This window comes from Urtica dioica, chromosome 10, assembly GCF_054948205.1.
Source record: "Urtica dioica subsp. dioica isolate 48M chromosome 10, U.dioica_male_clone48M_v1_H2, whole genome shotgun sequence".
In the NCBI taxonomy this organism is placed as follows: domain Eukaryota; kingdom Viridiplantae; phylum Streptophyta; class Magnoliopsida; order Rosales; family Urticaceae; genus Urtica; species Urtica dioica.
Genome location: NC_142765.1, coordinates 19,697,296 through 19,830,791, shown reverse-complemented (window position 1 = coordinate 19,830,791; position 133,496 = coordinate 19,697,296). Strand labels below are relative to the sequence as shown.

At 35.7% G+C, this 133,496-nt stretch overlaps 5 protein-coding genes, 1 long non-coding RNA gene and 5 pseudogenes across 6 annotated transcripts; 5 read left to right on the top strand and 6 right to left on the bottom strand.

The window, feature by feature from the left end:
- Window positions 1-20,771: 20,771 nt before the first annotated feature.
- On the bottom strand, window positions 20,772-25,030 carry LOC149383814 (Integral membrane HPP family protein). Its single transcript, XM_089629252.1, has 5 exons — window positions 24,564-25,030; window positions 23,641-23,774; window positions 23,220-23,367; window positions 22,738-22,844; window positions 20,772-21,308 (listed from the first exon to the last, which is right to left on the bottom strand). Exons 1-5 carry the CDS (start codon window positions 24,808-24,810, stop codon window positions 21,267-21,269), a joined length of 678 nt encoding a protein of 225 aa, XP_089485378.1. The 5' UTR covers window positions 24,811-25,030; the 3' UTR covers window positions 20,772-21,266.
- A 6,070-nt stretch (window positions 25,031-31,100) lies between these two features.
- LOC149383813 (protein HYPER-SENSITIVITY-RELATED 4 pseudogene) lies at window positions 31,101-35,476 on the top strand (annotated as a pseudogene).
- Window positions 35,477-36,031: 555 nt separating this feature from the next.
- Window positions 36,032-37,025, top strand: LOC149383812 ((-)-isopiperitenol/(-)-carveol dehydrogenase, mitochondrial-like). Its single transcript, XM_089629350.1, has one exon. It carries the CDS (start codon window positions 36,036-36,038, stop codon window positions 36,831-36,833), a length of 798 nt encoding a protein of 265 aa, XP_089485476.1. The 5' UTR covers window positions 36,032-36,035; the 3' UTR covers window positions 36,834-37,025.
- Window positions 37,026-53,760: 16,735 nt separating this feature from the next.
- LOC149383811 ((-)-isopiperitenol/(-)-carveol dehydrogenase, mitochondrial pseudogene) lies at window positions 53,761-54,999 on the bottom strand (annotated as a pseudogene).
- A 6,961-nt stretch (window positions 55,000-61,960) lies between these two features.
- LOC149383810 (uncharacterized) lies at window positions 61,961-64,949 on the top strand. Its single transcript, XR_016301887.1, has 4 exons — window positions 61,961-62,213; window positions 63,011-63,123; window positions 63,491-63,584; window positions 64,561-64,949. It is a non-coding gene; the product is annotated as an uncharacterized LOC149383810 (long non-coding RNA).
- Window positions 64,950-71,210: 6,261 nt separating this feature from the next.
- LOC149383809 (uncharacterized) lies at window positions 71,211-72,577 on the top strand. Its single transcript, XM_089627915.1, has 5 exons — window positions 71,211-71,590; window positions 71,663-72,033; window positions 72,134-72,223; window positions 72,309-72,364; window positions 72,464-72,577. Exons 1-5 carry the CDS (start codon window positions 71,211-71,213, stop codon window positions 72,575-72,577), a joined length of 1,011 nt encoding a protein of 336 aa, XP_089484041.1.
- Window positions 72,578-81,243: 8,666 nt separating this feature from the next.
- On the bottom strand, window positions 81,244-82,179 carry LOC149383808 (germin-like protein pseudogene; annotated as a pseudogene).
- Window positions 82,180-84,725: 2,546 nt separating this feature from the next.
- On the top strand, window positions 84,726-85,082 carry LOC149383807 (putative ribose-5-phosphate isomerase 3, chloroplastic pseudogene; annotated as a pseudogene).
- A 4,512-nt stretch (window positions 85,083-89,594) lies between these two features.
- On the bottom strand, window positions 89,595-90,535 carry LOC149383806 (germin-like protein pseudogene; annotated as a pseudogene).
- An 8,466-nt stretch (window positions 90,536-99,001) lies between these two features.
- On the bottom strand, window positions 99,002-103,095 carry LOC149383805 (Leucine-rich repeat protein kinase family protein). Its single transcript, XM_089628945.1, has 13 exons — window positions 102,764-103,095; window positions 102,492-102,624; window positions 102,294-102,365; window positions 102,139-102,210; window positions 101,976-102,047; window positions 101,823-101,894; window positions 101,659-101,730; window positions 101,453-101,559; window positions 101,176-101,352; window positions 100,398-100,730; window positions 100,078-100,332; window positions 99,578-99,711; window positions 99,002-99,483 (listed from the first exon to the last, which is right to left on the bottom strand). Exons 1-13 carry the CDS (start codon window positions 102,855-102,857, stop codon window positions 99,259-99,261), a joined length of 1,818 nt encoding a protein of 605 aa, XP_089485071.1. The 5' UTR covers window positions 102,858-103,095; the 3' UTR covers window positions 99,002-99,258.
- Window positions 103,096-120,891: 17,796 nt separating this feature from the next.
- On the bottom strand, window positions 120,892-122,640 carry LOC149383804 (protein JINGUBANG-like). Its single transcript, XM_089629226.1, has one exon. The coding sequence runs from the start codon at window positions 122,518-122,520 to the stop codon at window positions 121,333-121,335; it is 1,188 nt and encodes a 395-aa protein (XP_089485352.1). The 5' UTR covers window positions 122,521-122,640; the 3' UTR covers window positions 120,892-121,332.
- Window positions 122,641-133,496: the final 10,856 nt, after the last annotated feature.

Genomic DNA, 133,496 nt, shown 5'->3' with positions numbered 1-133,496 from the left:
AGTCTATCAAGCCATAACGCTCCTTACAATGTATCTTGCAAGTTATATCATTAGCTTGTGATTTTTTGTGATTGGACATCTTGCATATGCTTCAAACAAAAAAAATAATATAGAGCACATAAAAAATCAAACACATATAAGCTCTTTCAAACTACCAATAATTATCAATGAAGAGATTTGATCAACTACATTCTGATGATCAAAAACTTGTAATTCTTCAGCTAGTATAGACAAAAACCAAGCCAAAAAAAAAAACACCAATTAATTAACGGACGGCATATAATCCACGTTCAATCCAAACCGAATGGCCAAATGATAAAATGCGGTACAAATAGACAATATTGAAAAAATAAAATTCAAACGAAACTCGACAATGAAGTGATAAAGGTAGTCCGAAAAACGCAATAGACAAAAATAACAACCCAATATACGACTAAAAATTTGAGATGACAAGATATACGTCGGAGTCATCACCATAGTGGCGAAATGCCGCTTCCCCAAAAAACACTTCGACCTGCCTAAAAATCTCGAGTCAATGAACCCCACGCACAAGCGGAGCAAGGAACTGAGTTAAAGGGGGGACACAATAAAAATATTTTAAAACTAAAGATAAAAACTATATAATAAAATCATTCAACTCAGTCAAAATATTACAATTCCACGACGAGTTCTCAAATTCTAAAAATGTTGCATAATAACTTCATTTTTTTTAAGAATAATAAATTAATTATCAATGCAATTATTAGAGGCATAAATAATTATTTTTAAAACACAAATTCTAAAAACAAATATTGGACTTTCATCAAACAAATAGTGTGCATTGCTGAATTAGAAAACTCAAAACAATTTTAAAATATAATGAACAATGCACATACATTCACATAAAAAGACATACTTTATTAATGATAAACTAATAAGTGGAAATAGCTGAGATGATCAAAATTGGAGGAAAAATATAATTGTAGCTATTAAGGGGTTTTGTGTAAGCAATGAAGATAATAGAGTTAATAGGGACCACTATTGCTATTTTAAAGATATATAAAATATTTAAAAAAACAATGGTGATAAAAATTGAAAGAAAAATAAATTGTAGATATCTAACGGTTTTGTATTAACAATAAAGATAATTTAGTTCTAGTAATAAATATTAAGCATTTAATATGGTTGGATAAAAGAAGACAACAAGGAGATTCGAACCACAATCGCGCTCTTCTAAGTCTCTTGCGACACAATCTAATCATCTCATCTAAACTACACGACTTCTTTGAAGTCATTTGATAACTTATATATATATATATATATATATATATATATATATATATATATATATATATATATATATATATATATATATATATATATATATATTAAGTGTTACTATTTTAATTTATAATTATTATAGAATTATATATAATATTATTTTTTTTATCCCGGGCCAGTGGAGTCCCATGCACTCGCCGGTCCCTATGCAACTCCGCCACAAACCTCTCGAGAGAATACCTCTCCGTTTTCGATGCGCCGTCCATGGAATATAATGGCGCCACAAGCCCCGATCAAAAGATGACCCTTCCTCTCCCATTAGATTCAAGTTTTTGGACACATTTATTCATATATGTTTTCGGCTTATTAGTCTTGACATCATACAATTTCATTATAGGATCATACCGAAATGATCTCTTGCTTCACAAGTGCTATATTTTATGTCACGTGTAACTCGTACTAAATGGTTCAGATAGTGTGAAACTTAATTACCCTTCGTATGAGTATCTTTAAGGAAATATGAAATGATTATTTTATCATTTTGTTAATTATTTTTTAACCCTTGTATATTTCTTTTTATGAAAAAGTTTGTTACTCGAACATACGACGTCAAATCAGTGTGTGGAAGTGCTCCAAAATGAGATACCTCTCTCATCATACATATTTTGCAAATGTTTATTTTTTTCAAATTAATAAATGTTTCTTTCTTATAAGTTATAAGTGATACATTAGATTTTGATGGGATTGTATCTTACAATCGTATTCAAGCATACTTGATCAACTTGGCTAGATTCCTTGCCTTTCCTTGTGGACAAAATATATTAAAAAAAATGATACTTTATTGTTAATCAAACTACTTATCAAGCTATACGTTATTAGTATTACGAATCATCCGTAGTCTCTTTCAGGCACGTTAAATAAGCTAGTTTTCGTTTATACCATGAAATAGACACAATCCAAACTGAGTTAATTGAGGCCTAGCTAGTGTACATTTAACCGTGGTTCAAGCTTTCACTTCAGCTAGGAGCTATGTTTTTTTAACACTAAAATTGGCTAAAAATTGTGCTCTTATTAGGTTAATATTAGTATGCTCTGTATTTTAATTATTTCAAGTTTAATCAATCATCTATTCCCTCGAGAATAATTTTCTGCCAAATATATGAGTGTGTCGCTAAAATGTTAGTGAAAATGATCATCTGATATTCATCCATGGTGAAGTAGGGAACAAATCACCAACTTATCTTACTTTTATCAGTCTATTACATGAAATAGTGGGAAAACACTTTAAAAAAAATTAACTACCATTTAAATGTTTGATAGTTTTATTTATTTATTTATACATCATTAAATCTCAGGAGACGTAGCAGTTCGAGGGATTTATTAGACCAATAGGCGCACTTCACGATAGTTGGTCTATTTTTAAATATTGATAATGACGTGGCCTCGCAGCCAATTTAATTGAAAAATAAAGTGGTCACTAAATTGCTACTAAGCCTACGGAAAAATTCTTGAATCTATTTCCAATTTCAATAAATGAAACTTTATTGATATTTAGGTGGTGTGTTGATAATAAAACGAAATATATCGGGTCCAACTTATCATTCATTAAAAATAAAACTGGTTATACTTATATACAATTAAATATCGAATAGTTTTTTTTTTTTTTTTTGCATTCTTTTATCCACTAAGAATTCGCCAAGTACCCTTTTACTTTGTAGGATCACAAGCAATCTCTAATATATATATATTTTTTTTTGTATTTTTAATAATTTATGTTCTCTCTTTTTTTAATGGGATAGTTCATGTTTTTAATTTTTTTATTTTATCGGAGATGGGATAATTTATATGTTCTCTTCTCATAGATTTTTCTTCCCCTGCCGACCACGTTACTTAAATCTTGTGACACGGGGCTTCGGAGGATGAGTGCCACGTGTACGGCTGACAGTAGGAGAGACTAAAACGACGTAGCTGGTTTCGTCAACACAGAGAAGTAAAAGGAAATAAATATTTTTTTAATAAAAAAATGGCAAATCGCCATCAAGACAGCGCTTTGTCCACCAACACCAAGCAAACCCCTCGTGGAATCCCCATCGTGGGTGGGTCCCACTTTGAGAAAACGACACTCTTCTTTCTCCCCTTCCTACACTACCTGCCGCATGAAGAAAAGTTACAATACAAACATCTAAATTAAAATAAAAATAAAAAAAAGGAGCTTTCTGCAAAGAGAAGTATTATTATGAGAAATTACTTGAAAGTATGATAATTTTTTTTTTCAATTTTCTACCAAAAGTTTAATTTGATAAAAAAAAATACTACTAAGCCACTTGTACAATTACAAAATTACCCTCAACAAATTGATGTCAATTGTTGACATAGATATCAACAACAGATGTCGATTGTTGACATTTATGTCAATAAACAGAGAACTCAAAACTCACATATGTCAATAATAGATGTGCATTGTTGATATAAAGATATCAATTGTTGACATTAGGTTTAGGGTAAACTTGTATTTGTTCAAATGGTTTACTAGTATTTTTTTTTAATGGTATTTTTTCAATGGCATGGAATATTGTTCTCTACTCATCCTGCTGCTCATGGTGTTCGGGCCAAATTAAGCTTTTGGTGGAAAATTGGAAAAAAAAAAAAAAAAAAACTTTATCAAGTGTTGGTAGTTGAGACAATTTCTCTAATATTATTTGATGAAAACAAATTGCCTCAACTGCCACCATTTGATAAGTTTTCTTCAATTGTTGACATCAATTTTTAGGGTAAAATTGTATTTTTCAAAAGTGGTTTAGTAGTATTTTTTTCCAATTTTCCACCAAAAGCTTAATTTGGCCAAAAATACTACTAAATCACTTTTGAAAAATACACATTAATCGCGGGTCTGATTCCAAAATTTTACCCTAAAAAATTGATGTCAACAATTGTCGATTGTTGATATTTATGTCAATAAACAGAGAATCCAAAACTCACAGATGTCAATTGTTGACATGAGGGTAAAATTGTATTTGTACAAGTTACTTACTAGTATTTTTGGCTAAATTAAGCTTTTGGTGAAAAATTGGAAAAAACTTATTAAATGGTGGTAGTTTATGCAATTTCTCAACAAAGTATTGCTATAATATATATACATAGATTTCAATAAGAGATTTGGAAGAAAAAAAATACGACTCACAAGCCGTTAAATTTGAGTTTTGTAAAAATTGAGAATATATAACTTTTTTAAAAATAATATATTTAAAATTTGAATCTAACGTCACCTCGCATCTGACTTACGTCCTATTGCACACTATTGTAAACTGCTGCTTCTCGACACACAATGTCGTATACCACTGTCACTCTTCGCAATGTCTCTTCGTGACTATTGTTCTTCATCTGCTCCATCGATCTCTTTAACATGTTTGTGAAATATGGACTCTAGACCACTTATTTCTTATTATATAATAACGTTTTAAGGACTCACATTTATGACTATACAAAGGATGAGACGGACTCGAGGAACCACTTATACTAATGAGATGTCGATTATTTGTTCCCATCATTCTCTTCTCGCCGAAAAATTGTACTCTAAAGCTCTGTCACCTAAGAAAATAAGGAAAAGTAAACAATCAATGTGTAGTGAGATTTCCTCTAGCGCACGCTCTAATACTCAATAATAGTCAAATTGAATATAAGGTGGAGGAAATAGTTATAGGCGTCTTGTCTCACGTCTTAGACTTAGAGACTGATAGTAAAAAGTGTGAGAGACAAAGTTTTGGGCCAAAAGAGTCTAACTTTAACCGTCGAGAAACGCTTGGTATTTATGGAGGAGCCAAGTAAAGTTGGGGAAGAAAATGGGTCTTCGAGGCTGGATGGGCCGGGAATGGCCATAGCCAAGGATGGAACTAACCCTTCCAAGATAAGACTTGCCTTCTCGGATGATGCGACCCTTCTAATATAAGACTAGCCTCTTTGGAAAATTTGGTCCTTCTCGGATGGTATGGATACTTTTAGTACGAGACCGTCTTTTTGTATGAGACCGGCCCTCTAGGATGAGACAACCTTCTTGATGGGACCGGCCTCTCGGACAAGATCAGTCTCTCGATGAGACCTGTCTTCTAAGCCAGGCCAGACAATAATTTCGGAATTAAACCTCTAATACGGTATCAATCCTCTCAGACTTGGTAAGTGTGACGCATACGAGGCCAAACAATAATGTCGGTTTAATCGCTTCTAAAATTTGCTGTACATATAGAAGTGATTGGTTTCTTCTAAATGATTAAAAAAAATGATAAAACGAGAGTTATTTTTAAGAAGTAGATTAATTGCTATAAAAACCTTTAAAAGCGACAAGCACTTATAAAAATAAAATTTCGCATCTAATTAGAAAACTTGTCGATTCTAAAATACTATTTTTAGTAGCGTGTTGTGCATTTCTTTATTTTATGTTGTCTTCAACTTTAATTGGCCTTTTGCCTTGAGTCTAAAAGTAGGTTTTGGGCTTAAAATCAGCTTGATCGGCTGAAACCATTTCCTTCATGTCATTTTTATTCATTGAAGTATAGTTTTTCCTCGACGAAAAATGACAATATAACGTTAAGTTTTTATGTTAGTTTTCATGGTTACTTTTTTCTTATATATGATTGTTCTAATCACGAATTGTGATAAATAGATGGGTAAATCTTTAGATTTACACTAGTACAAAAAACAGCATTGGGTGCGACTTTTTTCGCACCCAAAGGTCGAAAGTCGCACCCATTGATACCTTTAGGTGCGACAAAGTCATGGGTGCGACTAGTCGCACCCGAAGGTCATGATTTTTAGGTGCGACTTTTAGGTGCGGATATTCGCACCCATATTCGCACCCATAAGTCAGAAAAAATGTGCAAAAAAGTCCGCGCGAAAGCCATTGGGTGCGACTAGTCGCACCCATAAATTTGGCGGGTAGGCCAACGGGTGCGACTAGTCGCACCCAAATTCATTCGCGCCAAGTCTTTGGGTGCGACTAGTCGCACCCGTTGGCCTACCCGCCAAATTTATGGGTGCGACTAGTCGCACCCGATAGCTATTTTTAAGTTTTTTTTATTTATTATTTAATATTTATTAATTAGAAATTCATTAATTACGAATTCTATAATTGTAATCAAATAACTAAATAGTTTATTAATTAGAAAATTCATTAATTAATATTTATAATCATAATAAAAACTAACCATTTGTTGTTCGATTACAATAATTATATAATGTACGACAAATAATTAAAATAAATGTTCATTCTTTTCCCTTTCCTTTTCCTCGGTTTGTAAACCAATCCTTGAATATTTTACTCCCTCTTCCGCCAAATCTTCCTCCAGAATTGCTGCTACCTCCTCGTCCACTTCCGCTCGTACGCTCACTGCCGCTCGTACGCTCTCGCTGGTAATTTGCTGAACCTGGCGGCGTCGTCTGAGCATCTGCCATTGAAACTGATGGCGGCGTTGTCTGATGCATAGGATGCATCTGAGGCGGCGGCGTCGTCTGAGGCATCTGTGGCATCATGCCGGGCGACATCTGCGGCATTTGTGGCATCGTGCCGGACGACATCTGAGGCAAGGGCGAAAACTGCTGCGTGAACGCGAACATTTGTCGCTGCATCTCCTCCATCTGCTGTTGTTGTGCCGCCATAGCGAGTTGTTGTGCCGCCACCTGAGCTTGGAGCTCGCCAACCACTGGATCTGGAACGCGGCGCCGCGACGAGCCTGAGCCTGACGACGAGCTTTCGTCCTGAGCCTGAGCAATAGCCCAAGATGTTCTCGGGACCGTTGGACCTATTCCAACGTACCAATCTTGACGGTTCCCGAGAATTTCTAGCATCGCGTGCTCCTCTGCGGTGTCCTGGTCAAAGACTACGCCTTGCTTTTCTGCTTGTCGCTGAAGATCCGCCAGTAGAGTAACTATCCGCGCCTTTACACATAAAAAAATTATTAAAAATTAATTATCATGTAAGTAACGTACTCTTAATTATAACATATGACTTACATGTGCTCGGCTCGCCCAATCTGTCGTCCATTCACCTTTTCTATTATGGTGTTTTTGCTCCCACGTCGTTAACGCGGAGCCCAAAGTCCCATCATCCTTACTCTGTAATTGTTATGAAAATATAAGTACTGAATTTATTTCAACTTAAGTATTTCAAAATTAGAATAACTTACGTTCAAATGACGATGAGCCAAGAAAGAAAGAGATCCTTGAGTCGACCTCGTCTTCTTCTTCTTCGAATTCTCCTTGTTGCGAGTAGATTTTTTCTGCAAATAATTAATTTTGTCATTATTCAATCTGATAAAGATATTGTGATTTATTACAATCATACATTACGTACCTTCCAATCGTCAGTCGCGAACTCGTCTACCACCGCCTCCCAATCCTCTTTCTTATATCCCGGTGGTGTTTCCGCCTTAGCGTTTTCAGTGCTCCCACAAAACTCCAATCTGAACTTCTCTGATAGCTTGGACTTCTGGTTACGTCGCCTGATCTTGGCATTCCGAATGATAGCCTGATCAATCGTATTCTGAAAGCAATCCGCAGGCAGATCCTCGTCGGTGTCAAGATCCGTGTACACAAATCTGAACTCGGAATGAAGTGCGCTCAAAATAGCAGCCAACATCTGTGACGTCACTTCACTCCAATCACGAGTCGTAGGCGGGATATGTGCTTTCACCAAAGCACCGAGGCGGTTGTTAAATAGTCCAACTTTTTTATTTTCTTTCCTTATCTCTTGATAGAATGTTTGGTTTATTGGGTCCCACTTGACCACCTTCGCACCCGATACCCCCTGTGTTGCTCGCGCCGACGTCGAGCCGGTTGTTGGTCCCCTTGATTTCTTAGGACCTTGGGACTCAGGTTCCTGTGGCGGACCTTGAGAATCCGGTCTCTGTGGCGAATCTCCACCAGAACCTGAAGCGGTCGACATCCTATAAAATGAAAACAACATTTGTAAATTGACATCGTATAAAATAAAACAACATTTGTGAACATACATCACAAAACAAAAGGAAACAACATCATACAAAAACGTGGGTGACACCACGGATATATTTTATTATAAAACCTCACATATGGCGGAGGAAAACCGTGGTTACATAGATAGTTCTCATTCATCGTCATCACTACCTATATCAACATCAACATCAACATCTTCTCCCTAAAAAACGATGCATTCCTCATGATCATCATCGTCTTCCTCACCATCGTCAACGATATTTACTAGCTCAGCATCTTCGATTTCATGTCGATGATTCAGACGATCGATGTTTGACAATTCTATTGTCAACGGAATCGAGGCTGAGGTGGTGGGGTCAACTTCAGGAACGTCCCAAATCCCTCGATGATAGCATTCCTGAACGATTTCCCAGTTACCACCTAAAACAAGATCTTTGATGTAAAAGACTTGTTTCGCTTGAATTGCGAGTATGTACGGCTCCTCTGTAAACCACTGTTTCGCGGTAAAAGCACTCGTTTCTCCAGTAGTCTTATCGTTGTGAACTAGTCGCCGAGCATCGTGCTTGTCACCGTACCATATACATTTGAATAATACAACACGACAGTCGTACCTATAATTCAGCACTATGACGTCTTCCATACGACCGTAGTAAGTGAAATCATCCACAGGCACACATACACCGCTATTTTGAGTGACTCGTTGATTATCGCGACGATGAGTAATGAACTTCACGCCGTTAACAAAGCAGCATGGATATTGATAAGCGACTTGAAGGGAACCGATAGAAAGCGAGTAGATCTCGTCAGACACGTCAGACCCACTAGCTTTCATTTCAAAAATCTGGTTATTACGAAACAAAGTATTGGTTAGCACTTATGTGTTTATAAAAAACCGGGTTATTGTGTTATTACCTTGTTCGCAAACCAATCTTTGAATCCCTTTTCTATGCTCCGCTTCAATATCGCGAACTCCAGATTCGTTCAGGAAATCCAAATGCTCGCTGTTGCATGTTTAAAACATTGCGTAAAGAAAATACAACAATGAAATAAGTTAGAGAAGCAAGTGGATCGATTACTTACACCAAATACGGATCCACTTCAGGACAGTTGGTATAGATGTACCACTCCGCTTTTTCTCTTTGCTCATCGTCTAATACTATCGCGTTCATCATCCCATAAGGCACACACATCTCGGATCGAAAAACGGAGAGCTCTCGCACTTGAACTTCTTCAACTACCTTCTTATCTTCAATATACCTTGCAATGAACGTTAGAGCTTCTTCTACAACATAAGCTTCAGCAATAGAGCCTTCTGGTCTAGCTCTATTTTTGACAAAATGTTTTAACGTCCCAAGTCAACTTCTCGGGTTTATTTCGTTTCTCGTGCTTATCTTTGTAGTGATCGTTGCTTTTCCTCAATCGGTGACGCCTTTTTAAGAACCGACGATGGTCGTAGTAGACGATCCTGTTTCTGATTTTTAGGGACGGCGTGTCAAAGTTGCACGTAGGGCAAGCGAGATACCCCTGGCCGCTCCATCCCGATAAATACGATCTAGCCGGAAAATCGTTTATCGTCCAAAGTAACGCGGCACGCAACCGAAACACTTCATCTCTGGCTCCATCACGAACGCGGACTCCATTCTCCCACAGTTCTTTCAACTCTTCAAACACAGGCTGCAAAAAAATGTCCATGTCTTTTCCTGGTGAATGGGGCCCCGGGATCAGAAGCGTTAGCATCAGGTACTCTTTCTTCATGCACAACCAAGGCGGCAAGTTGTACGTCGTAAATACTACAGGCCACATGCTGTATGATAGGCTCATATCCCCAAACGGGTTGAATCCATCCGCAGCTAGCCCAAGCCGCACGTTCCGAGGCTCTGCAGCAAAACCTGGGTATCTCTCGTCCAAATTCTTCCACGCGGTACCATCAGCAGGATGTCGTAGAACGCCAGCTTCCCTGACGCGATCTCTTTCGTGCCACTCCATATGAAGCGCCGTGTGTCGAGATGCGTACAGTCGCTTCAATCGATCTTTCAAGGGAAAATATCGCAATATCTTCTGCGGTATCTTCTTACCAGTTGGCTTCCATCTACTCTCGTTACATATCGGACACACGTCGACGTTCGCGAGATGTTTTCGGAATAGGACACAGTCATTAATGCACACGTCGATCATCTCGTATCCCATGCCAAAACGCTTCAGCTTCGCTTTTGCCTCGTAGTGCTTCTCCGGTATTCGATTACCGGCTGGATGAGACTTCCTCAAAAGCTGCAACAGTTCTGTGAACGACTTGTTCGTCCAATGGTTCGTGACTTTAAGGTGCATCAACTGAACCAAGAATGACAACGACGAAAACTCCTTGCATCCAGGGTACAATTCCGCTTCCAACTCAGCGAACAAGTCTTCCACTTGCTCCTCCGCACGCACATCGCTCGGAGCCGGCTCCGTAACACCATCGAAATCCTCGTGATCTCTTATATCCTCCACAGCAGCATGTATTCCTCCAACTCCTCTCTGGGTTGTTTCTCCGATGGGGACTTCTTCAAGATGACCGACGGAACGCACGACCTCGCCATGATGATACCATTCTGTGTAACCCGGGGTAAACCCTTTGTTTAGCAGATGATGCCTTACAACCCCAATGTCGTGCCATCTCACGTTGTTGCAAGGCTTGCATGGACATCGATATTCGTAATTATCGTTCGGAAATCTTCTTGCAGCGCGGATAAATTCATTAACTCCGAGTTTATACTGCAAGGACAACCGATTGTTCTCGGTGATCCAATCTCTACTTGGATTGGACATTGATTTCGCTAAACGAAATGAAAAAAAAGAATAATTATTAAGAGTTGTTGCTAAGTGACGAAGACGAATGAAGTCGATTACTTATTGCTACGGGACGAAGATCAATGAATGAAGATGAGATTATGAATTTTATGTTATCTGAGAATAATATGCTAGAAACTCAATCTAAAATTCGGCAGAGTTTCCCATATAATACTAACAAACCAAAAACCTGCAAACTCATTTAAAAGCATATACAAATCATCTAAAACTATCATAATAATCAACTAAACCCTAAACAGAACCTCCGTGGCTCGTTTACAACAAACTAACTAATTATATCAACTTAAATTAATTCAAACATAACATATGTTAATTCAATCCAAACATATCATTTACTAAATCACAAACCTAAGCATGTTACTATACAATCTAAACATGTTATTAAATTAATTCAAATTATAACATTACTAAAATTAACATAACATTTGTTAATTCAATCCAAACATATCATTTACTAAATCACAAACCTAAGCATTTTATTATACAATCTATACATGTTATTAAATTAATTCAAATTAACATAACATTTGTTAATTCAATCCAAATATATAATTTACTAAATCACAAACCTAAGCATTTTACTATAAAATTTAAACATGTTATCAAATTAATTCAAATTAACATTACTAAAATTAACATAACATTTACAATATAACATTACTAACTAAACTAAAATGTCTAATTAACATTTCAAATTAAGTAAACTAATGATATCATTTACAATTTACTAATGTTATATATTAAGTAATAATTTCAAATTACAATTAACATATAAAACTAACCTAACTAAACTAAACTTGCTATCTAATTAACTTTCTAATTAATAAATGAACTAAACTTTAGTAAATTATTACTAAACTAAATGAACTAAACTAAACTTTCTAATTAATTAGAGTACATATAAGAATATAAATAAATGAACTAACCTCTTGAAGAGCCGACGAGCAAGGACGGTGGCTTGAGGTTGCGGTGAGGCGTGCTCGGACGAAGCGAAAGAGGCTGTCGGAGTGGGATTGTCTCGCAGCGAGAGGCACCGAGAGCCTGTTTTGGGCAGCGAGGCTCGGCAGCGGGACTAGGCTGAGACAACAAGAGACGGGACAAAGAGTTAAATTGAGAGGAAGAGAGAGAGAGAGAGATTGAGAGGTACACTAAGAGAGAGAGATTACCGGCTGGAACTGAGAGCAGCGTCGACGGAGAGAAGCGCGGAGCTGGGGTTCAAAGCTGTTACGATGAGGGTGGGTGCGCTCGAGACGGGGCTGGTCTGTTTGACACAAAATTAGTAACGCAATCGAAATTACGGATCATTCAGCACAAAAAGCAAAGGTTTTTTTTTAAAACGAATCCGATTCCAAACCGACTAAAACGATTAATGTGATCCATGAATGCTGTAAATGCTCAGTTGCTATTATAGATTAAGAGAGACACAGAGATATAGATTGAGAGAGCTTACCCGAGCGAGAGAAGGCACAACCGAGCACGAGATAGCTCGGTGGTCGGAGTTCACGGTGGAGGCACGGCGGTGTGTAGCGGCTGAGAGAGAGAAATAACGTGAGACCGAGAAAGCTCTGCACCACACCGGAGCTGGTGGCTGCGACGGGGTGGCCGGAGAGAGAGAGGGCAGTGGCGGCGGTCCTCGTGACGGAGGCTGAGAGAGAGAGGGTCGTGCCGGTCGGATGAGCGTAGTGGTGGCGGCGGCGACGGGGTGGCCGGAGAGAGAGAGGGCAGTGGCGGCGAGAGGTTGGAGGTTGAGAGAGAGAGGGTCGTGGCGGCGGTCGGAGGAGCGTCGTGGTGGCGGCGGCGACAGGGTGGTGGCGGCGACGGTGTGGGAGAGAAGGAGAGAGTCGGAGACAGATCGAGATAGAGGCGTTTGTTTTTTTGGGCGAATTTGGGTTTTCGAATGAAAACCCTTCGAGCATGCTTTATATATAAAGACTTTTAAATTTGGGTGCGACAAAGTCGCACCCAATGAAACCTTTGGGTGCGACATAGTCGCACCCAATGACCTGTGTCAGTGGTTTCGGGTGCGACTTTGTCGCACCCAATGACATTTTGTAAAAAAGGGGGAAGTTTTGGCCGCCTAAATTTTTTTGGACATTTAGGTGCGACTTAGTCGCACCTATAACTTTGGGGACAGTATTGGGTGCGACTTAGTCGCACCCAATAGTAGTACCACACTATTGGGTGCGACTACTCGCACCCAAATTCAAAAATTTCCCGAAAAATTTTCAGCGCTTAATTGATTTTTGGGTCCGACTATTCGCACCTGAAAGTCTTTTTGGTGCGACTTTTAGGTGCGAATAGTCGCACCCAAAAGCCAACCGCACCGGAAAACTGTATTTGTAGTAGTGTTAAAGATTCATTGAATTTTTTTGGTATCCAATCAAACAATCAGTAAATCATCTCATATTGTCAAAGCGATCAGTATACCACCGTGTAGAGCTGCAACATAGAATTCGAAATCCAATGGTTTGAGTTCCTAAGCCAAAATACATAAAATGAACTAAAATATACAATTTAAATATATGAAATATTTCGAAACATGTAGGAAACGAAAAACTAACTTATCCATATGCAAATCTTTATGAAATCTCACAAAAGTCTCTGAAGTTGTTAGAAAACTGATAAAACCAATATAAAACTCGTGTTATATATTTTGGTGAAAGAAATTCTTGAGAGATCGAACTCTCTTGCGAGTAAATATTTTTTTTTATTATATACTGTTTTTATATAGTTTTGCATTGTTCGAAAGTAGAGAGAAGAGAGGCAAGTTAGACACTGGAGCTAAGACAAAATAAGGTTTGAGTATGGTCCCAAGGTCACCATTTATTATTATTATTATTATTATTATTATTATTATTATTCTAAATCAGCTTTGGGTAAAAATCTAATTTCATAACTCATGAGTAATATTTTTTTAAAAATTTTCATTTCAATTCCTAGTACTCATTTTGACATCTTTAAAACTCATGAGATGAAAACCAACTGATGAAATAAAACCAAATTTTTTGTGTTGACTGAGTAAAGGTGGGATTTTCTAACAACTGGTTAATTTTGAATTGAAAAAATTCGTTGTGGACTATTCCGATAAATCAGAATCAAATAAGATTCTCAACGGAATCCATAACTTCGACCAAATGAAAATAAAGTACGAAAATAACAATCCAAGAAAAATTTCCAATTTTCCAACACTTAGCTCGGACCAAAACCGAGAATCAATTATCAAATCGATTCGAGTTTGGATTTCAATAACTAATTCAAACACGAGTCTCAAATTTAAATTTCCATTTACACTTGTGAAATCCACAGAAACTCGCTTAACAAGCCAATAAATTCTCATATCCTCAACTTGGCAATAAATGTTACAAATAAATCGAAACATGAAATTCAAAACAAATTTCCGATTCTTCGATGTTAAACTCGATCCAAATAGAGAGATTAGCCATCAATTTAAAATCTTCATATCACATAGTTCCAATGCTTCCGTGTAGAAGCATCAACTCCGAATCCTGTGACACAAGATAAATCATTAATTTAAAATGACTAAAATCGGCCCAACAACATAAACGAGACACTGCTAACTACGATACGAATAACTATCGAGTCCTTGATTCAATCAAAATCACATAAATTCATAAATCACAAAATCCAAATAGAATCAATAATCAATAGGGCATGAGATAACTCAAAACATAAATCCAATGAATTCTCAATACTCAAACTTGATCACAATCTCGACACACACAAAACTGAAGCCCTCAAATACGACCACGGAAAGCCCCAAAATTCAGATTCAATTTTAAACTATAACCAACCAATAAATATCACCCACCCATAATTCTCAGACTCAATCGATTGAGATGCTTAATTCAAGCACAATCTCTCGTGATTAAGCATTTAACCAACCAGTCAGTCAATTCGAACCTATCAATTTCATTACTGAACCAAGCAAGACGAGAGAAATCATCATCGAATTTCATTATAATCCATATCAATTTCAAAAATCCAAACCGAAAACATTAAAACCCTAAATCCATTTTCTTAAATTCAACCAAGTGAAGGAGTTTATCTTGAACGAATTTAACCTTGTTGCAACTCCTTCTTCTCCAAAAAAATCCATCTGAAACCAAGAAAGGAAAAGCCCCAATTTTTTTCAAACCCTAGCAGAAGACGTAAAAAATTGGGAATGTCCCTGAATGCTCTCTTCACCATTTCTAGATCTCAAAAATTTTGATTGGCCATTGTAGTCAATTAGAGGGAATTGAAGATTTCGATACGGTCCTCGAACCAACATTCCGAAGTAATCGTCTTCGCAAATGGCGTATGTATACTAGTAATGAGAATGTCATATTTAATAGCAATGTATAATTAGGTACTTAATATTATTAGCCAATATTACATCATTCACACGCGATGCATGACTAGTTACACAACATTGTTTGACCATATTTAAGTAGGGTTGAAAATTTATAATTTGGGGTCCATCACAAAAATTATAAACTTGGGGCCCTAAGAAAAAAAAAATTATAAACATGGCCATTATAGATTTTAACGTATTTTGGCAGGTTTGTAATTTATATAAGATTATAGTTTTTCTTTGGATACACCTAATACTAATTTAACAGTAGTACTATGGGGTCTTTATTTGAGAAAAAGAATTGGGATTAAAGCGATTGCCTTAGTTTGTCAAGGAGAAAAGTAGACCATGTCTAATCTATGCCTAAGGTTAATCTAAAGATCAACGTCTTAGCCTACTATAAAATAACAAAAATATGAACACGGCAAAAACATGCAAGCTCTGGAAATGTATTACAGACTTATATACATGTTATATTAAATTCACCTCTTACATAATTGTTTTCCATATGAAAGCGCCAATAAAAATATTTCTTACTTAGCAGCTAACGTGGCGTGATTCAGCAATGCGTCTCTAAAAAAAAAACGACTTTAAAATATGCAACGATGATCAATTCTACAAATTTTGTGAGTGCACAATTAAAGACATTTTTAGGACGCCGGTTTTGAAAATTATGACTTCGTGTGCTTCTTGCGATAGATTTGATTCACTTTGACTATTGTAAACCTAGTTGATCGAGTTTTTAATTGGACGATTTTTCTTGCCACTGTATGTTTTACTTTAAACTTTTGTTCTATTTCATGTATTTCTCATTTTTCAGTTTACTTGGCTCATGTGCTCTAAGATTTTTTTTTTTAGCTTATTTTTTGTTTACTACGCTTTCCGTATAAAATCAAACACAGCACATGTGACAATTCAGTAGGTGGATCCAAGATGCCACATGCATTAAAGAGCTCGTTAATAAAATTTCTCCGTCTGGCTCGAGAGTACCGTGAATATGAATGAGTGGATCAAATATCGCGATATCTAAAAATTCTCGGGTAATACTACGAAATATGGAAGGTGGTCATCGGTTTGCATATTCTCTTTGTCCATAAATTAGTTTTTCGATCTACGTCACTTAAATAATACAACGAAAAAGTAACCCAAGAGAATCTAAGGGCCTATTTGGTAGTTCACTCAAACTGTTTTTGTTTTCTGTTTTTGTTTTCATATAGTTATAGTCTAAATTTTTTTTGCAATTGTTTTCAAATAACTGTTTGGTAAGGATTTCAGTTTTTTTTTTAATTCAATTTTTTTTGTAATTGTAGTGTAATAATTCACATAAGAATTAGACATCGAGTTATATACTAATTGAAAGTCTTTGCTACAAATATAATGACCGTACCTTTAGTTATAATGATTGTTCACAAGTTTATCGGAAAACACCGTTTGTCTTTGTAGTCAATATAACAAATATCAAATTTTGATACCTAATGTTAACTAAAAATAGTAAAAACTTATCTGCTTGACGGGAGGATCACAACCAATTAACAGTTTGTAAAATAGAATTTCTGATTGTTTAAAGTTAGCCATAATTGTAAAACTTAAGTTTTACAAGGAACGAAAACAAATTCGATAATCGAAAGTGAGGAAAATGAAATGATGTTGATAGGAGAGAATGAGATGTCAAGAGGAGATATTAAAAAAAAAAGTTAAAAAAATTGAGTGAAAAAATTGAAAAACACCTAAAAACTGTTTTCTGATTTTCTTCATTAAAACAGAAAACAGTTTGAAAACTTTTTGAGTTGTATTCTGAGAATCATCAAACAAACAATGAATTCAGTTTTTTCATAAAACTGTTCAAGTTAGAAAAGTAAAACAATTTTCAAGTTAAGAAACAAACAGGCTGTAAGTCTCGCCATTAGTACAACGAGCTATTGGAGGTTGGGAGTCTAAGTCTCATCTCGAGAGTTAGAGAGAGAGAGAGAGAGAGAGAGAGAGAGAGAATTTTTGTAAAATTTCTCTTAAGTTTGAAAAACTTATCTCAACCTTTGGGCTAAGTAGAGTATTTATAGGAAATCGCGAGGCTTTGGCGACTAATGGTTAGCCTTGGTGAGATGATTTTCGGTCTATGGATTTTTGTGAATGGGTCTTTGGCGAGTGAATTTCAGCCAATGATTGTGTTTCTTGTGTTTTAAAGAGAAAATACAATGGTTAAAACTTAAAACTTGGAACTACAGGAGATTTATCTTCCAAATATTAATTTTGAATTGATATAAAAGAAAATATACACAAATTTTGTAAAACAGCTTTTAGTATCATGGATTTTTGATATACACAAATTTTGTAAAACAGCTTTTAGTATCATGGATTTTTGTCTAAAAAACTTATTTGATGGTTACTTGTAATTTTTTTTTTTTTGGAAAAGGTTACTTGTAAATTGTAATCTTTGTTAACTCTATTTCCTTTCCTTGTCAGTAGTTACATAATATTTCCATAAGACGGTAATATATTGGACTCGTCGATTTTTATATCGTATGAAATACCATTAGTTTTTTTAAAAAAATTAATTGATAATATTAAATATTATTTTTGTAAAACCCCTCTACAACTAGAGATGCTCTTCCGGTTTTTTCAGATAATTTATTTCACATCTTATTATTCGTATTCCTTCTTATGAAAATTAAAAAGTAGCCTCTTATCCCAAAACAAATTCTTATCGAATTGAAGAGAGGAGAAGAAAATGGCTGGATTGTAACTTGTAGACATGGGAAGGTGACAGCGATAGAGTGACAGGGTCAATAACAGTTGGAGTTTTTCTCTGTCCTAGCTGGCACTTCATATTTCTTTTGCCACTTGTTATCTATCTGTAGGACCAGCTATACACGTGACAGTGACGTTTCGTGGGGCCACTTAAAAGACTAAATAATCTTTGGATCTTTTTCATTCATGTTTTTTAATTATTGATCCATCAATTAGAGAACAGAGCATTAGACTTTTTCGTCCAATCCAAAGCTTGTATGATATTTATTTATTAATTTATTTTTATGGGGTACGTATCAAGTTGTCAACAGTTTTTATTTTTAATTCTATTAATAAGTATTATGGTACTGATTCAAGACGTGTAAGGTATTAATTTTCAACTCTTTATTTTTTTATTTTAAATCTTCATTTATTTCATATGATTAATTTAGCCATTTTATTATTTTCGATTTATTTAAAACGTTTCTGTTTGTACTATTGGCTTAATAATTGTAGTATGTATGCACAAAAACTAAAAGCTAATAAAATGTTAGGCCGCCTATCAAATTATCAATTGAAAGGTTTAAAAAATTGGCCAAAAGTAATTGGCGATTTTTTATTTACTGTTTCCGAGACAGTTGAATATCGAAATTTTGTTTCTTTTGAAAATTGTCTAGAACTCATCGACATTTGTAGTTAAAATTGACAATGAATGTTGATTATTTTGTTTCTATGTTGAAAATTATCCAAGAGTAGATTCCTTTTTAACAAATATTTTGGATAATTTGGGAACGTTTCTCAAATAAATGTCTCGAAGTTTTCAATTCATAGACATTTTTTTCGACTGTTGATGATTTTCTTAAAGTAAATTTACCAACAAATCATATGCATACGTATGAGTTTTATTGGTTCTCTAGATTATTGAACTTGATTACAATTTTGTGGCCCTATCTACCGCCTAAATAGAATCTTTGTTATGTACTCTTTTGTTTTAAAATTAACTTTCTTTGTGCTATATAAAGCTAATATAATTGTTTTCATTGACTGGATTGCTAATACACTACACGAAGCATTAGAGTAGTTTCTCTGCAACCAACATAAAGTGACAACTATAATTTTCTATAAGGTATCCAATTTATTTAAGTATCAATTTCTTTATGCAGCATCGAAATTGTTAAAAAAAAGTATCGGAAATGATTAGTTTTTAAATGTTTCAATGATCTACTATGATGATTATTTTTTTTTTTTTGCTCCATACTATGATGATTAGATACTCTAGTTTTTCCACAAAATACTTTCACTACCGCTTACTTATTCTTTTCGAGTTTCTTTAATATTAGCCTGATATTTCTACATAATATAATAAGAGATTTGTAACTAACTAGGCCACTTTAAACATGTGATTTTGAATCTAGTCTATGTTTGACAATTTTTAAGGATATAGCCAAATGGCTTATGTAGAGGTCTGATTTGCCCTTATTTATTAATAAATTCGTCACTTTCTCTCTCCTATTTTTTTTCAAATAATTTTTTTTTCATCAAAACTTCAAAAATTCGTATATTTCTCATACAAACTCAAAATTGAGTGATTTCAAATCCTACAAATTCAGGGCGTCGAGATCTTCAAAAATAGACCCAATGTGTTTGATGAAAAATTATGTTTAATGCATCATATTTACATTTCCATTTTTTTTATAATTTCAAAAAATTTCCGTTATTTTCATATTTAAGGTAGATTTTTCTACATCTATGGTATTAAACATTATTTTTCATCAAATACAATGGCTATTTCTAGTTCATATGAGATAGATATGATTTTTTGAAGTTTTTATGTAAAAAAAGTGTAGGAAAAAAATAGCAGAGAGAAAATAACGAATTTATTAATAAATAAGGGTAAATAAGACCTTAATTATTATCACATAATCATTTTGGCTATTTCCCTAAAAATTGTGAAACATAAGCTAAAAACAAATTTCATAGTTTCATTTTAGCTATTTCGCTACAATGCCCACATAATAAAGATAAAATTACATTAATTAATTTTTATCTAATCAGCTATAACCTTTATTACTGCAATAATGATTATCATCATTGCTTTGTAAAAAAAAGTTTAAAACAGTGGTGGGTTTTTTTTTTTTTTTTTTTTTTTTTTTTTTATGTATAAGTAAAGAGAATAACCAAATTCAAGTTACAACCTTAGTATGCCTGAAATTCCGTAGGCCTGAAACTAAAACTAAACTAAATTACTCAAACCTAGTTTACGCAAATGTAAATTGAAAACCCTAAAAAAAATATTCCATAGGTCATGAATCCTCAAATTTTTGAATTCATAGATGTTATAGAGTGTTTGTCTCTAACGTTTCCGTGATGGTTTATATTATAAACTGTAATGATTGATATTATTTTGCTTGGTTGTAACTATTTTCTCAAGCATCAAAGTACATATTGACTATTTTTCTAGTTAATTGATTATTTGACTATAATTTTAACTGTCCCATCTTAAAAATTTCTTTAGTTGACACCAATAATAGGTTCAAATATGCACATCGGAACACTACTTCTGTTGATGTATTCTTCAACTTTTTAAATCCTGAATATGCCCAGAATTCCATGGAAAAAAATGGAAACGAAATAATGCGGAATATATTGTTTAAGTAATCTTCACCGAACAAAAAAATTTCCCCGACTGCCCAGAGCAATTAGGGCAAAGTATAGTAGGCTTCAGTTTCATTTTTTCGATTTTTATTCCCAGTTTCCTTTTGTTTGTCTTGTGTGTCTCTTGGCCGACTCTTTCACAGTTTCTACAAGATTTTTTTTTTTTTTTTTTTTTTTTTTTTTTTTTTTTTTTTTTTTTTTTTTTTACAGTTTATACACCATCATGACGTGACGTCATATTCTTTAATCTTACATTGTTAACCCTTTTTTTCCCAAGCAAAAACAACCACAAGAAAAAACGTGTGTTATTTCCTTTTGAGCACTTTTAAGGATTAACATGCGGTTATTATTTTTTCTGGAGTTATTCACGCGGATAAGCTGACGAGAATCCCACGCCGCTGTCAATTATCGATGCTCTCTAATTCAAGATTTTTATTTTGTAAAAATATTTCCATTAGGAAGATCAGAACTTGAGGTTCTTCTTCAAGTACATCACCACTTCTTGCTGCAAAAAGTTGAGAAAAAAAAATGGAAAGGAAGATCAGACCGTTGGGGCACAGAAGCAGATGCCTTGTTACCCAAGCATGTTACACTTTTTTAATCTTAATGCAATGACCCAAATTTTATAATGGAAAAATACAATTTGAAGGAAAACTAAAAATTGAAACAAATGTGAGGGAGAATTATTTGACAGACGAGGCAAATATAGGAAATAAAAAAGATAGAGTGAGAATATGAGCTCTTACTTTCATTTTCATTTTAGTTGAATTTTCCTTTTCCAAAGAAAATAAGCTGTTACTTTTAATCTTACATTTTTCTTACTATTTTTCTCAAATTTTTCTTCAATCTAAATAAGACTAGAAAAATATGAACTAAAATATATTTCGCTCGCCTTTTCGGGGTTCTAAGCATAATGGTTTTTTTTTTTTTTTTTTTCTTTTTCTTGGAGAATGTCAAAAGGAAAACAAGCAAAACTAAAGTAAACTACTACATCATAAACTTATAGGGCTATACATTTGGTAATATAGCTCAAAAATTATGGATCTCACTAAGATCAAATTGAAAAACCAAAATGCGTTTCCATGTGTGTGCCCATTAAACTTCATACTTAATAATACAAATATATAATTTTTTTTTAGTACAGTGGAATTCGCTTGTTGGGATTTTTTTAATGTTTCTTTTTGTTTTCTACCAACATGGAAAACTACAGAAATATCAATATATTTAACACAAACAACTCTTTATATAAATTGGATTTTTGGCACAGTGTGCTCTTGAACGTGTAGTACACTTGGAATTTTTGGCACAATGTGCTCTTGAACGGAGCTTACGGCGGTGGAAATGGATAAACAAATGTGCCAAATATAAGTATATGTATATAAGTTTTATTGAAAAGAGCTATAATTTGTGATATTTATATTGTGTATACTATGAAATGAATTATTGTGTTAGTTTTTTTTACAAGTACATTTTTATGATGTTTTAACATAAAATCATGCTTAATTTTTAATTTCTTTGTAGTTGAGAAAAAATTTTGTTTCGTCACCTGCTTATCCTAATGTCTTATGGACTTATTAGGATATATTCACTTAAAAAGTATTGAGCGGCCAAAATTTTAAGAACAGATTTCAGTGAAATTTATATACTGTAATTTATAACCAAATTCATTTAGAGAATGATTCATAATATAAAAAAAAAAATTTGACTTTCTATTTAAATTCTCCATTTCTATTATATATTAATTGTATTCGTGTACAAATTTCATTTTCTGAATAATTTTTAACATTAAATACTTATAAATTATTATCTATATAAATTAATTCTCCATTTTTGCAAAAATATTTATCCAAGTGTATGCATATAAATTTCATTGTCTGATTATTCTTCCCATAAATAAATCTTATATCAATCACAAATCGAAGGAAGAAACTTACAAGCAAGCAGATTAGAACGCAGCTGGCGGCCCCAGGGAACAAAGCGTACCAGAAATTCAAGTGATGAAACTTTGCCCCATCAATGAACAATATAGGCAAGCTTGCCGCTACAATATAACACATCAAACACAATTATTTAGGAGATTATTCAAATATTTTTTTATTCAAAAAATCTGATTCAATTTAGGGTGATGTAGAAGCCAATTTAAAGTTATGGATTTGCAAAATAACCAAAGTTTGTCTTAAATTTTTAGCCAAAATGTGCAGCAATTTGATTTCAAAATTTTTTTTTATCCCAAAATTAATTTTTTTTAAACTGATAAATTGCTTATAATAATCGTCAATAATTTTAATCTTGACTGTCAAAAAAATTTTGAATACGTAAATTTGGTTACTTTGATGAAAAGTTAAAACTTTGACTATTTTACTAATCAATAAGTTTCAAATGGCTATTTTGTACAATTTTTCCTTCAATTTATTACCCGGCGGATGAGTTGAGCCCGTGACGATCATGAAAGCAATGGAAGCAGCGAGCGCAGCGCTCCTAGCGAGCCATCCCGGCCCAAACACTGCCAACGCTGCCACGCCAATCGCTGCACACCCTATTTGGGCCATGAATATGTTGTACTTCTGCACACAAATTTAATTTAATTTTTTATGAAATCACATTTCAAAAAAAAAAAAAAATTGTTCATGTTAAGAGAAGTGAAAAATAGGCCAATTTTTTTTTTTTTTTTTTTTTTTTTTTTTTTTTTTTTTTTTTTTTTTATGTTTCAGATCATGTTACTTCTTTTAGGCATGACTTTATGCGAGCTTTAAACTAGTAGTGCCAAACTCTTATTCCTTTGAAAATAAAGATAAATTATACATTAAAAAAATTTTGAGAGAGAGAGAGAGACGAACTCGAGCACCGGGAGAGGACGGGGTAGCGAAGAGGACGGCACAAACGGCTCCTAAGGGCGCGATCGTCATCGAAACTCCTTTCGAGGCCAAAATTTGATCCATCTTTCCCAGTAACGCCATCGCCGCAAACGCTCCTGTAATACATTTTAAGAGGGGAAATAAATTAATTACATGACCGTCCTTAACACAGAAAAAAAAAAAAAAAAGTTGCAAATTATTAGTCCATGCCATGAGTCAGATTTGTTAAACACAACTCAGCTTACTTAAGTTACCTATAGGTCACCTTTCAAATACAAATCATTACACCTAATGTATAAACCTCATGTTATTGAATGACGTAAATGTTCTGACGTAAATGTTCTCACATTTCTACATATTCTAATTGAATTTATCCAATAATAAATTGCAACAATTCAAGAGACACCAAGGTTTTAAGTTTGTTAAGTTTTAGTTGGTTGTGCACTAATATTGACTCCTTGAAAATTTCAACTTGTAATGTTATCACGGTGCCGAAGATTTGGAAAATGATAAAAGGAATCCATGGTATTTTTGGCACCATACAATTTTAGTGAATATAATATATGTATGTATCGGAATTGTCAAAACATGTGTAGCCATACATATTTATCTATCTATGGGAATAGATTCAGTTAAACAACACACAAAGTGCACGTTGAAAAATACCCCATCTTCCGTTTTTTTTTCTTTCTTTTCTGAATGACAAGTTCACAGTGACAAAAATTCCTAACATTTCTTTCTCTAACATTTTTTTTTTCTTCAGATTTATCAACGTCTCAAAAAGTGGCTACGTTGCGCAATTGAAGATTTTTTTCCTAACATTTCTTGCTCTAAAAAATAATTAACAGATTTAGCCTTGCCATTACTTTTTTGTGGAATTGAAAAAAAAAAAAAAAAAAAAAAACCTGCAGAGGGCCAAACGACGTCGCTTAAAGAAGGGCCTGGAGAAGCCTTTTCAGGCTTCCACGCGTCCCAAACTGAAGACGTGGCCAAAACGACCGTCGCTCCATTTGTCCTCCTTCTCCTCTTGACGGCGTCGTTTTTGGCGTCGCGGAAAGCCGGAAGCGGAGAAAACGACCGCAGAGAGGGTGTCGTATAGACGGAGGAGTGTGACGATGACATCGTCGTAGCCAAATGCAATTGCAGCCCCATGTTTGGTTGGTGGTCTCGTTTCTCGGATGACTTTTTTGCCGGGAATCCAATTCCCCGTCTGCTGACGTGGAAAATCGCAAATGGAATTGAGAGAGAGAGAGAGAGATTATGATAGGACAGAGAGAGTGGGCAAAAACAAAATAAAAATCGAACTGTTTCAGTGGGGGATGGATGGTTTGAGTTGACAAGCTATGGGCTTTTGGGGAGCGCCAAAGGCCATTGCTTCGCGAAGAGGATATGCATATACTGCGTGAAAAACTATTATATATATGATTTAAAAAAAAATAGCTTATTTAAAAGTTTGCCTAACCAAAATTCGTTAACTTTTAAGTAAATAATCACTTTTAAACATAAATCTTTGATAGATATTTATCAAACATTTAAGTTTGTTAATTTCTTAATAGACCCATTTGATTATTTGTCATATATATATATATATATATATATATATATATATATATATTTAAAAGTTTGACTAGCCAAAATTCGTTAACTTTTAAATAAATAATCACTTTTAAACATAAATCTTTGATAGATATTTATCAAACATTTAAGTTGATTATTTTCTTAATAGACCCATTTGATTATTTATCATATATATATATATATATATATATATATATATATATATATATATATATATATATGCGAATTTACGCCTAAACGTGGGCATTTGGAAGAAAAATGTGGTAGAATTTCATTCATTCCTACAATTTAAAAGAATGAGAATTTTCTTCCACTGATAATGCATTATTTTTCTTTCCATTGGTTTTCGTTGATTTCAGCTTTTGTTTTATTATTTTATTTTTTTAATCCCTCATTTTCCTTCTCCTGTAAATATTACTCTCATTCACATTATTTTCTCACAACTTTCGCATATAATTTCTTCTCCTACTCACTTCAACTACTAACTCTCATACAATATTAATATATTTGTTTTATTATAAACTTTCTTATTTAATTTTCATATATAATTTTAGTATATAGTTTTAGCATATGAATTTAGTAAAAATTATCGTTTTCTCCACTTTCTTTGTTCTTTTGCGTATATAGTTTGTAATATAACTTCAATATGTTTTCATATCAAAATTTAGTATATAGTTTGTAAGATTTTATGAGTTAAAAAAACTAAATTACTCTTCATTTTCTCACTTTACATTCTAGTCTTTATTTAAAAAAACACTACATTTCAATCCTTTAAAAATGTATTTATTTTAATTACTATTTTTATGCGTGGAAATGGAAATTTCCACCAATGGAATGAAAATTTCCCTTCCGTAGTGAGTGAAATTTTCCTTCTATTGGCTTCCGTTGATTTCAACTTTTGTTTTATTATTTTATTTTGTTAACCCCTCATTTTTCATCTCTTGTAAATATTACTCTCATTCACATTATTTTCTCACAAGTTTCTCATATAATTTCTTTTCATACTCTCTTCAACTACTCTAACTCTCATACAATATTAATATATATTTGTTTTATTATAAACTTTCTAATTTAATTTTAGTATTTTTAGTATATAAATTTAATAAAAAAATATCGTTTTCTCCACTTTTTTTGTTCTTCTTCGTATATAGTTTGTAATATAGTTTTAATAAGTAATTTTCATATATAAATTTAGTATATAGTTTGTAAGATTTTATGAGTTTTTTTTTACTAAATTAGTCTTCATTTTCTCACTTTACATTCCAGTCCTTATTTAAAAAAAAAACACTACATTTTAATCCTTTAAAAATGTATTTATTTTAATTATTATTTTTTATGTGTAAAATAATTTCGGTCAACACTGAAAGAATAATTTCTTCCAATCAGACACAGAATTCCGTGTCGTATAGAAGTGGATGTCCACTTCCTTCCATAAGCCCATGTTTAATTACGCCCTTTATTTATTATGTTTTCCTCGGCAAAATCAAAATGAATACGGGTACTTTTATTATCTTAAATTAGGTAACTAGCCAATTAAAATGTTTAGGATTGCTATATAAACAACGTTTCGTAAATCTTAAGTAAATAGCCATAAAGATGACATGAAATTCCTGATTTGCCCTTTCATTGAAATAAAATGGTGTAATATTTACGTTAATTTACGCGTGTAAATACATGGACGTGGCTATTTACTTAAGATTTATGAAATGTTGACCGTATATCAATGTAAAACTGTAAATATGGATGTAAACGTAATAGACCTATTTTATTACGTAACATGTATAATGTGTTATTATTTTATGTTTGACTATCTTGGTAAAAGTCCACCACCATTTTTATTAACCAAAATAAACTCAACACAACTAAGCCTTTTGAGTAGCTCAACAACCCAATCCATATTCCGCTATTGTAGGTTTAGCTCAAATTTATTTTATTAAAAAAATAATCCATTAAAATTGGCCAAAACAACATTATTCCAAAAACACCCCTCCATATCAATTAAATAGTAAATTAATTAATTTTCTGGTAAATTAATTTGCTATACAAATCTGGAAATTTCCAAACTTTTACGAGAATCGGGAGAAAAACCAAGAGACAAAATGATTTTCGAACTGAATTTGTAATAAACCTGCAAAATATATTTTTTGTTTAAATAATGTAAATCGAAATAATATATGTAATTCGTAACAAACCAAAATAAGAACAACAAATTAAAATAACTCTTACGATAAATTAACTTGATATACAAATTCAAAAAATTTCTGATTTAATTACAAGAATCAAAAGAAAAATTTAGAGACCAAACAATTCAAATCGAGTTTGTAATAAAGTTGAAATCTTTTTTTTTTTTTTTTTTTTTTTTGTTGAAACAATGTAAATCGAAATGAATATATGAATTTGGTGGCTGTTGCGATATTTTCGCACACAAGTGCATATAGTTGCTCAAGTAAAATATTTTATAAGTGTGAGTCGATTCAATGAGGACTATGTTTAACCGAGAAATTAAACGAGCTAGCCATGAATTGAACTCAAGATTTCAAATGAGATTATTAACTAAAATTGCATAAATAAATAAAGCATGAAATAAATGTGGATAAACGGATGCGTAGAAGGCAAGGAAAACGGCTTCATAAAACTCTCATATGAACAGAATTCTTAGAACTACACATGATCTTTTAGTTCACTCTCTTCACTAATCACACTCACATAATATTATCGCTAAATCTCTCTCGACCACCTAACAATCTATGTCGATACATGGTTTTTATCTATTGATCTCAAACCCTAAAAATACAACAAGCATTACAATTGGGAGTATACACATGACTCCATAGCAGTCGAACTGTCTCTAGTCTTAGGAATGTATTACGGTAAAATAATTCTTATGCATGATTATTTATTCTCTCGAGCAACTAAACAATCTTATAAAACATATATAAGGTTGCGAATCTCACACAAGAATTAAGCACAAAATTAAATCAAGTGATAGAGAACATGAAAATGAAAATGCTTCAAATATTAATAAATAAATCCATAACCATATTCAAGACGTTAAGCCATCACCCTCTCGGAGATTAGTACATGGCGACGAGAGTAACTACAGAAGCACAAAATAAATAAAACCAAATTTAAACTAATAAATTGAAATGGGAGTTCTAGAATTAAAGAGAAGAAGATGTAACACTGAATTAGTGGTGGTGAACGGTGGTGATGAATGAGACTTCTTTTCCGGCTTTCAATCTCTCCCAATGAGCCAAACAGGAAAACTAAAACCTAAAATAAACAAAATTTTTGTTTTTTTTGTTTTTTTTTTTGGGTTCTAATGCGTATATATAGGATTTTTTTTGTGATTTTCGGAGCTATTTGAGTCTTTGGATCTCATCAAAAGGTTTAAAACTCATCAAAAACGGAAAGCATGGCTGAAAAGGGGCACGGGCGCAGCTGGGTGCACGGAACACGCATAGTGTTTTGTTTGGTGTCCTCGGCGCGCAGTGATACTTAAAAGAGCCTTAACTTCTTACTCTGATGTCCGATTCTTGCAAATATATATGCGTTGGAAAGCTAAGAGAGAGCTCTATCCAATAGTGGGAAGAGTTCATCCATAATGTTTGATAGAGAATCTCAAAACCATGCAGAATAGAACTCCGTGTTTCTTGTTCCGCTCTAGTTTGTTCGAAAAATCTTTGAATCACCTCAAAATTGCTCCGTAACGTCACATGATGCTCTATTAACCTCCCTAACACCCAATTGACACTCAAACCTGTAAATCACTCGAAAATACATCAAACACCCTAAAAGTCACCCGAGAGCGCGTGGAATCTAGGCCAGAAAACAAAAATCGAAATAGTAAATTAAATTAACTCTCAGGTAAATTAGTTTATTTCACAAACCTAAAGATTTTCAGACATAATTATAAGAATTAGAAGAAAAATTGACAGAACAATTCAAAATAGTGCTGTTAAGAACTTGCATGAAAATTGTTTTATTTAAACAATGTAAATAAAAAAAATTGATGAATTTGGAAACAAACTCTAAAAAAAAAAAGAAATCAAAACAAAATTCGTGTAGTTAAGAGATATGAGGAATTGAAATAACGCTAATCAGAGTAAATGAAAATCTTCAAAGCAATCACCATAGCAAACAATGAGAAAGTTAGAATGATGAAATTTTTTTGTGAGTTTAAATAGAAAGAGACAATATAGTGGAAACAAAACAAAAGTATAATGGTACCAACAAAACAATTGGGCTATTTATTTAATAAAATGAAACTTATGCTAAAATTTTAAAAACATCTAAAGAATTGACTAATTGCAATAAATTTTTCATTATTCATCTAACGTTTTAATTTTTTTTTTATAAAAAATAAGGATTAAAGTATACGTTGCTAATGAGGTCAGCTATTTTTTTTTTTTACTTAATATACCCTTATTAATTAGATAATCATATTTCATTTGAAATAAAAACCATTGAAAATATCAATTATTTTATTCTAATTTTTCAATTTTGTTCTGTCCACACTCTTTTTTTTTTTTTTTTTTTTTTGTCCTCGAAAGCCATACTTTTTTACTTCACATCTCCCGTAACTCTCTCATTCTCCTTTGTATAGTTTTTTTATTTTTTATTTTTTATTTTTTTTTATATCTTCAATACTTCAAAGGCTTATATCTCTCTTGTATGAAGTCATGTTTGAGTGCTTCCAAGTGTAATGGATTCGTGGTGACAAGATCTTGAAGAACAGACTCAGTATGTCGGCTGAAAGTTTCTATTCCCTGCTGTTAAAGTTTGTCGAAGAGGAAGCCCGTCTCGTCGATACGCTTCCTATCATTGAAGAGAATTTCTATTCACCACCAACTAAAAACAAATTTTACGATGTTGATAATTAAATCCATCAACAAATTTTTTGTTTCGGTGCTCGGAGATACTCCGATTTACTTAAGTTACGATATAAGATATTTTTATTCCTCTCTTTCCTCTTATTTAAGATTTAACAAATAAGTTTAAACACAAGTTATACGACACACTATAAATCGTTTAAATAAATGGGATCATAGATTGTGCGGCAACTTTTTTCCATGTTGAATGGTAGCTCGGGAGAGTGATAGTAAAGTATCATTATAGAAAGGGTAAAACACATTTTTTTATTTTTGAAATGGGAAACTTCATTCACAAGCTTGGATAAATGGGTAAATATTTTAAATGACACAGTCATATATGTTGCCAAATTTAAGCTGTTTTGTTAGAAAATTTAAGTTTTGGACATTTTAATAAAAAATTAAAGTTAAATTATTTTAAAATTAATTAATTTAAAAAAACTATTTAGCATAACACGCTGTATTTAAAAGGATTAATTCCTTTTTTACCCCCCTGGACTCGTAGCTCGATTACATTTCACCCCCTGGACTCGGAAATGTTGCAGAACTAATCTAAGAACTTAGACACGTGTTACAACTTGCCACTTCCGTCAGTATTTGGACGTTAAGTTTAACTTTTTGATGACGTGGCAATATTTTAAAGGGTATAAGAGTATTTTTTATTATTCTAAATACTTTTAATATTTAAATATTGTTATCAGATATATTAATTGTTATTAAATAATTAAATACATCCATTTATTCTCTCTCATCTCTCTCTCTCTCTCTCTCTCTCTCTCTCTCTCTCTCTCTCTCTCTCTCCTTTTTTCTTCTTTTCTTCTCTGCATTTTTTTCCTTTCCTGGTTCGCAGCTATCAAGGTTACAAGATTTTTCCTTTCTGGTTCGCAGCTATCAAGGTTAAGAGAGAAAAGAATGAACAATTCTTCAAGAGCAAGGAAAGGAATTGCCTAAACCATCGTTCTGTTACTCTCATCTCACTAAGGACTAGCTCCAATGGCATCGTCCTCGTTGGAAACCAGCAAACTCGTGACGGCGAAGACGGTCCTCACCACGGCGGCGTCGATCGCAGCCATGGCGGTGCTCTGTCGATCAGTCATCAACGATCTTCTTCCTAACGAGCTTCAGGAACAGCTCTGCTTCGGTAACCTCCTCTCTCGATTCTCCAATCAGACGACTATAGTGATCGAGGAGTTCAACGGCTTGGACGCGAACCAGATCTACGAGGCGGTGGAGATTTACCTTGGTCAGAAAGTCTAGCCGGCGACGCGGCGGTTGAGAGTGAGCAAGCCGGAGATAGAGGAATCAATCTCCGTCGCCGTCGAGCGCGACGAGAGCGTTGCCGATGTCTTCTCCGGCGTCGATCTGAAATGGACTTTGGTTTGCAGACAGATCAAGTCTCGGAGAAGAGACTTCTACAACCCTCGCGACATGAACTCGACCCTCCGATCTGAAGTCCGATCGTTGGAGCTCACATTTAACAAGAAACACCTCAAATCGGTCCTCGGTTCTTACCTTCTGTATGTAATTGCTCAATCGAAGATCCTGAAGCAAGAGAAGAAGACTCTGAAGATCTTCACCTGCGATCCAGAGCAGATGTCGTACAACGTCTCCGAGGCGTGGGTTTCGACGAACCTAAATCACCCTGCGACGTTCGAGACTCTGGCCATGGACGCGGAGATCAAGGCGTTCGTGCTTGAGGATCTGGACCGGTTCGTGAGAAGGAGAGATTACTACAGGAAGGTCGGAAAAGCGTGGAAGAGGGGATATCTTCTGTACGGTCCGCCGGGGACGGGGAAGTCCAGCCTCATCGCCGCCATGGCCAACCATCTCAGGTTCGATATCTACGACTTGGAGCTCACAGCGGTCCGGGCAAATTCGGACTTGAAGAAGCTTCTGATCGCCATGTCCAATAGGTCGATTCTCGTCATCGAGGATATCGATTGCTCTGTCAATTTCGATGACCGGAACAAAGCTCCCGATCCGGAATTTGGGGCTTTCGGATTTTTGTGATGTTTTTATGGATTCAGGTTGGTTTTGATTGTTGAGGTTGTGATTAAACTCGAATTGTTTGATGAGTTTTGTTCATTATTGAAGAAAAGAAAAGAAGAAGAAGAAGAAGAAAGGAGAGAGAGAGAGAGAGAGAGAGAGAGAGAGAGAGAGAGAGAGAGAGAGAGAGAGAGAGAGATATTTAATTTGATAATAATATTTAAATATTAAAAGTATTTAGAATATTGCCACGTCATCGAAAAGTTAAACTTAACGTTCAAATACGGACAGAAGTGGCAAGTTGTAATACGTGTCTAAGTTCTGATATTAGTTCTGCAACATTTCCGAGTCCATGAGGTGAAATATAATCGAGTTACGAGTCAGGGGGTAAAAAATGGATTAATTCTATTTAAAAATCGGAATCGACAATATGGAGAGAGTTTGAGATGTTTACATCTTTCGTCACTACTTTTGCTTTAAACGAAATGTGGTGTGTCACTATATAGAAAAAGAAAAAGAAAAGTAGATACAATACTAGCTCGTTCCGAGTTGAAGATGGGTTTGACATTTATTGGGCCAAATGTGATTCATAAGATTGGATGATTCGTACTTAGACTGAGGTAAGGCCCAAAACTGATAGGGGAGAATTTGAGGAAATCGTCAGTATACATGATGAGTGGAAATGACTTCCAATATTTATTTCCAAACTTAATTCATCAATGTCTCATTATTTATTTTTATTCTATCATATTTTCTTATTATTTGCGGTTTCATTTGAATATTTTTCTCTTTAAAATTAATTTTTTTTTATTATTTTCATTTTGATTTAAAATAAAGCCAAAAATCGCCTGAAAATTAAAAATAAAAACATTTTTCTCGAAGGTTTGAAAGTTTGAGCTAATCCACAAGCATGACAATCTACAAATATTGGGGCTCCAGTATTTGCATGACAGAAGCAAAAGTGCGTGTACTCTGCTCGACCCATTGTCAAGTGTAGAGCGAATATGTTTCTCATTCATTAAGAGAATCTCGGAGGTGCAACTGTGCAAGCTTTGTCATGAGCTATATCACTTGAGGTAGCATCGACCGATGATTTCTTCACTCGATTTTCTTGGTGTTTGGGTTTGGCAGATTCAATGATGATGATTGAAAGGATTGCATTGATATCATTTTTTATTTCTGACATAGTGTTGCAGGACAAGTTGTTACCAAGATGGTAAGAGCAACGCTATCTTTTTTTTTTTTTGAGAGTTGCGCTAACGCGTCAGCGCATAGTCATATATGTGGGTCTACTTGGCACGTAAGACCCACTTATTATAAGAGTATCACCGTTGTCAGCGCGTTGATATTTATCATTTTAGAGAGAAAGAGAGAGAGAGAGGATAATTTAATGATGATGATCATTTTAGAGACTGTTCGTCGTTACCATTCGCGAACATGTACGAATTTCCATAAAAATCATGCTAGGTTTTTGGAATTCGCCACTTTGTTTTCGAACATATCTCTCTCCTTCTTTGAAATACTTTCTCCAGAAAATCGTTCTTAGCTATGTTCGGATTTCACTGCGTCTTGATGCAGTTCGAATTCAAGCTTGTTGTATCCTACATTATTGTTGTCCGTGATATTAAGAAATTTTAGAGGTACAAGAGACTAAAAAAAGCGTATTTCATGCATGATTCAAACCCAAACGTCTACAACTTCGAAGAGTTTCACAAAATGTGTCCAACGAGGTCCAAGTCACAACCTTAGTTGAGCACAGTGTGATGTCGTTCGATCGTGTCGATGTGTTGTTCAGCAAGATCAGCGTGGCCAACGTATCCAATGCCTCTGATAATCTGAAAAAAAATTGTTCTAAACCATCGTAAAATACCCCATCGCCCATTCAATGATATCCAAATTCTGATTTTTAAAATTCTTGTCAATTTGGAAAAAAAATCACGTTTTACATTTTTATTTGTTTCAAAATTAGAGCACTAGAGTCTCACAACTAATTCAGCACTTAACTTTGGGGTCCCCATCCCTGCTGAAGTCATCTCATCATATGTATAGGTCCCAAAATTAAGAAGAGGATAACTAAATTGGACTTTTTAACATATAAAAAAAAGGACTTTTTAACAAATAAGAGCGTCTCGGAAGTGGGAAATATTTAGTACCTTTTATTTCTTTTCAATAAGTTCTTAAAATCCATTCATAATCATAATATATACTTTAGCAACAAGAAAAAAATACACACAATATATCGAAACAATTAATAACAAGGTTCTAAATAAAAAAAAAACAGGACTTTTTAACAAATAAGAGGGTCTCGGAAGTGGGAAATATTTAGTACCTTTTATTTCTTTTCAATAAGTTCTTAAAATCCATTCATAATCATAATATATACTTTAGCAACAAGAAAAAAATACACACAATATATCGAAACAATTAATAACAAGGTTCTAAATAAAAAAAACAGGACTTTTTAACAAATAAGAGGGTCTCGGAAGTGGGAAATATTTAGTACCTTTTATTTCTTTTCAACAAGTTCTTAAAATCCATTCATAATCATAATATATACTTTAGCAGCAAGAAAAAAAATACTCACAATATATCGAAACAATTAATAACAAGGTTCTAAATAAATAAATTGTAGAACTCAATTTTTTTTTAGAAGTGACACTATTGGCCAAGATTACATGATTATTAACAGTGCAAATGGATGTGGCACTATTGACCAATATTATATGATTTAGTACGTGAACATTAAGCTAAAAGAGGATAAATCTTTCACTTGTAAGGAGACATGCATTTCTGCAGCTCATGAGACTCGAATTCAAGACCTCTCAACCGAAGTATGTGTGAGATTACCACTAGACCAAACTAGCTACTGCGTAGAACTCAATGTAATTACTTCGCTAATTGAAATTCGTATTAATAGCAAGGTCTAAATTCTATAAATTATCATAAAATATGCAAGGATTATTTTTTCGATCACTTTTCCAAAAACTTATGCCGATGAATACAAATTTTATCATGTGCAACGTTTTAAATTTATTCAAACTTATTATTTTTATTTTTAAGATATTCTACTTTGAATTAAAACTAGATTGACAATATTTTTTATTATTATATTGAAACAGATTTTCGTTGGGCTCACGAGTAACCGGTCAAGCCGCTAAAGTGGTTATAAATCCTGTTAGCAAAACGGGTCCTATAGAAATTCTATCTATTAACATGCGAGAAGTAAGGGGGTCAACCTCTTTCAAATATACAACATGGATTCTGACAATGCAATGCAATGTAGCTGGACTCTCATGTCGATCCGAATGAATCCTCCTTTCCACGGAGGTAAATCTTTGCCCGCTAAGCAAGGGGATAGCAAGTTACAAATTCTGTCTCAGTAGGACATGTATTTCTATACTTCATTGGAAAGCAGGATTTATCCTTTTTCACAAACTTTTCATTCATTTAATTTTTATTTCATTTCCATAAGATCTTCTATTTTTTGGGACTATCGAAAAAGAATTTAAATCCTTAAATATAGTCAAGATTTATCTAAAACTAACAAAATAGTAAAATTTTTAACCTATCAGTTGTTAATAAAAATATATAACCCTATATTTTTTCACTAAAAATTTGAGGCCTAAACGCTATTGCCTAATTGTCTCAACTTAGGCTCGGGCCGGTGATCTACTCATGCATATAATTTGTATATAAGATTATTAATTTATCTAAATGTTCACTTGTTCCCTAGGGTGAAATTTAAGGTATTTACTAAAAAAAAAAAATTGAAAATCTTAATTTTCTTAAAAACTACAAATAGTTTAGTAATTATGTCCTAATCAATAATTTTCTTTCCTTTTTCATGGTTCTAAGTATAAAATGACTGGATTGTCCATATATATATATATAGTCTCACGACAAATTTGCATTAACACCGGTACTGCTAGTAGTCATCCAACAATGGCAGATTCCTCAGCCACTCAGACCACCGGAAAGCTCCACGGGAAGGTGGCGATCGTCACCGGTGGCGCCAGCGGAATCGGCGAGGCCACGGCTCGCCTGTTCTCCAACTACGGAGCTCGAGCGGTGGTGATCGCCGACATCCAAGACCACAAAGGCAACGAGGTCGCGGCCTCGATCCGCGGCGGGTCCTACTTCCACTGCGACGTGTCCGACGAAGCTCAGGTCAAAGCCCTCGTTGACCACACCGTGGCGGAGTTCGGCGGCCTCGACGTGATGTTCAGCAACGCCGCGGTGGTCAGCACAAAGGACCAGACCGTGCTCGAGCTCGACATGGCGGAGCTCGACCGGATCTTGGCCGTGAATGTCCGTGGGATGGCGGCGTGTGTGAAGCACGCCGGGAGGGTTATGGTTGCGCGTGGGGTTAGAGGGAGCGTGGTGTGCACGGCGAGCGCGGCGGCGCGTATGGGGTTGGAGAAGCTAACAGACTACACGATGTCGAAGCACGCGGTGTTGGGTCTGGTCCGGTCGGCGAGCCTCCAGCTCGGCGTCCACGGAATCCGCGTGAACTGTGTTTCGCCGGGATACGTTCCGACGCCGATGTCGAAGGCGTGGTTTGGGGTGGAGACGGAGGTGCTTGAGAAGTTCTCGATGGCGGCGATGGGGCTGAAGATCGGGAAGGTGACTCAGCCGGAGAGTTTGGCTGAGGCGGTGGCGTTTCTCGCTTCCGACGAGGCGGAGTTCATCACCGGCCATGACTTGGCCGTTGACGGTGGTTACATTCATCGTCCCCTTTAAACGATTTAGTGTAATGAAAATGCATTAAAAAAAAAAAGAAAAAAAGAAGGCACCTGACCGGTTGTAGCCGGTTGATGGTTCATGTGTGCATGATGTACGGCATTAAATAAAAAGAGAAATTTAAGTTTATAACTTTGAAATATGTGTGGAGCGGAAAAACCATATTTATGTAGCATGAAGAAAATTTTGCATTTTGGCTCTGTTACATTTTGGCTCAATGTAATGATTCTAATCCAATCTTTGATCTAATTTATTAGACTTAAGACACCAAACTGAGAATATAGGGACATAATTTATCGGCACCAAGGCAAAGATTGCAATTTCCATAGAATGCAATCTTGAGAATATAATTTTCGAAGTGGATAACAAATTCATTTTGGAACGAGAGACTAAGGGCATGTTTAGTAGTTCACTCAAACTATTTTTGTTTTCTGTTTTTATTTTCATTTAGTTGTAGTCTAAAATTTTTTTGCAGTTGTTTTCAAATAACTGTTTAGTAAGGATTTCAGTTTTTTTTATTCAGTTTTTTGTAATGTTGTGTAATAATTCACATAAGAATTAGGTGTCGAGATATATTAATTGAAAGTCTTTGCTGCGAATATAATGGTCGTACTTTTAGTAATAATGATTGTTCAAAAGTTCATCGGAAAACACTGTTTGTCTTTGTAGTCAATACAACAAATATCAAATTTTGATACCTAATGTTGACTAAAAATAGTGAAAACTCATGTGCTCGACGAGAGGATCACGACCAATTAATAGTTTGTAAAGTGGAGTTCCGATTGTTTAAAATTTGCCATAATTGTAAAACTTAAAAGTTTTCCAGGGAACGAAAACAAATTCGATAATCAAAAGTGAGGAAAATGAAATCATGTTGATAGGAGAGAATGAAATGTTAAGAGAATATATTAAAAAAAAAGAAAAAAAAAGTTAAAAAAGTTGAGTGAAAAAATTAGAAAACACCTAAAAACTGTTTTTTAATTTTCTTCATTAAAACAGAAAACAGTTTGAAAACTTTTTGAGTTGTATTCTGAGAATCATCAAACAAACAGTTAATTCAGTTTTTTTTTTTTTTTTTTTTTTTTTTTTTTTTTTTTTCATAAAACTGTTCAAATTAGAAAAGTCAAAAACAGTTTTCAAATGAAGAAACAAACAGGGCCTAAAGTAACCTAAATTATCTTTTTCCTTTCTACGTGATTCATTCTCATTATACCTGAGCTCGTCACTATTGCTGGAAAGCCACCCCATCTGTTGAGTCCATTGTTACATTAAAACAAAAATCTCGAAAGTCTCATAATTCATCAGTATCCTCTCTTTTTTTTGTTTCAACAATTTCTTATGTACTAAATGAAAATTATAGAACCACCGCTTGAACTTCATTAAGTCGCTAAGACAAATAGGACCTTTGCATATGACATTTGAATGCGACAAAAGTCGCATTGAAATGTCATTTGAAAGCGACAAAAATCGCATCTTTTGTTCCGTAACTGTTGATACTAGATGCGATTTGTCGCATCCAAAGATCTTTCGCGCGCTATGGCATATCTTTTTTATTTATTTATTTTTAATTTATATATTGAAATATATGTAAATAAAATAAATTCGAAAATATTATAAAATGAAATTGAAATTGTTTTATACAAAAAAATTCATCTAAAGAACTACACTAAAAAAGAACGTTCTAATCGCTATACATAAAGAAAGACTACTACTTTTTGCGTGATTTATCGGGACCTATCCCCGTTTCCCAATCTCAGCGGAGTGGGATACAATAATATATTATAAACAAATTATTGTTGGTGGTGCTACAAGGCACACCGAAGGAGTGAGAACTCTTGGTTGATGTTATACAACTATAAACATTTGATTCATAGATAAACATTTACAATATTCTATTTATTTTTTAATACACTTAATGATGTTAAATGATATAATTTCTTAAAAAAAAAAATTACTTTGCATTATTGATAATTTATTTCTTACTATTATGACAACTTGTACTATTTTGGTCGATAAGATAAAAAAAGTAAATATAAATTATTATTATAACAACATAACTTAATTTGAAGCTCACGTAATTTGAGTACATTTTTTTATTATTAATATTATTAAATACATAATCAAATAATGTATTTGAGAAAATTTAATACATAATAAATAACATAAATGGTGGATATTCTCAATAAGTTTAATTCACCTACATAGTAGAATTGAAATAATGACCAAATTGCCATTTAAACACCCATTTAAATGAGTAAAATGTTTTTTTTGATTTATTGCTAAAAAAATAGACAAAATCATTTTATCTATTAATTTAAATGATAATGGCTCATTAATAGTGTGCCAAACAGGCTGAAAGGAACTTGATGCGCTAAGAAACTTATGGTGCGAATATCTCAGCTCGAATTCTCTCAAGGATTTATGAAGATTTATTCTCTTCTAATTGATAATTAATTAATAATTATATTTATCTATCGTCGTTAGCTTTCGAAAATCTTTTCATCTTCCCTTACAATCACGTTTCCTCCACATATCGCATAAATAATTAACCACGAGATTTTTAATAATTACGGTCTTGATGGTTAATAATCTTTCTTGTCTCGAAACGTGCAACAAATTGATTTTACATGTCTTTTCGTTTTATTTCTCGGGATTCAAATTGATTTATTTTATTTAGTCAGTCAGATAGACGACTTATAAAATGCATTAATTTTTCTTCATCCTTATTTTAACTTCTTCGGCTCACTCAACAAGGTACATTTCCTCCTTCACCATCTTTCCATTTTTCTTACTCTTTGTAACTGCATCATTTATCACAACCACTGCTCACCAGCGCAGACGCATTGCTTTCTGAGAAAGAATTGTGCAATAACGCGATGCGTTGTTGGCTTCTCCGGCAGCCCCCTGGCCGCTATTTTGTCGTTTCGATGCTCCATGACTTTCGAAATGTTTCCCGATTCTCCGAAATGTGTCTTAGTAGTTCCGATAAGTCCCGAGCATCCAAATCTTGCCATGAACTTGAAAAACGCAGAGAAAGCTATACAAAAAAGTATCAAAATGCTCAAAGACAAGTTTCAATTTAAGCTTTAAGAGAATGGATAAATATGCATAAAACGAACTTATTTAGAAATTCACTAACTACACTATATAAGAGATGAGGGAGGTTGAATCAGGCAAGGTGAGTTCATGCATGACAATTTTCTTTCACTTTCTTTTTTAATCTTAAATTGCTAATCATAATGTAATCAAATTCCATCAAGTAATTTTAATTTTTTTAAGGAAAAGTAAATTTCATTCTTAATTATAAAGTTATATATATGATGACAGCCGGTAAGTTTTATTAAAAGTCCGCTCATATTCGGCATTAGCCTTGAAAAAAAATAATCTATATTCGGTGGTATAAGACCCGCTCCAATTCACCAGAATGGGCTCCACATTAGTTCCCACGTGTGAAAAATAAGTATTAGAAAATAAAATAACAAATTACTGGACTTAACTATGACCCCGAGTCCACAATTTCCCCCTCATTAAAAAAAAGTGATAGTCTGTTTACCTTTAATTCTGATTTTGTGTCGAAAAAAGTCATTCCGTCTAATTTTCTCTCATTATGTTATGTTTTGAGGATAATATAGTAAATGTAGTGATTTCAATTCTTTATTTTATTTTGAACGTTCTTTTATTTTTAGTAGATTTGTTTTCACGCGAATTGAAGGAAATCCACCCCTAAATTACAAAATCGAGTAAAAAATTCCTAAACCTTGAAGATGGCGCCGAGAAGAAAATCGAGTGAATCACCGGCGAAGCCTCGGAGACAAAGCAAAAAACCAAAGGAAAAAGAAATAGCTCCAACGTTTCCAGATTATGGTGAGGTTTTAGGTTTTGTCATTTCTTTGTTTAATCATTATTTAAACCTTCAAAACTTCTTTTCTTTGATTATTAAAGAAATGGGTAGGACCAGTGTTATTTTGTGTACGTTTAGTGTTTGGGACCACATGTGCACTCTGATTTCTACGAATATGTTGGTCGGTGTGGAGTATTTAATATGTTAATGTTGTTTAAATGGGGTACATATGGGTCATCCTTGTTGATATACGTCTTGAAGTTTGTTAGGTCATGTTGTTGGGGTATTTAATCAGTTTTTAAGTTGTTGAGCAATTTTGAACAATTATTAATAGCTAATGTGTTGCCTTATTTTTGTTACCTAAATGGAATTGTCACTTATGCAGACCACTGTGACATAGACATAATGAGCATTGTGGAGTTGGATCTGTTTTGAAAGACCTTGGGTACAAAGTAGGAGCTGTTTCCTATATGAAGCCCGTAGGTAGTGATGAAGTCGAGTATGTACATCATGATACTAATCTTTTCCAGATTATTGGGGAAATCATAAAAACTAGTGAGTGTTGACATCTGGTGTGATTTGTGACAGTGACCTCATGGATCCAAATGAACAAAGCTTGAGCTAAATACTTGGACTCAAAAGTTCACAAACCTTTTCCAAGTTTAGCTTAATGTCAACTGACTCCACTAAAGAGTTGACACTGAAAATCTCTCGGTTCAAATGAATTTATATTCTACTCAAGAATTCAACCTAATTATAATGAGTAGATCCAAAAAATATTATCAATGTTTACCCTTCACGAATATCATCAGCTAGTCGGGATTTACAAAATTACCATTTTACCTTTCTAGCTTTTATTTCTTCAACTCCTTTGTCGCTTGTGAATAAGTTAGAAACAATGTATTGACGAGGAGCTAACACGTCACATTGTTTCATCCAAAAGAGTCAAGACTCAGTTTGGACACTGGCCAGTTCATTTATTCACATTCCAAGGAACAAAGCATGAGGTGATATATATTGCATTTCAGCAATCTTGTATATGAATTCCATATCTATGAGAACTTCACAAAGTTACTCATGACATCTTCACAACTTAGTACTTCACCAATAGGCCCTGTTCAGAATCACATAGTGAGTCCGAACTCTGACTTTCTCAAATGAGAATACGTAAGCTGTGAAATGACATGTCTCATTTCAGGATTAAGGTAAGCACAATGCAATTCATACGTAGTGACTTCGAGACATAAGAGGTTAAATGGTTTGTTCTTATATTGTCTCTAGAAGTGCACTGGTCAATTCAGTACATTCGGAAGATACCTAGAAGAACTATAGAGTCTCCAACTCTCAATGCCCCATAACCAGATATCATAGATTCTCCTAACAATCGTACTGAGGTCAATAGTCATTTGACCCTTAGATTGCGAATATATCATTTTAAGCAAACTACGAAGAGTTTGTTCATGCAAATTTACATTTGTCTCTTCGTAAGTTGTTAAGTTTGTTTATGGACTAAAGACTAATGTTTTATCATAAAGCTTCAAACAGACAAGGAAGAATGAATGAACGTTTCAACTTTTTATTAATGAATAAGCAATTACAAGCAAGAGTCTTCGTGAGACTTTGTTACATCAAATGTACAAAATAAAGACTACAACTCTTCTTGTGGGCACCATTGACAATAATATCTGCTTCAAGGGATGTAAAGATGGCTTCTTGGCAGAGTGTAGACCATTGATAGGACTGGATGGTTGTCACTTAAAGGGCCATCACACTGGTCAATTGCTCACTACAACTGGGGTTGATGCTAACAACTGTTTGAAGCTTTATGATAAAACATTAGTCTTTAGTCCATAAACAAACTAAACAACTTACGAAGAGACAAATGTAGATTTGCATGAACAAACTCTGCGTAGTTTGCTTAAAACGATATATTCGCAATCTAAGGGTCAAAGGACTATTGACCTCAGATAGATTGTTAGAAGAATCTATGATGTCTGGTTATGAGGCATTGAGAGTTGGAGACTCTATAGTTCTTCTAGGTATCTTCCGAAGGTACTGAATTGACCAGTGCACTTCTAGAGACAAGATAAGAACAAACCATTTAACCTCTTATGTCTCGAAGTCACTACGTATGAATTGCATCGTGCTTACCTTAATCCTGAAACGAGACATGCCATTTCACAGCTTACGTATTCTCATTTGAGAAAGTCAAAGTTCGGACTCACTCTGTGATTCCGAACAAGTGAAGTACTAAGTTGTGAGAATGTCATGAGTAACTTTGTGAAGATCTCATATATATGGAATTCATGTACAAGATTGCTGAAATGCAATATATATCACCTCATGCTTTGTTCCTTGGAGTGTGAATAAATGAACTGGCCAGTGTCCAAATTGAGTCTTGACTCTTTTGTATGAAACAATGTGACTTGTTAGCTCCTCGTCAATACATTGTTTCTAACTTATTCACAAGCGACAAAGGAGTTGAGGAAATAACAGCTAGAAGGGTAAAATGGTAATTTTGTAAATCCCGACTAGCTGATGATATTCATGAAGGGTAAACACTGATAATATTCTGTGGATCCACTCATTACAACTAGGTTGAATTCTTGAGTAGAAAATAAATTCATTTGAACTGAGAGATTTTTAGTGTCAACTCTTTAGTGGAGTCAGTTGACATTAAGCTAAACTTGGAAAAGGTTTGTGAACTTTTGAGTCCAAGTATTTAGCTCAAGCTTTGTTCATTTGGATCCATGAGGTCACTGTCACGAATCACATCGAGTAGGAATAGTTAAACTAGAAGCTAAGTCAAAACGAGAACGAAAATTGTCAAAAGGGTATTTTTGTCTTTTGAGACATAGGATGAAATGAATGTCAATAAATTTTTTGACAAGGTCATTTGATGACTTAATGTCACTCGGCCAAATTAGATTAATTGGGCCTTGTGAATTAATTTCATTTCATAACAATTTTATTGAAAATTCTTAATGGGTCTTTCTCATGTTGTCATGAACAAATGAAGAAGCTTCTAGAAGCTCCTTCTAGAGAGCATGTTGGCGCCTACTACCCAAGAGAAAGAGAGAATATTTTGTGCATAAATGTATCAAGATACTTGCCAAAAGAAAAAGAGGAAACAAATTTGCACATGGATGCACTAAGGGAATCGGCCAAGTGAGGAAAAGGCAAGGCAAGGAACAAAAAAGGAAACAAATCCAAGCCTTCTAGAAGGCTGCCTTGGCCGCCCAAATGAAAGAGGTAATAAGGCTATATTCCTCATGAATATGTGATATTCTATAGAAGAGGAAATTACCTTATTGAAGGCAAAGCCTCTCCTATAAATAGGAGCCTCATTCTACACCTTTCATTCATCCAAAGTTTTAGAGATTGAGAGCTTCTCTCTCTAGACTTGGCCGCCCCTCTCCTCTCTCTCTCTATTCAATTTCGTTTTTATTGTTTTGGCACCTAGGTCCTCATTTGACCTAGTGTTTAGCTCTGCGACTTCAAGACTCGTTCTTAAGTCGTAGTGTTTAAAAGTGCTCACTCACTAATTCCTTTTCTCTCGAGTGATTTAGTGATAGAAACTTTCGTGGTTGCTCGAGTTGCCGCGAAAGGAAGAGAGACGTGCTGCGAGGGAGACGAAAGTTGCAACCTTTTCCAAAAGCTTTTCAACGTTCAAGCTTCTAAAAAGGTGAGTAATCTTTTATGCTCAAATTAGTGATTATTTACATGTTCTTGCTCTTTGTCTAGGTTAGTAAAAACTGTTTTGCTTTAAAAAGAAATTTTTTAAATTTTCGCCGCTTACCGAAGCGTTAAACTTTTTCTTAAACCCTAGATCGATTCCAACAAATGGTATCAGAGCTATGGTCAAAGATATGCATGTACATGTATTTAAAATTATGAGCTTGAAAATCGTTTTCGAAAGTTTACTAATTTTGTGACAAGTTAGGATTGTTTTCTTAGATTTTTTTATAATTTATTGTTCATGCCTTTAAATTAAAAATCATGTTGTTTTTCTATGAGTTTGGGATGTTATTAAAACACATTAGAATCAGTTCTAAAAGTTTTTAATTTTTTATATTGAAAAACGTGTTTTTAAGTTTGAGAAAATTTCGAGTAAATTTTGTGACTAGTTATATTGTCTTGCTAGTTTCTTTTATTTACTTGAATCGTTTTATACTTGTTGTTATTTCTTTTATATCATGTTATTACCTTGCTAATAAAACACAAATAAAAGCTTTAACAACCTCCTAAAACGTTCCGTTACACTCGATTCTTTTTCGCACCTCAATTATTATTTTTTTTTTATTTTTTTCGTCGTTAATTATTAATTTTTTATGGTTTTTTGTTTATGAAATTCTAAAATGAAAAATTAAATAAAAACTAAATTATATTATCCAAATCAACAAATATATAAAATCCGGTTACGTACGTTTTCGATGATCGAGAAATATGTAAATAATAATCTACTATACACAAAAATATCTAATAAAACACTAGTCGCGACGTTTGCTTTGTCGTCCCGGCGCTCGTTTTCCCCCTCCTCGACGTGAAACGCTCTTCTGCTGGCGCTGAAACTTTGCAAGCTGTGGCGGAACAATGTGCTGATCAGTAGACTGACTTGGTCTGCCGGGCGTCGTCTGCTGGCTAGCGTCGGGAGTCCTCTGCTGGCCGCCCGTCGGAGTGTGGACGCCGGCCGTCGGAGTCTGCTGGCTGTGGGATGACGGAGCCTGCTGCGAACTCTGCGGAAATTGGGGCATAAACGAGCTAAGGTTGAGGCCGGGCACCTTACTCTGTATTGCCTCGGCGAATACGGCGAGGGTCGATGTCAACACCTCCTGCTAGATATATCCGGGTTGCGACGTCCCAGCCTCCAAACCCTAGACTTCGGCGACTTCAGCCGCCATCCATGCTCCCTGTGACACCAAACGTCCGACGCCGGTCAAGTGATCAGTCCGCGAACCCATAATATCGCAGATCGCCTGCTGCTCTAGGACGGAAATATCAACGTCCGCTCCTTGTTGCTCAGCCTCCGCTCGCAACGTGTTGAACCTATCGACCAGTCGATCCTGATATAATTAACTAGTTAGTATATATATTAATCGAAAAATAAGACAAAATAACTGTAAACTTAGATAACGTGCGGAGGCTTCAGGAGTCAGCCATTCGGACTTGTCGGACTGATGTTGGCGCTTGTAGTTCGCAAACAAGCTCTCGAAAGCGCCTGTCTCGGCGCTCTTCTGCATGTAAACAAAACTTCAAGTGTTAGATAATTTTAACGATTTGATGTATCATATAAACATAAAACTTACGTTTTTCATGCGGTGGGTCGAGAACCCAATCGTCCCCTGTCGAGTCTTCGTCTTCTTCTTCGCGCGATTCGCCTTGTTCTTCGCTTGTATGGCCTGTAATATAAGTAAACGTACACGTAAATATAAAATCGTTTAATAAAAGGGTAAACACATATTTAACGTAAATGATTTGATTACCTTAAACTCATCGCTCGTATATCGTTGTATCAGCGTCTCCCATTCGTTGTCGAGCTTAACGGTCCTCGGTTTCATCGACCGCGCCACCTGTACGCTGCTCTTGCAGTCGATGTCGAACCATGACCGCAAGGTATGCCTCCAATCGCGAAGACGAGTCTTCGCGTCTCGAATGATTGCCGCATCGACAATCACCTTCTTGTTTCCGGTTGCGTCACCATCGACTCGAATGCCGTACTTGTCTCGAATCGCTGCTCGGATCTCGGCCTCCTTCGCCGGCCCCACATTCGTATTCGTCCACCTTGGGACCGTAGGCGAGATCTTGTCTCGGACGACCAACCCGAGCGTGTTCGCGAACGTCGCGAGATCCGGATCCATCTCTCGCTCTGGCTGCAAGAACGACTGAAACTCCTCGTTATAAATAACGACTTCCTTCACCCCGGGGCGCCGTGCATGCTCAGATCGAAGCCCGACCGTCGGCCCACGCACGGCCGATTTGATATCTCCGTCTTCTTCTTCGACGCCATCGCGTACGGGCGACGACTCGCAATAATTCGGGAGACGGGATAAGTAGTCATCCCCACCTCCGCTGCCTCCAGCTCCTGTAGCCGTAGCCATCTAAAATTCAAAACAAACTATATTTAGTTATGCATTCGTAATAATTAAATAAGTTATTTTAGTAAGTAAATGAAAAACGTTATATACTATCGATCATCGTCGTCTGACAAATCATCTTCTTCCATCAAATCTTCGTCCTCAATTTCTTCGTCATCGATAAACTCTTCTTCTTCAATATTTTCCAAGTTCACTCATTCGTTGCTCACGGGCTCTGGTATCGCAGACTGATGACGCGTCGACAGTGAATCTAAATCTGACGGTTCTACTGACAACTGAACTGAACACGAATGACCAAGAATGAGGTCAATATCAGGAAGATCCCACACATTTCGATGATTACACTCTTCGACGATTCGCCAATCAGGACCATTCAAGTTATCTTCCAAGTAGAAAACTTGTTTCGCCTGAGTTGCCAAAATAAATGGCTCGTCTTTGTACCATTCTTTTGCCACATACACGCTTGTCAAGTTATTGTCGTTGCGTGTCCTTTTCCTCGGATCTTGGTCACCGAACCAACGACATTGAAATAAGACGACACGACAATTGTTCTGATAAGTCAAGACAATGACGTTTTCTACTTGACCATAGAAGTCGTGACCTCCTTCACTTGGTACACATACCCCGCTATTCTGAGTCGTTCTTCTGCTATCACGTTGACGGGAGATAAATTTAACTCCGTTCACTACACAACACGGATACGTCTGTGGTGCGAAATGTGGTCCCAATGCCAATGCATATAATTCGGAGGATACGGGTAATCCGTCTTGGCTCATGCGAAATACCTACATATAACCATTAACGAGTCGATTAGTGTCGAAGCGAGTTTAATCATATTCTTTAAGTTAGTCAAATACTTTTTCTCAAAACCATTTTGGGAACTCAAGTCGATGCGCTTCTTCAACATCTGGCCGACCTTCTAATTCCATGAGATCTATGTGTTTACTGAAATGAAATTCATGTTCATTAAATACATCACTTCGTATAAATAATTGAAGTTCATTTATTTCACTCATTTACCTCATGAAATCGTCAATTTCGGGACAATTTCGTAAAATGTACCACGCAGCGAGCAATCGTATATTCTCATCTAAGCGTATCGTGGTCATCTTCCCGTAAGGCCGACAACTTGATGACTGAAACACCGATAACTCCCGTTCGACACCTTCGAAGTTAGACGCGACGTCTGTTCGTTGGGGCATGTTGAAACGATTCTCAACGCCTTCTAGATACCTTGAGCAGAATGTCAATGCTTCGTCTACAACATAGGCTTCGGCAATTGAACCATCTGGTCTAGCTCGATTACGCACAAAGTTCTTGAGCGTTCCAAGGTATCTCTCAAATGGATACATCCACCGCATATGAACTGGACTTCCGTTAATTGCCTCCTCCGGTAGATGCATTACCAAATGAACCATGATTGTGAAGAAATCAGGCGGGAAAATTCGTTCCAGCTTACACAATATAAGCTTCAAGCGACCTGAACACAGAATTATGGCCGGGTTGTACAGAGTATTCGTCACTCTCCTTTGTTGTCACGTTGATGCATTTGAAAGTGATGAACAAGTGGACGAATAAGTCGTTTGATCAGCTACTGAAAATACTGAAAAAGTCTCATCCGATCGGCAACACGATTCCAGAGTCACACTATGAAGCAAATGCGAAATTGCGTTAATTTGGTATGGGTTACGAGTCGATTCACGTCTGCAAACACGATTGCGCGTTGTTTTGGAAGGACAACGCCAATCTTGACGAGTGTCCAGTTTGTAATGAGAGCCGGTGGCTGAAGAAAGACGGTGGAAAAAAAGTAGCGCATAAGGTGTTGCGCTACTTTCCACTGAAAGATCGACTTAAGCGATTGTACGCGAGTCGGCACACAGCTCTAGAGTTGCAGGTAGTGGCACGAGAATGAACGCATTAAGGAGGATGGTGTACTGCGACATCCTGCAGACGGAGCAACGTGGAAGGAGATCGACCGAAAATATCCCATGTTTGCAGCAGAACCGAGGAACGTCTGGCTTGGACTTGCCGCCGATGGTTTCAACCCATTTGGTGACATGAGTTTATCGTACAGTATGTGGCCGGTAGTCTTGACTGCGTACAATTTACCACCATGGTTGTGCATGAAAACATCGTACTTGATGTTAACATTTCTTATACCAGGTCGTAGTGCGTCGGGAAAAGACATAGACGTTTTCTTACAACCGCTGATTGATGAGTTGAAGGAATTGTGGGAAACCGGTGTTGTGTTGAGAGATGGTTCGACCGGTGAGCTATTCAGGTTGTTTTCCGTACTTCTATGGACGGTGAATAATTTTCCAGCGAGAAGCAGTTTGTCGGGATGGAGTGATCAAGGGTTCCTTGCTTGTCCGACGTGTAACAACGACACACCATCTTTCAAGGCTCGAAACAAGATTGTTTACTGCGATCATCGTCGATTCTTGCCGTTGTTACACCTGATGAGGAAGAGCAAACTGTACAAGGTACGAAATGAGAAACGATCACCACCAGTGAGAAAAAAAGCGAGCGACATACTTCGACAATTGCGATTAGTGGGAGATGCAACCCCGGGGAAGCACCTTGACTTAGGCGGGAAGAAACGAAAGCGCGATGCAAGAGAGCTGAATTGGACAAAGAAAAGTATTTTCTTCGAGTTGCCATATTGGTCGAGTCTTACGCTGAAGCATAACCTCGATGTAATGCATATAGAAAAGAATGTATGCGACAATCTTCAAGGTACCTTGCTGAACATCGAGGGGAAGACGAAAGACACAGATAAGGCGCGGTTGACTTTGGCGGACCGAAACATAAGGCACGAGCTTCATTTGTACCAAGCAGGATATAGATGAATGAAACCGCCTTCGTCATACACTCTGACACCTTCAGAACGGAATCGGTTTACTGAGTTCTTGAGATCTGTCAGATTTCTCGATGTTTTTACGGGGAATTTGAAGAAGAATGTTACCGCAGATGGGAGGTTGACGAGTTTGAAGTCTCACGATTGTCACGTGATTATGCAGCGCCTATTGGCTCCTGCTATTCGTCCTTTTTTGGATCGAACCATTCGAGATGCCATAATAGAGCTCTGCAACTTCTTCAGACTTATTTGCTCTAGAACGCTAGTAATTTCAGACATTGAGAATGCGCAGTTATAAACTAATTTCAATTAACTAACTAATTCATTACAAATCAATTATAAACTAACTAACTAATTATAAACTAAACTTCTAATCAAAATACTAATCAAATTATGAAAAAATACCGGTCGTCGGAGGGGCTGGTCGGAGGGGCTGCAGCGGAGGCTCGGGACTGGTCGGAGGGGCTGCAGCGGAGGCTCGGTACTGGTCACGGAGGGGCTGGTCGTCGGAGGGGCTGGTCGTCGGAGGGGCTGCAGCGGGGCTGGTCGGCTCGGTGCTGGTCGTGGAGGGGCGGCTAGTCACAAATCCGAGCATAAAACGAATCCAAAAATTATCAATTTAATCTCAGAATCACAAAGCCCCAAATCCACATCATAAACCTTAATTTCGGATTTCATGACAGAGGAAATTTTGAATCCTTACCTTGATGAAGGAGACGAAGAACACGACTCAGCTTTCTTTTCCCGGCGATCTCCTCTTGGTCCGGCGTCTCGGTGGCTCACGGTGGTGGTTGTTCGTCTCGGTCAGAGTCTGGCTCGAGGGGTCGCACGAGGAAGAGGTTCAGAGTCTGGCTCGAGGGGTCTCCGGGGCTGGTCGTCGGAGGACTGGTCGGAGGCTGAGAGAGAGAGCGTAGTGGTGGCGGCGACGGGGTTCGGAGTGTAGTGCTGGTCGGAGAAATTGCAAGAGAGAAATCGGAGAGAGAGAATAAGTTTTTTGGGTGTTTGGCTCGGATAGAATGAAAATCGAGCAGCTTCTTAATTTATATAGAACTTTGAATTTGGGTGCGACTTTGTCGCACCCAAAGGTATCAGTGGGTGCGACAAAGTCGCACCCAATGACGTATGTCAGTGCTTTCGGGTGTGACAAAGTCGCACCCAATGATATTTGTTAAAAAAAGGGGGAAGTTGGCCGCGGAAAAATTTAGGTCATTTAGGTGCGACTTAGTCGCACCTAATACTTTGGAGAAAGTATTGGGTTCGACTTAGTCGCATCCAAAAGTATTAACACACTTTTGGGTGCGACAAGTCGCACCCAAATTCACAAAAATTCGCGAATATTTTCCGGCGCTTATTTAATTTTTTGGTCCGACTATTCGCACCTGAAAGTCTTTTTGGTGCGACTTTTAGGTGCGAAAAGTCGCACCTAAAAGTCATCCGCACCGGAAAACTATATATGTAGTAGTGGATGTCGCCAGAATGAGGCTCGCCTCCTAACCCATTCATCTTTGAACGTGAAAATTAGTACAAATAGTATAAAATTGTCTTAGCCAAAACCGAAAATGACAAGTATTGTATAATGATAAAATTAGACCCAACTAGCTACAGCGTGCCTTGAAGATTATTTTGGCTAGGCACGCCATGCGCGGCGTACCTCTGTTGTAGCCCGCGTGGCACGGTGCGCCAGATGAAGCACGCTGATCGCGCAAACCTCTACTAAGAATGATGCGTAGCACCTTGAATAATCTCACTTATCAAAGCCTAATTAGGAACCTAAAATAAGCAAAAAAAAAAAAAATTACAATCAATAGAGGTTATATCTTAATCATGTACTATGTGCGCTGGATTTTATCGTACAAGTGCTAAAAAAACAAATAATTGGCTACGTAGCCATCTTAAACACTAGCAATTTGATTTTAGCCAACCGTTCGTTAATTTGTCGTAAATAGACATCTTGCTTACGTGACATCTTATTAATTGAATTAGTTTTACACATTTGCCCTTATTTATTACGCCCGCTAATAACTAGGCAGTTTTTTTAAAAAAATTTGAATCTAACCGATTTGGAAAGATTGTTAACGTGTATTTGGAAATTTTCAGCCTTTACTTTAGCTAATTAATTTATATTTTTGTGGCAATTCATTATGGATAAAATCTGTTAATATATTATTCATTTATTGATATTATTTGTTTTCATAATTTTAGAACGTCCAAAATATTTCCAGAATTTTTTCAGTTTATTTACACGAATATACTGTAAATCATCTTTGTATTTACAATGCATTACGATGAAACAATTGGTATTAACTGTAAATCAACGTCGTATTTACAATTCTGGATAAGAATTCACCAGAATCAAAATCTCAGCAAATTCACAATCACTTAAACAAATCTCATACACTCAAAACCACCAGCAATTCCGATGAAAAAGAAGAAGAAGAAGAGAGAAAAAACAATGAAGGATCATCATAATACAAGAAATCCTGTAATCCCTCCACCAATCCAATCCGATAGGCACAACCCGTTTTCCGTCACCATCGACGAGCGTCGGCCGATGTTGCAGAGGGTGGGTGAGTGTCGGAGCCGATGTTGCAGAGAGTGGAGCATCGGCCGATGTTGCAGAACGTTGATTTTGTTTTTATCGGTTGTGTAGAGATAAAGACAGAGTATAGATATCTGCATTAATGGAGTTTTAAATGCTCCCTCAATTTGTGCGAGTAGTTATGGCCGAATATTTTGTTTTCTATTTGAACTAATGGGCTGAAAATAATGAGCGAGAATTTGGCTAGAGTTATTTGAGGTCATTCACATATTTTAATATGCTGTAAATAGATTGTTGTGGCTATTAACAGAAAATTAACAGAAGGTTGGCTAAAACTAAAACCCTTATAACAGTGTGGTTATATTCCTATATAACCCAAAAAAAATAGCAATGCAAACTCATTAGCAAATATTTGTTATTATTTTTTTTCCCCCCTTAGATATACACTTCAACAACTCATTTGGATAATTTTTTTAGATATGCATTTACGTGTGTGTTTCTCTTTATAATTAAACTAGTTTTATGTGTTCTTTTGTTGGATATGGCACTAGATCAAAACATTACATGTACATGGCAAAAGAAAAGAAAATAGAGTCTGGAAGAATTTTCTATTTAATTCACGCTTTTAAAAATAAGATCATAATAATACAGACTCTGAAATACATATATATATACATATATATATATATATATATATATATATATATATATATATATATATATAGCAACAAGATAACAAATAAGTTTTAAAAAAAAAAGATAACGAATACGTTAACCACTAAATTAAATTAAGAGGAAAAAGAGGATCTATTAAATCACTAAGTCCACGACTAGTAAAATCACTTACCCACGTTTCAACTTTCAACCAAGGATTAAAATCTCGCATCTCGCAGTCGTACCGCACATTTTTTTTGGGGGGTATCTCGTCTCGTACCGTGGTATCTCGTGGTATTTGATGAACGTTCAGGGTATCTCGTACCGTGTGGTATACCGCATTTCGCGGGATATACCGCAAAAAAAAGGGTATTCCGCAGGGTATTTGAACAACTTTTTAATTATGATTTTGTATAAGTTTATGATACACAATCTATATAAATTTTAGAATAAAGTTTACAAAATCAACATTAACAACATCATCAAATTATTCAAAATTACTACATACATTCGGATTATAATAACTTCATATCAACAATCCATTAAAAAATACTCAACAATCCAATAAAAAATTCATTAAAAAAAAATAAAAAATTCAATTTCGAACCTTACCGTGCAAGATCGGGGGTACACGGCGAGATTTGAGCAGTTTTACACCTCCAGCGCGCGAGATTCGGGGGTACGCGAGATAGGGCGCGAGATTTCACGAGATTTGACCAAACTCGCGAGATATACTCGTATCCCTCTCGCACCCCTCCCAAACGCGAGATCTCGCGCGAGATACCCCATCTCGCGCGAGATTTCAAACCTTGCTTTCAACTACCACAACAAAGTAGTTGCTACGACTAACACAGGTTTTTTTTTTTTTTTTTTTCCTTTTCTTAACAAAGACAAATCCTGTCTATATTAAAATAACCCACATTTTTTTTTTCTCTTGGTTTGGAGGAAAAAAAAGGTAATCTTGAAAAATATTATTGACCAATGTTAAGCCGGCTCTGCCACGAGTTTCCTGTGAAAATGTAATAATGAACAACAAAATAAAGATCCAATCGATGTTCACATATTCATTTTTCCAAGAAGAAAAAAACACATATACCCACAAAAAAAAAATGACATAGGTTAAGATCGTCGACGAGAAGAGCCACCACCGTCGACAGCCAAGTCAAGGCCTGTGATAAACTCAGCCTCGTCGGAAGCCAGAAACGCCACCGCCTCAGCCACATCCTCCGGCTGAGTCACCTTCCCTATCCTGAGCGCCATGGACTCCTCCACCGCCCTCTCCGCCGCATCCACGCCGTCGCTCAAGTATTTCCTCTCCACCATCGCCGTCCTCACGAACCCCGGCGACACCGCGTTGACTCTGATCCCGTGCCGCCCCAACTGGAGGCTCGCTGACCGGACCAGACCCAGCACCACGTGCTTCGACATCCCGTAGTCCGTCAGCCTCTCCGTCCCCGACCTCGCCGCCAAACTCGCCGTGCATACCACGCTCCCTCTAACCCCGCCCGCCACCATGACCCTCCCCGCGTGCTTCACACACGCCGCCGTGCCACGCGCGTTCACGGCGAAGATCCGGTCGAGCTCCGACAGGTCGATGTCGAGCACGGTGTTGTCCTCCCGGCTGAGCACGCCGGCGTTGCTGAACATAACGTCCAGGCGGCCGAACTCGGCCACGGTGTGGTCAACGAGGGCTTTGACCTGAGCTTCATCGGACACGTCGCAGTGGAAGTAGGACCCGCCGCGGATCGAGGCCGCGACCTCGTCGCCTTTGTGGTCTTGGATGTCGGCGATCACCACCGCACGAGCTCCATAGTCGGAGAATAGGCGAGCTGTGGCCTCGCCGATTCCGCTGGCGCCGCCGGTGATGATCGCTACCTTCCCCTGGAGCTTCCCGGTGGTCTGAGTGGCTGAGGAGTCTGTCATTGTTTGATGATCTCTCTCTCTCTCTCTCTCTCTCTCTCTCTCTCTCTCTCTGTATAGATGTATATATAACAACGGTGCCGAGTAAACATAAAATTAATAAATCCTTACAAACTATTTTGATTTATATGCGAAGTCAAGCAACATTGCCATGGATTTGTTTTTTTTCTTAAATGTTTTGGGGGTATAAAATTGGGAGAGGGGATGATTTAAGTAAAGGGAAAAATTATGTATAGTAGTGAGTGTTTTTAACTTTTGACTTGGATACAAACTTAGCTACTTCATCTTTATTCAGACCAGTAAAGGGGGGTCCAATTTTTGTACTAGCTAGTGGGTACTATATTCTCTAATCGCAAATATCTAACAGAAATGTTATAAAGCGGACCTCGAATAGGTCAAATTTAAAGCAGAACTTCTTATTCTTTTTTAAAATATCTAAAAATGAATTTTTGATAAAAAAAAATGGATAGAAATATCTTTTCAGCTTATTTATCTCTATATTCTGTATGAATCTCATTGTACACTGTCGGAAGTTATCATACACCATCATAAATCTGTATGAATTTTATCGTATACCATCGTACAATATCGTATTCCACCGTAAGTTTCCCTGAATCTAAAACCTTAACTTTTCCAAATTCGATTCAAATCATTACAAATCATCTATAATTAATGGAGCACAATATAAACAATAAATTCATACCTTTTTTGACATTTTAAGAGGACGAGCTCAAATCCATGGGAGAACGTCAAACCCGTCGGAATTCTTCACGAAATCAGGTGAGTGACAGGGAGGGAGAGTGAAAATGAAAAAAAAAATGTTAATTTGGTTCGAACGGTATGTTCATTTTTAGATATTTTGAAAGTAATAGATCTAACCTTGATACTTTAACACTTTTAAAGCTCACTTTATGAAATTTCTCACATCTAATCTAATAGGGCTATAAATTACTCTCTAGATTTTCCTCCACAAATCTTACTTATATCTTTAATTTTTAGGTAATCCAACGCCGGGGTTGCTGACTTGCTCATTTTTCGTAAGCAAATTTTAGGAAAACGTTTACATTCAGTTTGTAACTCCTAATGCTTATAAACATCCGAAACTAATTTTAAAAAAAAAATGGACGAATATGGTAAGCATATTTTGGAAACGGCTTGAACACTAGCAGCCGTCATGAATTGACACGTACTTATGGAGGTGCTGGGCACTAATGGTTGACGTTGTAATGCAGGGCCGGCCCAAACTCATCGGAGGCTCTAGGCGATTCAATATTTTGGGGCCCTATAATACTAATAAAAATTTAAAATTTCAAGGTAAAAAATATAAATTTTTTAGAAAATGGGTCAAAAGTGTAAATTTTTAGGGTAAAAAAATGTAAATTTTCTTAAAAATAGGCAAAAAATGTAAAATAATTTTTTTGGGGGCCCAAGGCACAAGCCTTGCCCGCCTTAGGTCAAGGCCGGCCCTGTTGTAATGTGATTGAGCAGAGCCGATAGGAAGAGGGCTCTTCTTTTATTGCAGACATATACCGAACCAAAGCAAGGCCATTCAAACAAACTCAATTCCTTCCTTCTCTTTTCTTTTTCTATATGTCGTTTTGTGATATATGTTTTCACCCGATTTTAGCTCGTCGGAATATATCGGTTATTTGATGTTGTTCATGTACTACAATTGCACATCATTTTTGGCAACACACTCTCCATATGCCTAACGTGAGTCAATTTTCTTATTTTGATAACGAATAATTGAGTTATTTGTCAACCTGATTTTCTTATGTTGTTCATGTACTAATTGAGTTATTTTGATAACGAATTATTTGATAACCAATAATCGGTTATTGGTCACCTCTCATTTGTATCAAACTGAACTCATTTTTTGTGACACATCATCTATGTATTAAATTATTAAGAATGCATGCCAAGGTTAAAAATCGTGGAATGCCGCCGATATGATAGTCAATATCATATTTTGCCACATTTCCGACGATTAGGAATATCAAATAGAAAGTGAATAAGAACTACGTGTTTATAAAAATCGTGAGTTATTCATTCTCATCGTCAATTGATTTTCTGATAAAACTTTATAATCTTTCACATAGTACCAATGGCAAAAAAATCCAAATTGATATCCGGTCCAATTTTGAGGATTCGCCCAAAATGAACGAGCACAAAGTAAATGAGAACTAACAAGTATTTATAATAACAAAAAAAAGGTAAATAGCCAACTAAAACGTTTGGAATTGTTATATAGCAAACGTTTCATAAATCTTAGGTAAATAGCCATAAAAATGACGTGGCCTAATGGCCTAATAAATGGAAGTGACTATTTACCTCATATTCACGTATGTAAATATATGAAAGTGGTTATCTACCTAAGATTTACGAAACGTTGGCTATTTAGCAATGTCAAACTATAAATGTGCCTATTTACCTAATGAACGTTAATAATAAAAGTTACGAGTAGGGATGAAGCCAGAAATCTACACTAAGAGGGCTAATATATGCGGAAAAAAGTTTATGAGACGGATTTATAATTTTTTAAGCTGAAAAGATTATAAAAATTTAAAAATAGGAAAATGTATATAAAAAAAATAAACAAATAATATTGAGGGGCTATATAACCCTAAGCCTCTGCTGAGTTATTCCTCTCATACAAATTAATATTGAGATAAAATCTCATTATATATAAAGAAACTCCGCCTTATCGGAGGCCGTCTATATGTCAAGCCGTACAATTTTTAATACTATCACATTGATGTTTATAATGTAATTGGTTTTGGTATATACCTGAGCATTTCACATGTCCTGACTAGTGACTGACGACATCTTGATCCGATCAAGTTATTTATGAATTCTTGATTTTCATATGCGTCATCTCGTTTGTGGAGGTTAAAAAAACTAGTAAGGTTACTTGGCTTTATATATCAGCCCATGAAGCACGTGGCTGAGATCTGATTCACAGATGAACGTTTGTTGGGGTTAAAAAAATTTAGTAAGGTTTGTCAGTGTTAAAACAAACTTGTAACGTTCGGAATATTTGTTGACACTTCAATTTTATGGAAAAACTGATTTTCAATTAAAATATTGCAATAAATGCAGAGAAATTTGAAATATACTCGTCGGCTGAAAGAAAATTTTCAGTAGACAAATTACTCAATAAAACATCAACTTTTAACAGAGTTTAAGAATACAGCTATTTTGATGGAAGATAATAATCTTCCATCACTCTTCTTTGGCTCCCAAAACATCGCTCTTGCTCTCAATTTTTTGCTTCAATTTAAAGTTAAAATAAGCAAAAATATATTCAAGCCATTTCATTATACTTTAGTCCTAAAGTTTGAGGGCTCAACAAGTAAACGATCATACCATTCTCTATTATTGGAGATGCACGAGCTCAAAAACTCCCAGTAAGGGTTTTTTTTTCTTGTGTTCATCAAATCCATCTTACCTTGTGTTCATTTTTTCTTGTGTTCATCTAAATAAATAAAGAGTATTTATTTACATGTGTATGGCTGATTTGTGGCAACAATTTGAGTGGAGTCCACTCATCGGAATTGAATAATTCCAAGTGATACGGATTCCTAGTAACGAGGGCTATAAAATTGAATATTTGTTTGCCAAAATCGGACCTAGGATGAATGAGAAATTGATGCTCATAGTAGGCTAAAGAAACACATTTATTTTGTGTTGTGGAAGTGGAATACCAGGAGTCCCACATTGGTTGGGGATGTGTGTTGTTGTAGTGTTTAAATACTATCCTCTTTAATTAGTGGATATCCAAGTGCAAGAGAGGAGAGTGTGTGTGGGTACGTTAACCCTTAAAAAGCTGAGCTTCCTCTCATTTCGAACACCGAATCCGATAATCTCCCGCTGTTCCCGAGCTTCCCTCTTCCCCAGAAAAATTTCTTTTTGTCTTGGTGATAGTTTCTGACACAGGTTCTAGTTCGCCGTCGATACACTAAGTGGTGCCTTTGTGTGTCCTGTTGTCGTTGTATCCTGGGAGGCTGTCGTCTAAGTAATCCTGCACCTGAGGAGTGCGATAAAAAGCTTCAAGGAAACCGTCCAACGGGCCTCGACTATTTCCTTGCCGTCTTCTTGCTTTGCGTTACTTTTTCCGGTCTTTGTTAAAACTTTTATTTCCTTGCTTCTGTCTTGTATTTTCCGCCAATATTAATATAATATTGCTAACAATTTCTACCTATAAACTTTTTGGAATTGACAAGTCTTAGTTTTACAACATATAGTGATAAAAAGTCACGGCTAAAAGTTTCTTGTAAACATGCCGCGCTAGATCGGGACCAGAGAGGATTCGGTGTGGGGTGCATTGCGCGAGATCACACCGGAAGGGTGTTAGCCTCGTAAATTCTTTCCCAAGCTAGGGGGTTCACCCCCCAGTGCGGAGGCGTTTGAGGTTCTCCAAGGCATAGTTTTGGCTAGTAGCATCGGCGAGTCGAGATTGGAGCTTCATTCGGATTGTGCGGAGGTGGTCAAGGCAGTGGCCGGAGGGGAGATTCCCACGACGGAGCTCGGGACGATCTTGCAAACATACGTACTTACAAACTTTGTACAAATAAAGCACAACCGTAGCAAGCTATCTTAAACCAGTTGTCGATGTAGATCTCTGGTAGAAAGACTGATATTAGATTAAGATCCGTGGTTATTAACCTAAAAGTGCCAATTGACCTAATGAAACCCTAGGAAAGTTTTATAGGCGTCAATAATATAATCTCTGCAAATTAAATCGATTAGAAAACTAAATCCGGTCGTATTACAATAAAAATCGGAACTAAAAATATTTTGTTTTTAGTTCTGTTCGCGCAGACTGTCACGTGACTTGTACAACTCAGGTCTTGACAACACGGATTGAAATCTCGCGCGAAATAGGGGTATCTCGCGCGAGTTCTCGTTTCTCGCCTAGGTGCGAGAGCGAGATGTTAATAACTCGCAAAATTGTCTGTTTCTCGCGATATCTCGCCATATATCTCGCGTTTTGAAAAAAAACGAAGTTAAAACGAAGTTACCTCATTTTCTCGTTCAAACGAAGTTAAAAAATGAAAAAAAATCACCTAAAGCAAGATCTGCAAAAGCAGCAAAACCATCGTTAAGAAAAAGCTCTGCAAATCTCTCATTTTCCATCGCGAGATCTGTTGAAATCTCTCGTCTTCCCGCGCCGGACCTTCGTTTTCCTTCACGTAGCTGTCCAACTCCAACTTCGCCCAAGCAATTCCTCTATCCCGCATGGTAACTGTAGATCTGGGTTTTGAATTTTTTTTTTATGCAATCTGGTGAACTTCCGTGTGTGACTTGCTCAAAAATCAAAGCTGGAAACTTTCATTTTGGTAGCTTAGGGGAAGAGAAGAAGTTTGCACTTTGCAGATCTGTAAAAAAAAATGAAAAAAATGAAATGAGGAAGAAGATGGCAACGTTATTCCGATTCATAAAACAAAGTTTGGTTGCATTTTGTAATGATTTTTTTTTTTAAGCAAGTGATATCATTTTTTAATTACTTTTTTTAACAATTTTTAGGAAGTGGAAAGGAATGGAAAGTTGGAAACGTGGGCTTGGTCTTGGTCTTTAATATTGAATATATCATTATCACATACCATACATTAATTAGGCAAGATTCATGCACGGAACCAAATCAATAACATTGACTTTTCAACAAATAATAATAATAATAATAATAATAATAATAATAATAATAATAATAATAATAATAATATTAATATTAATAACCCATTAAATATGCAATCTTTAAAATGTTTTTTTTTTTAATTCGAATTTAAATCTTTATGTTGTTGATTTAGAATTTAGATGTAATTAATAATTAATTTGATCTAAATGTAATTAATTTTTTTTATTATTTATTGCTTGTTTGATCTAATTCTTAGTTAGTTGTTATTGTCACGTTGTTCATTATTGTTAATGTTGATATATTTTGTTAATTCAGATTTAATAGTTGAAGAATGAGTTCGGATCCGGCCCGGAAATATTGTACGCCCATTGAGGGAAAGACGAACGGTTTCGTATGCAACTTTTGTGGCCATGAGATGAAAGGCGGAGGTGTTACTAGGGTGAAGAATCACCTTGCCGCTACAGATAATCGAAGAAGTACGACGGTGTGTGATAAGTGTCCTCCAGAAGTAAGGGAGGAGATGAGAGAGTGTCTTTTCGCCGTATCCGATAAGAAGAAGTCCAAAAGTAGTTTTGGAGCATATCTTCGGTCTAAAACCACCAAAGGACTTCGTAGATACGAGTCAGATGAAGAGAACGATGGCGATGAGGTCTTAGTCCGATCAACTATGAAGAGGGTGAGACATCAAGAAGCAGCTGAGCAATGGAGGGCAGAACGAGAGGGACCCGGTGGATCTTCAGCGGAACCTCGTTTGCAACGATCATCATCTCTAGCTCCATCCTTATACAAATCCCCCAGTTCTCGGCAACAAAGGGTTGATGTGATGTCCATACCAGGATACGCGATGAAACTCGGACGGAACATTTGCAAGTTCTTTGTTCACGAGCACATTCCGGCATCTAAGGCGGACTCACATCATTTTCGAAACATGATCCAGTCCGCTTAGGAGTTTGGTAAGTGAATTAAAAGTTGTTATATTTAATTTCGTATTTATCATATTTAGTTTATTTATTAAGTATTTTGTTTTGTAGGTCCACTAGGACAAAATAAGTTATCCGGTGCGACGAATGTCGCACCCAATGCTTCAAATGTCGCACCTAAAAGTTTATTAGGTGCGACATTAGGTGCGACAGCGTCGCACCGGATAACCCGTCGCAGAAGGTATTGGGTGCGACATGTCGCACCTAATAAGTCCCCCTTTAGGTGCGACACTTTCAGGTGCGACTTATCGCACCTATTGCCCAAGTTATTTTTGTAATGTATAAACTTTTGTAAACGCTCTACTTGTGAAGTTTTTTTTTTAAAAGGACTTATGTGCAAAGTTTCGAGGGATGAGATTGAAAGAAAAAAAGAGAAACTAGGGTTGTTTTGAGAGAAGCGTGGCAAGCTTTAATTGGACCCCTTGTGTACGCGTGGCAAGCTGAGGAAACGCCACCTAGTCTCTCTCTCTCTTTCTTTCGCTGCCACCTCACCATCCCACTCTCTCATTTTTCTCATTCTCGGGTTCTCTCTCTCTCCTCTATCTCTTCTTCTTCTTCTCCCTTGCGTCTCTCGGCCGAACGAAGCACACAGGAACAAACAAAAAAAAAAAAAAATTGACAACCACAACAACCGAGTCTCTCTCCCCGTCCGGCCACCAAAATCATCACCACCCTCAATTATCTTCACCCTCCTTCTCTTCCTTCATCCTCGCTCTTCTTCCTCGCGCGCGCGCCATCAAGTCCTAAGACCGAGCGCCGCCGCGCGTGACCGCCACGAGCCACCGAGCACACCGACCACGAAGAGACGCCGGTGAACGAGTAGGAGAGTGTCGGAGAGTTTAATTCCTCCAGAAACGAGGTGAGATTCTTCTACCCAAATTGAAACTCAAGAAATTAGGGTTTGTTTTTGAATTTGGGGGTTTTTTTTTAGAATCCGAGTGAAATCTGTGAAATTGATTGGCTCTAGGTGTTCATTGAGCTTCGTGATTGATGTTTATAGCTCGAGTTTAAGGATTGGATTTGAATTTCCTTGGTTTGGTAGTGTTTTGGCCGAAAATCATGATGAGCTAGGGTTTGATTTGGGGTTTTTGAATTCCTGCGTTTCAATTGATGTTTCTGAGACGTTTTTAAACCTGTTTGAAGCTTGGGTTTTGATGAATATAGCTGTTTGGAATTTTGTTGAATTTTTGGACGAATTTTCATTGAAATTGTTATCTTGGCCGTGTGAGTTTTTATGACGTGTTTTCAGATTTGTTATGAGTTCGTTGAGGCTGTGATGATAAGTTTGAGACTCTGGAAGTTTGGATTGAATGTTGTTTTTGGCTAAGTATATTGTTGGCCGTGTGATTAGTTTGGTTTGAAAGTGTTGTCTTGGTTAAGTTGTTGGTTGGCCGTGTGTTGTTGTGACCATGTGTTGATGTTGGTTGAGTGATTCATTCTGATGTTTGGCCGTGAGCTATGGTTTTGGCTGACTCGGTCTGTTTGTATTATGGGTTTTTCTGAGCCTCGGTTTGAGTTTTGAGATCGTCTGTGTAGAGTCGTTGGTTAGTATGGTTTCGGTTTGGTGTTGGGTTCGGGATTTTTGGAATCGGGATTTGGATTGTGAAACTGATAAGAGTTTGGAATTTACGATATTAACTCGTCATTGGATTCCAGATTTGTATTACAGATCTTGACGGACGAACGGGAACCAGACGAGTCAAGAGCGACGAGATCAGTTTCTGAAGATATCAAGTGATAGAGTTATCGAAATAAAGCTCGATTAACTCGTGAGTTTTAAATCGCTTATAGCGTTTAAATACTCTTAGATATGTACTTTCAGAATTTAAATAAATAATTTATAAATTATTTATTTAACGATGCTTATGAATTTAATTTAATTATTCGTTTGGAATTCTCGGTTATTTTTAATTTCGGATTATTTGATTTATTTAAGACTCGTGATTATTCGTTGAACATTATCTCGTATCACTCTCGATAGGAGGATACGCGAGTCTTGAATAAACCTCCGAAAAACCGGGGAATAATAAATTAAATTCTCGAATTCCGAACCGACTCTAATCCCGACAACGAACCCTATTATCTTTAAGTAAACTCGAATCCAATAACTAACAGATGTTCAACTTCGGATGCTAGTTCTCTCGACGTTCGACAAGTGCCAAGTGTCTCGAAGAACGTGTGAAGCAAGACATCTTCGGGAATCGTCAAGCTTTCTGTCGAACAATTCCGGGTAAGTGTGGAGACATAAGTCAACTACTTACCAAGGGTATAATCCTGCTTGTTTGTGCATTTGCTTACTAGTAAACAAGAGTAGGTAAAAGCCTAAAAATGAATAACTCGAAAGTTAAGGCTTCGGCCACTCTTGCTTGAAAACTTAGCTCGGGTTCGCCCGTTAGGTTCAAACGCTAACTTGAACCAGCCTTGTTTGCTTTGTGTGTGGTTAGACTTCTCTTCTAACTCTAGGAAGTAGGTTAGAATCGAGAGGACGGAAGAGCGATAGACTCTCAAATTCAATCGAGAGTAGAGAGTTCGAAAGTCACATTTCGAGCTTTCAACTTAAAACACTAAACGAGCTTCAAAGGGAAACAATAATTTCTTTCGGGGTTTATCCCGTCACGCTCTTCCGTAAATAAGTTTAACGTGTACGCTGCTAGCTGCAGTGTACCCAAACTTTAAACTCGTGTCGGTGGTACTCACAAGTCCCTGACTTGTGCTTGGCGGGCCATGCCGGTCCGTGCGCCGAGTACTCGAAGCAATGGGTGAAGGTCGCGCATCGCGAGCTCATTGCTTGCTGGAAGACTCACCGGAAGCTGCCTTGAGCACACCGGGGCGTAGTGGGTGATGGTCGCGGTTCGCGAGCTCACTATGCCAGAGACCAGTGGCGCTGACGTCATGATGAAGGAAGTACCACTAGTGGATCCCAGACATGTGTTAAAACTTAGATCAGTTGACGACTGCTGCTCGAAGTTGAAAACTGGTCTCTAGTCGGACCGGAGGTTATAGCAGTGAGGAGTGTATAACCTTGCGGGACGGCTAGTATTCTAGGATGCGCGCTCATTAGTCACTTTTAGGTGATAGCTGCATCCTGCATTCTTGTTTGCTTGTTCGCACGTCACATGCTTTGCATTAGCTGCTTTTCTTTCATAGGCTAGACTCCCGCTTGCTGAGTCATTCGACTCATAGTTTTATGTCCTTTGGTAATGTAGATAAGGGCAAGGCGGCAATGTAGACGACCGAGAAGGAAACTGAGACGGAACGCGTATCTCTTGACCTACGGGCTATGGGTTCTGGCTCGGGAAGTAGACCTCTATATATATAATGTTTTGAATAATATCGACTCTTCCTTAAATAATATCCCGTGTATATATGTAAAGTCGGGAGCTTCTATGTACATATATATGTATGTATAAGGGTCGATATACGACTTCTAGTTCTAAAAGAAAAACGAAAAATTTCCCGAGATTTCCGATAACCACTTTTGTTGTAAACGTTTCCGCACTTTTAATAATATCGTATTTCGTATATTATATGTTTTGTAAATTATGTATTTACTTTAAATGTTTTGTTTACATTATATTATTCATATATGATATGCTCCCGCTACGTGAAGTTGGTTCCGTCGAGTCGCGGTTTGCGGGCGAGGTGACGACGCTCGCGGGTCGTGACAATTTTCCTGCCAAATTTTATAAAATTGGCGGGTAAATACATATCGGGTGCGACACTTTCGCACCGAATATGTTCGCGCCATGGTATTCGGTGCGACGATGTCGCACCGAATATGTTTGTTAAATTAAAAAAAAATACAAAATTAAAAAAAGTAAATTAAAATTCATTTAAAATTAAATAAAAAGTAATTAACAAAATTCTAAATGAATTATAAATAATATTTTGAAAATAGAATTCTTAATTAAAAATACAAATTCTTTCCAAAAAAGCGAAAAAAATGAATTCCTATTTTTTTCCTATAAAACTTATCGATAGTAGAATTTCCTCTACCGAATAAGTTGCCAGAACTTCGCGAACCGCTTCCGCGTCCTCGTCCACCGCTGCCTGACGCGCTGCCGCTCGTTCCGCCGCTTCCGTAAGGACGGTCTCGCAAGTAATCCATAGAACCAGGCGTAGAACCCAGCGTGGAACCTAGCGTCTGCTGATCCGTCCCACCTGGTTGCGATGCAGGCGGAGGTTGAGGAGTCGTGGGAGGCTGGTTGTGTTGCTGGCTGAGGAAGGCGATCTGTTGCCGCATCACTTGCAGCTCGGCTTGTTGGGCATCCATCTGAGCTCGCATCTCGGCAACCAATGGATCGGTCTGAGATGACGAACTTGACGAGCCTCCATCTAGCGTTTGGGCAACACCCAACGATGACCTTGGGATCGAAGGCCCTAAACCGACTTCCCAGTCTCTGCGCACTCCTAAAACATCGCGCATTGCGTACATCTCCGCATCTTCTTGGGAGATCACGATGTTTTGCTCCTCCGCTTGCCGCAAAATATCCATCGTCTGGGCGGTGACTTGATCCTTCAAAATAAAACCACAAAAAACTTATCAGATAAGAAGAAATAAAGTAATTAAATATAGTAAATAAAAAAAAAATTAACTTACGTATTGCGTCTTCGCGAAGTCCGTCGTCCACGATCCCTTAGCGTCCTGGTGTTTTTCTAACCATATCGCTAAAGCCGAGCCTATACTCCCATCTTCTCTTCGCTGTAATTTTTCAACATTAAAATATGAATCACATATATATTGCATATTAATTTTAAGAGACTTACGTTCCTCGAGCGATGACCAAAAAAACTAAGCGAGCCTTGCCTCGCCTTCGTCTTCTTCATCTTCGAATTTTCCCGGTTGCGGAGAGATTTCGCCTGCAAGACATAAATACGTGAAGTTTAATTTTAAGAAATTCGAATAATCATCGGAAGTTCAACTCATACCTTATGCTCCGGCGAGTCGAACGTCTCTATTGCTTTCAACCAGGCTTCCTGGTTATAGCCTTCGGGAGTTTCGTTTTTAGCGAGATCCTTACTCCCGCAAAATGTCTTGAAGAAGAGCTGCGACAACCTCGACTTCTGGCCACGGCGCATCCTCTTCGCATCACGAATGATAGCCATATCAATCTCATTGCGAATAGGATCTGCAGGCACAAGCTCGCCACTCTCGGGATGTTCATAAACGAAGTGATACTCGTTATGAATCGAGTTCATAAGAGCTGCCACACTCTGCGCAGGCACATGGTTCCAGTCTGGGAGGTCGACTGGAATGGTACTCTTGATCAGGTTTCCTAATCGGTTTTGGAACGTCCCGATCAACGGATTTTGCTCCCTGACGTCTTGGTAGAACGCCTGCGCATTCTGATCGTAGCGAACTATGTTCGCTCCAGGGGTCCCAACACGAGCTCTCGCAAAAACGACGCCAGTCGTTGGTCCCCGCTTCTTCCTCAGCATCTGCGGGGGGTCACGCTCTCCTCCTGATGGGTCCTGACCTGAAGTAGACATCCTGCAAAATGAATTGTAGTTAGTATTTTTAATTACTATGTAATTACTATTCGACGACTACGGTTATTACATGGTGTTAGTCATTCATCGTTGTCACTCGATGTAATGTTAGTATCGACATCAACATCGTCTCCCTCAAAAACGGCAAGCGCCTCATCTTCTTCATCCACTTCTTCATCATCTTCAACGACATTAACAAGCTCGGCCGTAGCAGTTTCGTGTCGATGATTAAGACGGTCGATATTTGACAATTCTATTGTCAATGGAATCGATGCTGAAGTGGTCGGATCAACTTCAGGAATGTCCCATATCCCACGTTGATTGCATTCCTGAACGATTTCCCATTCGCGACCCTTAACGAGATCTTGGATGTAAAACACTTGCTTCGCTTGAGTCGCGAGTATAAACGGCTCTTCTGTAAACCACTCTTTGGCGGTATACGAACTCGTTGCTCCGGTGGTCTTATCAACGTGCACTATACGTCCTGCATTGTACTTGTCACCATACCATATGCATTTGAACAGTACGACACGACAGTTATGTGTATAGTTCAGCACGATTACGTCTTCCATTCGACCGTAAAAGTTGAAGTCGTTCAGGGGCACACAAACACCGCTATTCTGGGTGATTCGTTGGTTAGCCATATGTATACCATATGCTCTTTTTGGTCCAATTCAATTCGCACTCAGCACGTTTTCGTTTACCGATATGCTTGCCGGTTGTCGTGGAAGACACACTAGTCAACTGATCGAGTATGTCTTGCGCAGTCAACTTGACAGGTTTCAGGCGCTTCTCGTGACGATTTACGTAGTGATCAGTGCTTTTCCTCAATCGGTGAGCCGTAGGCAAGAATCGACGATGGTCATAGTAGACAATCCTGTTTCTAATTTTCATAGATGGCGTCTCAATGTTGCACGTGGGGCAAGCAAGATACCCTTGGCCACTCCATCCCGACAAATACGATCGAGCCGGAAAGTCGTTTATCGTCCATAGAAGCGCGGCACGCAACCAAAACACTTCATCGTTCGCCCCGTCTCGCACTTGGAATCCATTATCCCACAATTCTTTCAGCTCTTCAACTAGGGGTTCTAAAAACACGTCCATGTCTTTTCCAGGTGAGCTCGGTCCAGGTATCAAAAGCGTTAGCATCAAGTACTTTTTTTTCATGCACAACCAAGGTGGCAAGTTATACGCAGTTAGTACCACGGGCCACATACTATACGCTAGACTCATTTCCCCAAACGGGTTGAACCCATCAGAAGCTAGTCCCAGACGTACGTTACGAGGCTCTGCAGCGAAATTTGGGTGTCTCTAATCTAGATTCTTCCACGTCGAACCATCTGCAGGATGTCGCAAAACGCCTTCTTCTTTGACGCGATCTCGTTCATGCCACTGCATCTCAAGCGACGTGTGTCGAGAAGCGTACAATCGCTTCAATCGATCTTTCAAGGGAAAGTATCGTAATATCTTTTGTGATACATTCTTCCCGGTTGGCTTCCATCTGCTCTCATTGCAAATTGGGCACACTTCAGCTTTCTCGAGATCTTTTCGAAATAACACACAATTGTTGATGCACGCGTCGATCATATCGTATCCCATGCCGAAACGCTTCAGCTTCGCCTTTGCCTCATAGTGTTTTTCCGGAATTCGATTACCAATTGGGTGAGACTTCCTCAAGAGCTGCAACAATTCTGTAAACGACTTGTTCGTCCAATGGTTCGTGACTTTGATGTGCATCAACGAAACCAAGAACGACAAAGACGAAAACTCTTTGCACCCAGGGTACAATTCTGCTTCCAACTCAGCGAACAAATCTTCCACTTGCTCATCTGCACGCACTTCACTCGGAGTCGGATCTGTAAAATCGTCGAAGTCCTCGTGATCCATTATATCATGGAGAGCATCGTGCAATCCACCGACTCCTCTTTGGTTAGTCTCGCTGGCATCTTCTACCATTCTACGTTCGCCGTGATGATACCATTCGGTGTATCCCGGAGTAAACCCCTTGTTCAAAAGGTGATTCTTTACGACCCCGATGTCCAGACATCTCACGTTATTGCAAGACTTACAAGGACAACGATAATGACCGTTTTCGTTCGGGAGTCTGCTTGCAACGCGGATAAACTCGTTAACCCCTGTTTTATATTGCAAACTCAACCGATTGTTCTCGGTAATCCAATCCCTACTTGGATTTGACATTCTTCTGAATGAGACGGGAAATTGGGAGATAAAACTGAATCGTTAGAATTCATTTTGTAAGAGTGAATTATTGACATTGAGAGGTAAAACTGAGAGTGAATATTTGAAATTTAAAGTGAATTGTTATGAAATTGAGAGTGATGAATTGTTAGGAAATTGAGAGTGACTCGTTAACATTTGAAAGATTCGAGAGCGAATTAGTGAGAGTGAAAGAGAAATTGTGAAAAATATGTATTAATTTGAAAAAATGGTTAGAATTCGTTATATTACAAAGAGTTATTATTCTACCGAAAATTCGGCAGAGTTTCCCCTAAAATATTGACTAACCAAAATCTGCAATTTAAAAAAAACACATATATAACCAACCAGGTCTATCCTATTAACATACTAAATACTAAACCGAGCCTCTGTGGCTCGGTCGCAATAAATTTTCAATAAGTTTAAATTAAATTTAACATGTTACTAATTCAACAAATTGCAATCAAATTACACTAAACATGTTACATTAAATTACACTAAACATGTTAATAATTAATTTAATATGTTAATTTTAACTTAATTAATCTAATCTAACATATTACATATTATTAAAAGTAATCAACTTAATTAATCTAATCTAACATATTATATATTATTAAAAGTAATCAACTTAATTAATCTAATCTAACATATTACATATTATTAAAAGTAATCAACTTAATTAATCTAATCTAACATAGTAATCAACTTAATCAATCTAATCTAAAATATTAGATATTATTAAAATAACTAACCTTTTCCGAGGCAACGAGCTACGGCGGGGGGCTGCAAGTGACCAAGCTGCGGCGAGAGGGTTGATCAAGAAAATAACTAACCTTTTATTACATATTTCATATCACAGCAATAAAAGAAATATGTTAAAGAAAATAACTACTTAATAAATTTAGTTAAATACCCATATCATGAAAATATTTTTTTATAACTATTTAAAAAAAATTAGTTAAATACCCGTGTCATGAAATGTATGTTTGAAATTTTTTAACCTGATTTAATGATGGGTTGATCAAGAAGGTAACATGATTTGAAAAAAAAAACCCATTATTACTGATTAATTACATGATTCCAAGTTCCAACCGCACAAAGTTGACAACCACACAAAGTGGGAAAAAATTAATTACATTATTAAAAACCCATTGTTTGTTAGAGAAAAGGTATTTAACTCACATTAAATGACAACCACACATTCGGACTTTTTTAAAAAAAATTGGAAAACAAATATGACAACCGCACTTCACCCATCTACAAGCTTCATTTTGGAAAGTTTCACCAAAACAATTCACAGACCCACGAAAATTGCAATTTCTTCTCAGTCCGAAACAAATTCTCAGACAACTGGCCGAAATCACGTCGCCTTGTCGACGACATGACCGAAAAACGCTGATTTTGTCCATGAGCAGTCGACATTACCTGGGCACGGCGGGAGCAGCGGGGCTGGTCACGGCGCCGAAGTAGGGGTCGCGGGCGGCAGGGCAGCGGAGCGGCGGGCTAGTCACGGTGGCGGGGCGGCACAAACTGGTCGGCCATGGAGAGAGAGAGCTCATTGAGATTGAAAGAGAGATGGGGAGAGAGAGAGAGAGAGAGACGTACCTTAGAGGAGGACGGCGGGGCTGGTCACGACGCCGGGGAATGGGGTCACGCGTGGCGGGCTGGAGGCGGGGCTGGTCGCGCCGGGGACGAGCGTCGGAGAGAGAGAGAGGCGGTTTGGGCGAAGAAGAAGACGCTCGGGTATTTAACATACCCTAAAACTATTAGGTGCGACACTGGCGCACCTAATAGTCATAAGTGTCGCACCTAATATGACTATTAGGTGCGACACTGTCGCACCCAATGTGAAATTCCAGAACCCAAAATATTCGGGGGGAATTTCTGACCGTTTTAAATTTTTAAACCCATTAGGTGCGACAAATGTCGCATCTAATGGTATTAGGTGCGACAAATGTCGCACCCAATAGTATCAGGTGCGACAATATCATATCGGGTGCGACAAAGTCGCACCGGATAGCACTAATCATCAGCGAAATTTTTAGTCGCTTGGAAGACTATCTGGTGCGACATGTCGCACCTAATATGTGCTTAGGTGCGACATTTAGGTGCGACATGTCGCACCTAATACCCTTCCGCACCTAATATGTTAATTTGTAGTAGTGGTCCTAACGTTCCGTTGCCGTCTCCGTATGATATTAACAACAAGTATCTTGATGCCGAGGTTACTGATATGCAAAAATATGTCGATGACCAAAGGCCGAACTGGGAGAAGTTTGGATGTACGATCTTGTCTGATGGTTGGACGGGTCCCACCAGGCTAAGCATCATAAATATAATGGTGTATTGTGCTGGAACAACGGTGTTCTTAAAGTCGATTGACGCGTCCAACAACATCAAGAGTAGAGACTACATTTATGGCATCCTCAAAGATGCCATGAATGAAGTTGGGAAGCACAATGTTATACAAATCGTGACGGATAACGGATCTAACTACAAAAAGGATGGGCAAAAGTTGATGAAGAGGTACAACTTGTATTTGAAATTTGTTATTTTAATTTCAAATTTATCATATTGATTAAGTACTAAGTTTTATAGGTTCAATGTGTATTGGACTCCATGCGCTGCTCATTGCATGGACTTGATGTTTGAAGATATCGAGAAGAGAGGGAACATTGAAGCAGTCGTTAAGGCAGCTAGAATGATATCAAAGTTCATCTACAATCATGGTCAACTATTATCCAATCTAAGAGACATTTCCCCAGGTGAAATTGTGCGTCCTGGGACAACAAGGTTCGCTACGAACTATTTGGCTCTTAGAAGTCTTCGCGAAAAAAGAGTTGCGCTGAAACAAATGTTTACGAGTCAATGGTGGGACGATCACAAGCTAGCTCGTACGCAGACAGGTAGATCTGTTTCGGAGAATGTTTTGTCCCAACGATTTTGGCACGGAGTTGACGACGTGTGTGGTATCTTTGAGCCGATGTACAGTTGTCTACGATTGGTCGACACCGAAGTTCATCCAACCATGGGATTATTATACTACGTATTCCATGAGATGAAAAAAAGATTGGAGGGACTTCACGGGAAAAAAATGGGTTGTTGATATTGTCGAGAACAGGTGGACCAGCCAACTTTGTCATCCATTACATGAAGCAGGTAACCGTTACGTTTAAGATTTTTAATGAGGTTAACTATTTTAGACGTTATAGTTATTAACAATTATCTGTTCTTTTTAATGTAGCTTACTACCTTAATCCAAAGTTACAGTACAACAGAGAGGTTCATATGGATACACTAGTACAAAAATGGGCTTCGAAGTCACCCATATAACGTCACTGGCACATTAGAGCGACGCTTTACCTTTTTTTTGCGTTAAAATTGACATGGCATCAATAGGAATGTGTCACGTGTATGAATCTCGGCGTCACTATGTGCACAACTGACGCCACATTTTTTAATCCCGCCAAAATGGGATTTTGCGTTGCTCTTATAACATTTAACGCTATATGATAGATGAGGATGATTCTGGTGACTACATGTGGCGGGACATCATTCAATTTATAAGCGATGCAATAAGTAGATGGCATCACCTGTTTTTTAAGTGATGCAATAAGTAAAAACCATCACTTGTTTTGTAAGTGATGCAATAAGTAAAAGATGTGTGACAAGGGAATGGAATGAAAGAGAATGGAATAGAATCTATTATTTTGCTTGGTTTGTTAAAAAAACTGAGAATAACCATTCTAAACCATTCCAGCTGAATTCTCATTCACGTATTTTCATTCCTCCCGTTATGCTAAGAATCCCTCATTCCCACGAAATAATTTCTTTGTTCCAAAATTACCCATATCTCCACTGTTTTCTTCCTTGGTGCAACTCCGATTATCTGTGCCAAACAACTCTCCACCGTCCTTGACCTCGGCCACCTCCTGTCCCGCCTCCGCCGACGGCACCGTCTTCGACCTCCGCTGCCTCTTCGCCCGCCACACCCTCCCCGCCTCGTCCGCCGCGAGGTCGTCGTCTCCGCCGCCGCCGATCCCCTTCCGCCGCGCCGCCTTCCTTCGCCAAGGAGAGCTCCGAGTAAGTGCCGACAATCTCTTTGCCGTCGGTGGTGGAGTTGGAGATTTTATTAAAAAAAAAACGAGATCTGTTTTTTTTTAATATCAATTTTAGGTTGATTTGGGGTTATTTGTCAAGTTTACAGTTCTAAGGTTTCTAATTAATTATTTCCTGAAATCTTGGAAAAGTAATATGATTTGAATTTTGCATCTTTTTTTTTTAATGTAAAAAAACCATTTCGCTAAAGAACAAGCTTCAGTATAAATAATTTTCAATGAAGAAGATAAGGGAAGTTTTGTCAATTTAATTTTCATTACGTACACGTCAAAATCACAAACCAAACAAAGTAAAGTCGTTTCAATTCCATTACACATTGCCATTCTCATTATGATTCTCATTCTCATTCCAATTTAACTTTTAAACCAAACATGTTGGGTTATATAAAAAAAATGTTATTGCCACTATTTTTATTCCTATCGTTACAAATTTTTTTCCAGATATTTTTAGTTCCTTTTTATATGAATTAAGTATCATGGTTTGACGATACGCTCTGCAGTGGTAAAATTATTGAGCTTGACGACGTTACTTTCCATCAATGTGTGAACTTGACAAGGTTTAATTCAGAGAAAACTGTCAGTTTCGTGCCACCCGATGGCGAATTTGAATTGATGAAGTAAGCTCATATATATCAACTGTTTTTTTTTTTTGTACTTGGAACATATAATTTATTTATAATCAATTGATTGTATATTAGCAAACTAGACTGCTATGGCTGATTGTTGGCATATAATTTATCAGTTAACTTAAGGGCTTAAATTACGTCTTTGGGAAGGCATTAGGGATTACTTGCGTGTGTTTTCAACGCCATCGTTGTTCAATGCAACTCGATTTCATTTATAATTATATATATATATATATATATATATATATATATATAATATTAGCACAGAGCCACAGATATGTTGAAAGTCACTAATTGGCTACTGACACATAAAATAAAACAATTAATATACATATATTTGAAGGGCCACTCATGTGTACTGGATGCATATATATAGGGTAATTTAGCAAAATAGCCAACTCAAATCTTTAAAATTGCTAAATAGCCAAGGTTTTGTAAATACTGAGTAAATAGCCAGATATCATTTAATACACGTCTAAATTTACAAAAAAGCCCAAATGATTTCCCGCCCATAAGTCACAGCTGTTGACTTTTAAAAAAAACGTGATTCCGAGAATCGAGGAGAGTAATTACTGCAGATTTAAAACCATATTTCACAACCAATTTTCACTCAGCAATTAAGAAAAAAAAAAAAGATTTCTCCCAAAAAAAGTTTCAAAAACGCGCCACTCTCTCCGACGATCTGCGTTCATCTTCTCCGACTACCGATTTCGGCGAGGGGATCTCAAACAGGTATGCATGTGTAATTTATTCCGATTGTAACTCGTATTTACTAATGTTCATCATCGATTTACACATTAAAATATGGAAAAAGTGTTTTTTTTTTTTATCGGTTATGAAATAAGATGATATTGCTTATTATTCTTCCTCTGTGTAATGAATCTGTGGATTATTGTTCATTTATCCTAAGATGGTATGCATGTATAGATTTCTACCTATTGTAACTCGTATTTACAATTTTTCTTCATTAATTTACACAATAAAACAAGGAAAACATGATTTTTTTGTAGCGGTTATGGAATAAAGGGGTTTTACTAATTTCCGACAAAAATTTACACATGATGGAAAGATAAATCTGGGTTTTTGGGTTCGATTTTTTCAAAAACATGGATTTTGTTATGAATTAAAAAGTTGTGACGAAGATATTTCCATGTATTTACTGCCGAATATGTCAAGTTATGAATTTGTTATATCTAATGAAATTGGAATATTAACGTGTATTTACTGCAAACAGGGTTAATATGACTCAACCACAACGGCGAGAACAAAAATAACTGCCGTAAGAAATAAGACGCTCACAATAACGCCGTCTACCGAAAACAGTTTGTAAATCATGTTGATTACATTCAGTATTTACACCACTTGACAATGAATTATGGTTATCCAGCCATTGACGTTCAAAAAGCTTAACTGCAACATAACAGTGATAGTAAATATACGTAAATACAATAGTAATTTTATGAAAACCTGTGTGAAAATAGCCTAAAATTTCAACAACAAAAAAAAGAATACAGACCTGATTCATTCACGTGCGTTGGAAAAAAAAAATTTAATATTAAAACGAGACAAGATAAATTAAGCAGTAAATATAAGAAAATAATATATAATAGGAAACAAATAAATTGCAACTGCCACGTCCAAATTAGTTCCTAAATAAAGGGAATCATTAAGTAGACTTGATCTTGTTCACACATGATATCAGGAATTTAAATTCAAAAATTCCGGGTAGTTATATAATTCGAAATTCAAAACACAAACAGGGACAATTTAGGATATGAAAAAACATATAATTGGGCCACGTCATCCGAGTGGCTATTTACTTAGTATTTACAAAACCTTGGCTATATAGCAAATCATAACGTTTGATTTGGCTATTTTGCTAATTTTTTTTATATATATATTATAATATTACTCATATATATCTTACTCTTTTATTCTCTAATTAAATTAAAAAAACTCAAAAGAAATGCCTTAAAAAAAAACCACACAAAAGAAACGACCTGAGCAGCAGAGCCGCTTCTTCAAAACCCACCAGGCCGTACGTCATCTTGGTCGTCTCGATCGCGCAGCTTCTTGGTTGCTCATCAAATCCACGCCGCCGGCCGTTCATTCTTCTCCAATTTTTCTCTCCGTCGTCGTCACACTCAAGCCGCCATATTTTCTTCTTCTCGGTCGGGAAAAAATCTGTGAGTCTTCATCAAATCCACTCCTGTACTACTGTTTGATGCATATTATAATATTTACTCTCTTTTATTCTCTAAATTTAAAAGCTTAAAAGAAACCCAGGCCGTCGTTTTCATGCTTGATCTCTGACTCTTTCACCTTCTTTAAACCATGAGCAAGCTCCGGCCTCTACATGTGGTAACAGCCTCGTATTGCCAACAACATCCAAGTGCAAAGACTCCTTCAAGTAATCCAGAATATCTCCGACTTGAACCCATCCGAAGGACAATACCAGATCGAACCACACACCGGAATCTACAAACCAATCAATTGATTCAACGTCAATACAAACTTTTTATTTATTTATAAATGGAATTGAGAACAGTTAGTCTCACAAGATAAGCGTTCTTCAATAATTTTATTATGTAATAATATCTTCATAATTTTTTTTTATAACAATAATATCTTCATAATTGTTTTGAGGGTTTTTTTTCATCCCAATTTGAAATCTTGATTTTTTTTTGTTCATATATACTTCTTTTTTGTGCGTTAAAAATTGATATGGAACGGGGCATGCTAAAAGATGTGGCATTACCTATTTTATGAGTGACGCTATAGAGTTTCCTGATTTTCGGGACTAAATATAACTGCTTAAATATCTTTAATTTCTTCTTTAAAGCTGCTAATAACTGCTGTAAATATCTTCTTTCTTCTTTAAACCTGCAGGCCGTCTCCATATCGCTCACGCGCGCCTCCAAAACTTCTTCTCTGTTTACACGAACAAAGAACAGAGAAAACCTTAGCCAATTCACCGGTAAGCAAGGTAGAGATTCTTGGGCCATTAATTTTTCCAGCAAAAATTTTTTTCCAGCCTCATTACCTTCGTCAAACAGATAGTTGAAGGGGAAAAAAAATTGAGCATTTGCAGAACAGTGAATGGTTTTCACGTAGGTGTGTGTATTTGTTTGGGTGAGCGAGCGAAGGTAATGTCTCGCTTTTTCCAGCCTCATTACCTTCGTCAAACAGATAGTTGAAGGGGAAAAAAAAATTGAGCATTTGCAGAACAGTGAATGTCTCGCTTTAAAAACAGATCGTTTCTAATCATTGATTATTAATGGTTGTGGCAGGAAGTAAATGAGTGGACGAATTCTCGCGTGACAACATTCTCAGTAAGCTCTACCGAAGAATGTTGCAGTAATAATCCATACCATCGGATTTAAATAAAGTTTGTGCGAAGTAAGTAATTTCGAAATTTTACAAGATGATTTAAGTTTGTCTAGTTGATTAAAACGTTTTATTTATCCAACTAAGTATTTAGATACGTAAATATGTAGGGCATATGATGCTTATGAAGCATCTTTACCAACCAAGTGGCATATCATCAAGGTACATTTTATAAAGTCTTTATATAATGTGTATGAGTTATATATATATATATATATATATATATATAAATATATATATATATATATTAATTATTTTGTTATAGGTACCAATTCAACTTTCGTATTGGGAATGTGGGTATTATGTGCTACTAATGATAAAGACATTTTTTCGGGCACGAACATATAAACACGCTCTTAAAGAAGTAAGTATATAATTAGCTATTGATGTGTATCTCAAGTTAGAAATATATAATCAAATAATACTAATTAGAAATGATGTATGATATTACAATTTCAGTTACCCTCATTGTCATATAATGAAGCGAATATGGAAGAGCTTCAAGACGAGTATTGTCAGATTATTGTCAAAGGTATGTCTAGCTAGAACTTGAAAATGACATGTTATTCCTGTGCTTGAGATTAGCAGTGCAACTACAAGCAATAACTTGTGATGTTGAATTGATATAATTTGCCATGGTGATAATTAGATCAAGCCAAGATGATCGGTTATTTTGCAAATCTTATATCTCAAAACTGCCATTCTCATGCATATTTTATATAATTTATATCTCAAAACTGCCACTGCCAATAACTTGTGATGTTGAATGGATATAATTTATATTTTTCATACCTTTGTATAGTTATAGTGGGAAAAAACTAATGTGTCATATTTTTAGTTTTGGTCAAAGTGCTTAATGATTTAAGATTGTGAGAAGTTAATTTTATGTATGTTATGTTTTTCAGAAATACTTGTATATATGGATATAAATTTTTTAAATGATTGCACATGCTAGAAATTAAATTGTTCAAGGACAAAAAAAAAATTGCTTTTTATTATATGGGAGATCACTTAAAAAGTTCGTATTGAGTTGAAAAGTGTGGTTTCAGGCTGCAAAAAAAAGTGAAGAAGACAGAGAAGAGAAAGGAGAGGGTGAGACTCATTGCTGCTATTTTCGCCTTATCCAAGCTCCGAAGGCACAATCTCAGTGCGGTGTGAATTTAAAGCTGTTTTTTCTTTTATTTTGGCTTGAAACCTGCACTCATTGCTACTGTTTTTTTTTTTTTTTTTTTGCGTAATTCGGAATCAATTGCTACATGTTTTTTATTCGCAAATCGAAATTATTTATTAAAAAAAAGATTGGGCGTCACTCGATAAACAAGTGATGCCGAAAAAAAATAATTCAATTACCTAAGCCATCACCTGAAAAACAAGTGACGCCCAACTCCGGCAGCACCTAAAAAAAAATAAACTCTATAACATCACTTTAAAATAAAGTGACGCAGACCTAAAAAAACACCTAAAAAAACTCTATAACATCACTTTAAAATCAAGTGACGTAGACCTAAAAAAACTCGCAGACCTAAAAAAACTCTATAACATCACTTTAAAATCAAGTGACGCAGACCTAAAAATACTCGCACACCTAAAATAAACTCTATAACATCACTTTAAAATCAAGTGACGCAGAGCTCTATACCATACCCATTTCAGCGCCAAATCCAACGTGGATCCACGTCGAGCGTCACTTCTAAATAAGTGCCTCTATAGAGCAAGAGCGTCGGCCGATATAACGGCACACAAAAAGTGACGCAAATCTCCTATAGCATCACTTTTTGAGCGCCGTAAATGACCCGTTGTGTAGTAGTGATAGTACACACATGGCATCGGTGACAAAGGTCTTTGACGTTTTGCACCCACACGCTGATTCATCTAGGCTAGGACACGAGGTATTTATATTCTTGGTATTTATGCACACGTCTTTGATATTAATTTCTGATGATTTATATTTTCAAATATACAGTTGTTAGCATTTCGAGACGCTAAAGGAGACTTTTGTCAAAAAAGTGCGATATCAGCGAGGGGTACTCTAGCAGCAGGTAATAATTTTACGTAATGATTTAAGATGGTTTATAGTTTGACTTTTAAGGTTGATAATGTGTATGTATTTTAGCAAATTGGTGGGAGCTTAATGGAAATGCTACTCCGACATTGCAAAAATTAGCTATGCGAATCCTTTCCCAAACTGCGTCTTCATCAGCATGCGAAAGGAATTGGAGCACATTTGCATTAGTGCACACAAAGCAACGGAACTGCCTAGCATACAAGAGGTTGGAGAAACTTGTATTTTGCAGTTATAACATGAAACTGAACATGAGAGACATGAAGTACAAGTTCGATAATTCAGTGGTGCCTTTAGATCCTTTGGACATCATCGAACGGGCTTTTGAAAGGTCGGGAGCCCAAAATGAAGGAGATGATGAGATGCTTCACTGGATTGATCCTGTTTACGTAGATGACGAAAATCAGAACCCAGATATGCACATTGCTGAAGAGGCTGCAAATCTTGGAGTTGATCGATGTCAACCAAGTTTTGAATGAAAACGTCCCCCCCCCCCCCCCCCCTCTCTCCCATCGACAGACTCAAGACGTTTCAAGTTCTTCGGATGATACTGGTCATGCCTCGGATGATAACGCAGGTAAGATTGCTCTCATAATTTAATAAAACAAGTTTTTATTTTCTAATTCCGTTTTTATTATAATCATAGGAGGTGGTGGTGGTGGTGGTGGTGGTGGTGAAGAACATGGCGGGCAATACAACAGCGGTGGTGGATACGATCCTCAATTCGGCAGCGGTGGTGGATATAGTGTACCACAAACGGACGATGAATACGACCGCATGAATCCAACCTTTTTTTAGTCAGGATATGGAGGCAATACGTACGGAGGTTTGTCTGATGCAATGTCATTCTCTTCTACTAGCAAAGATGTTGATCAGTTGTCACAGTTTTTCGGTGGGTTCTCGATTACACCGGAGGACTCAGAATCCTCGCATCCAATTGAGCCGCATGACGGGTCTTACAGTTATCCTGAGTATCCGATGATAGTCCCCGTGCCCGTGCCTGTCCCTACCAACCACATGAGCCCCAACCTCGTATTCGTTACCGACCAGGTTTCCCAAAATACTCCATTTATGTTGCATTAGATCAGTATAATTACGATCGTCACGTGGAGACTTATATGACTACATATGCTCACATGATGACTTGGTACGAGTATTGCCTGATGCAAGACCAACAACCTCATACATTTCAGGGCCCCCGACACTCTACCTACGAGTAGCAACAATGACTGTGAACTCTACTTTTTTTGTGTGAGAAATCTCTATTATGTGTATAATTATTTGTTTTCTTTATTTAGTGTGACTTTGCTTGAGAACTCTATATTATATGTGTATTGATTTGTACTCTACATAGAATTTCATGTCTGGAATTTTGAAAACTTTATTTTAAAAATTTATATAGATTGTGTATCCTAAACTTATACAAAATCATAATTAAAAAGTTGTTCAAATACCCCGCGGAATACCCTTTTTTTGCGGTATCCCGCGAAATGCGGTATACCACACGGTACGAGATACCCCGAATGTTCATCAAATACCACGAGATACCACGGTACGAGACGAGATACCAAAAAAAAAAAGTGCGGTACGGCCGCGAGGTGCGAGATTTTAATCCTTGCTTGACAAGTAGTTGCGCCATCTCGTCTTGAACAATCTAGAACAAATAGTTTTGCCAAACTAAGATCATGCCACAGAAAGAACCAACAATTTTTTTTAAGGAAAAATGTTGGTCTTTTCTAAAAATAAATTTTAAACTTATGCACAGTACATCTCTGCTCAATCTTTTGAAATTATATCTTTTCTCGAAAACAACATACTCTATATACAAACTTACTCTATTCAATTGTATATAGTTTCTCCGGCTTGAATACTAATTATATACCCAGAACAACCGTGTTTAGAAAGCTTAAGTATAGTGGAAGTAAATGAACACATACGGTTTTTTTTAATCCAGGCAAAGCCGCACTTTATAATGATATAATATACTTAAAAAAAGGTAAAAACATTATGTTTATTTATTTATTATTTAATGAGCAGAACCTCAAACTGATTACATCAAGTTTGTACCTCATTATTTGCAGAAACATGAAGGGAAAAAAAACATGACGCAAGATGAACACAAACAAGAAACATCATAAAGTGTGCAATAATAATAAATAAATAAAAATTAAAAAACGGTAATAAAAGTTTCTAGCCACTCCCACCAAACAAGGCCTTAAGCCTCTTTATTTCTGCAGGGCTGATGAAGGTGTTGACGCCCATCAACTCCGTCGGAAAATCATTGCCAAACAAATCGAAAGACACGAATTGGAGTCCGGGGTTGTCGCTATTAAACCCTACAAAAAAAGTTGCCGGTTTTGAAGTGGGCAAGTTGTATTGGAAGTGCAAAAGGCCGTGAGGGTAGACCATCACGTCGCCTTTCTTGAGAGTCGTTATGTAGACTTTGTTATCGTCGCCAGAGATGAGTCCGGACACTAGAGTTCCTTCGATGAGGATGAGAATCTCCGAGCCCCTCGGGTGCGTGTGTAGAGGGATCACGCCACCAGCGTCGAGATCTGCTCGGGCTAGGGCAAGCCCTAACCCGTTGATGCCCGGGAATTGAGTGTAGAACGCGCTCGCAATTCCGGCTTTGAGGATGTTCTTAGTGTCTGTGCGGGGCCCGAGGCCCGAGTACACGAAGTCTCTGGCCGTAACGTTTGAACGGTCTTTGCAAGCAAACCCTAGTGGATTTTGTTGGGAAGTGTAGTCCGCGACACAAAAGTCTTGGACGGCTCCGAGGGATGGAGAGAGGAGGAGAGAGAAAAGGAGGAGAGAAGAGAGTAGTGTAATATTTTCCATGGTTTTTGAAAGCTTAAATGTGTTTTATTTATTTATTTTTTTTTTGCTAGGTATTTGGTGAGTGATATATTGGGTTTGTACGTAGGGGTTTATATAGGGTTTTTCATGTCTTGGTCAAAATGTTGTTTATTGCTTTCTAAATAAGACATTAGTGCGAAATGGATTCAAGAAATATATTAAAGTCCATATCCGACATAATAGTTACATGAATCCTGCATGTATATGATCTAAATATAGACAGATCAGTTTGAACTAGTCTAAAAGTAATTATTATAAATTATATATAATAGTATTTGATAGTTTTTTAGTACGAATCTATTTTTATATTTATATATTGATATTAAAGACAGGAATATTATATTTTATATCATGCAGGTTTTCATTAACAAGTGGTATATTCATCCAGGATTTGGTTTTTACAGATGGATATAAGAAAAATACGTCAATTTAACTAGCTTTTGTGCTCACCTAGAGAATATAAATTTTTGTTTTGAGATAGTTAAAATTAAAAAAGTGAGAGATATAGGATTAATTTTACTTAGAAATCAATTTATAACTAGAAACACATCGCCTTAATTCTTTTCTTTTATAATTTGAAATGTGCTAGTATAATATGTACTATTTAAAAACAAAATCACTTTACTTTTTATCCACGTAGAATTACCTTTCTCAATTGCAAATAACAGGATCTATTACCAATATTTAATTGTTAAGTAATTTGTTGAAATCTCAAGTTTATTTCAAAAAAACAATTGTTCGGAAGAGAAATTTAACTGGTTATCATCATTTTCTTGGCCTATAATACCATATTTTTAATCTTTAATTAATAAGTACAGGGTCAATTAGAAAAATAATCAGTCCACATCATTATTTATGATTATTTACTTAAGATTTAACAAGCGTTAATTATTTAAAATTGTCAAACGTTTAAGTTGACTATTTTTCTAATTTTTTTATAAGAAGTACAGGAAACAAGTCTATATCATTAAAATCAATTGAGTTTCGTATATGCTCGGGTTCTGAGCATCTATCCACTATGTGCTTTGATTTAACTTAATCATTTAGAAAATCTATCTAGATTGACCACAATTTTATATATATATACACTCTACGACAAACCTTTCTACGCGACCAGCTTTTATGCTTTTTCTTCGATCAAAAGTAAACGCGGATGGAATCTAATTAATTACTTTTCTAATCTACACATTTCATATTCATTCGTATCTGAGGAAGCAATCTGTGTGAGAACACTAGAATATAAGCCTTCTAAAGCTAGTTGACAATATATATAGGATGCTGCGACGATATCACTCGGCATATGTGCTCGTCATGCTATACGTGATATTTTAATAATGATTCCATTTACGTGTTGACTTGGTAGACATATACATTCAATGAATTTGAATTCATTATTGGATTATATTTTACAAACTAGCATATTATGAAATTCTATTTCCTTCTATTACGTTAATTAGTAGCTAATACCATAATATAATACTTAAATTAGGATAAATTCATGCCGTATAACCCAAAATATTCAGTTAGCTATGAATGGTTAAAGTTTTACACCCTTTAATGAAATTGTTGATCAATTCATACCTCTACCTTAAAATCGCTCAATTTTGTAATGATTACTAGTTTTTAAACCGCTCCTTATATTTGTTATTCTTTATTAATAGTACATAGAATTTATTTAAAATACAATAATTGATCAAATGATTCGTTAAAAATAACCATATATTAAAAATCAAAATTTTAAATTATATATAAAAATTCCAATACAAGTTGATTTATAGTATATTTATTTATGTTGGTAAAAAAAATATTTTATTTAAAATAAAATAACGAAGTAGTTTTTGGATGCAAATCGTATATGATGATAGAGAGAGAGAGAGAGAAGGAAGGTAAAGGGGAGAAAACTTATACATAAAATTAAAAATAAGTAAAGTAAAATTTCGCTCGCAAGTTGAAGTGGAAAACTAGTGTTCTGATAAATATTTTTACAAATAATTAGCTGTTTAGCCATCTAAAACACTAGCAATTTGGTTTTAGCCAACCTTTCGTTAATTTCTCGTAAATAACCATCTTGCTTACGTGGCAGCTTATTAATTGATTTAGTTTTACCTTTTTGTCCTTATGCTATTTTAATTAGGCATTTTTTAAAAAAAAATTCGAATTAAATATTGAAATCGAATAGGGAAGTTTTCAAATTTGAAATTTGAATTTTGAGCAGATTTTGAAAGATATCAGCCATTAATTGTTATATATTTGGAAATTTTCAACGTTGACTTTAGGTAATTAGTTTCTATTTTCGTTGCAATTCATTAGGTAATTAATGTCGAATTAATTCTTCATTCATTGATATTATTTTGTCTTCCATATATTCATAATTTCCAGAATTTTCGTGCTCAAAATATTTCCAGAATTTTTCAGTTTATTTACACGAATACACTGTAAATAGGCTTTGTATTTACAGTGAATATACTGTAAATAAGCTTCGAATTTACACGAATATACTGTAAATATGATTTCTATTTACACAAACATACTGTAAATAGGCTATCAATTTACACGAACATATTGTATTTAAAAAAAAAGGTCATCTCTCACAGGGACACAAAACAGGGAAAATGGCGTCCAGTTCAATCTCGCTCCTCTCGCCGCCGTCGCTCCGCCTTAGCCTACGCACCCGGACGACCCAAGACGACCTCAAAGGGCTCGCCGCCGACAAGGCCGTCGAGTACGTCAAGTCCGGCATGATCCTCGGCCTCGGAACCGGCTCCACCGCCGCCTTCGTCGTCGCCAAGCTCGGCGCCCTCCTATCCTCCGGCGAGCTCTCCGACATAATCGGCGTCCCGACCTCGAAGCGCACGGAGGAGCAAGCCAGATCGCTCGGAATCCCGCTCTCCGTCCTCGACGACCATCCCCGCCTCGACCTCGCCATCGACGGCACCGACGAGGTCGATCCCGACCTGAAACATAAGTAGCCATCAGATTAAATTGCTTTTTCCTTACCAACAACGTTATTCAAAAGAAAAAAAAAATTGAGATATCTATAATGGTTAGCCATCAGAAACATTAGTAGCTACATAACAAAACAAAAAGAAATATGCCACATGACTTTTCCTAATTGCTATGACTCTCGGTGTTTAAGAACATATATTTCAAACCGTGAATAGAAATTGAGTCGGTGGTATAAGAAAACATCAGATACAAAACGAGAACAGTTGATGAATCTACTGCACATATGGACAAAAACGTACCGATCATAAAGCGAGGAAATATAACCAATTCTCGATCCAATAAAACATAAGCGGTGGTTATGAATCCGAACACCAGATTTATATCGCACATAATTGCAAGCCGATTCGATTTAATAAGGAAAAAGCAAAAGCATAACGCAACAACTGATGAAAAAAATCGTAATCGGAAAATACTAACCTCGAATTATGACGAGAACAACGTAATCGTAATTGGCTCTCTTTCTTCTTTTTTCTTTCTTATGATCTTAATTAATGATATTAATGACATTAATGGGCGGTTATATCACAATATTTTGTATTAAATGTTTTATTTTCAGCATGTTAATGGGCGGGAACGGTTGGGAGGTTATTTTGGTATTGTTATCTATGTAAATAAATTGGGCTGACTATTAACACGAAATTAACCAAATGTTGGCTAAATCCAAAACTGTCTAAATATGGGAGGCTATTTAGCTATATTACCCATATTTTTTTTGACCAAGCCTTTCTCTCTCTCTTTTAACAAAACCCCAGCAAACCCTAGTTGTTGAAGGCGCCGCCGCCGCCCCTCCAGGACCCGACCGCCGCTGCAGTGGTGTGTTCCGACCTGGAGGGAGCTTACAAAGTTTTTCTTCTTTTATTTTTCAGATTTTTGCTTGTTTTTTGCCGATCTTCTTTGCATCTTTTCGGGTCCTTGCTACGACTTTCTTCTTCGCCTTCGTCGGCGCCTCACGGTCTCGCATCCGTTCTTCCGGCGCTCTCCTCGGGCTTCCGTCTTTAGGTGGCTTTTTGTGGTCTCAATCTCCGACGATGGTAGTTCTTCTCCGCCGCTCGTTTTGGGGGATTTGGCTGCGATTGGACTCTTCGCGGCGTCGATCCTGGACGATGGGAGGTATGCTCCAAATTTCTGTTGCTTGGTTTTGTGTCGCGGGTTCTCGGAGGCTGAGGCGTGGCGGCCCGGTTTCTCGTCGATGGAGCCTCGTTCCCTCGGCGACGCCGGTACGGCTCGTCTCCCCTGCGTCGTCAACGGTGCGCCTCGGAGCCTCGATGGTGATGTGGCTTCGCTCCCCATCGACGGTGGTGCAGCTCCTCCCTCGACGACAACAAGGCGACTCGGTGTCTCAACGACTACGGAAGGGCTCGGCTCCTCAGCAACAGTGGTGCTACATGGCTCTTCGGCAACAATAGTGCTACGTGGCTCCTCGTGGTCAGTATCCTCTCATCGATTTGGTGTTGAATCTCGTGTGTCGGACTCTGATTTTGATGTTAGATTTTCCTTTTAGTTTCAATTTTAGTCTGTGTGTGAAACTTATTTATTTTTTTGCTTGGTTTATTTTGGACTCGGATTAGCTGTAGTCTCATCTCCCGTAGTGGTTTTCTTGTTAGGTTTTGATCTATGCAGGTTGAAGAGCCATCTTATTCGTCGCCATCGGACCGAGGTTGATTGGATTTTTCCATCGTCAATCTTTGGGTTTTTGAACGAGCATCTTGTGTGCTCTATTTGTACTTGTAATTCTTCCCGTTGTCGTAAGTTTGCACATAACGTACTTTTACCGAAACTTAGTGTCAGATTCACTTCGACTTAGGTCTTGGCGACCCATGTACTAAGGTGTTTTTCTCCTGTATTGATGGGTTTTTTCTACCCAATTTTAATGAAAAATCCGTTCTATTCAATATTTATTGGTATGAGAAATAGAGTAGGAATGGAAATTTTACATAATGTTTATTGTCTGTTATCCAATGTAAACAGGTCAAGTAATCTTCACTTCTAACAGTTAAATGAGTAATACACATTAGGGTTTAATAAACATATCTGAATATAGGTAACGGAATTTTCATACCGTAACTGACTCGTTAACATTAAAAAATATATTGTAGTATCACTTTTTGTATTTATATGTTTGGAAGATATTAAGACAATTGGTTGTTTAGTTAATTTCTTTTATTATTAACAGGTAAACAAGTCTACTAAATCTGGTACTCGACATTGTTATGCAGATAAATGAGTGAAGGATATGTATTTTTCTATTCACTTATCTAGCGGGTATATTTCATCATTCCGCTCGAATAAAAAATCGGGTATGGAGATACGGATAACCGGTTAAATTATTAGGCACGTACGACTAATATAATTAGCACCCGGCCTTACCCATCCTTGCTGCCATTTGCAGAAGCGAGAAAAGGCGGTAAGGATTAAATTAGTATGTTCATTTAATAATTTATTGTAGAGATTTCTTTGCCGATGTGGTCAAATTTTTATTCAGTATACCCGACTAGGCCGAAACAAGGGTTTTTGCTTGAGATTCCCACTCTCACATTTAGATCAATAATCTTTGGTATTGACCAAAAAGTTAACATGTAATTGACCAATAATCTTTAACAAATGCCTTTAAAAAATAATTACCCTCTATAACTCATTATAAAAAATAATTACTTATGTGAAAGTATCATGGGATTCCATCTCAAAACCAATTGATAATGAAAAGAGTAATTTATGACTTTTATAAGCTCCTGTTAATTCTCATTCACTTTCAATGTGAGATTCCTAACATATTATAACCTCAAATCCCCTATTTATTTTAGAAAATAATTACCCCTCATTACTTATTTTTAAAATAATTACAGCTTATAACCTCAAAAATAGTTTTCTTAATTGATTTATTTCATTGGATAATTAAAATAGTTATCAAATCTACGATGTTACAAATTTATATTTAGCCCGTGTGACGAAACTTCCCTGCTTCGGCGCTGCCTATTAGTATGGTTGATGTATCTCTCTAATCCTGGGCACCGCAACCGAAAGATGATAGAAATTTCCTTCCTTCCACACTGTTCATCGGAAGCGAAAATTTCATTGCAGTTTCTTTCCGGTATAGTTCATCGATTTTTGTTTTTTGCTTTTTTATAATAGGATATTTTAAGTAAAAAGAAATATTATTTTTTCTTCCGAGAACAATACCGAAAATTATCGGAAGGAAGCTTCTGATTCAGTTATTAGGCAAAAATTCACATCCTTAATAGACGAAAATCTTCCCTTCATTAAAGAACGGAAATTCCTATCGGAAATGGAATTCCAATTCCTTTCGATACCCAGGACTACCAAAGTCATGGTATAAAGTATGAACCTACTCGTGCGCATTATAGTGATACTGGAGTGAGCTCGATCATCATAAGCGGAACATCTTATTATTGCATCACACTATGCACATTAATAGTCGATGCACTTCTCAACGATGGCCTCTTGTTTTATGTCTCTTTGACTTTGCTGGTCGAGGTGAAATCTTTTACATAAAATTTAGGTGTAATCTTAATTAACAACTCCAATTCAATTGAGCATAATTGTTTGTAATCCATAAAATTAGGATTATAAATGTTTAGCTCAATTCATCATAGTAATTCAGATCTAATTCAGTTAAAAAGTAAGGTATCAGAGTCCAAGGGCGGAGGCAGCTTAGGCCAAAGGTGAACCAATGCCCCCCTAAACTTTTAAAAATTAAATTTTTACTCTTAAATTTTTTATTCTAATATTTATATTTTTAGCCCAAAATTACATAATTTTTTTTATATTTGCCCCTCCTGAATATTGTTTTCCTTACAAGCCCTTTATAAATTTACAAATTTTACATATTTAGTCCAAAAATATATAATGTTTTCATATTTACCCCTCTCCTGAATATGTTTTCTTACAGAATTTAGAAGAAAAAAAAAATTATCGAATTTGCCCTTGGCTACAAATTCTAGCTCCGCCACTGTCAAAGTCTACTTTGTTTATAAAAAAAATCAAATAAAAAAAAAATAAAAAAAAATTACATCCATTATAGCATTTTGGTTTGATACCCGGGCGTATATTGGCTTGAGTTAGATTAATCTCTTATTTAGCTCACAAACTTGTATATATGACGAAAATACATCATGTGTCACTATTTTGAGAAGACAAAATGTAGAGGCATGTGATCACACAACGACTTACTTTCTTAGTTTTTCTGGATAGTTATTGAAGTCAACAAGATGATAAAAAAAGTACTTAAGAGTGCAATAATCCATCATTTTATTTTTGTAAAGAGCAGAACTGATCACATCAAATTATGTTTCTGTTTACGACTACATCCATGTAAAAATTATATACTCCTGACTACGTATGTTTTCGTTTCACACAGTGTGTGTGTTTTATTAACTAACTTGTCTAGCTGATAAAATCTTATCTATAGTTAACCTACCATCTCGTATGAAGTATGAAAAATTATGCAAGATCGTCAATAACAATGCACGTAACTCGACAGTATATTATTCATCATAAATAAAATTACATATTATGGAGTTTACAACCGTTTAACGCTTACTAGAAGAATCAGCAAACAACACAAGTACGCTACATTTAAATAATACACCAAAGACTGAGAACCAAAGTAAAACACAAGTCCACAAACACATTCAAGGAATCATCATCATTATTAACAACAAACACAATTAAGATAGAACAATTAAATATCTCTACTTACTCCCACCAAACATGGCTTTGAGCCTCCGGATTTCAGCAGGCTTAATGAAAGTGTTGGCGGCCATCAACTCCGTGGGAAAATCGTTTCCAAACAAGTTGAAGGACACGAATTGGATGCCGGGGTTGTCGCTGTTAAACGACACGAAGAACGTGGCCGGCTTTGAAGTGGGCAAGTTGTACTGGAAGTGCAAAAGGCCGTGAGGGTAGACCATCACGTCGCCTTTCTTGAGAGTCGTGAGGAAGACTTTGTTGTCGGAAGTGATGAGGCCGGAGACTAGGGTTCCCTCGGTCAGGATGAGAATTTCCGTGCCTCTCGGATGGGTGTGGAGAGGGATTACACCACCGGCCTCGAGGTCTGCTCGGGCCATACCGATTCCTAGCCCGTTCACGCCCGCGAATTGAGTGTAAAACGCGCTCGAAATGCCTGCTTTGAGGATCCCAGACGTGTCTGTCCGCGGGCCGAGGCCCGAGAACACAAAGTCTCTAGCCGTGACGTTGGAACGGTCTTTGCAAGCAAACCCTAAGGGACTCTGTTTCGTGGTGTAGTCCGCGATACAAAAGTCTTGGACTGCCGCGAAGGACGGCGAAAAGAGGACTAGAAAGAGGACGAGAGAAGAGAGTAGTGCCATATTCTTCATGGTTTTGAAATATTTTCTTTTTTATTTTGGTTTATTTGTGAGTGAATTTGCATGTACATAAGTAGGGGTTTTTATAGGGTTTTCGTGTCTAGGTCATTGCATGTTTAGTGCATTTTAATATTGATGGCGATTACAATTTGATTTGCCTATTATACGTTTGGTTGAAGTCATATACGCGTTGAGAAATTTAAAACTCTATCCTTTAGGCTTTAGATACACAAGTCAATATTCAATACCTCAATACAATATTATTTATACGGTCAAAGTTTGACAGAAAATTGTTCATGGAGTTGAATAATTCTTTTGCTACTACGAAATGATTTTATAATATCCCACATGCCGTATAATATGCATTCAGGGCAGCGTGCTTATGAACCAATGTTCGTTGGATTTTACCTAAATGATCATAATACACATCATTTCAAGTATTTGATAACGGATATCACTACAAAATAATTGTTTAGAGAGCGAAGCTGAAAAGTCTCATCACTATCTCTTGGCGAGCGCTCATCTAAGTTCTCTTTTGCAGATCTCTTTCACACGCGATCCTCTCGAATATCGTCCAACGATCAAACGCAATCACACACTTCGATTAGTTCTTTGTCAGTATATACACGAATATTGGACAGTGCTCTCACTCACAGTCGATGACGAACCAAGAATAGTGAATTAGTGAGAACTATGTTAGCGTAAAAGATTAAGAGTGCTATTCGATAATCAAAATCTTAAGTGAATTTTGTTAGAATCGAGAAATAAATTATTATATCCGATTATATCTCCTTTTTTTTTCTTTTATAAGATAATGGGAGAAGAAAAATGTATCTTTATTCTTTACGTGGTATTTGTGGAATACTTTTTATGACAAGAGGGTTTCACGTAACAGTACTTCTAAAAATATAGTTTGACTTTTTATGATGGAAAACGAACTTTATCTCTATATCCATGATCTTTTAGAGATCAAATTCCTTTCCCACTAAAAGCAAAATAAATCCAAATACTCTACAAGGTAGAATATCAAACATCCATTAATTTCTGGCTTTTTTGGTGGCGGTTGTTGGTGGTGTATTTTTATTTACGTATTTGACTTTTCCGATAATTGCGTACTAAAATGGGGAGAAGGCTTCTTACATTATATTATATATATATATATATATATATATATATATATATATATATATATATATATATATATAAAGTAGAAGATTGATCATTATTCAAAGGGTTATTTAGTTATATAACCACACTAGTGGATTGAGATATAGCCCAGCTTTGATTAATTTCTTGTAAATAACCAAGTAAACTTATTAACAAATTAATAAAAGTCTTATTTAACACAGCCAAACATATATTTTAGGTAGTTAATAGGCTGTCACGTATGCAAGTTGGCTATTTACAAATTATTTATCAAAGGTTGGCTAATTTACAATTCATATAGTTTAGGTGGCTTACGTAGCCAATTTTTTGTTATTCAAATGAACAATGATTTTTTTTAATAGAAAAAAAAAAGAGATTGAACCCTGAACACAAGTGTTAATCATTTGTAAGCTTGCATAAATATAACACGAATAAATTGGACGTTTACGCATAAAAAAAATGAATATTCTTTAAGGTTCAAGATAAGACCTTTTATATTCTGCAATAAAATAGTTTTTTTTTTGTATTATTGAGAAAGATTCATAATTGTTTTTTTTAAATGATAGTCTACTCATGAGATTACCTTAAAATAGAGAAATAATTCATAACCTTATACTGTTTTTTAAGTTTCCTTATTTTAACAATGTGAGATGCTTGACACCGCGTCATAAATTACAATTAGAGGCAAATTTGAAAAATAAAATCAGGGAGCAAATTTAAAAAAGAAAAATTGCACAAACTAAAAACTACTTGAAAGGTGAAACTATGGCAATTAAGACATAGCCAAATTTTTCCTATTATTAAATAACTAGACATTCTTAATTAATTAGATAGTTTTTATTAAACCGATTTACTTTTTTTATCCTTCTATTATAATTCGTATTTTTTATTTTTAGTCAGATTTTTTTATCTCCGTTTTGTCCGTAATTAAATGCCAACTATTTTGGCAGTTATTTTAGATATGACTTTCTTTGTAAGTAAGGCATTAAGTTGCAATATTGTTGTTCACCACTATCGCCCAGAATTTTTGAAAAAACATCGCAGGAAATCCGTCCTTCCCGGGCACCTTTAGCGGTTCCATACTGAACACCGCTTCTTTCCCGTCGGTAGCTGTGAAGGGTCTGAGCAGCTCTTCATTTTTCGCGTAAGTGACTCTTGGCCGGATACTCCTGTAGATGTGAAGATTTCTGTGAAATATTCATAGATTACCTTGGTCAACCCTTTGGTGTCCGATATCCAGTGCCCACCGTCACCGAATAGCCCTTTTATTGTGTTTTTTTTTTTTTGCCGTTGCGTCGCTTTCCGATGAAAATACTTCGTATTTCAATCACCCTCCCGGAGCCAAAGGGCTCTGCTTTGTTGACGCCAGTACCTCTCTTCTTTTTCCATCAAGGCATCAAGTTATCGCTCTTCCTTTCTCAGCTGATCCACTGTAGCCCCCGATACCTCCTCCGTGATTTTCTCCAGGATCGCCGCTTGCTTTCCTATTTTTTCCGGAGATCAGCCAGTCGGCCACGCCCCCACTGGCTCAACTGATACCGGCATCGGTCTAGCCGTGACGTTATTGGTTTATCGTGCCCCTGGTTCCAAGCCTTCTCTACCATAAGGCCACATTCTATCTCATCACTCCACGCTTCGTCGAATCGGAATAGTCTTCTCTTGCCATGTTGCCTGGTGTCATCTTGTTGGCCTCCCGACATGTCTATGAGGAAAGGTCGATGGTCTGACCCCCAAAGTGGGAGATGGGTAACCTTAGCCAGAGGCCACTCATCAACTCAATCCGGGTTAGCAAGGCATCGGTCCAGCCTTTCCAAGATCAATTCCTCCGCCGAATTCCTTTGCCTCGTGAATTCCGAACCAGAGAAACCCAGGTCCTGCAGCTCACAGTCATTGACCATTTGCCGAAACCCTTCTATCTTCCACAACGGATGTGCTCCCCCTAAGCTTTTCATGAGCATGAAGCAACTCTTTGAAGTCGCCACCGATCATCAAAGGCTCTGAACTCTGTCTACTTAGCCTCCTAAGAAGCTAACAATGAAGCATCAAGTTCTACCATCCCCCTCGATTATTCTTGTGTCTATATGGCCTCTTGAGAAGCCAATTATTTGAATATCACTAGTATATTTCCACATCAACGCGAGATCTCCACTAAGTCCCCTTCTTTCCACCACAAACATATTGTTACATCCCATGGCGAACTTAACTCTTTCTATCTCACTACTACAAATTCACATTTCTGGTGCGGAAGGTATTAGGTGTGACATGTCGCACCGAATATGTGCTTAGGTGCGACATGTCACACCGGAAACTCATCCAGATGACTAACAATTTAGCTAATATTAAGTGGTATTTGGTGCGATAATCTCGCACCTAATAAACTATTAGGTGCGACTTTTGATGTATTTGGTGCGACAATCGTTGCACCGGATGACTATATTTGTTCTATTGTCTGAGACATAGTTGCTTTCGTTTCAGATAGAAAGATAAATTCCGGTTAGTACTTCAGCCCATGTGAACTGAGCACTCTCCTTGTCCAAAGGGTTCCCACCCCTTGAACGTTCCAGATTAGGTCTAACATTGAGTTCGGCGGCCTTGTTCCTTAAGGCTCGCCGCTTCCGGTTCTGTGGGGGCCATGTGATCATCAGAGGGACCAGAAAAATCCATCACCAGGTTTTGAGTTTCGAGATACCTGGGCGACTCTCCACCGATTGGTCCTCGGCAGCTCCATCAGAGGTCTTGTAGGAAGATGATGGTCGGGAATGATTCTTCACTGATCTCGCCAAATCCTTGATCGAGGATTTCCGCCCAACCTTCTGTCCTGCTATCTTCTTGGAATTGGTCGCAACTTTCCAAGAATATTGCTAGCACCTGACTGTCGCACACCTCTGGTTTGTCTCGGGAGTGTTCTTTTCATCACCCGCGCGATAGAGGAGATGGATTCCTGATTCTCCCCATTTAGGTCGCGCCCATGAGTACAGACCGGGCCAGGCCCAGCTGCAAAAAGTGGGTTATCCGCTACTTTCGGGTATTCTTCTGTTTGGGCTTTTGGCCCAATGGTATTTCCATTAATTGGGGCCTCCTCGTTATCCCTGTTTCGGGGTATCTTAGTAAAAGCGTGTGTCCCATTTCCAACACGCCTTGGCTCACTTGCTAATGATATTGGTTGCCCCATTGGCCTCGTTTTCACCATCGACTAACCAATCTCCCCCTTCATAGGTAACCTAGGAATAACGGCTTCAGTAATGATTGTGTTGGGACTACCCACACTCGATGGCGCAACCGTTCCCATCCACTAGGTTCCTGCCTTGCTTTCCCCGCTCCTTCGCCTTCCGCCTTGCTATCGATTGAAGGTTGGCTGTGTATAGCTCTGTCACCGATGTCGGAGGTCGTTGCCCTGACCGAAGAGAGGAACTCGCCAGGTTTCTTCTTGTCAGCTTTCAACCACCCGCCAAACACTCTGACTGGCGTTCCATCTTCCCTTGGAATTAGCAGAGGCTGGTCGTTGCACTCGCGTTTTTCATGTGTTAAAGCCCCACAGTTAAAACATATTGGTGGTAGGCACTCATACTGGAATTCAACCCAATGCTTCCTCCCTCCATTTGGCACAAACGACCAGGACTAAATTTACCATTCAGAGGCACGCCGACCTTGAATCGGTACAATTGTGGAACATGGCTTCCTTTGGTTTATCCAGTTACAGCTCTGTGAGCTTCCCCGTCGAGGAGGCCACTTTCATCGCGTTCTTTGGAGTCACCATGTCTGGTGGAAGTCCTACTGCGCGCACCCATAAGTTCAGCTTCTCCATCTTCTCATTTCTCCAATCGCCTATCGTCGGCCAGCCCCTTACCAGGACCAATCCCTGTGCAAAGCACCATGGGTCCCTGGCTATGATATATTGGCTTTCCTGCTTCTTCTTACACCACAGTTGGAACGAGAAGCCTTTGTTCATTAGCCTCTAGGATCTTCAGTTTCCAACCCTTAGCTAAGCTCCACAACCCCTCTAAGAGGGCTCCCAGAGCTTTGCTTAGGATTGGTTTCTACGAAACCAGCCTCCCAAGGATTCCTTCGTCCGCGAATGACGAAGCCGGCTCTGCTTATAGCTCCCAATCATCATCATCATCCTCCATCCCAAGCACGTTGGTCTGTTTCGTCAGTTCGTCAATATCTGCGTTATCATCGTCCATGGTTTACTCTTGATAGTCTGTCTCTGAAGGAGATATTCTCACTGAGGAGTCTGTTGATTGGATTCCACTAATAGGAAAATTTCCTAGAGATATTAGATTTGAACGTTCGAAATTCTCGTACATTAATCCACATCAATTACAGGTTAATGAGAAGGGAAATGATTTGTGCTTGGTCAACCAATAAATCACATTCAATGCCTCAATTATCTCAATCAATATGAATTAAATATTATTAATTACCACATAAATTCTTCTTCCAAAAAAAAGCCGCATTTTAATTTTTTTTTTTACTCGTTTTCGGTTATTAAAATCGAAATATTAAGGGCATTTTAGATAAATTATATTAATTGAATGAGCTCATAGGCTATTTATTTAAGGGTGATGTAGCTAAATAGCCAATTTAAAATTATGAATTTGCAAAATAGTTAAGGTTTGTCTTAATTTAGTGAAATAACCAAAATATGCAGTAATCTGGTTTCAAAATTGTTTCTGGATTGATTTTTTTAAAAGTGATAAATTGCTTATAATAAACGTCAAAAAATTTAATCTTAGCTGTCAAAAATTTTTTGAAAACGTAAATTTGACTACTTTGCTGAAAAGTTGAAACTTTGGCTATTTTGGTAATCAATAAGTTTCAAATGGCTATTTTGTACAATTTTTCTTTTATTTAAATATATACAAACTATAACTAATTTGTAATAGCCAAAACTTAAAAGCGATATTTTATCTAAGCGCCCTTTCAAAAAAACATAGAGTAAAATTTGCAATTTTTCAGGAGTTACACAAATAACCCTCCAAACTACAAAGAACGATAAATTCAGGGGTTACACAAATAACCATCCAAACAACAAAGAACGGTTGCAAAGATAACCCCCAAATCACGGGTCTGATCAACCCACGACCTTCAAACTCGCTCTTATATAAAGCGGACAAGGTACCATATATATAGAAGAGATAATCAAGGCTTGTTAATGCTTGATTATTATAAACTTTAGCAAAATGTTATGTTTGAACATTTAAAAAAAATCAAAATCAAAACCAAAACCTGTTAATGCTAAAAAGTAGCAGAATTCCCGCTGTTTAATCTAAGACCCAATCTTGCACGTGGGCGATATAGTGGTAAAATCCTTTAATTTGTTGTTCTCGATCGTTGGAAAGATGTTTTTGATTCCTCGTAACTTGAGAAATTAATAAAATTTTAGCAAAGATGGGGTGGATTGGATTCTTCCCTACGCACGTTTCTAAGCTTAACATTAGTCAGGTTGCTAAATGTAAGGTGTTGGATCTCATCTTGTCTCTCTAAAGATAGAGATAGAGATAGAGATAGAGATAGAGATGGATTGGTAGTACTATCTGAATTTTGACAACTCTTTACATCTTAGTAACTGTATCCTTTGCTGGCAATGACTGGCTTTGCACTATAGCTTCTTGATCATGCTTATCAATCGTTTGTTCTACTGTTATATATTTTTATTTTTAACAAAATTTAAGAGAAGTGATTTAGTTCATGTAATTTTTCAAATTTAAATAATGGTTGATGAGAAAAGTAACTCTATACAAATTTGATAGAAAACACAATAAATAGCTTAGATTATTACAATATAGACGCCTATTCCAAAATTATAAAATTATGCAAATATATATATATATATATATATATATATATATATATATATTTTAGACCAAAATATCCTTGGTTAACCCATATTTAGAAACTTGTTAGGAATTTATTAGAATATTATCAGAAATGCATATTATTCCTTGGATGTTTTGAAAAGCTTGAAGAGATTTGAAAATAAACAAAAATATTTATATATATAAAAAAAAAAAAAAAAAAAAAAACGCTTTACATATATGCGTGTTTGTACATATTTATTCGAAATATTATATATTGGTTGAAAATTGAAACAAAATCTATTATTTTAAGATAAAATAATTCAATTGACCACTATGTTGACCACCGTGAACCGTAACACAACCATCACCTTTTCACTTCACTTTTGTATCAAAAACGCATTTGAACGTTATGTTAAGAAGTGATTTAAAACGATAGCACTGATAATAAATTGTTTAATTGGGAAATTAAGCCTAGTCAAATAATTCAATCTTCTTTTTAAAAAGTTGACCGATTTCATTTTATTATTAAAAAAAAAACAGGACACGGTAGATTTTTAGTCATTTTCAAACTTGAAATTGCATTCTAACCACTGTTTAGATAATTTTTTATTATTCGCCACACGTCATTATTTCTCGTCAAAAAATGACTAATTTACCTTCTTATTAATTTCCGCCGAGTGACAAAATATTCATGTATTAAAACGAAAATGAAGAAAAAATAAACGGTAGTACATAATTACGCACAAAAATTAACGCTTCATACGCCAACCGATTCTACAATTTGAAAAGGAAACCAAACATAAAAGCAATTCATCATACAAAAATTGCAGGAATTAAAAAAATAAAAAATAAAAACCTGAGATGTGAAGAACCAATATTAATGATAATTAGCTCTGCATAAAGCCAAAAAATACTTAGGATACCTATTCACAAATACAAAAAATAGAATCCTGAAACCAGTATATTATTAACGATTATTACTAATTATTAACATTATTAACGGTCAATATTTCAAGAAAACCCAAAAAGTAAAACGAGCGCAAGGTAATTTTCCTGAACTCGCAAGCTTTTTTTAGGAACTTCGAAGTAACTGAAAAATGCTTTAGAATTTAAATAATTAAATATGTAAGTTGTCTCAAATAAAAATTAGGTCCTAATAACGTGTGAATATAAAAGCTGCTTATTCAAAATTTGAAACATGTAAAAAAATATATAATAAAAAGGTCTCAAATAAACGTGTCCAGGTGGAATGGAAACCCTAAAAAATAAAAAAATAAAAATAAAACAAAGTCAATAAGAATGTATTAAGTATTTTAAACCACAAGTTTCAACAGGTTTAGTCGTTGACAAAACTCTTAAGAAATAGTACACTAGACTCGCTATAAATTAATTAACTAAATAGTAAATTTAATTTACTCTTTAGTTAATTAATTTACTGCGTGACTGGTGACTACTTTTTTTTTTTAAATGAAATTTTAAGTAAAATGTTAAAAGGAGCTAGGAAAATGAAATTTTAAGTAAAATGTTAAAATGAAATTTTTAAAAAACTTTTTTTTTTTTTTTTTTTTAAACTTCAATGGTGATTTGCGCAGCGTAAAATTGAGGCTCTTTCAGCAAGCCAAGCAATGCTCTAAAACTGTTTTTTTTTTTCTTACTGGTTTACAAGAAGAAAATAAAATAAAAAACGTAACAGAATCACCATAGAAGATATCACTCAATTTTTTTTTATACATACAATGCCCCCAAGAGAGAGACATACTCACACACATACACAAAAAGATTAGTCTTAAACCCAAAACAGAGCGCCAAATTCTGGTTCAGAACAAAAATCCCGTGGAACCTAAACTAGTTCAGGAATACTCAGACTGAGACTCGTAGAAATCACTCGGGTACGGCGACATGACTTCCTGCTCAAGCATCTGCAAAACCTCGCTCATGGCGGGCCGATCATCTGGGTTCGAATCTGTACACGTGGCAGCTATTTCCAAGATCGCCTCCACCGTCTCTGCGTCCGAGTCTTTGCACCTCTTGTCCACTATCTCCTCCAACCGCTTTTCCTTCAGCACCGTATTTAGCTGCAAAATCATTTCTCAAATTTAGCCAAAAACGAACTCTAAGAGAGAGAGAGAGAGAGAGAGAGAGAGAGAGAGTGAGAGTGAGAGATTTTACCCAGCCGACGACATTCAAGCCTTGTTTGACGAAAGACGGGTCAGTAGGTCTCTTCCCAGTGACAAGCTCGAGCAAAAGCACTCCGTAACTGTACACGTCAGACTTCTCGGTGGCTCTTCCGCTTTGAAGATACTCTGCAAACAATAAGAATTAAATCATTCCATTTCTAATCCAGTTTCGGAAATTCATCATCGAATGCGATTCTGAAAAAAAAAATAGTTTTAGCTTGCAAAATAGAGCAAACGAAGATTGAAAGTACAGAAAAAGAGATGTTAATTTGAAATCAATCTAGTTGGAAATAAGGAGTTATGATTTCTAATCTAGTTTTGAAAAAATTTCATCGAATGCAATTATGAAAATTAAATTTTAGCATGCAAAATAGAGCAAAAGAATATTGAAAGTACAGAAAAAAGAGATGTTGATAATTTGAAATAAATCTTCCTAGATGCACATAATTTAAAATTTTGGAATCAATTTATTTATTTACTTAGATGTTTTACCTGGTGCTAAGTAGCCGAAAGTTCCTGCGACGACGGTGGTCACATGAGCGTCCTCGTCGACCAAAAGCTTAGCAAGGCCAAAGTCGGAGACGCGTGGCTCCAAGTTTTCGTCGAGCAATATGTTGCTCGACTTTATGTCGCGATGCACGATCTTCGGAGAGCAATCATGGTGGAGATAAGCCAGCCCTCGAGCCGATCCGAGGGCTATCTTTAGACGCTCGTTCCAGCTCAAATACCGCTCTTCCGGAGCATCATCTGAAACATAAAAAAAAGGACCATGATTGCCTGATGATACTTTTAAATTATGTCGGTTTTCTTACCGTGCAAGTAATCGTCCAAGCTTCCCATGGCCAAGAAATCGTAGATAAGGAGTCTCGAAGTTGGAAGCCGGCAATAGCCCCGAAGGTTGACGAGATTGATGTGCTTGATGCTTCCCAAAATCTCCAACTCCCTCTCGAAGACTTGATCCGAGCCTTTCCGGTTTCTGTCGATCCTCTTCACCGCGAACGTCCCACAGTCGTTCATGACCATCCGGTACACGGTCCCGAACCCGCCGGAGCCGACGATGTCCTCTTCGTCGAGCGCTTCGAGCTTCTCGATGATCTCACAAGACGGGTAAGGAAGGTCTCCGTGGAAGGTGATCAGCTTCGTGCCTAGATTTATAGATGTTAGGAATCGATGAGTAAAGCAACAAAATACGAAGAACAAAAACACACAGATATGCGTGGAAAATCCAAGGCGGGAAAAAAAAAACAGCTATATATGAGAGGACTTCACTATGTTAAAAAACGTTAGAGAGAAAAACGAAAAAACCCTAGGCGAATTTCGAGAAACAATTCGAGGGGAATTTGGTATGTCCCATGAAAAATCAGATTTTTGCACCGAATTTATAACAATATAACTATTAGCATATATTAGTATTTATTGCCTTATTTATTGTGTAAAAATAGAATAGTCTTTTGTCGTTCCCTTCGTATTGCCTAGTTTATAGAACTTCAAACTTGTGTATTTTTCTAATTATCATGATACTATTAAACCCCTAGCATTGCGTGAATCAAAAGAAATTTGTATGTAAGGCTGTTTTAAGTTTTATCTCACTCGCTTCGTGGACTCTCTGCTTCTTCACATCCGAGTAGCGTTTCGCAGCCCGTTCTTTCTTCGTAAGTAAACGGGCCAACAAGAAGAGAAGAACGGCAACGATAGCGAGTCCCAACACGGACATCGCACCGATCACCAGCCCTTTCAGATAATGCGACGACTTTTTGGCACTTGGACCTGAGGATTGACCACAAAATATAGCACGCACTTAGCAATATTATTATTTGATTTTTTTGTTGTAAGAAGATTTTTCAACATCATATAAAATTTTATTTGCCTGCTGCTTCATCGCTGGCTGCGTGAGGCAACACTGCAGGGAATCCGAGCGAAGTCCGACACGGCTTGTTGACTTGTTGCCCACAAAGATCTAGATTTCCGATGAACCTGAAGAACGTGAAAAATGCTCAAAGAATCTTAGTTCTTGAAGCCTCTTTTGGCAAACAAAATGCAAAGATTAGATGATAAAGAGAAAATAGTACTCACGATTTGCTTCCAAATTTGCTTAGAACCCCAAAGTCTGGGATTTCGCCAGTAAAGAAGTTGGTAGACAAGTTCCTGGGACAAATACATAAATCATACATTATTGTTACAAACAGCCAATTTCATATTTTATTTTAATTTATCTTCCAACAAAGGCATATACTCACAAGGCATGTAGACGAGTAAGGCGGCCGATGGAAGACGGTATTGCTCCTTTAAGTAAATTGCTTGATAAATCCCTACACGCCAATTTAATTGTGTCACAATAATAATAATAATAGTAATAGGGATATGTAAATGAAATGATAGAAAACACTCACAATATGGTAAGATGAGAAAGGTTTCCAATACTTGATGGTATGCCTCCTTGGAGATAATTTGCTCTCAAATATCTATTCACAAAGTAATATATCTTTTTTTTCAGCACTCAATACATGAAAGTAAACAAAGCAATCACTGATATTCTTTTTCTTTTTCACTCACAATGCTCGGAGCTCACGGCAATTTGTGATCTCAATAGGTATGTTTCCATGCAAGCTATTCTGATGCAGAGCCCTGTTTCACAACCAAATCGTTACAACTAATAATACTAATGAATAAAATAAAACACCTTTCTTATTTTTTTTCACAGAACTCACAATCTCTGAAGTCTACTGAGTCTACCAATGCTTGGAGATAGAATCCCTCCAAATTGCATAAAGGGCAGGTTACTAAAAAAACAGTCAAGAGTTAAAAATTAAAAAAAAATTAAAAAAAAATTTAAAAAAAAAAAAACAGTGAGCTTAAATGAATAATATGTGAAGATTGGGAAATGGGGTTTTTGAGTAATCACTTACATAGATCGGACTCGTTGGTCCTGATGGCAAGAAATACCAGTCCATCTGCAAGGAGATTCATCTGAAGGTACCCAGTTCTGAAGGAAGCTTTTGCTGTCATTCAAAGCGCTTTTGATTTCCAACAACGTCACACCTAAACCATTTTTTCATTTATTTATACATATTACTAATACTGGAAATGAATAAAGATTGAAACTTTACACTTGATGCTAAAAACCAGAGCTAAAGTTAGTTGAGAACAAATAAGAAGAACGAAAGGGGTTTCTCTTTACCATCTTCTGTGAGGGCGAGAGAGAGGAAGAACAAATTGGCTGTCACTGAAATAGCACAGAAAATCCATAGCCTAATAAAAATTGCCATTTTCATTATGCTCCAAAAATGTCTTCTTCTCTTGTTCTTCTTCCCCCTTTTTTTTCTTCTCTTTTTGAGCGAAGCCACTCACTTTCACTGCACAGTTTCAATAAAGATGGAACAAATAAACCTATGATGAGGACAAGTGAGTGTATTTAGTGAGTTGAGTTATTCTTGTTTGTTGAGATTGCCCCTTGACCAAATTTGAGGAAGAAGAGAGAGAAAAAATATTGTTTATTGTTTTCTTTTCTTTATGGGTTTTTTTAAGACAACATTTGAAAGTGTGTCGACTTTGAAAGTAGTGTGAAGAAAGAGAGAGTCGTAGCCGTTGTTTGTTTTGTGTACTTTTGTCCATTTTGTTTTGTTGAGATTCAAAAAATTGAATCTTTTTTTAATGAATAAAAATTGAATATTCATCATAGCTTCATATATGGGCTCCACTTTGTTGTTCGTTCTAACCAATAAAAGTAAGTGTCAACGCCAAGTCATCAACTTTGTCAGAAGATATTGGATAGATCTCTACACGTGTCACCTTATCAAAATGCTTAATTCACTCTCTTGTTGTTTACTTTTTTTTTAAGCAAAAAAAAAAAAAACTAAAACTTATTTTTCTTTCTTGGAGAACTTTTTTTTCTTTGCGTTGTTGGAAGAAAAAGTACGCTTTAATAATTTAGTAAGAGTTTCCCCTAAAAAAAATTGAGTGGTGTTTTTTGAAATTTTAGCCGGGAAAAGTAGAAGCTGATGAAGGGTTAATAAATCTCACCTGACACACTACAGCTGTGTGACTCAGCCTCGCCACTTGATTAGAATCAAACCAATACGATCTGAAGTGGTTCATCATGGCAGAAAATAATTAAGGCCCTTTTCTTTCTTATCAAACAAAATTGAAGGAAATAACATTTTCTTTCCGAGAATGAAAAAGAGAAATTGACTCAAGTAGAACCATTTGATAAGTTTTTTTTAATTTTTTATTAAAAACTTAATTTGATCAAAAATACTATTAAGTCACTTGTAAAAATACAATTTTATCACCAACAATAGATGTCGACTTTTGACATCTATGTCAACAAGCAGAAAACTCAAAACTTACAGATGTCAACAATAAATGTCAATTGTTGACATCATGTTGAAGGTGAAATTGTATTTGTATAAGTGATTTATTAGTATTTTTTGCCAAATTAAGTTTATGGTGGAAAATTGGAAAAAAAAAAAAAAAACTTATCAAATGGTGGTAGTTTAAGCAATTTCTAAAAAAAATGAATATATATGTTATATAAAATGAATATAACATTTTTATGATGTGATTCTTAGCATAGTCTAATTGATAATTTCACATCATTTTCAAAGTGAAAGTTGTGATTCAATCTCCACTCGTAGCTTTGCTGCCTTAAAAAACATCTTTTATGATTATATTTAGGACCTGATAGTTCCATTTTTTATGAGTTTTATTTTTAAACTTTTACTAGTGAGCCTATCCTGATCCTAGGCAACGGAGCCAGAAGAGATCGGAACTTCCAGTTCCAATGTTTGACTTTACGTTATCGGAACTACCGTTCTGATAATTGGGTGGACCGAAAGTTTCTGGTTCCGATGGCAGCTTGGAAGCAATGGAAATGATCGGAAGAAATGTCTTCTGATAAACAAAAGAGATTTTTTTACGAATCGAAAGTTAACGGAACTGGGATTTCCAACAACCTTATTAGAATTCTGGTTCCAGTTAACCTAGGATTTCTGACTTTATGTGTTGAAAGTTACTAGCTCTGATAAGTTTCGGAAGACACACTACCGATACCGGTAAATCAGTGACAGATCCAAAAAAGCTCACCAATAAGACAAATTTGAAAAAAAAAAATCATAGGGCCTAATTTGAAAAACAAATCTCAAGTGGGGCTAATTTGTACACTTTAAGGGTAATTAAAAGAAAGGGCCAAAAATATTTTAAAAAAAAATTGAGGGGGTCACGTGACTACTCTGGGTCCCATGTAAATCTGTCACTGCCGGTAATTTCATTAGCTTCCAATGTCCAAATTAAGTTGATAGCACGGTTCAAAATACCGGCGAAAATCCAGGAAAGTCGCTGGAAATGTCATTTTGGGACAGCTGACGACCGAAGAAAAGAAGAACGCTGTTTCTCATCGTTTTGTCGTTCGAAAATTGACGGCATGGGCATGTCGTTTCCAGCCGGTCATTTTCGTTTTTATATCTTAAAGTTTATAGGAAGAAGATGGAGATGGCAGCGTGAGGAGGAAGAAGAAGAAATAGGAAGAAGATGGAGATTGATGATGGTGGTTGTGGTTGTTGTTGTTGTTGTGTTTGTTTTTTTTTTCGTTTCAGTTGCAGATCGCGCACGAAGAAGAAGAAGAAAATAAACGTAATTGAGCAAGAGTTGGTTAATTGCTCAATTAAGTCATCGGCTTTTAGCCTAAGCTTCACTTCTGACCCAAAATTAACTTTTTTGTTGCAACTGGGTCCTTAATTTTTGTTGCAAATGGGTCATATCCATTTAATTCCTTATTCAAGTCCACAATTAAATGGATAATATCACACATAGTCTAATATATAATATCACACATTTAAAAATTATATATAGTATCCAATTCTATTATATATAATATCACATATACTATGAGACAATTCTAATACATAATATCACACATTTATAAATTATATATATTAAATATTATTAATAGCACACATTTATAAAACAAAAAATTAGCAAATTTGCTATTTAGCCAAGGTTTTGTAAATACTAAGTAAATAGTCATGCTGATGACGTGGCCCAATAATAGGTTTTTTTATTTCCGAAAATTGCCCATGTGCGTTTGAATTTTGAATTACATATTTGAATTTTCGGAATAAATTTTTTCCCGAATTTTTTTGAATTGTTTTCCTGATATAATGTGAAGATGATTTAGTCAATTTATGATTCCCTTTATTTTAGGAACTAAATGGACGTTGAAGTTGTATTTTATTTGTTTCTTTTTATATATCATTTCTGATATTTTCGGCCAGAAAAGTATTCTATCGTTTATTATTTAAATTCTTGTTCCTAATGCCCAGAATTTTTCAAACGTTGTTACATCTCTCTTCTCGCCATGTCTGGTTTTTCGCTTATTGAATCAGGTGATGAAAGTTTTTTATTTTTGATTTCATTGTTGAGGTTTATCACAGTTTATTTATTTATTTACGTTGGTGTTATAATGCAGTTAAGCTTTTTGAACGCCATGTGTGCATATTTACGTTGGTGTTATAATGCAGTTAAGCTTTATAATGCAATTTATATATGTAAATAAGTTAAGGATATGACAAATTATGCAGTAAATATGCGTAAATAAACACTTCCATATATCCAAAAAATAATAGTACTTAATATTTACACACATTTACTACACATATTAACAACCATTTATGTTGTAAAATCCAAGGATTGACATACTCGGTGTAAATATGTGTAAATAAAGATTCACATCCGACAAAATTTGAAACTGCCAAATATTTACTCAGATTTACTGTAAAATCACACATGCATACCTGTTAGAGCCGGAGAGAGGAGGTGGTCTGAAAAATCGTTCCAGTTCGTCGGTTGTCGCAAATGGAGTTCCTGTTCGCCGGAGAGAGGAGATGTTTTGAAAATATTTTTGGGAGATATTTTTTCTTAATGGCAAATTGAATATTGGTGGAGAGATAATCGGTAATTAATTGCAGTTATTATTCCTCGATTCTCGTTTACAAGTTACCTCTTTAATTTTTTTTTAAGTAAACCGTGTGCATGGGCGGGAAAGCCTGGGCTTTTTAGTAAATGCAGATGTGTCTTAAATGATATCTGGCTATTTACTTAGTATTTACAAAACCTTGGCTATTTAGCAATTTTAAAGGTTTGATTTGGCCATTTTGCTAAATTACCCTTTATAAAATATTATATATATACAATTTTCTATTAAAAAAGATTATATGCATAATGTATTTTCTTTATATCTGTTTAAAAATTGAAAAATATATGTATGTATTACATGTATATATTTTACCACATTTTTTCCGTTCGGTTTTCCATCGGCACGTCGGTTTTCACTTGCCCTTTTCCACATTTTTTCCGTTCGATTTTCCATCGACATGACGACTTTCCGTAAATCAAGAGCCTCGAAACGGCAACGAAAACGACATTTTTTTTCCTTGGTTGATAGTGTAGATGTGAAAAATAACTTAACCACTAGCGCTGTATTCACTTGGTATTTTATATAGCATGTTCAAATTTTGTATTCAAATTTGGGCTTCCAATGAAATGTAAATGATCAAGCATATACAGAACAAATTTGAACGTAGAAGAGGCAACAGAGAAAATACTCGCACTAATCCTCGTTGACCTCAATCAGAGAAGTTTGTCCTCTAGTATCAATCCTCGATTTAACGAAAATGAAATTTTCGATACTATTCATCTAGAGTTATTTTTAATAATATTTTAGGCTTAAAAGTTTTTATTAATTTTACTTCCGTGAATATTGTACCAGAGATAGGAAACATTTCTTCTGTTAAGGACCAGAAGTTGAACTACCGTCTTTAGCTACAGGTAGAAAGCAAGAGGATTAGATTGTTGTTTTAAGTTGTCATAAAAAAACAAATAATTGGCTACGTAGCCATCTTAAAAACTAGCAATTTGGTTTTAAGTCAACCTTTCATTAATTTCCCGTAAATAGCCATCTTGCTTACGTGCCATCTTATTAATTGAATTGGTTTTACACATTTGTCCTTACTTATTACACTCGCTAATTGAATTAGGCTGTTTTTTTTTTTTTTTTTGAATCTAACCGATTTGGAAAGATTGCTAAGTGTATTTGGAAATTTTCAGCGTTGACTTTAACTAATTAGTTTCTATTTTCGTGGCAATTTATTATGGATAAAATCTGTAAATATATTATTCATTTATTGATATTATTTGTTTTCATAATTTTAGAACGTCCAAAATATTTCCAGAATTTTTTTCAGTTTATTTACACGAATATACTGTAAATCATCTTTGTATTTACAATGCATTTTATGATAAAACAATTGGTATTGACTGTAAATCAACGTCGTATTTACAATTATGGATAAGAATTCACCAGAACCAAAATCTCAATAAATTCACAATCACTTAAACAAATCTTATACACTCAAAACCACCAGCAATTCCGATTAAAAAGAAGAAGAATAAGAAGAGAGAAAAAAAATCATCTTTGTATTTACAATGCATTTTACGATGAAACAATTGGTATTAACTGTAAATCAATGTTGCATTTACAACACTGAATAAGAATTCACCAGAACCAAAATCTCAGCAAATTCACAATCACTAAAACAAATCTCATACACTCAAAACCACCAGCAATTCCGATGAAAAAGAAGAAGAATAAGAAGAAGAGAGAAAAAAAAATGAAGGATCTTCATTAATAAATAAAAAATAAAACACTTGGGTTCTTCTTTCCCAATTCTTCTTTCCGTAAAATATTTGGGTTCTTCTTTCCCAATTCTTCTTCTTTACAGGTGACGGAGAGTCCTTCATCGCTGGAGTATCGCCGCTCCGACACCGAGACTCACCTCTCCTCTTAGGGTTTTCGTTAGAGAGGGGGGTTTTCTTTTTTGGCTGCGTGAAGATTTGGTTTTGGTCAGATGGTTTAGTATCCCGTGTTAATTGTATCCCTCAATTTACGCGATGTAGTTATGGCCGACTAATTTTTTTTTCCTTTTTAATTAATGGCTTGAAAATTTTGGGCGGGATTTGACTGGATTCTAATTAATGCACGGTTTTTTTTTTATTTTGGTGTGAAAATAGGCGGAAATTATTTGAGGTCATTCAAGTATTTTAACATGCTGTAAATAGATTGTTGTGGCTATTAACATGAAATTAACAGAAGGTTGGCTAAAATCAAATTCCCCTATAGCCGTGTGGCTATATACCTATATAACCCTAAAAAAAAAATAATAATAAAAAATTAGTCAAATAAACCACCGAAAATCTAAGAATTGCCAGATAGCCAATTTTTTATAATTTTTTTGTGAATAATCATCTCAACTTATTTACGGCACTCAAAAAGACAAATATCTAAAACCATTCCCGCTTATTTTGAGGTTTTGTTTTGTCTTTTTTAATGCCATAAATAAATTGAGGTGATTATTTACAGAAAATTTATAAAATGTTGACTATTATACAAAACGATATAAGTCAAGTGACTATTTAGCTAAAAGACCTAAAAATATTATTACAATTAGAGACAGAGGTCTTTATAGCTCACTTTGTCATATGTTTTCTATGACCAGAGCGTACAAAAGAAGCATGAATGATTTCATGCTTTTCTTCTGTTTATTACTTTTTTCTAACTCGACCATTAGTTCTAATTGTTTTGACTCTAACCATCAAAAGGTAGACGCACTTTAGTTGGAGTAAAAAGAAGAAAAACAAATTATACAGGGACAGGGGTGGCCAAAATAAGATTTTTAAGTATAATATAATAAGGGTCAATATGTTAGAGTAAATTTTTCTCTGACATCAAGCAATAATCTTAAAACGGCATTTCTTCATAAAAATATATAAACACTAGAACGGTCAACACTATTAAAATGTTATTTCATTTAAAAAAAAAACATTATCGGAATGTTTAAAAAAAAAAAAAAAAAAAAAAAAACTCATCTATCACAAATGCCCCTTTAATAATGCCTAATAACCCAATTAATAATTGCTTTATAAACCCCCCAAAAATATAATAACTATATCATACATCTCTTATGATGCCCTTCATGTTTTATGCTTTACATTTTTTCTATGGTTAAAAAAACTGCTCCATAATTTGATTTCTTAATATGACACTAACGAGTAAATAATCATGGGCATCGAACTTAGAAGAGGCCAAAAAATTTTATTTCGACCGTCCAGAACAAACCCAGCAGAACTTATATTATGGTGGGCATTAGAATTCCAATTTCCAATAATTAAAAATAAAAAAAATCTCAAATAATTGCTAAAACAATTATTACTTTTAAAAATGGTCCACTTTGAAAACATGGTTCTTATAATTTTCTATTGTTAATCTAATTTTTTTTTCTTTTTTTGGCTTTATTAATTGTAGGTAATTAGGCCTTTTGTCTCTAAGATGACAAGGCTGCAACCTTGGAGTGGAAATTACACGTAATGGAGTATTTTCTTGAATTTATTGCGAGGGTCTAAAATTTATCGTAAGACTAGTATTTTTCAACTTGTACACAACAATTTTTTTAATTATTTTACATATATTTTTAAAAAAATTGTTTGCCGTTCTCCCTCTATTTAACTTTGTTCGTTGTCTAATCTTATATTTTAAAGAAAAATAATCTCAAATAATTATTTACAGTTTGAAAAAATAATTTTTGTAAATGATTTAAACAGTCACTATCTTTAAAAAGTTAATATTTATGTAATTTCCCCACCTTTAAATTGTTAAGCGGTCTCTAAAAGCCTTGGGCTTTGAACATAACCTAAATGGACATATATAGATGGATTGGGCCCAGATCAACAACTCAGCTTATTACAACATCGTAGCTATCAGCATTTTGGATACAGTAATATATAGAACATATTAAGGGGTTTTTTTTTTTTTTTTTTTTTTTTTTTTTTTTTTTTATAATGTCTACGTAAACAATAATAATAATTGGTGACTTTGACACTTTATTTTGAGAATATTTTAAAAAATAAACTTGTTATGACAATCCTTATTGGACTGCCATCGATCGTTTGTAAAACTTCATAATTATCTGTCAATCTATATGGGTATTTTGTCTGTTTTTGAGTTTTATTGATTTTTTAGAATCAATGATCTGCGTATAGCTGTGACTGAAATGCTTTATGTGTGTCATATGACTCATTCATATTAGGGTTTGGTGAGTCGAAAAAGATTCATGACTACACGCTTTTAGGATCTTCAGCTTTTACCATGTGAAGGATCGACGTTATAACTAGTAACTACTACTCAAAATAATTAGAGTGAATCTTAATTTTCTCCAATAAATTTTTATCCCCCTGTCTATTTTGTTGACGTTCAAGAAATCTTCGTTACCTCAAAACCAATTCTCTAAGGAAAATAATCATTTTAAACAGATCTAGACACATTTTTATCTGCATTTCGGGACAAATATTTTGCATATAATTTGCAGATCTCTAGATATCATTAATTTTTGAACAATCACTTTTTTCCCTCAACATTTTTATTTTGCTTAAGTTTAACACCATTGTTTAAAGATTTATTCTACGCTGATTTTGGACTGTTGTTTAGTTGATTGTAACTAACAGGATTTGAGCCCCAAATCCGACTTAACCAGAAAACGAATAACAAAACACGATGAACAATAGACACACAGATTTATAGCGGTTGACTCTCAATGCGAGGGTTACGTTTTCTTTGTCGCTGCATATTTCACTATGAACCCCAAATCAATAATTGTGTTTACAATCTCTCTTGTGCTCTGCAGGTTTATCTGTGCATCATCGTCGTAAGGTCTTTTATAGTCATAGTCGATCAATTAGGCTCCACACATCAGCAATCTCTTATTTGGAGACTAATCTTATCACATGTCTTCATCTGCAGCGGTGACTCCGATCATCCGATCCTCATGCAAAGAGTCAACTTAATTCTAACACAATTTCCGTTTTCATCAAATGACAGAACCACTTGGAGACCGGCCGGAGGGGTCAAATGTCCCCCCTAAAATTTTGAAAATACGTACACAAAGTTATTATTTTGAAGATACACACACATACTTACCTTTAAAAAAATTTGTAGCACAAATTTATATAAACTTTTAAAACTTGCCCTCTCTTGAATTATTTTTTAAAATTTGTCTCCCTTAATTTAATTTCAGGTGCAACCGCAAAATATTACGTGACTAAAGTAATGCATTCTGACCCAATTGCCATTGTCGCTCCCGTGACCAACAGCAAGAGGTCACATACGATACGAATCAGAATCATAGCGAGGGTTTGGATTTTATATATAATATGTGCACTTATATGCATAACACACTTATCATGCTTGCCATTCGTCATTTACCCCATTTATGTAATACCCAGCCTTTGATTTTTAGTGACGTTTGGAATAAACCAACTTTTTCATGATATGTGTATTACAAAGTTGAAGGGAAGCTAATGGAGGTGGGTGTGTTTGGCTTTTATATTCTTCTTTCCCTTTTTTTCAGGATATGGAATATCCAATTCCACTTATTCTAACTTATATACAATAAGTGGTCCAACTCTGTATCGCTTGTATAAAAATCATAATTTTCCGAAACTACAACTTTGATATCCCTTGCTACTTCATAACTACAAGAGAGTAGTAGAAACGTTGGGATAAAACTATATTCTGATATGCAAGGAAAATAAAACTATACCAAGCATAACAGTTGATATGATTTTCGCAAATTATATAGTAAAGATTCTACATCTCTGTTAAACCATTTTATGAAATTCACCTTAGCTTACCTTACACAAATAGCTGTTTTAACTGTTTTGCTAAGAAAAAATTCCAACATGATTATCTTGTGATATTTTTATAATGTAAATTTTAAAGTGAAAATTGTGAGTTCAATCTAGTGAAAGCAAAACTGTCTAAGCAAAACTGTATATATATATATATATATATATATATATATATATATATATATATATATATGCTCCTTGTATAGTTAAATCTACCCTATACCAATAATTACGTGTGTTCATAAAGGTAACTGATCATTCCTTCATATATAGTGCGCTTCATGCAGTTTTAAGCTAATTTTTTAAATTAATTTTTTTTCCAGCGCTAGTTATAACTTCAATTCGTCACTTGAGATCAGTCTAGCCTAAGCCTTCACTCCTGATTGTCTCTTCTGATAATCTAAATTGTGAAATTTAAAATATTATACTGGGAAACAAACATAGGGACAACATAATTTCATTTCGTTGACTTACGTATTCCTTGCAAAACAAACAAAAACAAAAAAACACCAAACACATTCCACTAAACCATTTTCTGTTGGCACATATTTCATGTTTCCGGGGAGCCTGTAATTTCACGTATGTGATAAACACGTACACATGCATATATATCATAAGACGTCGTAGCTATTTAAACAATTTCAAACTTAGTTTCAATAAACTAGTTAATGTTTAATTTATTTTGATAAATTAAGCATTTATCAAAATTAACGTACATTTACTAAAATTAACGTATAAAAATGTTAAGTACATTAATGTAAAATACTATCTGATAAATGAGTCCAGATCATTAAATGCGGCTAAATTTTAAATATGCTTAAAACGTTGGCTAGATTACAAGTACAACGTTTTAAGTGGCTTAGTCCATGAGATTTTTCTATATCATATATATAGTTGATACCCAAAAATGTTGGAATAATTATTCAGTAATGGTTGACCACGTGTCTATAGAGAGCGAATAAATATTTTAGAGTTCTTGATGATTAAAAAAAGAATCTAACTACTTGATGTGTGAATGTGAGTGCGGTAAAAAAAAGTCTAACTAGTTGATGTATTAATATCCGTGAATTCCAATTCAGATTCAGGGAAGTCTGAATTGGAATTCACATATATTAATAGGAAAAGGAGCTTGAACCGGTAATTATTCATATATAGACCATTCTATGTTATTGACTATTTATCATTTAGTGACTTTTTCTTTTCAATGGGCAACAATCCTCCGAACATAGTTAATATTACACCGAATTGATTTAACAATCAGTTGTTTATTTGCATTTGCGCACTGCTTTATCTATTATTTTAGAACATCTTATAACATTCTTTAAATTAACAATTGTTTCTCTCTATATTATGTACTATATCTTATCTCCATCTAAATAGAATTTCATTTTTGAAATATATTGCTCTTACCAATTTAGCCGTACGTTTCTCATTGTGTTTCTAGTCCTCAAACTTCTATTGGGACCTTTTCTCATTGTATTTCACAAATATATATATATATATATATATATATATATATATATATATATATATATATATATTTGTATTCGTCCCTTGCTTTTGCTAAGAGAAAAGCCGAATTTTTCCACTACGAAAAAGTTGAAAGATCTTAACCCTAGAGTATTGTGAAGCCGATAAAGTCCTAACAACCATTAGATCGTAAAGATATTTTAGCTATAATTTGTCTCAATCGACTGAAGCAAAAAGAGGATACATATAACAAGATTAAGTTAGATGTATACGGGAAAGCCATATAGATCAAGTTAGATATATACGAGAAAGCCATATGAATATGGGAAAAAAATCTTTATGAATTGAGGAAAAAGAAAATCCACTATATAAAGTAAAGTAGTTAATTATAAAGAGTGTTTAGAATGAGAAGAATTTAGACTAGTCAAAAACCATTGTAGTAATAGACTGATTAACATCTGAAATGGTTATCGTAACGAAATCCTAAAAATACAACACACTCCACGGACATGCAAGGAAGTCCTTGACGTAGAGTTTCACGCTCATTAACTTAATCAGGACCTGTTTGATAACACTAATTAAATATAAGTGGACAAATATTAAATAATTAGGAAAACAAATTTAAGTATAGTGTTTAAACCTATACTCCATTGATATCGAGAATTGTACATAGTACTCCACGTACAATTAATGTCATATTTTCTCTCTGCACCTACACAAAAACAAAAATTTAAGGAAAAATGATATTTTTGGTTGCTCAACTTTGTCACTGGTAACAAATTGGTCTCCTAACCAAAAAAATTACATTTTTACCCCTCCGTCATAGTCACAGTTTCCCATTTGGTCCTTCTATTACTTATGTCGTCAAAAAATAAATGGAATTTGACCATGTGACTGTCATGTATTGACAATCTCCCATAGAAGAAATCCATTCGACAATGAGCCCAAAAAAATGAAAATTAAAACAAGATATTTCATTTCAAAATTATCTCAGAAATTCAAAAATAATTACTCGTTGAGTAAAAACTTTCGAGGACCTCACAGCTTCTGTCACTAATGACGACGATGCCATTGTCATCGGAGATTACCAATATACCCTTTTTTCCAACACATGACAGTCACATGGTCAAATCCCGTTTATTTTGACGACATAAGTAACAGAATGACCAAATGAGAAACTGGTACTATGACGAATGGGTTTAAATGCAGTTTTTTTTATTCGGAGACCAACTTGTTACCGGTGACAAAGTTGATGGACCAAAAATATCAGTTCTCCAAAACTTAACTAAATTCAGTAGAAATATTGATATGCAAAATGTTTATACAGTTATTCGGTTTAAGATCGTCATGAAGCGGAGAAAAGATGCAACAGTTAATTAATGAACAAATAACTCGATCTCAAGTATTTAACTTGAGTGACACTATCTCCTTCTTATAAAATTTTCTTTTGCGTGCATGAGGGCATGAGTTCAACCCCCAAAATTCATTATTTGAAGTTTAAAGAATTTTTTTATAATCCGACATATTTGAATGAAGTAATCAAGTATACATATGTGAATGTATTAACGAAAAATAGTAAAAAATAAATAATTAATGAACAAAATTATGCTATAAATAAAATAAACTTTATTAGTGAAAGCAAATTTGAGTGACCAACATAATTCTATTCAATTTATTCAAGAAAATCTGACTTTGTGTGCCTTTTAGTTAATTTCTATTTATTTGATGTAGCTACGCTTTCATTTCATTCACTTTGACTGATCTATTATTTGGCTACTCAAAATCTGTACTCTATAGTCAATCCTTAGAGCATCTTTAATGGTTTCTTGCTTAACAATTGTAGGGATTTGCTTGTAAATATAAAAAATGTTTAGCTAGTTGCTTAACCATTGTTTTGCATATTGGCTATTGATTTAGCTAAGCAAATCTAAGCAAATTGGCTCTATTAAGCTAGTTGCTTAACTATTTAGCTCTAGAAAAATCTATGTGGCAAATAGAGCTAATACATTTAACTAAACCATTAAAGATGCTCTTACTGTTCACGGTAGGATATTCACCTCTCGGTGTTTCAAAAGATAATTTGTGTTAATTTTTGGTGGTATTCATTTATTGTTAATTGTTATCCCATATTTAATTGATTTTGTTAACTTTGGAATTTGGATCAAAACACATGACACTTTCACATATTTTAAGTATTTTATTTAAATGATTTGAACTTTTGAGTTTATTATATTTATGAAAATCTATAATATATAGAGTTATATTTAATATTATTTTATAAAAATATATTCGTCATTATATATGCATTGTCGGTACGTAGTTGGTCAAGTTAGTGATAGTATTTTAATTAGTTATAAAATATATGTTGTTACCTCATTATTAAAATCAGACCCTTAAATTGATATGGGTATCAATATGTTAATCTTGGCCCCCTCCTGGAAAACATTCAAAACTTCTAATGCAAGTTAAGCAATATAGGTGTATTAATATATATATACAGTGACGGAGCCAGAAAAGCCCATCGGGGAGGTTCATTTGAAAAAAAAATTTCAGAGGGGCTTGATTGTAAAAATTTATAAAAATTGGGCCAAAAGTATAAATTTTCAAAGGAAAAAAATGTTATTTTTTTTTTAAATGGGCAAAAAGTGCAAAAATTTTTTTTTGAGGAGGGGCTTAAGTCTCTGCTGGACCTATACTGGATCCGTCACTGTATATATATATATATATGCATAGGTTAACTATAATAATAACCTCTTTTTTTAATAAATAGAAAGTATAATACATTTGCATTATATATATATATATATATATATATATATATATTTATATATATATATATATTAGCCTATTGCATTTGCACCTTTAATTTTCGTCCATATCATGTAACTACACAATTCTATACAACCTATGAAAATGCACGGATCGATGTCAATATCAGATGTAAGTGTGGTATATAACTATATATACATATATAGCATTTATGATTACATTAAATAAAGCCATTAACATATCTCTTAATGGTATGTGATAGGTCTAACTCTAAAAACGATAGATCTTCAATTAAAGGGTGAGAGGGTGGCTAGGTCAAATCGCTATCTATAACTACAAGGTGCGTTAAATAAAAAAACAAAACAACTAAAGGCACGAGATATAAAGATGACCGTTCATACTTCATGGCCTAGCTAATAGCCATGTAAGAATTTTTTTTTTTTTTTTTTTTAAAAGAAGTTATATAAGTACCAAGTTTCAAATACTTGTTTCAACCAATATGGCTCCTAAAGAGCTTAGGGCCTACTCAATTTGTGCCCTTCAGGTGAGCGAAAATGTATTTAGATTTTTTCTCTTTCTTTGATATAAATATTAAACCGTCTTTCACGGTGGTTTGCCTTGTAAAAATTTATCTATTTGTTTATAATTGCTTTTGGTATACTAGTGGTTTCATATTTTTTTTTTAAATTATTTTTAATAATTTGAGATATTTTTTGGTATATATATATATATATATATATATATATATATATATTTATCGTTGTGCAAATTTGAATTCGTATCTTGATTATGTGTACATATCTTTAAAATTTGTTTTTTTGAAAGGCAACGCAAATCTTATTAACGCCTAGGTAAAAAAATTTCCCTTTTTTTTAAATTTTTTTGGAGCACTGTCATTTGTCACGACTCACGAACTTAGACGATCCACCCAGTGTTTGACAAGTTGACACAAGTGGACAATTTTAAATAGTTTTTAGTGTTTATCATTTTGGGTACTGGGGAAAATCGTGAGTCATAATTCGTGTCAAAAATCATTTCCGATTGTTTTGGGTATTGTAGGATCATGATAGAGCAACAATTATTTTGGCTATAGAACGTGTTGGATTCCAGCTAATATATAAGATGTGATAAATTTTCTCTGTTTTCCTTAGGTCAATAATTATTACGTAGAAACCTAACATCAAAATACAATTCCTTGTTCAAATCATACACGTGTCTCCGCATAAGGGTTCTCGTCATAGACAGTAGACACACACATATAGCTCACTTATATAAATAACCGTACACCAAATCATAATTACCACTAATTATTCTAATCCTTTTAGGTATAAAAGCCGCATTATTCATACAAATATAAAATCTATGGTGACTAAAAAAAACTTTTTAGTTGCATTGTGCCTGACATTATTCAAGCTAGCTAATAAAGTACGTAGGTTTGATTTTTTTTCATCTTTTAGTAAGATAGTAATTAATTAATGATATAGGTTCTTTGATCCGTCATCCATTGTTTATTTTTCTCTTCCCTTCTATTACATTATATAAAGAGAAAAGAATTTCCAGAAAAGAGAGATATTTATACACAGATATAGATCTTTTACTATATCAATATAAATAGGTTTGGGAATATGTGGCATGTGAGAAAATTGACATTTACCTAACATCTTATTGCTTTTAATAATATGTTCTATGGCGTGTCAAAGATTAAGGTCTTCCTTAAATTGATTTGCTGTTGCTGGTATAATAAAAGTGTTAAGGGTCCTATTAGTGCATACAAACTTCAATGGAATAATTAATATATAATTTGATACCTTCAATTAAAGAGTGCCATTTGATATAAAGCAATTCTATATAATGTAACTTTTTTTTTGGGGGGGTTGATATCTTGGTTTAAGTTTGGTCGGGCTTAAATTATTTTTGGTTCTTCCTTTCCGTCTCTAAAATATAATTCTATTTAGTAAGGCTGGTTCGTTCAAAAGGGACACTAGCTTATTTATTTTTATAACTACAGAAACGTCATTCACGTTAATGAAATCTACCCTTCTGTTGTTTATTTTCCAACAACTTGTATATATATATATATGTATGTGCTGGTTTCCTAGTAGATATAAACACGGTTTGCTCTTGAAGAATTCATCGAGATTATTTATATTTTATTTATGTTATTATACTAAGCCCACCTTGGTTTATTTTATAAAATCATCTCACACTAACGTTGTTCACGTTATTGATTACAGATAAGGAGAAACTTTGATCACACGATAGTTTGTCTGAAATACGTTCATGACAACGAGAGTTTCTCGTTCCCAGTCTCCCTATGATCATGTGCAACCTATATCAAACGAAAAGACAGCAACATGATACCAAAAAAATACAATTATTTAAATATATCATGCCCCTGCTATTGGAATTTGAAAAAAAAAAAAAAAAAAACTATTTCTTTATATAGGCCCCCCGTAAAAACGGCGAGTATTAGAATGCTTACACAAAATAATGGTGATCATCATAACGCAACCTTATATTAGATTCCACATCAATTTCTTTTTCCTTTTATGTCTTTCATTTAATTATAGTTTATTATGCATAACTGTTAATACACCCTAATTATTTTCGACTTGGTGACCTTGCTATATTTTAATTATAGGGGCTCTACGTGAACATTGCTCTCACCATTCTTGGAATAGGATAGTGAGAGCAATGAAAAAACGTTAAAATATACTTTCGTTTACTAATATATGCCTCTTAACTAAGCCATACGAAATGGTTTAATTTGAGCTTTAAATCCAACTTAATAAAAAAGCAATTTAAATCACAAGAAATTTATAGTGATTCACTCTCAAAACAATATTTACGTCCACTTTATTGGTGGATCGAACGTAAACCATCATAAGATCTTCGTAATCTTATTATTAGGATGAATTAGAATCCACAATTCAACATAAATGTCCTAAAAAAAGTTTGTTTCCTTATCTTAACCACTCTTCTCACAACAGAAAACATCTTTAATAAGCGGAATTTTGTAAATGGACAAAATATTCTTCGCACTTAACCTAAATGATATTGTCTCCAATACAAGTCCGATCCAAGCTAGCACTACTCCAAGTATACTTTTATTTATTTATCATTTAGTAGAATCCACATACATAAATCCAGCCACCTGTATAATATTCCTTCTCATATATATGGATTTTAATGGAATTTCCATTCATTCCTTCCTTATAATAACAACGGCCCTAAATCATGGATTTATTTTTTAATCACAAAGCTATCAATAAAGAAGTAACGTTTAGTCCTATCTGCCCTATAGAAGAAACAACCTTTGTATTATTTTATATTCTTTCTAAATAAAGACTACACACTATTTTATCAAAAAAATAAAAAGAACACTACACACTATGATACCTTCTATTCCCTGCAGAAGCAAAAACCCACATCGATGATTGAAAGTAATAGTAAATTATAGTCAAAAACACTTTTGTCCATGTGATGGGTTTCTATATATATTTGGTAGGTTATTTAATGTATTAGAAATTATAATACTTAGCCGCTTCTAGAACATTAACGACAGACTATTTAAAACGAGTCAATCATATATTTATATTCATACAAAAATTTTAGGTTATTTATTTTCTTTATGATTTAAAGTATGAATACAAAATCACACAAAGTTACAGCTCATTTTGTTAAAAATAAAGATGTCAACACATAAGCGTTGTAAATAGGGAACAATATACAGTACGTTCTCCCCTAAAATCATATAAAGAAGAAGAAGATCGGATAAGAAAAAAATGTGTCACAAAAGGCCCACATTTCAACTAATCCTTGGAAAATATTGCACTTGTTGTAATCCAACTATATTTAATTACATAATATCTGTCCCATTTAATATATATATAATATAGTGTCCTGTGAATATCTTATTTTAAACTTTCTAATTGATTATTTCCGTTATTACCGTCCATTTTTTTATTGTAATAAATTTATAATTGGGAAATAGTATTATAATATGAAAGATCGTTGGCCCAAGCTAACGTACGTAGGATATTTGGACAGATGGTCTCCATCGATGAATTCAACCTGCTTAATTATTTCTCTCTCTAATGAACTACATATGTCGTCAAACATTGTCAAAGGTAAGTTGAAAATAATTTTTATATTGAAAAAAATTAGGCAATACTATTATACAAGATATTCATATCCCCATAATTTATATAGTACATATGCATGTGTTTATTATCAGAAATATATACAGGCTAAAATACGTATATAATCTCATCGCATAATGTAGTACTTTTATTATTTTATTTTTTTGGAATAACATAATGTAATACTAAATACTGGAGTTCGATTCCAATAAACTCACAACTACGTACATTGAAATTCGAAAAAAAAAAAATAGAACATCAAAGTCATAATCCGGCATTAACACGCTTAAAACAACAAACTCTAATTCCCTCTCTTCAACAACATTAACTTACAAACCAGATACTAAGAAAAAAAATAATTCAACATAGCATATAATTCAGTGAGAACTTAAACTAATACAATGTATACATATATATCTATAAACCCATATTTCTCCCGCCTATACCTACACACACACACGGAATCCGCAGCAAAAATAAATAAACTCCGTGACCTAGCTAATGTTAACGGCCATCAAAACATAACCCGTTTCCATCATAAATTTTTTTTCCATGTACTACTTTACTTACTCACCCTGTGATCAATATTTATTTTTTATTTTAAAATTATATATTAAAAAAAAAAAAAAAAAAACTAGATTGTAATACTAGGAACAGCAATCTGCCAAACCTTAACTTCGCAGTCCAAACCACCACTGTATACCAAGTAAGATTCATCATCATCATCATCACCACAGTCAGGAGGCCCAATCACAGCCGTCAAACACTTGACAGGCCCAGCGTGGCCGGTGAACACGGCCACACAGGAATAACTCCGCTGGACGCCCCTCCAAACCCTAACGGTCTTGTCGGCGGAGCCGCTGAAGACCAAGTCCCCCGCGGCGGCCAGGCAGAGAATCGGCCTCTCGTGTCCCCTCAGAGCCCCCAAAACCACCATCCCCCAATTATCTCCGTCGCCGGAGACGACTCTCTCCCACACGACGAGGGAGCGATCCCCCGCCCCCGAGTACAGCACCGCTCCCCCGCGCCCCACCGCCAGCGCGTTGATCCCCGACCCGTGCCTCTCCAACGTCGCCACCTGGCAGTGCCGCCGCTGCTGCTTCTCGTCCCTCATCCAGACCTTGATCTTCTTGTCGGCGGAGCCGGTGAACACGTGGCCGTCCGGCGACGCCACGAGGGCGTTGACCGCGTCGTCGTGGGCGTCGTTGACCGACTCGAGGCACCGAAAGTCCTTGGTCCGCCACACTTTCAGGGAGCGGTCCCACGAGGCCGAGTACAAGAGCTCTCCATCCGGGGACAGCGCGAGGGCCGAGACGGCGTCCACGTGGCGGACCCACGTGGACGTCTTGTGGCGGCGCACGTGGACCCGGGGAGTCGCCAGGCTGGCGGCGCGGTCCCCGAGCGTGGGGAGCGTCGCCAGCTTGGCGGCGGCGCGGGGATGATCCTGATCGTCCGTGGCCCACACTCGGATCTTGTGGTCCTGGTGGGCCGTGAAGAGGCGGGTCCCGCCGGGGTCCGCCACGAGGGACTTCACGGCTCCGTTTCCCGCCGGAAACGAGAACAGGTTGTTGTTGGTGGCGGTGGTCCAGGAGGCGATGTGGTGGTCGGAGGAGCCGGTGAAGAGGGCGGCGCCGGAGACGGCGATGGATGACACGGCGGCGGAGTGGGCGGTGAAGGAGTTTAGGAGGCGGTGGGTGGAGGAGGAAGAAGAGTCGGAGGTGGTGGTGAGGGATGGGAGGGATCGGAGGCTTTTCTGAGAGGAGAGGGTTGTGAGTGTTTTGGGGTGGAAAGTTATTTGGTCGTCCATTGCTATTGTTCCCATGTTGAGTGAGAAAAGGGAATAAAAAAAAAGGGGACGGAGTTTTGGGTGTGTATATATAGGGGAAAACAAATCATTTCATACGTGTATTTTTTTTTTTTTTTTTTGAGAAGGGACGTATTGATCAACATTATATAATATATTAACAGTACAAATACATATTGTATTATTGACCAAAATTACATAATATATTTTAAGGGATTATGATAATAAATTTTTCACTCGTAAGAGAGTATGCATTTATGCAGCTTAAAGAGCTTATTGATCACTAAATCGAATTAGCTACTACCAGTATGGTACCTTTATCTTTTTTCTTTACTAATATGCTATGTTTCGCATGGCTGTTGGTCTTGAAAAAGAGTTTGAGAGGCCAGTTTGGTCATTTTTGTAATTTAGAAAGAAAAGTAAAAGAGATTATAATAATTAATCAATGCTATTTATCATTATATCCGTTCGTCTCACTTATTTGATGTTTAGAGTAAAATAATTACTTGGAAATTAATTTTTTTATCTTAAATTAAATAAGGATCTAATATAGATGGGATTTGAATAGTTTTATATTTATATAGTAAATTAATGAAATTTTGGTTTCCTAAAAGTGCGTGATGCGCATATCATACTTTTATTGTCTGAAGCTTATAGACACATAAAAATTGAGTTATTGGACGAAATGACTTTTGATAAGATGGAACTCTGATCTTTAATAGAAGGAATATATATATATATTTTTTTTTTGCTATTAAGGATTGAAATTCGGGCCAAATCAGAATGGAACATTCCTTGAGTTTATTACGACACTATTCACAAAGTAAAAAAAATAATTACAAAAAATTCAAACTTAAAATATATCTTATCGTCCAAAAATAAAATGAAAAATACTGAAACTGTACCATAATTGAACAATATCGGATCAGAATTTGCAGTTCTATGAAAAGTGTCAAAATAGACGGAATTTTCGGTTTGTTATTTACACAAACATATCATAAATATCAACCATACATAAAAAAAGAAAGAAAAAAAATTCTTATTAGCAATAATGCAAAATTTTATGCTCAATAAATGAGTTTTGCAATCACATCTTTCAACTAATATCAACACGATGTATCACTAATGTAAGGGAGACAAATTTTTAATAGAAGTAGAATGAACATACGAGCTACCAATCATGTTGCTCAAAATATATCAGAAACCACCATTTCATTTCCATTCATAACTTAAGGTTTTTATTTATTTATTTGACTAATGACTATTTGATTAGGAAATTCAACGCTTGTGGTATTGTCTCACACACACACACACACACACACACACTCATATATATATATATATATATATATATATATATATATATATATATATATGACTTGTTGCATAGAAAATTTGGATCATTAAAATGAAATATATCTTGTTGTAAATAACCGATTGTGGCTAAAGATTGAACATAAAAAAAAAAAAGAAAAAAAAGAAAAAGAAGAAGATCTTGTTACTGCCAAAATATGACTGTTATAAGATAATATGAGTTATTCTCTTTTCTAGAAATAATATAAATATTATTTTAAAATGTGATAATAGTTGTGTCATGGATCTTGTTATGTTTGTATATTGAAAAATATATCTTATTAATTACACGTGTCATGCATATTCTTTTTGCCATAATTTCAAACAGCATAAACGTACAGCATGGTCATACACATATTACATTACACGTGAATTAAACGTCTACCTGAATTAGAAATGTCATTGTAAATCATATATTACTATTATTATTATTTCTTTCGAAATTACGTATAATGTTTATATATTGCAATCGAAAACATATATTACGATTATTCTCCTTTTCCTAATTCGTTTTCAGAAGAAAATAAGACAAATTTAAGTAAGACGTTCGGAAAATAATAATTCCTCATTAAAATAACATTTCATCATCAGTGTCAAGCATCACCGCCCTAGTTATTTATTCATCACAATAATTCAGATATTATAACTGTTTTTTTTTCTGTCCCAATCTGTTTTAGTTGTTATTTATATGATGATATGCACCGGCATAATATATATAAGAATAAAAAAAAACATGCATGTTGATACAGCATCATACTTTCATATTTAAAAGCGACTGCTTTTTGGTGAATAAATTACGAGAGAAAGTGGCACAAAAGATCTACATTTTGTTATAATAAGAGCAAATCGTACTGTCATGTATATGCATATATATATATATATATATATATATATATATATATATATATATATATATATATATATGTATGTACACATAAATATAAAATATTAGAATATAGATTATTTATGTGAGCACATACAAACACATAAACGTATAAGAATTTAAGAATATTATAATACAGATGCTGAAATTAAAATTGTCTAAACTTTTTGTTGGTTGTTTTATGGTAATAGACAACAGTTCTAGTTAAATTAGCTACTGAAAAGCATGCATATTGAGCACTTTAAAATAATATATAGCGTCTCAATATATAAATACCATCATCAAACTAGTGCATGTGCCTTTTCTGTTGGATTCATGTATGTAATATAATTCACAAGATAATGTAATGATGATGGCTTTTGATAGAACTCAGATCTCAGAGAGAGAGAGTAAATTCTGTTATTGATGATATGACTAGTACGGTACATGTGAGTTTATATACTCAGTACATAAGCAGTAAATGGAGAGAGAATGCCACATAAGCATAAGAGAAAGAAAGAGAAAGAAATACAAGGAAATGCCACGTAGCGCTGTACACGTAGATAGCTCAACAGCCCCCCTCAAACTAAGCGTCGTGAGGAACACGAATCACGGCGGTGAGTTTGTCACAAAGATCACGAAAGCGAGGAGTTGGAAGTGCCTTGGTTAGCACGTCAGCTAGCTGATCTTCAGACGGAACAAACCGAACGTCAATAGCCTTGGCAATGACCTTGTCACGAATGAAGTGAATATCAATTTCAATGTGTTTCGTTCTGGCATGGAAAACCGGATTCAGTGCAAGAGAAGTCGCTTCCATATTGTCACACCACAGAATGGCTGGAGGAGAAGAACTGATACCAAGTTCTTTGAGTAGACTTTGAATCCAAGTTATTTCAGCTGTAGCATCTGCAATGGCACGATACTCAGCCTCACACGTAGAACGAGAGACCACTTTCTGCTTCCTGGAGCACCAGTTGACCAGACATGAGCCTAAGAACACACAGTATCCTGACGTGGACCGTCGATCACCGACTGAACCGGCATAATCAGCATCAGAATAACAAGTGACACTGAAACTTGTAGCAGACGGTGACTGAGAAAACAAAAGTCCTCTATCCAGAGAACCATTGAGATAGCGAAGAACACGCTTGCAGGCACACTAATGATCATTCGAAGGTGCCTTGCAAAACTGACTCAGCTTATTCACTGCAAAAGCAATATCAGGACGAGTCAACGTCAAGTATTGCAAGGCTCCAACAGTGCTACAGTATAGCCGAGGATCATCAAACAGATCATCATCAGAGTTTGCAAACTCCTTTCCATGAACCATGGGTGACGGGGCAGGATTGGCAGTGGCCAAATCGGTCTTGTGAAGCAAGTCAGTTGTGTATTTGCGCTGTGTGAGATGATAGCCAGTGCTGGTTTTCAATGCTTCAAAACCAAGGAAAAAATTCACTAGCCCCAAGTCTTTAAGAGCAAAATGACCATTAAGCTGAGTCACCACTGTCTTTAGAGCCACTTGATCCCCACCTGTGATCAAGATATCATCCACATATACCAACACCAGAATCAACTGAGATCCTTGTCCTCGAGAAAACAGGCTGTGATCTGAAGATAAGCCTTTGAACCCTAGGTCCACCAAAGCCATTTTCAACTGATCAAACCAAGCCCTCGGAGCTTGTTTGAGACCATAATTAATTTCTTTCTTAAGCAAACAAACATGGTCAGGCTTGGTAGTGTCTTCAAACCCAGGTGGCTGAGTCATGAAGACTATCTCATTCAGGACACCATTCAAGAAAGCATTGTTCACATCAACTTGCTGAATTTGCCAGCCATAAGTGGTTGCAATGGTGAAAAGAATTCAGATCGTGGAGTGCTTTGCCACTGGACTGAAGGTGTCAAAGTAATCCACTCCTCCATTTTGCTGAAATCCTCGAGCAACCAACCTGGCTTTGAGCTTGTCAAGAGAGCCATCGGACTTGAGTTTAGTTCTGAAAACCCATTTGTTAGTGATAACATTCATGTCACTCGTAGGAGGTACTAGCAACCAAGTGCCATTTCTCATTAAGGCATCATATTCATAGTGCATAGCTTGCTGCCAATCAGGACTGGATAAGGCTTCTTTGACAGAAACTGGTTCAGGAGGAATGGCATCTAGAAAATGAGCTACTGAGAATGCTTTAGGTTTGAAAATGCCATTCTTTGAACGAGTGAGCATGGAATGAGTATTGTTTGGTTGAACATGGTCAGGAAAAGGATCAACAAAAAGGTCAGGGTCATGATGGTGTTCAGGAACACTAGGGTCTAGGACTGAAAATGAAGGATCACTTTGAGGTTCTGGAAATTGAGGCACAGGATTATAGACAGGGATGGGAGAGTGTGAGACACTTGGCTGTGTAGAAGAAGAAGCAGAAAAAGAACCTGAGTTTGAAGGATAGATAGGAACTGGTGAGTTTGATAAGGTTGGTTGTGTAGATGAAGATGAACCTGTGGATGTTGAAGTATGATGAACTGGCACAGGGTCTGCAACTGAAAGACCAGGATTAGGAAACATATGATTTGATGACTGTGATACAGTGTTTGAAGGCATGGTGTTTTGGGAAAGGAACAATGACTTGTAAGGCAAGTCAGACTCATCAAAAACAACATCACGAGCAATGTACACACGACCTGATGGATGTAGACATTTAAAACCTTTATGATGACCTGTTGGACCAAGATAGACACATTTTGAGGATCTAAATTGAAGCTTATTGGAGTTGTAAGGTCTTAGAAAAGGATAACAAGCACATCCAAATACCCTGATCTTGTCTAGACTAGGTTGTTTGGCATACAGAACAAGAGATGGAGATTTGTTTTAAAGAACTGGAGTAGGAATGATGTTTATTAAGGAAATAGCTGTGAAACATGCTTCCCACCAAAACTGAGGTGGCATGTTAGCTTGAGCAAGCAGAGTGAGGGCAGTTTCAATGACATGTTGGTGTTTTCTTTCTGCACTGCCGTTTTGTTGATGGATGTGAGGACAAGAGTGAATATGAGTTATGCCTAGTCTATCAAGATGAGGAACAATGGACCTATATTCACCACCCCAATCTGTATGTAAGGTCTTGATTTTGTTGGAAAAATGTCTATCAATAAAGACATTGAATTTCAGAAACACTGAAAATGTATCAGATTTGAGTTTGAGAGGAAAAATCCATGTGAATCTGCTATAGTCGTCTACAAAGATTACATAGTATTTGTATCCATCACATGAGGTAGCTGGAGCTGGACCCCACAGATCTGAGTGGACAAGCTCAAAAACAGATTTTGATTTTGATAGAGAAGTAGGAAAATGTTTTTGATGCATCTTTCCCAAAATACAAGGTGCACAAAGTGAGGACTGTTTTATTTCATGAACAGAAAAAGGAATTACATGACTGAGCACACTAGGACATGGATGACCTAGTCTCTTGTGCCAAAGAGAAATCTCAGTTGGTTTATGTTTACAGGGAATTGACTTGGTTGTACTACAATTATTACACAAAAATGACTTGAAATGAGGATTTGACATGACTTGAAACCGCTGGCTTGACTGGAGAGAACTCGAACTTTGACATGGATGGACAGTGTTTGACAGGTTAAGAGTGTAGAGACCATCCTTATGAACACCACACATGAGACTAGTGCCAGAACTTTCATCCTTTACAAGCACAAAATCAGCATGAAACTCAATGAATACACTATTGTCACATGTAAACTGTGATATACTCAAGAGATTTTTGGTTATTTAAGGGACATGAAGGATATTGGACATTTTTAGATGGTTATGATCAGCAGGTATATGCACTAATGAATCACCAGTATGAGAAATAGACAAAAGATTACCATTACCTACTGCGAGTTTGCCTTTTCCTTTGTAGCTGTTTTGCACTGACAGATTTTCAAGCTGAGATGTGACATGATTAGTCGCACCACTGTCCAAATACCAGTGAGTAGCTGGTGCTCGAGAATAGTACTGTGAAGCTGGAGCTATATGTTGTGCAGAATTGACCTGAGGAAAAGGCATATCACCACCTGATTGAGGACTTTGATCAGTAACATTCTGAGCGCAGTACATTTCTTCAAACTGAAGCTGTTCATCAACTCCTTGAGCCTGAACTTGATTTGCTTGAGTTTGTTGAGGTTGCGTTTGTTGTTGATTAGGATCAACACCAGCAAAATGCACATCGAACCTATGGAAGCACTTGCTTGCCACATGTCCCAATCTTCCACACAACTGGCACATAGGTTTTCCTCTGCCTTGTCCTCCACGTCCTCTGCCACGATTGTTCGAGTTTCCTCTGTAACCACCACGATTGGAGCTGTTTCGACCTCCTCTGTAGCCGTCGTGTTACTGTTGACCGGCATATGCAGTGTTTGCAGACATGGATCCAGTTGAGACATTAGGATCTGAATTTAATGCCTCTAATCTCATTTCTTGAGACTGTAGCATGAATTGAACCTCTTGAAGATCCAGATCACCATGTCGCGAAGTCAGATTGATGACTACTGACTCATACTCGTGACCAACACCTCCAAGTATGTAAAGTATCAGTTCTTCATCGCTGATCGTTTGACCAGACGTGTTGTAGTTGTCTGCTAAGCTCTTCATCTTCAGAATGTACTCTTCAATTGATTGCGAACCTTTCTTCGTTGTTTGTAGCAGAAAACGAAGTTGAAGAGAGCGAGCTTTTGACGATGTGGAGTTCAGGCGCGCAACTGTGAACCAAACGTCAGAAGAACTAAGACACTGAGTCACATGACCTAACATAGATTCAGAAATTGACGAAAATAACCAGCTCATAAGAAACTGATCATATCTCAGCCAATTCTGAAATTCTGGATTAGGTCTACGAACTGGAGGTAGATTCGAGTCTGAATTTGGAGATTCAATGAATGCCGGTGGAATCGGAGTAGATCCGGTTAGAATTCCTTCAAATCCATGTGCTCTGACTTGAGGAAGTACTTGAGAACGCTAGAGAACAAAATTGTGACGATCTAGACGAACTGAAATAGGATTCAAATGCGGAGTGAAATTTGGTGCAGACTGAAACATGGAAGCATCTGGGGCTCCAAGAAATGGCAACGATGAGTTCGCCATTGTTGCACTTTGTTCGAAAAACTTTCAAAGCCTAAGCTCTGATACCATGATAGAACTCAGATCTCAGAGAGAGAGAGAGAGTAAATTCTGTTATTGATGATATGACCAGTACGGTACATGTGAGTTTATATACTCAGTACATAAGCAGTAAATGGAGAGAGAATGCCACATAAGCATAAGAGAAACAAAGAGAAAGAAATACAAGGAAATGCCACGTAGGCTGTACACGTAGATAGCTCAACAGCTTTGGTGATTTGTTTCCTCAACAATCCCTCGTAACGTTTTGTTGTTTTTCTTTCGTATCTCTTCGGTTGTCTCTTTGAGATTCCATAAGTGTTGGAGACAGATTCAAAGAGAGAAATAAATATCAGGTAAGAGTTCTAAGCAATAGAGAAAAAGGTCTTTCATAAATGTGCGGAGAGGTTTTTTTCTATAAGAAAATAATAAGGATACGTTCTTATTTTAAAGCTATATTTTCTACTTTCCTATCAGGCATTATAACTCATCCCAACTCTTAAAACTTTTGAAAAAAAAAAATATTCGAGGGATCAAGGGATATCTTTTTCAATATTAAGATTTCATCATGTCATCTCTTTCAGCATATATATTATGTATTAAAGCATCCATTTCTAGCGTGGCCACAAATTTCTTTTTCTTTTGTTCTATAAAAATTATGAAATGGTACCAGAACTACATACACTACAGTCTACAGATATTTTATAGGTATTTTGTACCGATATGCGTTGATTGTATATTTTCACGTATGAAGAAGATTCAGTCGAAAGATCAATAAAAAAAAAATGGGAATAAATGAATATGGACACTTTATTATTGTAGAAATTTATCGCAAGTACATTACCAAGTCTATTTGAAGAAAAGCTGAAGATAAGTTTAATCTAAGTGACAGTTGGGCATAATATTTAACAGGGCAACTTTCTTCGAAGCCTTAAGAGAACATTTATTCCCACTATACAAATACCTAATTAAACAAAGCACAAACTTTTCTTACACGCGTAATAGATCAGATAGAGCTACAATATAAAATGAATACATGATAAAACTTGTATTAGGTTAGTGAGGACCATGAAGACATGCGTACCCTCTTTCGAACTTTTTTTTTTTTTTTTAATTACCCATATTTTTATATGTTTTTTTTTTTTCCTTTATATTTTCCCCCTCTAGAAAGCAAATCCGTACAAATTGAATTTTTATTTAAAAAATAATAATTTTTTTTTTTTATCATATACGACACTCTGAAATCAAATTATAGCTCCGTCATCGTGTCATGGCAATGGACGAGGTGGCCTTGGCCGGCAAGCAACTAGCTCAAAGGAATGAATTTATTTTTGTGCGGTTGTTTGTTTATATGTTCGGGTTCCATCGCCGCGAATTATATGCTAGATTATATCATTATTGATGGATGAAATATAGCGTTATATATGTCACCATAAATATTGAATGGTAAATAAACCCAAGTAAAAATGAATAAAATTCACTACTAATAGAAAAAGGAAACTACTTATAATATTAGTACAACATGTGAATAGATTCCGTTAGAGAACAATTGCATAACTGCTCGAAATAGTGTAACCAGTAGGGTAATGTAGGGGAAATAATAGAGCGATCTACACTGCAAATTTTGTTAACCTATTTCGGGATTAGTGATTAGGACATTTCGTTGAAGTGCGAGTTCTAATAATTGCAGCTTTGTAACATTTTTTTTTTCGGCAGTCGTATCATTCATTTTACCTCTTATATTTTATCTTAAGATTATTGTTTCAATAATAAAAATAGTCATGTATTATTACACACCAATTAACCGCGAATCTATTTCCTAAGTGAATTAAATTAACCAAGTTAAAAAAAAAAAAAACTACAGAATCGTCATGTTGCATATGTTCAATAAAGCCTAATTAGATTAAATTTAACATTAAATTTACTATGATGGCTAATATAATTTAATTTGATTTACTCACAAAAATTGTCAATAGCGAACAAGAAGTTCGCTAAACGAAGCTCAGTCGAGACTAATTTCATTAGATTTTGATTAATTTAATTTACTATGTTAGTGAGTTTAATTTATTTTGATGATTAAATTAAATTAATTAGAAAACATGTCATTTTCCAGTAACATTTTTTTTAAGTAACATGTCAGTTGAAAACTAAAATTTCATCTTTAAAAATCGGTCGGTATCAATTTTGGTTGTTTTATTAACTATGATTGTTTATTTAATTTATTTAAGAAAATGGTCAATTTTATTTAGTATGATGATTAATATACAATGTAGAAAGTAAAAGAAAGAAGGAACCACGGTTTTGAAATTTTGTAATGGGTGGACTATTTTTCATATTTATATAATTGAGCTATAATTCTTATTGAAGCTAGTCATTGGATAGAGTCATCTCAAACATACTTCTTTATTTTTATGGTTTTTGCTTTTGGAGTGACGGGGAAACGGAAGTTATTTTGGGGTTGCCACCGGAAGTTATTCCCACTTGTCAAGGTAATAACGCGGAAGTTGATGTTCCGTTAGAGTCGTCAATTCACGATGACTATGTCAAATCTTATACAGTATGATATAAGGATGTGTGTGGTTAGATCTAAATTTAAGCGTTAGGGATGAAGCAGATGAATCATGTCTAATCCGAAAACTACCAAACCAGAGTAAAAATATTCATCATGGAATTGACGGAACGAAAATTTGAGTTCCGTAAGTGTTTTAAATCGGCACAATTAAAATTTAATTGTCCATTTCGATAGTGCACATCGCTAATTGAAATGATAAAAAAAAAATTAGAGAATCAATTAATCAGATGATTAAGCGTTCCGATGCGTGGAATTCTGTTTTCGGAATGGCTGCCTATAAATGGACAGAAAATTTAATCATGTCCCATGCAGAATTTCAGGTGGCTCGGAGTGAAATTTTTTATTCCAACCAAAAGACACAATAAGTGTTGTACGGATTTAGTTTCCAAATCGTACTACATTTTAAATCATTTAAAAAAATTGAGATCATACAATACCAATTAAGAACATACCAAAGTGTTTTAGATTTAGACCGACATGGTCTACTTTAGATTGTTTTCAAAATATTTTTTGACAAAATCAACTAGTAGTTCAAAAATTAAACTAAAAACATAAAAATTTGGGTAAAGTAACATTTTCAACTCAAATTCTTTGCTGAAATTTTCAAAAGGAAAATATTGTATATATTTATGAAATAATGGTTATAAAAACTTTCCAGTGAGCACAAGATCAGTGTTCTATTTCAAGAATTTTTTCTTGTCTGACACCGACCATTCCTTTTTGGACTTCATGACATACTCGTACATTGAACGCCTATAATCATTACTAATTCGTTTATCTAGAACTATTATTTCATTCATTAAATTACATAATTGTTTAAATAAGTCGTTAAAATGAGTTATAAGCGTTACAAGAAGAGATGTCAATATATTCTTTTAGTGTTTTTTTTTTTTTTTTTTTTTTCATTATGCACTAGTGTAATCAGACTCCGGTAAAAATGCCCGTTTCATTAGCCGAATAGTTAAGTTTATCGCCGGTAAAATTACCACAAATTACTGTCTATCCGTTGATTTCAGTGATTAGAAACTTGAACAAAGTGATGATAATTAAGAGAGTTTTTATCTATCCCA

Excerpts from the sequence above, each read along its gene's own strand:
- LOC149383814 (XM_089629252.1), bottom strand. The coding sequence starts at position 24,810 with ATGGGGCTGCAATTGCATTTGGCTACGACGATGTCATCGTCACACTCC. Across the intron at positions 23,775-24,563 it reads CGTCGTTTGGCCCTCTGCAG|GAGCGTTTGCGGCGATGGCG; the intron begins GTTTTTTTTTTT and ends AATGTATTACAG. Across the intron at positions 21,309-22,737 it reads GCGTTCTAATCTGCTTGCTT|CAAGAAGTGGTGATGTACTT; the intron begins GTAAGTTTCTTC and ends AACTTTTTGCAG.
- LOC149383812 (XM_089629350.1), top strand. The coding sequence starts at position 36,036 with ATGGCAGATTCCTCAGCCACTCAGACCACCGGAAAGCTCCACGGGAAG.
- LOC149383809 (XM_089627915.1), top strand. The coding sequence starts at position 71,211 with ATGTTAATTTGTAGTAGTGGTCCTAACGTTCCGTTGCCGTCTCCGTAT. Across the intron at positions 72,224-72,308 it reads TCATCCATTACATGAAGCAG|CTTACTACCTTAATCCAAAG; the intron begins GTAACCGTTACG and ends TTTTTAATGTAG. Across the intron at positions 72,365-72,463 it reads AGGTTCATATGGATACACTA|GAATGTGTCACGTGTATGAA; the intron begins GTACAAAAATGG and ends TGGCATCAATAG.
- LOC149383805 (XM_089628945.1), bottom strand. The coding sequence starts at position 102,857 with ATGAAAATGGCAATTTTTATTAGGCTATGGATTTTCTGTGCTATTTCA. Across the intron at positions 102,625-102,763 it reads TCTCGCCCTCACAGAAGATG|GTGTGACGTTGTTGGAAATC; the intron begins GTAAAGAGAAAC and ends AAAATGGTTTAG. Across the intron at positions 102,211-102,293 it reads CTCAGTAGACTTCAGAGATT|GGCTCTGCATCAGAATAGCT; the intron begins GTGAGTTCTGTG and ends GTTGTGAAACAG.
- LOC149383804 (XM_089629226.1), bottom strand. The coding sequence starts at position 122,520 with ATGGGAACAATAGCAATGGACGACCAAATAACTTTCCACCCCAAAACA.